Source organism: Phoenix dactylifera, chromosome 5 (genome assembly GCF_051530095.1).
Source record: "Phoenix dactylifera cultivar Ajwa chromosome 5, Ajwa_hap1_PhDact_Kaust_v1.1, whole genome shotgun sequence".
Lineage (NCBI taxonomy): Eukaryota > Viridiplantae > Streptophyta > Magnoliopsida > Arecales > Arecaceae > Phoenix > Phoenix dactylifera.
This window is the reverse complement of record NC_143194.1, coordinates 25,389,691-25,530,443: the sequence shown is the minus strand read 5'-3', so window position 1 is coordinate 25,530,443 and position 140,753 is coordinate 25,389,691. Positions and strand designations below refer to the sequence as shown.

The following is a 140,753-nucleotide window of genomic DNA, read 5'->3' as shown; positions in this document are numbered from 1 at the left end:
CCAGACGTCGAGGGAGAAGGGGTCGAAGATGTCGCTTCGCCTGACAATCGACATTCTTCCTAATGAAACTCTACCGGTTGGCGACAAGAAATTTGGCTAAGGATCTCTTCACTTGGAGACGTTTGAATGGCTTCTCGATGATGTGTTCGGGATCGGATACTGGAGTATTTATAAGGGAGGAGGTGGAGAGGTCTTGAAGTTTCCAGTTTCCGATCTTCCTAATATTCTCCGTGTGTGTAGGAGCGCGAGGGAACGCCAGAGTTCCGGAAGCCTCTAGGCTCTAGCTGACAAAGAAATCCTGGGGTTCAAAGTTCGATCTGACGGCGTAGGGATTGCTGGGGACGTACGCTGTTCATTCATGGATCGACCAGGTCCTGATATTATTATCATTGTCCCAAAAAATTACCAATTGTTTGATTACAGGCAACAATAGCAATTATAAAAAGAATTTTTTTCATATATACCTGCCAAAATATATAAAATTATATAAATATTTTTATAAAAATACTATTTATATATATACTCTTATAAAATATTTATTTTGTATTTATACCCTTCTTTTTCTTTCTTTTTATATATGTAACTATACTATCTAACACCATTAAAAAATAAATGATTTAAATTTGAAATGACTGAAATATTCTTATAGATAGACACACAAAAAAAAAACTTTATAATAATACACATACAAATAGCAACTTTATGAGGGTATTAATGCAATTACACATATTTAGGAGGGTATATACTTAAAAAATAATAAAAATGATCGAAATTAGTAAAACTAATTCAGTTATTCATAATTAAAAAAGATGAAAAAAATAAATATTATTATATCATATGATATTATATTAATATAAACTCTTGTAGAAGGAATCATGTTACTTTTTCGAAACTCTCGCCTCAAAAAAAAACAACTCAATATTTACAAATTACTAAGTTTCTTATAAAATAAATATATTTTTACTTTCTATTTTTAATCATTTCTGCACCATTCTTATCTAATAATTTTTAAAATTTAAATTTTATTTATATATTTTTATTTTTTATTCGTATTTTATTCCTACATTATAATTTTTGGTTACTTCAAATTTTATATTTCTAGCATTTTAATGAGATACGCTATTGCTCAATTTCATAAATTTCTATTCTATATCTTCATCTTCATATATTTCTTGAATTAAATTTCTAAATATTTGTATAATATATTGTTATTTTAATTAATAATTTGAATATAAATATAAATTATTTCATATAGCAATTCTCACAACACATGAGAATTTAATTAATAATTAATATATTATTAAAATATATACTATTTAATACTTTTAAGTTTTGACATCGTCATCATTATTATTGTTTAGATATTAACTAAATTACTTATTTTATTTTAAATCATAATTAAGAATAAATGATTTATATCACATATATCACCTATTATTTTGTATATTATAGAGGTTACTAATTAGATCGTTTTTTTTTTAATTTAAGACTTCAATCCCTATTTCAAGAAAAATATAACTTTTGAATTAGTTTGGTCAGAAAAGATGAAAAAAAAGGATTTTCAATTTGCTCAGCTCGAATCTCCTAAAAAAAATAAAAAATAATTCAAAACAAAAATTTTATTTTTTATATTTTAAATTAAATATGGTTCTAACAATTTAAATTAATTTTTTTAAAAAAATAAGATATTTTAAAATAAATATTGTTGCTGGTGGTCCAAACCGAGAACGATTGACACGACGGTGTGAACGGGGTTCCGTCTGAGTTGTCTTGGTTGGTGTTGGTTGCGCTCCACCTTCCACCGGGAGACCTGCAAACAAGCCTCGCACCACCACTGGGGTAGTGGGGGCCCTCCGACGATCAAGTCAGAGGAGATTGGAGGAGGAGGAGAGATGATAATCGCAAGTAAGAGAATGCTCTGGGAGATATTGCTTACCCCCCCTTCTCCCCCCAGCCGCATATATACCTGGCTGGGGGGTCTCTCAGGGGGGTTTGTCATCGTGGGGCACGATGGAGTGGCCACTGACATGGCCGTTACAGGGCGTCGTGGAGCAGCGCTGGGTACGGCCATGACAGGGCGTAGTGGAGTTCCGCTTTGTACGGCTGATACAGGAGATCGTGGAGCAGCATCGGATACAGCCGTTGCGGGGAGTAGTGGAGCAGGAGGCCGCGGCGTGCCTCTGGGGAGTAGCCTGTCGTTATCAGGAGATCTCCGACTCGGGGTCGGAGTGCTGGATCAAGGGGCGGCCGACTCGGGGTCGGGCTGCGGTGCCGAGGATATCCGACTCGGGGTCGGATTGCAGGATCAAAGGGCAGCCGACTCGGGGTCGGGCTGCGGAGCCGAGGATGTCCGACTCGGGGTCGGATTGCTGGATCAAAGGGCCGCCGTAGTCTTCCTGGGCGCGCGTGCCGGTCACGTGGGGCATGGCGGCTTAGTTCCCCCGTAACAGTAGCCCCCCACTTCCGAGCCTGGAACCAGAAGGGGAACAGGTGAAGGGAGTGATGTTTCGAGATTGCCGCCATTCCTCGGAGAGGCGCGCGCGCTTCGAGCTCCCCGCCTTCTTTATGGCGTATGGCGGTTGTTGCTGACCTGGCAGTCTGAGGATTTCGGCGGACATCCTTCCTTAATGGTGTCGATTCGCCTTTGGGGCGCGAGCGACCCTTCGGCCGCCAGGCGTCCTCTGGCGTCATCGAGGCGTCACCCGCCTTTCCGCCTATTTAACCGGGGGCCCTCCCCCGTCCGTCTTCCTCTTTACAGACATTTTCGAGTTTCTCCTTTGCGCTGCTGTTGTTGCCGTCGGACTGTTCGCTTGCTTCTCCTTTGACGCTCTCGGAGCCGTTCTTCCTTCTTTTCCGGTGAGTTTCCCCATTCTTCTACTTAGGGCTCTCCATACTTTCTCCTTTTATACTAGTGTACTCCAGTCGTTCCGGTTTTGCCCCCCTTCTTGTCCCCGTCCTGACCGTAGGTTTATTGGCCATTAGGAATGGGCGAAGTGAGAGCAGACCACATTAAGTCGGAGCTGGTCGCCGAAGACTTAGACAAACTCGTGGCTCGGTACCACCTTCCCGAGGCCTGCAACGTCACGCTCCCGGGGCCTGAGGAGAGGATGTCCCATCCTCCTCCAGGGAAGATCGCCATCAATCAGGGCATTCTCCAGGCCGGGTTCCGCTTTCCCCCTTCGGACTTGGTCGTGCAGGTGCTCCGGGGTTTAAGAGTGGCGCCTACGCAACTGGTGCCGAACTCGTGGCGGGCCCTGACGGTCTTCCAGGTTCTCTGCCGCATGCACGAGATTTCCGCCACTCTGAATGTTTTTTGGGAGTTCTACAGCCTGAGCGGTCACCCCCAGGACAAAGGGTGGTGGTGCTTTGCGGCGCGGCGAGGGTGCGGCCTCGTCAAAGAGGCTCCTTCCTCCATTCACGGCTGGAAGGAGCGTTTCTTCTTCATCGATGTAGATCCCTCTTGGGAAATCAGGGCGACCTGGGAGACGCCAATGAAGTCTCCGATCGGCCTATCGAGACTGTCGAGGGAGGAATCCGATGGCTTGGCCGCCTTGAAGGGGTTGGTTGCCGAGGGCCAGCTCCCCCCGGTGGCCCGCCTTATTTCCGAGGATACCTTGGTGAATGTCGGTCTGAGCTCGGTCCCCACCGACCGTGAGCCCGCCACCGTTTCTTTTTTGACTTTTTTCCCTTCTTTCGTCTCGTTCTTTCCTTTGGTTTCTCCGCCTCCGACCATCTTGTTCTTGTTGCAGAGATTGACGACGTCATGCGGTCGGACAAGGGACCGGCTGTTGGTAGGTCTTTCCTACTGGAAGCGGTCCGGAGGAGGAAACGAGCTCTTCCGAGCGGGGCCCCACCGGCGAAGAAGTCCCGCAAGGAGGTGCCTCCGACGCCGACCGACGAGTCCGGGCCCACCGATCAGGGAGACGCCGTGGGCACGGACCGGCAGCTGACGCTGTATCAGCTCTCCGGTGGTGAGATTGCCGCTATTCTGGAGGTATCATCCGAGCCTGCTCGAGACGGACGGGTCGGACGTGATCGGTCCCCGGTCCGGCCTTCGACTCAGTCGGCTCCTGATGACTCGAGGAGGGACGCGCCGAGGCCCCGGCCGAGCGGGACCCTATCAATTCCTGGGGTGACTCCCGCCCCGAGCACAATCAGCAGGACTCTTCCCCAGGCGATGGATAAGGGTAAGGCTGCAGAACCACCGTCCGGCTCCGGGGAGAAATCGGGGTCGGCCTTCACTACCGATGGTGCCCGAAACCTCATCGAAACAGTGCTGTTGGAGAAGGACCGTCGGCGGGTCCGGGAGTTGGGGGTCCCTGACATCGGGGCTGCCAGCTGCGTTTGTCTCATGTCGGTGAGTGTTCTTCTGGCCGCTTTTCACCATTTATTGGCTCTGTTGTTCTCCGCCTGACGCCCTCATTTTTCCTATCTCTTAGCTCGCCCAGTACATGATCCGTCTGGAGGAGTGCTACAAGGAACAGGCGGGGCTTCTGGCGAAGGCCGAGGACCGACTGAAAGCAGTGGAAGAGGGAGGCCCGGCTGTGGCAGGTAGGACGACCGGGGACCTCGAGGCGAGGCTCCGGGAGGCCGAAGAGCGGGCACTCGGCTTCGCCGCCCTCGAGAAGCAACTGTTGGAGGCTCAGGGGCAACTCAAAGTTGCCTCGGGCCTCGAAAGCAGGATTAAGAAGGCGGAGGAACGAGTTGAAAAGCAGTCCCGGAAGGTCGCGGACTATCGAGAGAGGTGGGAGAAGGCCCAGCGGTCTGCCGACAACGCCTGCGACCGAACCCGGTCTCTTGAAGCCAAACTGGGCGAATTGGAGTCGGCCTTGGAGAAATCCCGCGCGAACGACCAAGAGCTTCGTTCGCGCCTGGAGGAAGCTGAGGCCGCTCGCACTGCTGCCGAGGCGAAGCACAAGGAGGCTCAGGCTAATCTGCTGAGGGTCTCCTCCGAGGCTGACGACCGGATTGTGGCGAAGGTCTTGGAGGCTAAAGCTCAGATTACGGAGCGAGCAGAGGCGGCGCTGGCCGAGAAGAGTGCGGAGATCGGGCGTCAGGCGGTGCAGGCTTATCGTCAGTCCGCCGAGTTCACCCGTGACATGTCGGAGGCGGTACGGGCCTATCGTCAGTCTGACGAGTTCGTCCGTGACGCGTCGGACGCGGGGTCCGACTCCTTCATCTTAGGCTTCGAGGAAGGCCTGGCAAGGGTGTCGGCTATGTACCCCGAAGTTGACCTGAGTGGGATCTCCCTTCTCGACTCCTCTCCGGCGCCATTACCTGCTGATTCTCCAACCGCCACCCTACCCCCTGCGGACGAGCCCGACGTTCCCGACCCGGGGATTCCTCCAAGCTGACCTTCTGTACTTTTTGTTGTCCTTTTCTTTGTATGTCGGCGTTTTGCCAAGTTGTATGGGTCTCGGCCCTGAAACAATGAAAGTTAATGCAGGTTGAATGTTTCTTCATCTCGCTTTTGTCGTTTTTCTTTTTAACTCTTGGTAGCGTCTCGCCAACTCCTAACTCTTGAAGTTCTTCCGGCGCTAGGCCAGGCATCCGAGGGTTAGGCCTCAGAAAATTCTTCCGGCGCTAAGCTAGGCATCCGAGGGTTAGGCCTCAGGAAATTCTTCCGGCGCTAAGCCAGGCATCCGAGGGTTAGGCCTCAGGAAATTCTTCCGGCGCTACGCCAGGCATCCGAGGGTTAGGCCTCAGGAAATTCTTTCGGCGCTAGGCCAGGCATCCGAGGGTTAGGCCTCAGGAAATTCTTCCGGCGCTAGGCCAGGCATCCGAGGGTTAGGCCTCAGGAAATTCTTCCGGCGCTAAGCCAGGCATCCGAGGGTTAGGCCTCAGGAAATTCTTCCGGCGCTAGGCCAGGCATCCGAGGGTTAGGCCTCAGGAAATTCTTCCGGCGCTAGGCCAGGCATCCGAGGGTTAGGCCTCAGGAAATTCTTCCGGCGCTAAGCCAGGCATCCGAGGGCTATGCCTCAGGAGACTTTTCCGCTCGTTGGTCGGCCAAGGCTGGCGCAAGCCGAGGCGACCGGTCGGGGCTTCAGGCTAGTCTGCTCCCGGGATGATCATCGGGTTAGCCTGGCATCCGAGGGCCGAGCCTCGGGAAATTCCGCTCGTTGGTCGGCCAAGGCTGGCGCAAGCCGAGGCGACCGGTCGGGGCTTCAGGCTAGTCTGCTCCCGGGATGATCATCGGGTTAGCCTGGCATCCGAGGGTCGAGCCTCGGGAAATTCCGCTCGTTGGTCGGCCAAGGCTGGCGCAAGCCGAGGCGACCGGTCGGGGCTTCAGGCTAGTCTGCTCCCGGGATGATCATCGGGTTAGCCTGGCATCTGAGGGTTGTCAAGCCTCAGAAAATTCCGCTCGTTGGTCGGCCAAGGCTGGCGCAAGCCGAGGCGACCGGTCGGGGCTTCAGGCTAGTCTGCTCCCGGGATGATCATCGGGTTAGCCTGGCATCTGAGGGTTGTCAAGCCTCAGGAAATTCCGCTCGTTGGTCGGCCAAGGCTGGCGCAAGCCGAGGTGACCGGTCGGGGCTTCAGGCTAGTCTGCTCCCGGGATGATCATCGGGTTAGCCTGGCATCCGAGGGCCGAGCCTCGAAAAATTCCGCTCGTTGGTCGGCCAAGGCTGGCGCAAGCCGAGGCGACCGGTCGGGGCTTCAGGCTAGTCTGCTCCCGGGATGATCATCGGGTTAGCCTGGCATCCGAGGGCCGAGCCTCGGGAAATTCCGCTCGTTGGTCGGCCAAGGCTGGCGCAAGCCGAGGCGACCGGTCGGGGCTTCAGGCTAGTCTGCTCCCGGGATGATCATCGGGTTAGCCTGGCATCCGAGGGTCGAGCCTCGGGAAATTCCGCTCGTTGGTCGGCCAAGGCTGGCGCAAGCCGAGGCGACCGGTCGGGGCTTCAGGCTAGTCTGCTCCCGGGATGATCATCGGGTTAGCCTGGCATCTGAGGGTTGTCAAGCCTCAGGAAATTCCGCTCGTTGGTCGGCCAAGGCTGGCGCAAGCCGAGGCGACCGGTCGGGGCTTCAGGCTAGTCTGCTCCCGGGATGATCATCGGGTTAGCCTGGCATCTGAGGGTTGTCAAGCCTCAGGAAATTCCGCTCGTTGGTCGGCCAAGGCTGGCGCAAGCCGAGGTGACCGGTCGGGGCTTCAGGCTAGTCTGCTCCCGGGATGATCATCGGGTTAGCCTGGCATCCGAGGGCCGAGCCTCGAAAAATTCCGCTCGTTGGTCGGCCAAGGCTGGCGCAAGCCGAGGCGACCGGTCGGGGCTTCAGGCTAGTCTGCTCCCGGGATGATCATCGGGTTAGCCTGGCATCCGAGGGCCGAGCCTCGGGAAATTCCGCTCGCTGGTCGCGCGCCTGTCGCTTGCCGTCCGACGGGGTTTCCCCGTGGCCAGCTGCGATCGCGTTTCTCCTCTTCTCCGAGCGTCGCCTGGGGAACACCAGAAGGGCATTAAACGCTAATTAATGCGTTACCTGGAAAATCGGGTTACCAGTTGCTGCTTGCGAGGAGTGTCAGTTAAGCGGCCGCGATACGCGCGTTCTTCGAGGCGGATGCGGCCTGGGCGCGAGCGGAGATACGTGGACCTAGGGGTACCTGCCACCCGGAGTGTCCTGCACAAAGAATGCAATTAAGGAGAATGACGCTTAGGAAATCGCGGGAAGATACGCCTCGAGAGCCGGATCGGCTCCGGATTCAATGCGCCCGTATTTATTGGAGCCACCCGCATCGGAACAATCGGGGGGCCGCAGTTCGGCTATAAATATAGGTGCAGGTGCGATGGAGCCTGCCAAGCCGGAGCTGTTCAGGTTGCCATGGATCGTGGACCTCCTTTCCGGCGCATGGCAGAGAGGCCCCTACTGGAGGAACGGGAGGCGCGCCCCTCGCGACTTCAGCCAACTAGCCGTTTCATCTGGGATCAACAAGGAGGTTCTCCCCGGCGGAACTCCGCTCTAGGCGTTTCATCCGGGATCACATCTCCCCTCCTTGAAGTTCAGCCTCCCGACTGAGCTCTGCGCCAGACGCTTGATCCGGGACCGCGCCTCCATATGCTCTTCTTCCTTGTATTCCTTCTTTCCCCTAACACTGGGGAGGACCGGAATATCCCTTGGAGGTGGCGTTTCCCTGGGGGCAGCGGGAGCTTCTTCTGCGGCGGCTCCTCGTCTTTTTCGTGAGGCGTGGACGGCGCCTCTGGTTAGAAGCAGTGTGGACTTCTCCTTCGTCCACTTCTTCTTCATCCGCGCCGGCTCTTCGTCTTTTTCGTGAGACGTCGATGGCGCCTCCGGTTGGAAGCACCCACTTCCGGCGGGATTGCAGCTGCTTCGGATGGAGGTTTCGGGATCCCAGATCTTCAGTTCCTCGGAGTCTCCACCTCTTCTTTACTTTCTTTACTCCCTAATTCCCCTCTGGGAATTCCTTGTAATCACACGAGCACGCCATTGTAACCAGAAATTATTGAAATGAAAAGTGTTGTACATTTTTCGAACTGTCTTCCTGGTTTGTCGTTCTATTGGTAATACATCCGCAGGTTAGCGGAGTTCCAACTCCTTGGGATTTCTCGACCATCTAGGGCTTCCAACTGGTAGGAGCCAGGTCGGTTTACCCAGCGAACCCTATACGGGCCTTCCCAATTTGGCGCTAGCTTCCCGCCTTCCGCAGGTTGAGATGCTTTGGCTCGCCTTAGCACCAGATCTCCAATTCTGAAAAGCTTCGGTCGGACCTTGGAGTTGTAATATCGGGCCACCCTCCGCTGATACATCGCCATCCGAACCTGCGCCGTTTTCCTCACTTCTTCCAAGAGATCCAGGTTCCCTCGGAGTTGCTCCGAATTGGCCTCGGGTCGGTGCGCGGCCACCCGAGGTGAGGGGAGTCCGAGGTCCACGGGAACAACGGCTTCCGTGCCATAGGTTAGGCTGAAAGGCGTCTCCCCGGTAGGGGTCCGATGTGTGGTCCGATACGCCCAAAGGACATTCTCGAGTTCTTCGACCCAAGCTTGCCCCGTCCGACCGATTCGCGCTTTGATACCTTGGAGGATTGTCCGATTTGTGACCTCGGCCTCGCCGTTGGTTTGGGGATGCGACACGGATGTGAACCGATGCTCGATCCCGAACTCCTCGCAGAAGTCACGGAAATGCTTGTTGTCGAACTGTCGACCATTATCCGAGATGAGGACCCGAGGTACCCCAAATCGGACAATGATGTTCTTCTTCACGAACTTCCGGACTTGTGCCTCCGTGATAGTGGCCAGTGGCTCTGCCTCCACCCACTTGGTGAAGTAGTCGATGGCGACAATCAAAAATTTCCGCTGGGCCGAAGCGACGGGGAATGGTCCGAGGATATCCATTCCCCACTGTGCGAAGGGCCAGGGTGCGGTGATTGGTGCCAAGGGGACAGAGGGGACTCTCTGGACGTTGGCGTGGCGCTGGCAGGCATCGCATTTCCGTACGTGATCCTTTGAGTCCTCCAACAAGGTCGGCCAATAGTAGCCTTGCCTCATGATCTTATGCGCCAAGGACCTAGCCCCCAAGTGCGATCCGCAGATGCCTTCGTGGACTTCGCTGAGGGCGTAGGCCGCTTCTGAGGGGCGGAGGCACCTTAAGAGGGGGGCGGTAAACGAGGTCCGATACAGCCTCCCTTCATAGAGTACGTAGTGGGCGGATTTCATGACAAGTCGCCGAGCTTGATCTTCGTCCTCCGGGAGGATCCCTTCGGCGAGGTAGGCGACGAGCGGGTCCATCCAAGATGGCTCCGGATCAATCGCCATCACCGCTCCGGCCTCGCCGATGCTCGGGGCATCCAGGGTCTCCAGGTAGATCGCCCTCGACAAGTTGTGCGCGTCTGCGCCCACCAAGCGGGACAACCTGTCGGCCCTGGCATTTTCACTTCTTGGGACCTGCTGAATGTCGACACTGCCGAGGTCGGAAATGAGTGCTTGCACCTTCCGGACGTAATTCTGCATGGTCGGGCTCCGGGCCTCGAACTCCCCACGGACCTGCCCGACCACCAGCTGGGAGTCGGTGAAGACCTTCAGGCGCCGGATGCCGAGCTCCTTGGTGAGTTTGAGTCCCGTGACTAGGGCCTCGTACTCCGCCTCGTTGTTGGTCACTGGAAATCCGAACCTCAAGGCATACTCGGCTATCACTCCCTCGGGACTGGTAAGGACCAGCCCGGCCCCTCCACCTTCGGGGTTCGACGACCCGTCGATGTGAAGCGTCCAGATCGGGAGGTCGAGGCTGGGTGTTTCCGGCGGCCTAGGTTCCGCCTCCTGCACCGTGCACTCAGCGAGGAAGTCCGCGAGCACCTGGGCCTTGATGGCAGGTCGGGGCTGGTAGCGGATGTCGAACTCACCAAGTTCTACTGCCCACTTCACCAGCCGTCCCGCATTCTCAGGATTGCTGAGGATCTGCCGCAGTGGTTGATCGGTCAAGAGGGTGACAGAATGAGCCTGGAAATAGGGGCGAAGCCTCCTAGTCGCGGTCAGCAGCGCGAAGGCGATCTTTTCAGCCTTCGTATACCGCGTCTCGGCATCCCGCAGGACTCGGCTGATGTAGTACACAGGCTTCTGAAGTTTTGCCTCTTTCCGAACCAGTACCGCACTGACAGCGGTTGAGGAGACCGCCAGATAAAGATAGAGCATCTCCCCTTCTTGCGGCTTGGACAGCAGGGGAGGAGACGCCAAATATTCCTTGAGCTGGTCGAATGCTGCTTGACATTCGGCCGTCCAGAGGAAGTCTTTCGGGCGTTTCAGCACCTTGAAGAACGGTTGGCAGCGTTCGGCCGATTTCGCCACAAATCGTCCGAGCGCGGCAACCCTTCCAGCGAGCTCCTGAACCTCCTTCACTTTGGTCGGAGGGGACATATCTTGGATGGCCTTGATTTTGTCCGGGTTGGCTTCGATCCCCCGCTGGTTGACAATGAAACCGAGGAACCTCCCGGCCGAAGCACCAAAGGCGCACTTCGCTGGGTTCAGCTTCATGCGAAACTTCCGCAAGGTGGCGAAAGTCTCCTCCAGATCCACAATGTGCTGGTCTGCATGGCGGCTCTTCACCAGCATATCGTCCACGTACACCTCCATGTTCCGGCCGATCTGCTCCTTGAAGATTTTATTGACGAGGCGCTGGTAAGTGGCGCCAGCATTCTTCAGACCGAAGGGCATTACCTTGTAGCAGTACAGCCCCCGGTCTGTTATAAAAGCAGTTTTCTCCTCGTCCTGTGGAGTCATCATTATTTGGTTGTAGCCGGAGAAGGCGTCCATGAAAGACAGCAGCTGATATCCGGAAGTCGCGTCGACCAGTTGGTCTATTCGTGGAAGCGGAAAGCTATCCTTGGGACACGCCTTGTTCAGGTCGGTGTAGTCGACGCACATCCTCCACTTCCCGCTCGCCTTCCGGACAAGTACGACGTTTGCCAGCCACTCGGGGTAGCTCACTTCCCTTATGAAGCCTGCCTCCAAGAGTTTGTCTACCTCCTGGTCGACCACCCGGATCCGATCCGGGGCACAGTGTCTCTTCTTCTGCTTTACGGGTCGGTGGGTCGGGTCGACGTTGAGGGCGTGAGAAATGACCTCCGGGTCGATCCCAGGTACATCGGCCGCCGACCAGGCAAATACATCGGCATTGGCTCGGAGGAATTCCACTAACCAGGCCCGAGCTTCCGAGTCGAGATTGGCACCGACCCGGATCGTCCGGTCCGGGCGACCTTCTTCGAGGGGAACTTCGATCACACCTTCTGCCGGCTCCCCGTGCCGCAAAGCCATCTCGTCTCTGGCGTCAAGGGACTCGACGCTTAGGGCCTCCACGGGCTTCTTTCCTTTGAGAGTTGCTAGGAAACACTGCCGTGCGGTCGGTTGGTCACCTCGGACCTCTCCAATCCCGGCCGCCGTGGGGAACCGCATGAGCAAATGGTATGTAGAGACTACCGCGCGGAGGGCGTTCAGTCCGGGTCGTCCGAGGATAGCGTTGTAGGCCGAGGGAACACGGACGACCAAGAACCCGAGCCGCACCGTGGCTTCTGCGGGTGCAACGCCCGCAGTCACAGGCAGCTCAACGACACCTTCGGCCGAGATAGCATCTCCAGTGAATCCTATGAGGGGGGGTGGATGTTTTGTGCAACAATTGTCGGGACAAGCTCATCTTTTGGAAGGCCTCGTAAAACAAAATGTCAGCTGAGCTTCCACTATCCACAAGAACACGCCTTACATCATAGTTCGCCATAGTGAGGGAGATCACCATGGCGTCATCATGGGGGGTCTGAACCCCCTTTACATCTTCATCACAAAAAGTGATTACATTTTCGACCCTCTGCCTCTTCGCGTCGGCCACCCCTGATGCTTCCGCCGAGCCCCCTGCGTTCCTCACGGGCCGAGAGCAGCCCCCAGTGATGGTGTGGATCACGCCCGCGACGGGTCGATTCTGCTCCCGAGGCTCCTGAGGGGCCGGGTCGGCCGGACGCGGGTCTGCGGGGGGATGTCGGTCGTTTACATATCGACCGAGACGCCCTCGGCGAATAAGAGCCTCGATCTCGTCCCGAAGCTGGAAGCAGTCTTCGGTGTCGTGGCCGTGGTCTCGGTGGTACTCACAGTACGCCCGAGAGGGCCTCCTCCCAGGGATCTTCTTCATCTGTCTCGGGACCGGGAGGTCCTCCCGCCCTTTGATCTCCATAAGGATCTGGGCCCGGGGAGTCAGGAGTGGGGTGTACCGGTTGAAGCGTCGGGGCGGAGAACGAGGGCGTGGGGCGCCGTGGTTCCTCGCCAGTGACGGGCTTCTGCGCTGACGTTGAGGCGTCGGGCTCCTCCTCTGGGGTGCCTCTTTTCGCCTTTTCTTCCCGAGCTTTAGAGGGGTCTCGGCGGCCTCCTTGCTTCGATGGGCGGCCGCCTCCTCGGCGTCCGCATACTGGTTCGCCCGAGACAACAGCTCCGGGAAGCTCCGCGGCAGGCGCTTGTCCAGGGAGAAGGTGAGTCTGCCCTTCCGGAAGCCACGCTTCAGGGCTGAGAGAGCCACCTCCTGGCTCAGGTTCCGAACCTCCAGTGTAGCCTTGTTGAAGCGGGTGAGATAATCCCGCAGGCTTTCTCCCTCGTTTTGCCGGACATCAAAGAGGGAGTCGGAGACCAGTCGTCGCCGGCTACTGACGGCGAAATGGCTGATGAAGAGGCGAGTGAACTGGTCGAAGGACTGGATGGAGTTAGCTTCCAGGCCGGCGAACCACGCCCTTGCCGGGCCTCGGAGGGTCGCCGGGAAGGCCTTGCAGAGGAGAGGATCCGATGCTCCATGGAGGAGCATAAGAGTCCTGAAACTCTCCACGTGATCCCGCGGGTCCGCCGCCCCGTCATAGGGCTCGATCGCCGGCATTTTGAATCCCGGCGGATTTGGGGTCCGCAAGATCCTCGAGGCAAGCGCCGGCTGGGAGGAGATCTCCAAGTCGGCGAAGGGATCTTTGGAGTGGCCCTTTAGGACCTGGAGTTGTCTGTGGAGATCGTCCACCCGCCGGTCCAGGGAGCGCGACCGGTGGGTGGGAGACAAGGAGCGGCGCGAGGGGGACCGACTGGAGTGCGGGCTCCTCGAGGACTGGGGGGTCTGGGAACGCGCCCGGGTCCGCCTCTCGTACCCCGCGCAGCTCCGATGAGAAGGTCCCGGCAAAACGGACCGTGCTCGAGAATCTTCCTCGCGCCGGCGCTCCTCCCCATGGGAGAGGAAGGAGCGCGGGTTGATGAGGACAGGTGAGCGCTCAGGGAGCGGCGGCTCCTGGGCCCGCTGCGGCGCTCGAGACATCACGCCCTGCAGATTCTGCACTGCCTCCGCGAGGGTGCGAACCTGCTGGGCTAACTGGTCGAACTGAGCGGCTTCGACCATCTGAATGGGAGGTGGGGCGGTGGAATGTTGCTGAGAGTGTGTTGGAGATGCGGCTGCCTCCCGGCCGGAGGCGCGAGAGGCCCCGCGACCGGAAGCATTGGAAGCTCCACGACCACCTCGCCGTGCCATTACGATCGTTCTGAGATTCGGTGCCCTCCTTCTAGCGCCAACTGTTGCTGGTGGTCCAAACCGAGAACGATTGACACGACGGTGTGAACGGGGTTCCGTCTGAGTTGTCTTGGTTGGTGTTGGTTGCGCTCCACCTTCCACCGGGAGACCTGCAAACAAGCCTCGCACCACCACTGGGGTAGTGGGGGCCCTCCGACGATCAAGTCAGAGGAGATTGGAGGAGGAGGAGAGATGATAATCGCAAGTAAGAGAATGCTCTGGGAGATATTGCTTACCCCCCCTTCTCCCCCCAGCCGCATATATACCTGGCTGGGGGGTCTCTCAGGGGGGTTTGTCATCGTGGGGCACGATGGAGTGGCCACTGACATGGCCGTTACAGGGCGTCGTGGAGCAGCGCTGGGTATGGCCATGACAGGGCGTAGTGGAGTTCCGCTTTGTACGGCTGATACAGGAGATCGTGGAGCAGCATCGGATACAGCCGTTGCGGGGAGTAGTGGAGCAGGAGGCCGCGGCGTGCCTCTGGGGAGTAGCCTGTCGTTATCAGGAGATCTCCGACTCGGGGTCGGAGTGCTGGATCAAGGGGCGGCCGACTCAGAGTCGGGCTGCGGTGCCGAGGATATCCGACTCGGGGTCGGATTGCTGGATCAAAGGGCAGCCGACTCGGGGTCGGGCTGCGGAGCCGAGGATGTCCGACTCGGGGTCGGATTGCTGGATCAAAGGGCCGCCGTAGTCTTCCTGGGCGCGCGTGCCGGTCACGTGGGGCATGGCGGCTTAGTTCCCCCGTAACAAATATAATTAATAAAAATATTTTTTAAAAAATAATTTTTTTGAAAAGATAGATTTTTTATCTCTATACGCTTTCTGTCGTAAAAAAAATTTTACAAATTTATTTCAGAGCCTAAATAATAAAATTTTAATTCAATTTAAACTTTATAATATCGATCCAAAATTATAGATCTAAAAAAAGCTAATTTAAAAAAAAAATTATTTCAATGACCAAAAAATAATCTCTAAAAATTTGGGATGACAACTTAACTTTTGGCCAAAATATTCCACAACAATCTAATCTAATAATTCTTCTAAATATCCATAAAAATTAAAAATATAAAAATGCAAATGCTGGATATGTTTCTATCCCTTCACATTAAATTTGATAATCCTTGAGAATTTGTTAATCCTTGTAACCACTCAATCAAAACAATCCGGTCCTCATCAATCTCAATAAATTTATTATAAGACCAACAAATAAAATTAAATAAAAATTAATTTCTTTTCAATTTTATCGCTTATTTATGGGAAGCGTATACCACATCCATGCAGTGGCGTTCTCCCATTAAATCATCGGAAAAAGCCTTCAAATTAAGGATGATATTCGTAAAGCACAGATTATTTTCCTTGAAAAGGCAACTGTACGGTACCAAGACAAAACCAAACCAATCTTACTCGGTGAACACACTAATTACACACCTATAGCAAAAAAAAACACACTAATTACACACCGATGACCAACCCTTAGAAAGCAAACAAAAACAGGAAGCGCACACATTTGGCAACCGTCACCCGACGATCTCCATGACCTTATTGAAGGAGAATACATCTTTATACTTTCCGACCCAGAATTTCCCACTTCAGCCAGATATCTCAATGGACTTCATCTCGGGCTTCTTCACCGCCTCTTTGGGCACGGTCACTGTTAAAACCCCGTTTTCCATCGATGCTTTCACCTGGTCCACCTTGGCGTTCTCCGGCAGCCGGAACCGTCGGAGGAATTTTCCGCTGCTCCTCTCGACGCGGTGCCACTTGTCGTTCTTCTCCTCTTTCTCCTTGCTGCGCTCGCCGCTGATCTGGAGGACCCTGCCCTCCTCTACCTCCACCTTCACCTCCTCTTTCTTAACCCCGGGGAGGTCGGCTTTGAAGATGTGGGCCTCCGGGGTCTCCTTCCAGTCCATGCGGGTGTTGGCGAAGGCGGAGGTCTCGCTCACGAAGCCAGGGCGGGACTCGGCGAGGAAAGGGCAGCCCTGGAAAGGATCCCAGATGTCGAGGGAGAAGGGGTCGAAGACGTTGCTCCGCCTAATGATCGACATTTTGCTTGGATTGTGCTCGTCGGCAGTCGGAAATTAGCTTCAGATTTTGAATGCTTTCTTATGATGGAACGGCTTCCACTCAATGTGACGGCCCTCACCCAGTCTTGGTAATTTGTAGATACAGGATGGATAGGTCTCGAAGTCTCCAGACTCCAAAGTGCGGACCCGCCTCCGGGGACACGTCGATGGCTCTGGAACGCTCGACCACGAACCACAGCTTTCCAGAAGACTCTACAACCGCCTTCATGGGCCTGCGTTGGGTTACCCGAATAAGGCCGAAAAATGCGACCCATATGCAACGCTGATGGCTCACCAAACTGATTCTAATTCTAGAACTCTGGTATCCAAGTTCGTTTGGTGGAGCATTGATACTAAGATAGTCCAAGTTCTTCGTTTCTCGCAACGCAATTGAAACATTAAATAAAGATCCCATGCTACAGATTCAAAAAAGGGGCATATAAATTTTGTGGTGGAATTCTTTTGAGAAAAACTTTGCTGATAGAATCAATATTGTGTTGATGAATTGTTGGGATTATTATGAATTGACATTGTCCGGAAAAAGATATTTTGTATACATCATGCACTAAATGCTTGATGCTAGCAGCTATTGGTACCTTGAACGATTTGATCATTGATACGTCTTGATTTCAGATATTTTATGATCGTGCGATTAACATTTATAATGATTGAGATGGCATGTGGATCGCCAAAGAAATCTGAATGCGTAAACTTTATTCTTTGTAGTTAATCTTCCAATCAATTGTGGTTTTACATAAAAGAGGTGATAGAAATTAATTTAACCCTCAATCTTGGGTCCTTCAATGCATTGTTCACAGGCTTGCTGTGTGAATTAAGATATGCCAACATGGCAAGACGAGAATGAGAGGTGCGAATCTCACTGTCACGAAATAGAATCCAATACAAACCCGGTCATTTCTACATCACAGTAAACCATGGCAGTTCCGTTATTAAAGCGTCGCTTCGGAAAACATGAGTATTAAAAATCTTAAAAATCCATGGGTCTCCAATTTTGAAAGAATTCCTGTTAAGAGAATTGAATACATTGCAGATTCTTTTGGCAATTAATATTTTCTAAGATAAATATTCAAAGGAGCAGCGGCATTTGTACCCAGCAACTAGGAGTAGCAATTCAGTCCCAACTTTTTTGCATTATTTCGTTCTTGGATAAAGCATTTTAAAAAGCATTTAAAAGCAATGTTCCCTCCTGGTCTTGAGAGGGTTCGAGAGCCATCCTAACCAATCCCACCAAAAGTTCGTCCTTTGGCCATGGGTGTGTTCGAGAGTCATCCTTACCACTCCCACCAAAAAATATCAGCATCGGCCTAGAAACTTCAGTACCTACCCATCTCTTGCTATACAAATCCTTCAGAGATCCAAGCTTCCTCCCATCACCAATAATCTGTTCCAATTTTCAGCTCCAATCAAACTAGCTCCATGGTAATAAATTCTCACTCTCTCAACCCTAAATACTGCACAACATGCATATGTTATGTGAGGCTAGTGGGGCTGCAGATTGGGTGGCTACTTATGTAGCTAGCTACTCAGGTAGCACTTTGTGAGCTGGTGATGGGGAGTTGCTCCTGTCACTCTGAGGTATTCTATTTTTTGATTTTATTGGATGTATTCGTACTTGTCATGAATGATCCACCTGCTTTAACAAAAAAAAAAAAAAAAATACCGCACAACATGAAAGATACAGATCGCACGGTCCAAAATTTTAAACCAGGAAGGCCGGGCCTGGTCTATAATATAAGCCCGTCTGTCAAACGGGCCAGACTTCAGTTTAAGCATTAAAACCCAGGCCGATCCCGGGCCGGCTGCCACAGAATCAGCCTGCCTTTACCCACCATAATGAAGTACAAGGAAACGTGTGCATAACTTTCTTTCGTGCCACCCTTGAAATTTAACCATTCCACAGAAGGTTATAGAATTTAAATACACTGACAATGTCTCATAGTAGTATATTTTGCGATCAAAGCTATCATAATACCACATCTTCCAATGAGAAACAGGGAAGTATCAAATAGGATGGATTTGCAGAGATCAGAAAAAATTAAAATGCAAGAGCAACATCCTGACTACAATTTTCTTTTCCATCTTATTCTAGCCAAATACAATGTATCTGAATTGTCATACTCCTAAGTGTGATACTGTACAATCCTTAGCTACTTTAAACAGCTTCACGTATGCTTTGAATTAGGGTAAATTGCAACCGACACGTACTTCCCATGACCCAAAAAAAAAGACAAGGCCAACTAATTAGATGGATATGAGCAGCAAGCGAATCTAAAGAGGATAAAAATAGCTACTCCTCCTCCCCTTCTCAATATTTTTATGCCTTTCTTCACAATATTTGCTTAATCCCAAATCCAACACATTTCAATAAAATGATAAGAAATAATTTTTTACAGACTTGTGGCTAACAAAAATAGTAAGAACGTTGTCGAAATTACCTCAGTTATTTCGCAATATGTTAACTCAGGATTGTTCTGAAATAAAAGTTCACATATCTGGAGAAAGATATATTGGTCTAGGTTTCAAAAGGACTCCATTAACTAGGGTGCAAAAAAAATGCTCTCCGTAAAGGAACCCTTTTACACTAGCAAGAAAAATAATTATAACAATAGTAGCAGTAGCAGCAATAATCATAGTAAAATTAGAATTATAGTAACAATATTAGTGGCATTAATAAGAATAGTGGTAATAGTCTCTCTGTAGCCAAACTGATCCTGAGAATTTAGCAAACGCACTACTAGTCCTCGAATGATCAAATCATTGAAAGCATATACATCAGCTAGTCTTCTTAGATAATCCAGTCCTACTGATGCAATAATGCAAATATTAGAGCACCCCACAAATATGTAGTCAAAAATCTTGCGTGTCTTGTAAATGCTTCTTTTAACGCATCGTGTAGAAACCGGACAAATAGGTCATGGTAGTGTTGGGCAACGGGCCGTGCCGGGCCGGCCCGGCCCAGGCCCACCGGGCCAAAGGACTAAACGGGCCGTGCCTGGCCCGGCCCGCTTATGAAGCGGGCCGTGCCAGGCACGGCCCGTCCAGCACGGAACGCCAGCCCGGCCCGGCCCCAGGCCCGTCTATTGGCGGGCCGGGCCGTGCCAGGCACGGCCCGTAACGGGCGCAAACGGGCCGTGCCAGGCACGGCCCGCAACGGCTTCAAACGGGCCGTGCCAGGCGGCTCCAGACGGGCCGTGCCGGCACGGCCCGTCTGGAGAGGGGGAGGAAAATAGCCGTTTCCAACGGCTATTTTCGGGAAAAAGTCCATTTTACCCCTCTCAACAGTCCAATAACGACTGAATTGAGGGGTATTTTGGGAAAAAAAATTTTGGGCTTCTATAAATAGCCCATTCCTCCCTCATTCTCACCACACCAAACCTCTCATTCTCTCCTTCTCTACTGCTATTATTTCTCTCTTCTAAAGTGCTCTTCTAGCAATTTAATTTTTAGTTTGTTCAAGTGCTACACAAGAGGAGGTTCCTGTTGAGAAGAGAAGGTCGCTTCTGTTGAGAGCACAAGAGGAAGCTCGGAATCTCGGCTCTGCCTCTGCCCTCCGACCCTCTACTCAATTCCTCCTTGCGGTTAGTTTTTATTTTTTGAATTAATCATAGATATGTCATCTTTTGAGGAAAGTCAGTTTGGCATTCCTGTTTCTGAGGGAGAAGAAACTAATCCCCAACCCCATGTTCCTAGTTCCTCTAGAACTGGTGAACCGAGTGAAGATCAAACCTCTTCTCGTAAGAGGACTAGTGCTGTATGGAATGAATTTGATAGAGTTATGGTTGATGGAGTCTGGAAAGCTAGATGTAAAAAATGTGCCAAACTTTATAGTTGTAGTAGTAGTGGGGGAACAGGGCATTTAAAAAGACATCAAGAGAGTCATAGGATGCATGATTCTCATGCTCAAACTCAAAGTACCCTTAATATACAAGGGGGATTACTTGTAGGTAATTTTGCATATAATCATGAAAATCAAAGAAAAGCACTTGTAAAATGGATAGTTAAGGATGAATTACCTTTTAGTTTATGTGAATCTTTTAATTTTGAAGAATATGTTCAATTAAACCTACAACCTGCTTACAAAAGAACTAGTAGGCGTACATTTAGAAGAGTAGCTATGACCAACTTTTTAGCAATGAAACAAAATTTAATTGAAACACTTTCTAATTTAAATGTAAAAATTTCATTAACTTCTGATATTTGGTCAGCATCTGTAGGTAGTAATTGTTTTATTGCCATTACTGCTCATTATATTGATAATGATTGGCAATTAAATAAACGTATTCTTGCTTTTCGTGCTTTTGATTTTCCACATTCTGGGCAACAAATTTCAAATATTATTTATCAAACTGCATGTTCATATAATATTAATGATAAAATTATGTCTATTACTTTTGATAATGCATCTAATAATAATTCTGCTGTTGCATTATTAAAAGACTCATTGCATCCCATATTAGATGGAAATTTACTGCATATTAGATGTGCATGTCATATCTTAAATCTTTCTGTTCAAGCTGGCATGGGCATGATTCAAGATGTGATTTCAAAAATTAGAAATGCAGTTTCTTTTATTCATGCTTCAAGATCAAGACTTCAAGAATTTAAGGAATTATGCATAAATCATGGTAAACGTTTTAAAAAATTTAAACTTGATGTAATTACTCGTTGGAACTCCACATATAGCATGATACATGATGCATACCCATATAAAAACTTATTAAGTGCATATATTAATGATCGTGGATTAGGCTTTACATTGTCTGAAACTGATTGGAATAAAGGAAAAATTTTGGAAGATTTTTTGCTTAGTTTTTATAATGCTACCAATGTTCTTTCTGGTATTTATTACCCTACTTCATGTTCATTTTTACAACAAGCATATATAATTAGTCAAAAATTTGCAGAACATAGATATGATGATGTTTTAATGCCTATTATTGACCTAATGGAATCTAAATGGAATGAGTATTGGGACAAGATATGTCCTATGCATAACTTAGCTGCTGTATTTGATCCTAGAGTTAAATTAAATGGCGTGCTAATTTTACTTGATGCATATTCTGAAAATATGAATCAAGATTCTGAATCTGCTAAAGATGAGGTAAAACAACTTCTTTATGATATTTATGCTATATATGATGAAAAAATTTGTGGATCTAGAACACAAATACAAACCTCTATTTCTTCTTCTAGTAGTTCTCGTTCGTCATCTATTTTTTCATTCATTGCACAGAGAAGACACACACATGCTTCAAGTTCCTCTTCATCTTCTTCATCTTTAAGTAGTGAACTAGAATTTTATTTACGAAATGATCTTCAGTCTGCATATGATGAAAATCAAATAGAGAATCTAGATGTATTATCTTGGTGGAAGAGTGTTAGAAATCAATATCCTGTTATGTCTGCAATTGCACGCGATATTTTAGCTGTGCCGATGTCCACGGTAGCATCTAAATCCGCTTTTAGTGCAGGTCGGCGTGTTCTTGACGAAAAGAGAAGTAGGATGACGGGCGAAACGGTGGAGATGCTTTTCTGCTTCAAGGATTGGTTGGATGCTGAGGCAAGACTTCAAGATAAAAGTGGACATAATACAACATCCTCTGATGATGATGATACAAACACTACTGAAGACTGAAGACTGAAAACTGAAGACTGAAGAGTGAATACTGATTCACTGAATCACTGATGATTAGTAAGATTTCTTAATTTTTTATAATTGTACATTTTTATTGTATTCTGGAGGTCAGACCAAGGTCCAAACCTCGGCCCTTTCTTAGTTTCTTATTGTATTCTAGAGGTCAGACCAAGGTCCAAACCTCCCTTCATGTACCATTTTGATTTAAATTAATAAACTGGTAGGGGTCTATGCCAAACCCCCCACCATTAAGGTGGCTTTATATTCATAAATCCTTAGTTTTCAATATTTATTAATTTTTTTAGAAAATTTGTGAAGCATTAATTTTTATCGGGCCGGGCCGGGCCCAGGCCCGGACCGTGCCAGGCCCGCGGGCCAGCCCGGCCCAGGCCCTTATGGGCCGTGCCGAGTGCCGTGCTTGGCCCGCGGGCCTAGAGCGGGCCGTGCCGGCCCAGGCCCGAAGCGGGCCGTGCCGGGCTCGGCCCGCGGGCCAGTACCCTGTGGCCCAGCACGGCCCTCTCAAATGGGCCGTGCCAGGCACGGCCCGGCACTGTAGCAAGCGGGCCGTGCCAGGCACGGCCCGCTTCGTGCCGGGCCGTGGGCGGCCCGGCCCAGTGCCCAACTCTAGGTCATGGTTTGCTAATATCTTTGAACAGTTTATTCTCCTCCACAGAAACATTCAATAGTTATATTGCAAATGAATTCATGACCATCTTAAAATGATTGCACTCAATATAATCTCCGAGGGCGCTTGCTTACCTGTACACCACTAACAATTACGTCTTTTGGCAAAGAGACGATGTCTGCAAGTTTTAACATGTCAATTACTGCCAATGTACCATCTTTCTTCATGAGAACAAGTATGTTGGGAAATACCAAAATTCTAAAATGTAGTTTCTTAGTCCACCCAAAAAATTTTCGGTGAAAAACTAATGTGGAACTAAACACACATTTGCACGGTCCTCACATACTTTCACATTCAAGTCCTGACGTCCTCGCCAGGCTAAGAATTCAAATTTATTTAAATTTAATCATAGACATTACGATCGGCCCATAATCAGTCACTCTGAACTCATGCTGCAGTGTCTCTTAGTCCGTATAAGCTATGAACCGAATTTGCTTTAATACTATTTATAATAATCTAGAACTTTACCTAAAAAATAGTAATTGAAAAATATTTTTTATGTTCTTTAATTCTGTATAAATATTCAAAATCTTCTCAATAAATAATCGATATGGCACTAAAATACATGTCCATATAAATCTTTGCACCTCTTTTATTAGTTCTCGTAACTTTTTACGAGTTACGTCTCCTTGCTATCTCATCGAACGTCAAAGCTTTCTGGTTACCTTTGCAACTATTCGGCAATTTTGACTTAGTAATCCACTATTTCTGCAAACAACATTATATCAAATTAAATTAAAATATATTATTTTCAGTTTGATCGAGAAATAATCATCTAATATTTCAGTTTGATTGAGCCATAATTTTTTTAAAAAAACATTGGCAATAGCCCAACCTATATTACTTATCAATTCAACTGAATTATAAAAAACTTAACAAATTTCAAAGAAATTTTAATTTTTTAATAAAATTTTTATATATATTTTTTTAAATATAAAAAATTATATAAATATTTTTATAAAAATTGTTATTTATATATATACTCTTATATTTTTTTATATCTACACATAAAAATATTTCAATTATTATAATTTTAAGTCCGATATTAAATAATACATATACATATACCAAAAAAAATATAAATAATAATTTTATAAAAATATTTGTATAATTTTATATATTTAGAAAGATATATATGAAAAAATATTTTTCAGATCATTTTTTTAAAATCTTTTCGATCTCGGCTTCCCTTTGCTTCAAAAAAAAAAAAAAAACTAGCACGAGAAACTATGTACAATTTATAGAGCTAATTTCACTTGACAATTATATTAACTGTACAAGATCATCAGAAAAAGCCCAAACATATCCACTCATATTCATCTCAGAACGCACCCACCCTGGAAATACCAATAAACATCCCCTTAACGAAAAGACACCAGATCGTTATACAAAGACACACAACAACCGAAAAAACCAAACGAAAAAAAAAGAAAAGTCTCCTTCCATCACGGCCAAAACCTGCAACAAACCATTTCCTTCTTGCCTTTCCCTCCCTTCTTGTCAGCCCCACCGGTGATCTCAACGGACCTCTTCTCGGGCTTCTTCACCTTCCCTTTGGGCAAAGTCACGGTGAGCACCCCATTCTCCATCGCCGCCTTCATCCCTTCTACCTTCGCATCCTCCGGCAGCCGGAACCGCCGGAGGAATTTGCCGGTGCTCCTCTCCATGCAGTGCCAGGTGTCATTCCTGTCTTCCGGCTCCCTGACTCGCTCGCCGCTGATCCGGAGAACTCTCCCATCCTCCACCTCCACCTTCACGTCCTCCTTCTTGAGCCCCGGGAGGTCGACCTCGAAGACATGGGCATCTCGAGTCTCTTTCCAGTCGATTAGCGTCTCCGCAAACGTCGAGTTTGGGCTAGAATCCCCGAGTCTATCCAAGGGAAAGCCATGGAAGGGATCCCAGAGATCGAGAGAGTAGGGGTCGAAGATGTTGCTCGGCCGGCCAAAGACACGAGAAGCTAGAGACATGTCGTCGCTAAGCGCTGCTGATTTGGATGCTGAAGACGGAACGAGAATTCGTAGCTGGAAAGGCTTTCGGATATTATCGGTATATATGGATGAACAGGCGGGTGGTGTTTTGGATTGCTGTCACGGGAGAAGCGTGGATAACTTGGAGCTTGTGGACTTCTAGGCGTTTCCAGAGAGGCCTGGTGCGGTTCTGGTCTTGTCCAGAACCTCCGTCTAGTGGTGGGCTCGTGGCTGGGTGGACGAAACGGAGCCGGCTGTTGGGTGTCTCATACTCAAGATGAGTCCTGAAGATCTGGTGCATCATTTTAGCGTGAGACCTAGTATAAATGGTTGGGAAGATTTTACGGAAAAAAGTTGGAGGTTATCAACCATCCAATTTTAGAGGACGTCCGGTGCTTATTGCTGGAGTATGACATCTTTCAGGCTGTGCATATATTTCGGAAGGCGAACAGTGCTGTTGACTGTGTTGCTTTCTTTTTTTTTGGTAAAAAATAGGAGGGGAGGGGGAGGGACCAGCCCACCCGCGTAGCAGCTCCATTACTGGGCCCCCCTTCCACTAGGGAATGTTCGATACAGGTCGCAGGTTTCGCGTGCCTTCCCCGACCCGTGGGCTCACCCCACTGGGTTCACCGCCTCACGTGTGGGTACGTCACCCCAGCGCCACCTTGGTACAAGTGGAAGGAAAGCATAACCGCCAACAAGCCAGCCGGGCGTGGGGCATCCGGTCCCCTAATTTAATCGACGCCCACGCGTTTCGAACCCGGGTAACTTGGGCGGAATTATCGCCCCCTTACCACCAGGCTACTACCTTGGTGGCCCTGTGTTGCTTTCTTTGCTGCTCATCATTTTGGATAAATTCTCTGGATCTCAAGTGTACCTATTTCTCCACCATTATGGAGCATTTTGACTTTTAATTCTGTAGCCAATGCTTATACAAGATTAGTGTAATTTGGTTTGTGTGTGTATATATATATATATATATATATATATATATATATATATATATATATATATATAGAGAGAGAGAGAGAGAGAGAGAGAGAGAGAGAGAGAGAGAGAGAGAGAGAGCCTTTGTTGGTACATGAACGAGTAAAACGTGAAGAGCCAAAGACCCCCGTTCCATGCCATTTGCTGATACGACGGGAATATCAGCATAAATGTTATCTCCTATCAATTGTACCAATTTTCAATTGAAATTGAGCGATGATGGATACCGCATTCATCGTACCGTCGGAGCAGTGGTTAACAAAAATAACTTTCCTTATTATCTAGTTTTATATCAATCAGCATAATAAATACCCTTGCATGGTCATGCGAACCCCATGATAAGCTTAGCAATCAGATATAGATCTTTGGTGGTGTGTCCCTTTCCCATTTTCATTTCTATTTCTCATCTTTTTAATATAAATTTAAATCTTAGAATTATATAAGTGTCCCAATATACTGCTTTAAAACTTTTCTGTTTTGAAAAAAAAACCTTTCGAAAATATTGTTATAATACTAATATGTAATATGAAACTTTTTTATTCTGAAAATATCCCTATAATATCTCGGACACTTCATAAAAAAATATTTTTCATTAAATTTTTGAATTTAATTTTACTACAATTGTGTGGGTTATATATTTATTTTATTGATTATTATTTTTTGGATTCACATTTGCACTACAACCAGTATCAATCAAATAACTCTACCTTCCTCCCTTCAATTAAGTGATGATTTCTATAATGAGCATTGGCATATTAATATGCTGAGTGGAGTTTAGATTCTGCATTTAAGTTTATCTTTCGTTTGAATAAATACTAAATTAAACAAGCACACTGCACGTATAGAAATAATGGGCTCGTTTGGTTCGCGGGAAACATTTTTCCTCCTAAGAATATGATTTTTGGGAAGAAAATTTTTAAGAAGAGAATGTCTGGGAATGTACTTTTGGCATGTTTGGTTAAACATAGAAAAGTGATAGATTTTCAGAGTGCTTATGTTTGGTTGACCATCCACTTTCCCGAGAAAGTTATGTGTAATTCTTATTATATCCTTAATAAAAATTAGGTCTTTAATGCTGAAGGGCCTTTTTAAAAAAAAAATAAAGATGGAGTGATTCCCGCCTAATGGAAAAGTAACTTTTTCATGTTTCTCATGAGAAACATATTCTTATAGAAATACAACTTTCCCATCTCTTTCCTTTGAAAACTCCAACGAAACAAGAGACATCTCATTACTTTTCCGTTGACCACACTTTTCCCCCTTTTTTTCTAGCGAACCAAACGAGCCTAATATGTATAAACTTGTATGTATGCACGTACATATATGTGTATGTGTATGTAGGTATATACTATATCTCTATACCTACATATTTGGAGGCCAATATGTCTGACACTTTATGCCCTTGGTCTATCTATGTAACACTATTAATATGTGACAATTTCATCATATTTTTCAAATTCTATAGTTATTAGTAAATAGTCCAGATCTCCTATGACTAAGGCCCTGTTTGGGGGAGCTGTTGGCAGTAGAGCTGTTAGAAGTAGAGCTGTTGGAAGTAGAGCTGTCTGAAGTAGAGCTGTTATAAAAAGCTGTTTGCTGTTTGGTAACTACATTCGTAAAGTGCTGTGGTACTTTATTTTGTGTTTGGTAAACAAACTGAGAAAGTACTTTTATATGACAAAATTACCATAAAGGACATTGCATAGTATTATACAACAGAACATAATAAAACATAACATAAATTAATACATAAATATACGATATAGTATAATATTATTGTAATATAAAATAATATTATGTTAATATAGCATAATAGTAATATAATTATTAGAGTAAATTAATATTTGGTAATATAACATACTATTAAATTATTTAACATAACATATTAATGTATGATGATATAATATAATATATATTATATTTATAGTATAATACAATAATAAAAGTATAAAATATTATAATTATTAGTATAAATTAATTTCTCATAATATAACATAATATTAAATTATTTAAAATAACATATTAATGTATTATAATGTAATGTAATATAATACAATATTTATAGTATAATACAATAATAAAGGTATAAAATATTATAATTATTATTATAAATTAATTTTTCATAATATAACATAATATTAAATTATTTAAAATAACATATTAATGTATTATAATGTAATGTAATATAATATAATATTTATAGTATAATACAATAATAAAGTTATAAAATATTATAATTATTAGTATAAATTAATTTTTCATAATATAACATAATATTAAATTATTTAACATAACATATTAATGTATTATGATATAATATAATATGATATTATATTTATAGTATAATACAAAAATAAAGGTATAAAATATTATAATTATTAGTATAAATTAATTTTGCATAATATAACATAATATTAAATTATTTAACATAACATATTAATATATTATGATATAATATAATATGATATTATATTTATAGTATAACACAAAAATAAAGGTATAAAATATTATAATTATTAGTATAAAATAATTTTTCATAATTTCCCATAAAATTATTTTCCGCGGTCCAGGGGCTCTTCTTCGTGGTCCACGCTCGAGGAGGACCTTAGCGTGGGCCGCGAGGTTGATGATAAAAAAAAAATAATAGATTGATTTTGGAAGGTATGGAAAAGGATTAAAATTTTTTTCTTCTAAAATGTGGTTCAAGAGATGCATACAAAATTGAAAAGAAAAATACCTTTTCTTAGGGAAGGGAGTCTGACGGCTAGGGTTCTTGGCTCCAGCAGATTTTTAGGTTTATAAAGGGACAAACTATGTAATTATGTTATTTTAATATGGGCATTTTTGTCAAAAATACAGCTTTCCGAAAAAGCTGAAACAGCTTCCTCCCAAAAGCTCCAAATTGGAGCTTCCTCCCAAAAGCTGTTTTCAGCTTCCCGCAAAAGCTGAAACAGATTTTTGGAAAATTTACCAAACACAGTTTTTCATCTAAAAGTACTTTTGGAGGACCAGAAAGTGCTTTCTGGCCCTCCAAAAGCTCCCCCAAACAGGGCCTAACCCATTATGCTGGTTACGGCTAATTTGGATCATGTGAAATTGACAAATTGGATCAAACTATTGGTTCAGGGTAGTTGAGACATTCACTGACATTTTAAAATCTATTTCTTGTTGATTGAAAGTTCATACATAGTCTTTGATTTTTGATGGCTATTTTATATTTAATTGCTATTTTTTCATATATAAAATAAGGATAAAGGAAAATATGTTAGATTCTCCTATTGATTTTGATCTATTTTGAATTATATTTGCAGCCTATTGAAAATCTGTTAATTCACCTATTTATTCTAAGGGATTCTGAAAGATTTGTCCCTTTTTTTACAGCAATTCCAAAACAGCTCCCTTTTTATAGAAAAAAGCTAGGACCTCAAGTCTTTTGAATATGGGATTAAATAGTCTATATTATACAATCAATGAAAGATATAATCTTGATTTTATATTATTACAAAACAAATTCCTTCAATGATTGACAACTCCAATCTCCTTATACAAGACTATGAAAAAAAAAGTATTAGGATTGTAATCATCATTTTTAACTTAAACAGATCAACGAAATTAGTCATTAAGTGGATAAGGTGCACTAGTTTGTCCCATTGTTAAACAATTAGGTTCTAAATGTCTTTTCACAAGAAAAAGGAACTTACCTGGATTGGGTTTGAAAAGGGCAAATATGCTGGATTTCCTATTCTAAAGTATTTTATATACAAAATTGTCAGAAAACAAAACCGCAGGTAGTTATCTCCTTCAAAAAGAGATAAGCATTCCACTAGCTAAATCCAGAAGCTCATCTACCAGCGCGGGACCACGACTGATAATGCCCTATTTAATGTGCAACGCATGTGCCTGAGAAATAGCCTATTGTAATCTCTTGTAGCAATAAGTTTTCATCTCAATCAAATATCTTGGCTGAAATATCGGTTTGGCACCGTGTATTGAATATAATAAATATTTAGATTTTTTCTAAAAAATAAAATATATATAAATATTCTCTTCAAATTTCTATTTATTTTTTACCCTTATAACTGTTTTCATATTAAAGCATTAACCAATAATTTTTAATTGATAAATTACTATTGTACCTCTATATGTTAATTAATTTGTTTTATTTACCGGATGAGATCCCGTCAATATCTAGATGCTTTTTCCCCCTAATTTCCATTTCTGCCGCGATACACCAAGATCTCCGTGTAAAAGACTAATACCATCCGGAATGTGCCACATGTCCTCATAACCGATGCCTGCCCGTAATTATTGCTGCCGACATCCAAGCGGCGGCCGCCCAATCCCCATCCCCACGCGTCGAGACCGCGTGAAATAAATTAAGGTTGTTTACGTCGCGGTCCCCCATTGACTGCCGCGTAACGAAAACTGCCTGTTGACCGAAAGGTATCTTTCGATGTCTATAGAATATTTTATTTATAACTTAGGGTCCTAAGACCGCGTAGCGGCGTAGGGGATATTTTTATTGTCCGTCAACCGTCTCATCCAAATAGTTTATTTTTTTCACTCAATGCACAAAAGCAAAAAAAAATTATTTGGTACATGGTGGTGGATAATTCCATGTAATCAACACGTGCGTGCATTATGGTTGATTTCTTTAGACAATTGTATAGCAAACTCCATCAAAAGAGTAGAAAATAAAAGTAGAATTAAGAGGATACATCAAATGTTGGTTAAAAGTAATAAATTTTTTTGCATGGATACTTTTCTAAATATCGAATTTTATATGAATACCCTTCTAAAATTGATATTTACATATATATCCTCGTAAAACTCTGTTGTTGTACACATACCCTTAATATAACGATTATTCTAACATTATTAAGAAAAATCAAATTTATATTAATTAAAAATAAAATAAAATGAAATTACACTATTGTTCCTATCTTCTTTTCTGCTATCGGGATCGTGATATATTTTAATTTGAAACCGATAATTTTTTAACGTCATTAGATAGTATGGGTGCATATGCAAAAAAAAATAAAAAAAAAGGCAGAATAGCAAAACAAGTGTTTTACGAGAGTATACATGCAAATATTATTTTTAGAAGGATATTCATGCAAAATCTAATATTTAGAAGGTATTCATGCAAAAAAATCCAAAGTAATATATGGATCCAAGCAATTCATTTTTTTTTCTTGCTGAGCATCCTATCCAAATAATTCATTTTTTTCACTCAATGCAAAAAAGCAAAAAAAAAAAAGTTACTCAGTAACCGATGGTAGACAATTCCACATAATCACCATGTGCATCATGGCTGATTTCTTTAGATGACTATAGCAAGCTCCATCAAGAGAGAAAAACTAAGAGATATTGATAAAAAGTAAAATATGGAATAGCAAAGTTAGCAGAAAAATAAGGCCCCCCCCCCCCAATATGCAAAAAAAAATAAAAAAAAAGGCAGAATAGCAAAACAAGTGTTTTACGAGAGTATACATGCAAATATTATTTTTAGAAGGATATTCATGCAAAATCTAATATTTAGAAGGTATTCATGCAAAAAAATCCAAAGTAATATATGGATCCAAGCAATTCATTTTTTTTTCTTGCTGAGCATCCTATCCAAATAATTCATTTTTTTCACTCAATGCAAAAAAGCAAAAAAAAAAAAGTTACTCAGTAACCGATGGTAGACAATTCCACATAATCACCATGTGCATCATGGCTGATTTCTTTAGATGACTATAGCAAGCTCCATCAAGAGAGAAAAACTAAGAGATATTGATAAAAAGTAAAATATGGAATAGCAAAGTTAGCAGAAAAATAAGGCCCCCCCCCCCCCCCCCCCCCCCCCCCCCAATTTTCTTTTCTTAAGCGAAAAAAAGAAAAAAAGGAAAAAAAGTTTTAAAACTATATCGTAATCGGAGAACGGACTTGGCTTTTATAATTAGATCGGACATGGAGGGTATTTTCGTCCTCCAAGGATTCTTGAGTTAAATGTACAGGGGGTTCTATATACACCCCCCCTATTGCTAAGGACACCCCCCAAAAACCAAAAAAAAAATACCCAAACTAACCTTTAGTGTAATTACCATATTGCCCTTGAAATTTTCTCAGTACACCCCCCCTTCCTCCTCCTCCGTTTCGTTTTGAAAAGAAAAAAAAAAACACCCCTCAAACCCCCCTTAAACCCCTCGATCCATTTACATCGTTTAGGCGATCTTTGAAGGAGATTTAAGCCCCATTCGAAGCATGGACAAGCAACTAGTGATAGGGGGTTCTATATACCCCCCCTATTGCTAAGGACACCGCCCAAAAATCAAAAAAAAAATACCCAAACTAACCTTTAGTGTAATTACCATATTGCCCTTGAAATTTTCTCAGTACACCCCCCTTCCTCCTCCTCCGTTTCGTTTTGAAAAGAAAAAAAAAAACACCCCTCAAACCCCCCTTAAACCCCTCGATCCATTTACATCGTTTAGGCGATCTTTGAAGGAGATTTAAGCCCCATTCGAAGCATGGACAAGCAACTAGTGATTTGGGACGAAGAATCGGCCGCAAAGGTACGTGTTCCACCTTGTTTCGAAATTTTTTTTTCACGGTTCGTGCTCCGTTCGGCACTGGATCGCCGAACAAAAGGCTTCTGTTCGGCTGAACAGTGCCGAACAGAAGCCTTCTGTTCGGCAACCCTCAACCGAACAGAAGCCTTCTGTTCGGCTGCACAGTGCCGAACAGAAGGCTTCTGTCCGGCACTGTGCAGCCGAACAGAAGGGTTCTGTCCGGCTCTGTGCAGCCGAACAGAAGCCTTCTGTTCGGCACTGTGCAGCCGAACAGAAGGCTTCTGGTAGCAAATCGCGTGCCGTGCTGAATTTTGTGCCGAACAGATCCTCTGATTCATTAATTCTTGGTGATAAATTATTTTATATGTAGGGCTATGCTACAACCGAATCGAGTATAATTGGATCAGAATTTGTACTGGATTACACAAGCGAATTTACAACTTACGAGGTATTATAATGTATTGTGCAATTTTGTATTAGTTTAGCGAGCTATTTTTACAACTGTGTACTTACATAAATTGTTTAATGTATAGATCTTCAAGAGTAGAGAGGACTTGTGTAATTGGTGTCGTGAAGCTGGGAGGCGAAATGGTTTTGTTGTTGTAATCAAATCATCCGATGCAGGTACCATTTCTAAGAAACCCAGAATTACGTTAGGTTGTGAGAGGGGTGGGACGTACCGAACCAAAAAAGAAAAGCGAATAAAGACTGCCTGTGGGACAAAGAAGTGTGGATGCCCTTTTGCATTAAGAGGAAAGAAATTGGATACTGCGGATGATTGGATATTACTGGTCGTATGTGGAGTGCACAATCATCCCGCTGCAGAGAATCTGGAGGGGCACTCATATGCAGGGAGATTATCTGAGCAGGAGACGAAATTGTTAGTGGATATGTCAAAGAGTTTGGTTCGTCCAAAGGACATATTATCCACATTGAAGGAAAGAGATGCCCTCAATGTTACGACTATCAAGACTATCTACAATGTACGTCAACGGTTTAAGGTTGTAGAGAAAGCCGGGAGGTCTGAAATGCAACATCTATTAGGTAAATTATCAGAGGCTAAATATATTGAGTGGCATAGGAATTGTACTAATACGGATGTTGTGCATGACTTATTTTGGGCACACCCTGGCAGCATTGATTTGTTCCGTGCATTTCCCCGTGTGTTGATAATGGATTGCACGTACAAGACGAATAGGTCTAACTCTGGAGGGACCGGGATCCATGTCTGAAAATATAGAAATTCAATGTTAGGCTATATCAAAGAAAATAATTCAATTGCATACATAAATGATAAATGATAAAACAAGCCAAAAAAGAAACAAGTTACTTCTTGGAATCTACATGATTGGGTTTTGTGATAAATAATTCAATGTTACTTCAATTGCATACATAAATGATAATTCAAAAGTATACGACTCGTAAACTCAAGACATAACTCAATAATAGACTTTACCTAAAACTATGCCGCAGTTCTTAGTTTTTGTTTTTAGTTTTTGTTCGTTAACTAATGTTGTGGTTTTATTATTTGATAGAGCATTTGATATGAGATAATCATTCCAAGATCAAGAATGACATCGATGAAGGTAACAAGATCATCATATTTGGATGCACCATGTTAATGCTATATGATAATGATTCTAAATTATCCCTACTTCTCAAATTACTATCTAATCTAGTAATGAAAAACTTGTCCTTGATGTTGGGTATCCAATTCACCCTAAGGACGTGATCTAGGCTAAAATTTGGGAATAAAAATAATCCTTAGTCTAGCAACAGAAAAAAAAAAAAAATTTGGATTCGGCCCCATGGGGACCAAGATACATTGGGTCGGCCCCATGGGGCCGAACCAATGTATTTTGGTCGGCCCCATGGGGCCGACCCAATTGCAGCGGGTCGGCCCCATGGGGCCGAACCGAAGGCACTGGTTCAAAGAACCAGTGCCGAACGATTTGGGGAGGCGGGGGGGGGGGGAGCTACCTCGAGGTGGTCGTGGAGGCGCCGGCGAGGTGCTCGTTGCTCGGGAGATGGCCGGGGAGGTGGTTCCAGGAGAAGCCGGCGAGGTGGTCGGAGATCGGGAGAATGCCGGCGACGAGAGGGAGAAGGGGGAACGGGGGGGTTTTGGGCGTTGGCGAGGTGCTTTGGGCGGAACAGTTCAAAGGGAGACGGAGGGGGTTTGGCCGTCGGCGAGGTGCTTGAGGCGAGGTTTTTTGGGCGGAAGGGAGAAGCCGGCGGGTGTTTTGGAGGGGAAGAGCGGGGTGGGAGGGGGTTTGGGGGGTGTAGAGAGCAATTTAGGTGAGGGGGTGGGGAGGGTGGGGGGTAATTTAGGAATTTTTAATTTTCTAGGGGTGTCCTTAGCAAATGGGGGGGTGTAGAGAGTATTTAATTTTTTTTTAATTTTTGGGAGGTGTCCTGAGCAATAGGGGGGTGTATATAGAACCACCCAAATGTATATGGACCGGATGTTATAAAGATATTAAGGCACGTCCAAAAATGTACCGGCCGTTAATTTTCAGAAAGGAAAGCGCCGTAAGTGATATAAGGCCCGTACGCGAACATGTCGAGCAAAAAGCACTTCTTGGCCGCTAGTCCACTCCACTACAAATAGAATACGAAGCTCGCGATGGCGAAACCCCAGGAATCGGAGAAGCCTCCGGAGCCGGCCTCCATGAACGACGTCGAGCGGGTCTTCACGCGCTACGATGCCAACGGCGACGGCAAGATCTCGGCGTCGGAGCTAGCCAACGTGATGCGCGCCCTCGGATCTGAGGTATCCGATGAAGAACTCAAAGCCATGATGGCGGAGCTCGACTCCGACGGAGACGGCTTCGTGGATCTGAATGAGTTTGCCGCGTTCCACAGCGGGCTGGGCGGCGCCGCCGGAGGCGGCGGAGGGGAAGGGGAGCTGAGGGACGCCTTCACGATGTACGATCTGGACAAGAACGGGCTGATCTCCGCGAAGGAGCTTCATCTGGTGCTGAGGAGATTGGGCGAGAAGTGCTCCGTTCAGGACTGCTGCCGGATGATCCGGTCCGTCGATTCGGACGGCGATGGTAGCGTGAACTTTGAGGAGTTCAAGAAGATGATGGGCAACGGCGGGGGAAGGAAGGCATCTGACGGCAGTGGATCTCCGTTGCCGTCGTCATCCTCTAAGTGATGTGGGATATTGTTCATTCTTAGACGTTCTTTGCATGGAGATGAGGGCTTAATTAGTCTATCAAATTTCTTATCTCATTTGAGACGTCTTTATAGCTTGCGAGACCAGTAGTAAGTGTGGGATGCGTCTGAGAACTGGCAATTACTAATTAGAGGAATAAATAAGCTTTTTCTTTGTTTTGCTTTGTTTTCCCTTTTTTTTTTTTTGCCTGAGAAGACGAGCTGGTACTCTATTCGGATTCGTTTCATAGTTTACTCTTATAACTTTTTCTTTATGTTTAACTAGTCTTGCGAGAGGGTTAAGGTAGGGACTCAGGGCTTAAATTATCTTTGATATTGGAATTCTCTTGATGGGATTTAAGAAGATATAGGTAGGACGTAGATTTGTCCTTTTTCTTTGTTTTTTCTTCTTTCTTTTTTAGTTTCCGCAAGAGAGTGAAGAACCAAAGGGGGTTTCAATTGGTAATCCACTGGGCAGTGCACTGTTTTCTTCTAATTTAAACTTTAGAGATTTTTTTGGCGAGCGTAAAAGAAGGGGACCGTTGTAACTGTACTCCATCCTCCTTTTTTTGAATCCTCTTATTTTTTTTCTATGAGCTCCATCTATCGTATGCTCATCCGGGATCGGCCCACAATAAGAAGACTGTAGGTAATTTACTTTTTACGTGAAAGTACGAATAGTACAAAAATTCTGAAAAAAGTACTCCCAAACCGCCATATCTATTAAATGACAGGAGAGAGAAAGCTTCATCTTTTCGAAGATTCAGCAAAAATTGCAAAAACATATTAAAAATCTAGTTAAAATCTGTAAAAAATCATTGAAAAATTCCGGTTATAAAATAAATTATAAATTGGACCGAAAGCAAATAACTTATTGGATAATGTCAGGAGACAACGAAGGGGTTTTCTCTTGCCAGGATTATAAGTGAATTAGTGTGACTTGCAGAAATTAATTAGTACCATATACATGAAATGGTTGACTGTCTCTTGAATTTTGTTATGATTCTATAAAGATTCTTTATCATATTTTTTTCAAAATAATCATAGGCATTAATTTTGATCTGGATGGTTACAATGAGTCCAAATGTGATCTGTAACAGCTTTTTTCAGACTCGTGTACCAGCGGCAAGTATAGCGGATTATTTAAGCGGTTCTTTCCTTGCATATTTATTTTAAATCTGTAAAGTAGTTGAAGGTGCGACATGTGTCCCAAAAACAGGAAAAGATACACGGGTGGACCGAAAGGCGTTGTGTGTCGCTATCATATTTTCCCCGCACGATAAAGAAAAGCTTGACCCACAACGGATAAGGTGGCCTGCCGATGGGCATTTTACTTTCTCTTCCATATTCGACTTGAAAGCTTTACATGAATGCTTATTTGCATCAAAGGATTCAAATTTCTATGGAATTTCTATAAGTAGTGTTGCTGGAAATTGGACCTGGAGGCAATCTTCGGTCGAGAGAGAGGGAGCTGCGGGTCACCACGGCGGGGCGGCGACCAGTCGGCGGGCGGCGTCCTCCGTCTGGGGTGGCTGGAGAGAGGGAGCAGGAGGTCCTCACAGCGGGGCAGCGATCCGTCAGCGGGCGGCGTCCTCCGTCTGGGTGCCTGCAGACAAACCGGTGGCCGGGTTTTCCGGCGCCGGCCCTCCGACGCTCAAGTCAGGGAGGGGGCAGATAGTGTAAGGAGGAGATGAACAGTGCTTGTAAGGCGCGGAATTTCCCAACCCCCTCCTGAGAAGCTAAGGCTCCCTTTTATAGGTGGGGGTCGGTTTACCTGTGATGTAACAGGGCGAGGCCATAGTACGGCTCGGCATGTGGCTCAGGTCGGCGCACGGTCAGGCGAATCATTGTGCCGATGTCGGCGGTGAGGGCGTCGTACGACCCGAACCAGTACGTTACCAGGCGAATCATTGCATTGGTGTCGGTGGTATGGCCGAGATCAGAGACTTATCATGGTTGACCAGACTCTGCTGGGCTAACTTGCCGTGGAGAGCCGAGGATCCGTAGATGTCAGGAGCCATGCGCATTAATTGTGGAGTAAGCCGGAGATCCGCATTAATGGTGGAGTAAGCCGGAGATCCACATTAATTGTAGAGTGAACCGGAGGGTTACAGCGGCCATGCGCAATAAATGCTGAAGAAGTGGCAGGGTATGGTCCTCAGTTGGACCTCGGAGGAGTACGGCCGTAGTAGGTGGCTGACAAGGGTAGACCTTGAGCGTCAGGATTTTCCTAGGTCGGAGGTCTCGAGGTCGGATGTCTTGAGGTCGGGCGTTCCGAGATCGGACGCCGACTTCGGCTGTTCAGGGTCGGCGATTGTGCGGCTTCTTGGGGGCATTTGTGTCACTTGGGGGGAAAAAATCTTATTCCCCCAACACTACCCCCCGACTTCCGAGTTCGAGCGGCTTGCGGGCTCGGACGTGGGAAGTAAAGTCTATCATTAAAGTTGGGGGGCGAATCTCGTCTGCGCCCTCGTGTTTCTCGGAGTGTTTATGGCGAGACCCGCGCCCTTGGGCGTTTCGAGGTTGCTTTATTCAGCGAACTTATGGTGGAGCTCGTGTCTTTACGTTTCTCGGAGCGGGTGTAACGGGGGTGGCGTCTCTTGGATCGCCAAGATCGCTTCGTGCGGCGGACTCATGATGAGGGTCCTTGGGCTCGACAAGGCGACGCCTCGATCCCGTAATCGGAATTCTCCGCTCATCAATGAGCGTGCCGTTACGGGGTTCAAAACGGACACGTGGCATGACCTAGGATTGGACGCTTTCAATCTCGTATTACTGGATCATGGATCCGGCGAGGTGAAGGCTACGTCGGGCCTCCACGTGCCCCAGGGCCTTATTAAATGAGGGGAGCGGAGGTGCCGCCCGTTCGTTGTTCAAGGCGATTCGATTCTGCGGACCCATAATGAGGCCCCGAGATCCGATGGGACAGGGCTTCGATTTCGTACCCGATTTATTGATCTGGAGTGAATACGGTGCCTCGGTCTCCGAGGTCAACACGTGGCGCAATCCGATCGGGGGATGGGAACCGACCCTGCCGATCTGGACCGCCGAGGGGGTCTATATAAACCCCTCGAGTTTGCCCTAAGGGTTTTACTTGGCTGCTTCTTATTTTCGTTGTCTTTCTCCCTCGCTTCCTTCCTCAACCGAACCTCGCCGTCGGTGCCCGGAGCGATTTCCGGCGATGTCTAGTAGGTTCCTACCCTGCAACTGCTAGGGTTCCCCTTCCTTTTTCTTCCCCAGTTCTCATTCTCTGCTTTCGATTTCACTTCGCTCCTGTAAAATGGGTCTTGGTCCGGAGGAGGTAGGGTCCAGCCTGTCAGGGGAGGAGTTGGAGTTAATCCGCTCCCGGTTTTTCTTCCAGCCCGGGTTTCGTCTCGAAACTGCAGGGCCGGAAGACAAGGTGACGCGGCCGCCCCCAGGTCGGATCGCGATTCACCGCGAGACCCTCTGGGCCGGCCTGCGGTTCCCTGTCCACAGGTTTGTGAACGACTTGCTGGTCGAGTACCAACTTGTCCCAGCACAGCTCGCTCCGAACTCGTGGAGAACCATCATCGGGTTCCTGTCTCTGTGCCTTGGGCATGGGGTCTCGATTTCAGTGAGTATTTTCCGCCGGTGTTTTCTGTTGAAGAAGAACCCGGCGGACGCGGAGTGGCTATACTTTGCCTTCCGAGGCGGTATGTCGCTCTTCCGCGGGGCCCCTTCCTCTATACACGAGTGGAAGGAGAAAATTTTCTTTCTGGTGTCTGAGGCACCGTGGGGGTTTAATCCGAGGTGGGGACACCCTCGGTTGAAGGCCCTTAACAAGCTCTCCGAGCCCTCGGGGAGGGAGCAGAGGACCCTGGATTCTCTCCGAGCCCTCGGGAAGGGCTACGACCTGACCGAGCTCCTACGGGAGGACGCCCTGGCGAGCGTGGGTCTGAGCTCGGCGCGCCCCGAGGGTAAGGGTAGTTACATTACCCCTTTTTTTTGTCCTTTGTTCTTACTGCTAATGGTCTAACACTTGACGATATTTTTGATTTCAGATATTCCCCATATGCCGACCAGCAACACGTCGCTTTTTTCTCGCCTGAGGAGGCGGGAGGCCGAGGCCGGGGGAGCTATACCCCGGCCTCGGAAGAAGGCGAGGCTGGCCGGCGCTTCTACGTCGGCCGAGACGAGCGGCCCCGAGGCGGGGGCCTCCTCAGCCGACCCGAGGCGGGCGCGGGTCGTCGACGACGCGGGCCCGTCGGCCCCTCCTTGCCCTGCCCCCGTTTCCCAGCGGGAGGGCCCGGCTTCGGGTTCCTCACTGCGTCCGGGGCCCGAGCCGACCAGGGACCCTGAGGCAAGCGGCCCCAGAGTCCCTGGGCCGGACGCGCCGAGCTCCTCAAGGTACTTCGAAGAGGAGTCGGATGAGCCGGACTCCCCTATCCCTGTGGGGAGTTCGGCTATTCATGATACTGAGGTCGCACGCGTCGTGTTTCGGCGTGCGATGCTTCCGGCGGACCGGGCCGAGTTCCGGAACATTCCGTTGGAGGACATTGTTGACAGTGCCTACTGCAACACTGCCCGAGTAAGTCCTTTTCTTGATTTCCTTAAAGTTATTAGCGAGTCTAGATGTTTTTAACTCACGATCATTTTGTCTCTTTCTTTACAGCATATTCACGAGCTCGATTTCCTGGTGTTCATCGCCCGGGGATGTCAGGAAGAGATCCGGCGGGTCAGCCGGTAATTGGAGCCGGCTAAGAAAAGGATCGCCGAGCTGGAGGCGGCGTTGGCCGAGGCCGAGGCTCGGAGGGCGGCCACCGAGGCCGAGCGCCTCGCTATGGCGGAGGGGCTCAAGGAGGAGAAGGCTGCTCACGCCCTAACCAGGTCGGCCTTGCGCGCCTCGGAGGCGCGCCTGGGGGAGGTCCAATCCGAGGTTGCGGGCCTCAAGTATGAGGATGGGGTTTCCCGCCTCCGAATCGAGCAGCTCGAGGCCCGAGAGAGGAGGGCACTCGAGCGAGCTGATCATGCCGTGGAGCTCTTCAAGGGGTCGCAGGAGTTCCGCGACATGTTAGAGGAGGAGACGGTTGACGGGTTTCTCCGGGGTTTCGAGAACTTCCGGCTGCAGGTGATCCGGTACTGCCCCCAGTACGACTTTTCGACGGTCCGTCCGAGGATGGACGCGGGCTACGGGTCCGACACGGAAGACCTTCCTGCCATTTTGACATCCGAGGCAGGATTGTACGAACAAGACCCCGCCGAGCCTTCGACGAGGGCGGCCGAGACGGAGGGTGTCCCGGAGGCGGCACCGGCGGCCGAGACGGACGACGTCCCGGAGGCGGCACCCGAGCCCCTGCCCCCGACCCCGAGCCTGTGCCGGCTGAAGATCCCGAGGTCATCACAGTGCCAGACGATCCCCCGGATGCAGCTGCCGCCGCTTAAGGCTTGGCGCATTTTTTCATGTCAGCGGGCGAGATTGTGGAGGCACAGGCGGAGAAGATGGATCCTTCCCTGATAGAGATGCTAAAGAAGCGTGGGCAAGACAAGTCAGGGAGAAAGAAAGGTGCTGACTTGAAACGGGAAGGGGGATGGCATGATCTGGGAAGTGCTAAGCCAGTTGGAGAAGACCCCGAGCCTGTGCCGGCTGAAGGTCCTGAGGCCATCGCCACGGACGACCCCGCGGATGTTACTGCCGCCGCTTAAGACTTGGCGTATTTTTTCTTTTTCATTGTATCCGAGGTCGGCTCTTGAATGGCCGACCTCCAATTTTGTAATTGGCCTTCCGGCCCTTTGTCAATGAAAAATACTTTTGTCATTTTATGCTCGTCTTTCCCTTTCTTGTCGTGAATGAGGCTAGGGTCTTAGCTAACCGCCTCGACGACCTCTAACTCTGTATTTTAGTTCTCAGGCCACTTAACGAAGTTGCCCTTTTCCTGAGTTACACCTTAGCCTTCTCGGATCTTAGTCATTCCGAGCAAAGGGAGCTCCGAGCTTAGGTTTCCAGAAAATTTTCCTAAGTCCTATAACTCGGACCTTAGAATCGCGAAAGTCGTCACGTTCGGCCTTTAGGGAAATCCCAAGGCATTGAGGTCGGGCCTTAGCCCTTCGAGTAGGACCGGGCTAGGTCTGTTCGTGCCGCTACTCGGGGGAGTCTAGTCGGTTCTCCGAACTTGACTTTCGGGTCCTTTGTAAGGAGCGCGGGCTAATAGTCAAATTATCGCCGAAGGTTTTCATAGTTACTGTTCTCGGACTCTGCCGAGATTTCAGTGAGTAAGGCTGGAATCTCTGAAGATCGCCTTAGTGTCTGTGTTCGGCTGGTGCACTCGCGGCCGGGACCGCTTTCTCAGCTAGACATCAGAGTCTATGTATGGGGGCCGAGTTGGGCCCTAACTTACGAAGACTTTGTTCAAGTTGAGACTTGACGAGTGGAGACTTGTCGAACGGAGCATGCATAATGCAGTTAGGAGATCGGTCTTAAGCCGACCCATTGTAGTAGCCCGACTTTGGGGCGGGATAGGACTCCAACGTTAGATGATTAGCGGTATGTAGATAAAATTTGACAAGGAGGGCATCGAGTTAGATGTACCTCTTGCATTCTTGGAGTTGTGTTCCACATGGCGGAGTAGGTTGCTTCTCTTCCTCGTCGTCCTCCGGAGTCATTTTGACTTGTAAGGGGGCTCGGGCTTCTCACGGACCCGACGACACCCACCGAAGTTGAGAGGATCTGGGGAGGCTTTATTGATCTACAGTTCTTTTCGAGGTCGAGGGAGCTTGAGACCCTCTGGTCGGACCCCGGGGCGCCTCAACCTTAGTCGAGGAGTCTTGTGTCAGGTCGGCGGGCCTGTGGGCGCTCTACCGAAGTAGGGTGCGCGCTAGTTCAATGGCAGAGCTCTGCTTCAGAAAGTATTGTCCGCTTCGGGGATCGGGGATCGTCGACCGCTCCCGGGGGTCCAGTTTGTGGCGCCCCGGGTGGAACCACCCTTTCCACCCCTCACGGCTTCGTCCCGAGGTCGAGGGAGTTTGAGACTCTACGGTCGATCCTCGGGGCATCCCGACCTTAGTCGAGGAATCATTCGTCAGGGGATCGGGGATCGTCGACCACTCCCGGGGGTCCACTTTGTGGCGCCCCGGGTGGAACCACCCTTTCCACCCCTCACGGCTTCATCCCGAGGTCGAGGGAGTTTGGGACTCTACGGTCGACCCTCGGGGCATCCCGACCTTAGTCGAGGGATCGTTCGTCAGGTCGGTGGGTCTGGGCACGCTCTACCGACCTGTGACGCTTCCCGAGGTCGAGGGAGTCTGGTTCTTTACGGTCGACACTCGGGGCATCCCGACCTTAGTCGAGGAATCGTTCGTCAGGGGATCGGGGATCGTTGACCGCTCCCGGGGGTCCAATTTGTGGCGCCCCGGGTGGAACCACCCTTTCCACCCCTCACGGCTTCGTCCCGAGGTCGAGAGAGTTTGGGACTCTACGGTCGACCCTCGGGGCATCCCGACCTTAGTCGAGGGATCGTTCGTCAGGTCGGTGGGTCTGGGCACGCTCTACCGACCTGCGACGCTTTCCGAGGTCGAGGGTGTCTGGTTCTCTACGGTCGACACTCGGGGCATCCCGACCTTAGTCGAGGAACCGTTCGTCAGGAGATCGGGGATCGTTGACCGCTCCCGGGGGTCCACTTTGTGGCGCCCCGGGTGGAACCACCCTTTCCACCCCTCACGGCTTCGTCCCGAGGTCGAGGGAGTTTGGGACTCTACGGTCGACCCTCGGGGCATCCCGACCTTAGTCGAGGGATCGTTCGTTAGGTCGGTGGGTCTGGGCATGCTCTACCGACCTGCGACGTTTTCCGAGGTCGAGGGAGTCTGGTTCTCTACGGTCGACACTCGGGGCATCCCGACCTTAGTCGAGGAATCATTCGTCAGGGGATCGGGGATCGTCGACCGCTCCCGGGGGTCCACTTTGTGGCGCCCCGGGTGGAACCACCCTTTTCACCCCTCACGGCTTCGTCCCGAGGTCGAGGGAGTTTGAGACTCTACGGTCGAGCCTCGGGGCATCCCGATTTTTGGCCGGAGAATCTGAGAATCACAGACGACCCAACATTAGAAGAAAATTACAGTCATCAAAATGAGAGAATTATTCGCAAAAAGGAAGCTGAGCCCATTGTCCTGATTGTTCTGAACCCCTAGGGGTTTCATTGGTGGTACATTCGTAGATTCTCGGAGTTCCAGCTTCGCGGGATCGGAGTCCCCTCCAGGGACTTCAATTTGTATGCCCCTGCTCGTTGTACCCGGGCGATTTGATACGGCCCTTCCCAATTCGGGGCGAGCTTTCCTTGCTCGGTCGGTTGAGAAGCCTCGGCTCTCCTGAGGACGAGGTCCCCTACTTTGAAGAGCTTGGGCTTGACTCTGGAGTTGTAGTATTGGGCCGTTCGCTGTTGGTATCTTGCCATGCGGACCCGGGCGACCTCTCGTGTCTCTTCGACGAGGTCCAAGTTGCTCCTGAGCTGGGAGGAATTGGTGTCGGGGTCATAATGCTCCACCCTTGGAGAAGGCAGGCCGATCTCCAACGGGATGACGGCCTCAGTGCCGTATGCTAGGTTGAAGGGGGTCTCTCCTGTGGGCAGTCGGAACGTGGTCCGGTACGCCCAAAGGACATTGTACAAGTCCTTGACCCACTGTCCTTTGGACCGATCAAGCCTAGCCTTGAGTTCCTGCAAAATAGTGCGGTTAGTTACCTCAGTTTCTCCGTTTGTCTGGGGGTGAGCAACCGAGGTAAAGCGGTGATCAATGCCGAGCTCGGAGCAAAATTCTCTGAAATGGACATTGTCAAATTGGCGACCATTGTCGGATATAAGGATACGGGGTAGTCCGAATCTGCAGATTATGGACTTCCACACGAAGTCCCGCATCTTTTGCTCGGTGATCCGGGCGACGAGTTCGGTCTCGACCCATTTGGTGAAGTAGTCGATGGAGACGACCAGGAACTTTCTTTGTCCGGAGGCTTGGAGAAAGGGCCCCAGGATGCCGATCCCCCATTGGGCAAATGGCCAGGGGGCGATGATAGAAGTCAGCAAGGCCGAAGGTCGGCGCTGGATATTGGCGTTTCGCTGGCACCGATCGCATTTCCGGACGAAATCCGTCGCATCCTTCTGGAGTGTGGGCCAGTAATATCCTTGCCGCAGGATCTTGTGGGCCAGTGCCCGACTCCCCATGTGATTTCCGCAGATCCCTTCATGGACCTCTCGGAGGGCATAGTCCGCCTCGGAGGGGCGGAGGCATCTGAGAAGGGGAGAAGTGAATGATCGACGATAAAGTCTATTCTCGTACAAGACATACCGGGGGGCTTGGCGCTTGATTCGGCGAGCCTCCGTCTCGTCATGAGGTAAGGTCCCGTCTTGGAGGTAGCGGACGAGCCCATCGATCCAGCTTGGCTCGGAGTCGATGCACATGGTGGGCTCGGGTTCCTCCGTGCTGGGGATCTGGAGATACTCGAGCGTTGTTCCCTTGGGAAGCTCGCTCATGCGGGAGGTTGCCAATTTGGACAGCTGGTCTGCCCTGAAGTTTTCCGCCCTGGGAATGTACTGAATATTAAAAGAATTCAGGGCAGACGTAAGTTCCCGCACCTTTTGGAGATACTTTTGCATGGATGGCTCTTTAGCTTCAAAGTCTCCTTGGATCTGGTTCACTACCAGCTGGGAGTCGCTGAAGGCCGTCAGGTCTTCCACTTTCAGTTCTTTCGCCAGCTTGAGCCCGGCGATGAGAGCCTCATACTCGGCCTCATTGTTCGAGGCCGGAAATTCAAGGCGCAAGGCTTGCTCGGCCACTACTCCGTCTGGACTGGTGAGGATGAGTCCGGCTCCGCTACCCCCCGAGGTTGAAGACTCGTCCGAGTGCAGGACCCATGGCTGCCTCGGGGCTTCCTCCGCGGATACAGGTGGCAACTCGGGGTCGTCCGGCAGAGTACACTCCACGATGAAGTCGGCGAGTATTTGGGCCTTGATAGCCGGCCTGGGCCGATACTCGAGGTCAAATTCCCCGAGCTCAACCGCCCATTTGGCGATCCTCTCCGCACGATCCGACCTTTGCAATATTTGCTTCATAGGCTGGTCGGTCAATATAGCTATTGTGTGGGCCTGGAAGTAAGGCCTGAGTCTCCGAGCCGAGATGATGAGAGCGAAGATGGTCTTCTCAAGTTTAGAATATCGGGTCTCAGCATCCCTGAGAATCCGGCTGGTGTAATAGACCGGCTTTTGGAGCTTGTCCTCTTTCCGGACGAGGACTGAGCTCACTGCGGCCGGGGAGACGGCCAGGTATAGATAAAGAACCTCGCCCTTCTGGGGCTTGGTGAGCAGCGGGGGAGAGGCCAGAAGGCTCCGGAGCTCTTCAAAGGCTCGCTGGCATTCTTCTGACCACCGGAAGTCTTTCGGCCGTTTGAGGCTTTTGAAGAAAGGGAGGCAGCGCTCGGCTGACCGAGAGACGAACCTTCCCAAGGCGGCAACTCGCCCTGCGAGCCGCTGCACCTCCTTAACTGTCTTCGGAGGCGACATCTCTTGCAGTGCCCGGATTTTCTCCGGGTTAGCTTCAATTCCGCACTGGGTCACTATGAAACCCAGGAACTTGCCCGAGGTGACCCCGAATGCACATTTCGCCGGGTTGAGCTTCATTTTGTATCTTCTGAGCTTGGTGAATGTCTCGTCGAGATCGGCTATGTGGTGTTTCGCCGCTCAGCTTTTCACCAGCATGTCGTCCACGTAGACTTCCATATTTCGGCCGATCTGGTCTTTGAAAATTTGGCTAACCAGTCTCTGATAGGTGGCCCCAGTGTTTTTCAGGCCAAAGGGCATCACCTTGTAGCAGTAGGTGCCCTTGTCGGTGATGAAGGCCGTCTTCTCCTCGTCTTCTGGCGCCATTCGGATTTGATTGTACCCTGAAAAGGCGTCCATAAAAGTTAGCAGTTGGTGCCCTAAAGTAGAGTCGACGAGCTGGTCGATGCTTGGAAGGGGAAAGCTGTCTTTCGGGCAGGCCTTGTTCAGGTCGGTGTAGTCCACGCACATACGCCATTTTTCGTTGGCCTTCTTTACGAGGACTACGTTGGCGAGCCAGTCCGGGTAGGAGACCTCCCGGATGAAGCCGGCTCCGAGGAGTTTGTCCACCTCCTCGGCCGCAGCACGTTGCCGTTCCGGGGCGGAGCCCCTTTTCTTCTGCTTTACAGGCCTGCTGGTTGGCCTCACCTGGAGTCGGTGAACCATGACCTCAGGGTCAATTCCCGGCACGTCCGCAGGCGACCAGGCGAAGACGTCAGCATTGTCCCGCAGGAAGCTGACGAGGCGATCCCTCTCGCGGGCGCCGAGGCCGGAGCCGACCTGCACGGTTAGCTCGGGAAAATTTTCTTTTAGTGGAACTTGAACAAGGAGCTCACCGGGCTTTACTTGCTTCTTCCAGAGGGTGTCCCTCGCATCGAGGGTTTCTATGGACAATGAAGGGCCCGTTGGCTGAATTGTCGCCTCGGTCGGTTGCTTTACTCCGTGGGCCGCCGTGTAGCATTGCTTGGCGACCAGTTGGTCTCCTCGGACCTCGCCTACTCCTTGGCCGGTGGGGAACCGCATGAGCAGATGGTGGGTTGAAACTACGGCTCGAAGGGCATTCAGCCCTGGCCGCCCAAGGATGGCGTTGTAGACCGAGGGCAGTCGGACCACCAGGAAGTCCGTCCTCACAGTGCTCTCCCGGGGGGCGAGGCCAACTGTGACAAGGAAGCTGGTCTCACCTTCGACCAGGACCGAATCTCCGGTGAACCCGACTAGCGGGGCGTTGATCCTCCGGAGATGTCCTTCTGTCAACCCCATTTTTTGGTAGGCATGATAATACAAAATGTTGGCTGAGCTTCCATTGTCAACTAGGACACGCTTTACATCAAACTTATTTACAATCATTGAGATGACCACAGCGTCATCGTGAGGGGTCTCGACCCCTTCTAAGTCCTCGTCCGAGAACGAGATGACTTCATCAGTGCGTGGGCATTTCGGGGGTGCTCCCGGGGCGGCTGCTCCTGCTGAGGCCCTTCCAATCATGTTGATGGTGCCGGCAATGGGCCTGTTGTCGTCTGGATTTTCGGTTAGTACGACATCCTCCGCCAGCCTCCTTTCCTCGCGCCGGTTTCTCACGAACCGGTTGAGTACTCCTCGACGGATGAGTGCTTCTATCTCATCCCGGAGCTGGAAGCAGTCCTCCGTGTCGTGCCCACGGTCTCGGTGGAAGCGACAGTACTTCCTGGGATTACGGGAAAATCCCGTGTCTCGCATAGGCGGCGGGGGTCGGAAGAAGTCCCGACCCTCGATTTCCATCAGGATCTCGGCCCGGGGGGCGTTGACGGGTGTATAGTTCTCGTACCTCCCCGGGTACGTCCGAGGCCGTGGTGGGGACCTCGGTCGAGGAGGGGTCCTCTGCTGAGGTCGCCCCTGCTGACGGGGCGGGCTCCTCAGTCTGGGGAGATCCTTCTTTCGACGGGGGGATCGGCTCCTTTGTCGGTCGCGCTCCTCGCGGCGCTTCTTCTGCTTCTTAGAGGCGGGCTCAATTGCTCCCCGCCTAGAGGCGACTGCCTCCTCGGCCTTTGCATACTTCCGGGCCCGGGCCAATATTTCGGTGAAGTCGGCCGGGAAGCTCTTCTCGATGGAGAAGAGGAATCGGTAGGAGCGAACCCCAGTCTTCAGATCCGACAAGGCTATCGACTGGTCTAGCTCGCGAACCTCCCATGTGGCGGCGGTGAAGCGGTCCAGGTATTCCTTGAGGGACTCCCCCTCTTTCTGTTTGATGTCGAGGAGGGAGTCTGACGTCCGTCGCTGGCGCCGGCTGGCAGCAAAGTTGGTGGCGAACTACCTGCCGAGTTGCTCAAAAGAGGACACCGTGTTCGGCTTCAGTCCAGAAAACCAAAGCCGAGCGGTCCCTCGGAGGGTTGCTGGGAAGGCCTTGCAAAGTATGGCCTCCGAGGACCCTTGTAGGGCCATGAGGGCCCGATAGCTCTCCAAGTGGTCGAGAGGGTCGGTGATTCCGCTGTAGGGCTCCACCTGAGGCATTTTGAACCTTGCGGGAACCGGCTCATCCTCGATCCGGCAGGAGAAGGGGGACTTGGTAGTGAACTCAAAGTCTCCCTCTTGCCTCGCCTTCTTACTGTGGAGCGCTGCAATTTGGCGCTCCAAGTGCTCAACCTTTCTGTCGAGCTCCCCCACCCGCGGGATTGTCGCCGCGGTTTGCGCCGGCTCACGGCGGTCCGGGGCTGACTCAGCCTCAGAAGGCTGGAGTCTTCTGTTGAGATCCTCCCCCGGTAGCTCTCTCTGGGGGGAAGTCCGTTCTTCGTTATTGGCTCTGGAGGAGCCATGTAGATTCTGGCCGGGGAGGACCGGGCCGTTGGGAAGAAATTTCGGCGGGACCTGGGCCCGCGGGGGAAGCGTTGGTAAAGCTTCCTCGCGTCGCAGGCCCTGAACGGCGGCGGCCAGGGCCTGGACTTGCTGTACTAGGGCATTGAACTGTTCCGGCTGGACCTGAGGAACTGGGTCAGCCGGAGTTGGAGAATTCTGGACGGAGCGTCCAGGACTTTGCGGGGGACGCCGGGAGACATTGGAGGCTCCCTTACTTCTCAACTTCATGACTGCTACTCGGTCCCTTCCTCTAGCGCCAACTGTTGCTGGAAATTGGACCCGGGGGCAATCTTCGGTCGAGGGAGAGGGAGCTGCGGGTCACCACGGCGGGGCGGCGACCAGTCGGCGGGCGGCGTCCTCCGTCTGGGGTGGCTGGAGAGAGGGAGCAGGAGGTCCTCACAGCGGGGCAGCGATCCGTCAGCGGGCGGCGTCCTCCGTCTGGGTGCCTGCAGACAAACCGGTGGCCGGGTTTTCCGGCGCCGGCCCTCCGACGCTCAAGTCAGGGAGGGGGCAGATAGTGTAAGGAGGAGATGAACAGTGCTTGTAAGGCGCGGAATTTTCCAACCCCCTCCTGAGAAGCTAAGGCTCCCTTTTATAGGTGGGGGTCGGTTTACCTGTGATGTAACAGGGCGAGGCCATAGTACGGCTCGGCATGTGGCTCAGGTCGGCGCACGGTCAGGCGAATCATTGTGCCGATGTCGGCGGTGAGGGCGTCGTACGACCCGAACCAGTACGCTACCAGGCGAATCATTGCATTGGTGTCGGTGGTATGGCCGAGATCAGAGACTTATCATGGTTGACCAGACTCTGCTGGGCTAACTTGCCGTGGAGAGCCGAGGATCCGTAGATGTCAGGAGCCATGCGCATTAATTGTGGAGTAAGCCGGAGATTCGCATTAATGGTGGAGTAAGCCGGAGATCCACATTAATTGTAGAGTGAACCGGAGGGTTACAGCGGCCATGCGCAATAAATGCTGAAGCAGTGGCAGGGTATGGTCCTCAGTTGGACCTCGGAGGAGTACGACCGTAGTAGGCGGCTGACAAGGGTAGACCTTGAGCGTCAGGATTTTCCTAGGTCGGAGGTCTCGAGGTCGGATGTCTTGAGGTCGGGCGTTCCGAGATCGGACGCCGACTTCGGCTGTTCAGGGTCGGCGATTGTGCGGCTTCTTGGGGCATTTGTGTCACTTGGGGGGAAAAATCTTATTCTCCCAACAAGTAGAAATATAGTTACTAGTTTCTCGGATGGCAAGGAGAATGGTTTTACAGATCTTGAGAGTGGACTCCTTGCTCAGAACTCGATAGCAGCACCCATCCCGCACGGAACAACCATCATTAAAAGATTCTCTCACTGAAGGTAATAAGCTGAAAGTTTTGATTTCAAGATTTTATTTTTTGTAATAAGAGATTTAGGCTGATTTTTTTTTTCTTTCGGACCAGATCAATTCAAAAGTTACATTTTTCTTAGAGTGGAGATTGAATTCTTAAATAAAAAAATAATCTAATTAGTAGCCTTTCTAATGTACAAAATAATAGGTGATATACATGATATAAGTCATTTATTCTTAATTATGATATAAAATAAAATAAGTAATTTAACTAATATCTAACCAATAAAAATAATGGTCATGATGTCAAAACTTAAAAGTATCAAATAGCATATATTTTAATAATATATTAATTATTAATTAAATCCTCGTGTTGTGAGAATTGCTATCTGAAATAATTTATATTTATATTCAAATTATTAAAAAATTAACAATATGTTATACAAATACTAAGAAATATAATTCAAGAAATATATGGGGATGAAGATATATAATAGAAATTTAGGAAAATCAAGAGCAACAGAATATCTCATTAAAATACTAGAAATATAAATTTTGAAGTTACTAAAAATGACAATGTATGAATAAAATAAGAATAAAAAGTTTAATAAAAATATATAAATAAATTTTAAAATTTAATAATTATTAGATAGGAATGATGCAAAAATGATTAAAAATAGAAAGTAAAAAATATATATTATAAAAAACTTATAAATCACAATAATAAACGAAAATAACCAGTCAACCTAAATATTAAAATTGACTTATATTTCTTTTTTTTTTTTGTGCATTTCTCCATCGCATCTACACAATGAAAGCAAAATCTTGAATTCCATGCTTTCCCATTCCAAGTCTGTTTTGATTCCCTTCCGATTCTTTTTGATTTTTGAGAGCCAAATATATTGTTAATCCAACTAGAAGTTATCTCAAAAGAAAAAAAATTAAAAATATAAAAAAGGGGAAGCTTGATATGTTGCCCTTACAAAATGGAGACAAAAATATATAATTACATAGTAGTACAAATACATTATCATTTTGACATCATATTTACGTCAACATAATAACAATAAAGCTAATGCTCGCAGAATCAGTTGGGTAACATTTATTCAGGTAGAAATATCTTCTAAGAATATTTAAATTTTTTTATAATTGCTATTGATGCCTATAATCAAAAAATTGGTAATTTCTTGGGACAATAATAATAATAACAGCGCTGCCTAACATTTTAAAGAAAGTAGTATGGTACACATGATACAAAGACACGGAAGGTTGCAAGTGAGCTGATAGGCTTTGGGTTCTCTCTCTATTTATTTTGCTTCTTTTATGTTCTTTCCCTTCTCTGTCAGTTACATTATGTCCCATAACTTCCCCTTTTCTAGTTTTGTCGTTTGAAAAAAACAGATTTATTTCTAAGTGATCTTAATTTTTTCTTGATATATAGTTTTACTAACTTGTACCTTTCTCCATTTTGCAATTGTAGAATCACGCGTCCCTTTCTTGCCAAATTCTTCCCCATTCTACCTCTAAGACTAAAGAGCATGAACCGTTAGATGCTAGAAGTTACTCGGCGGGAGCTGCTAAATGGCAAATGCCCATCTGGGCCAAGGATGCAAACCTGGTCGATCCATGAATGACAAACCCAGGTCCAGGGTACGAAAACCAGCGATCCCTACGCCATCAGATGGCACTTGAAACGAGCCCATGGGCCAAAAAGCCGGGCCAGCCCCAGGATTTCCTTGTCAACTAGAGGCTTCCGGAATTCTGGCGTTGCTTCGCGCTCCTACACGCATGGAGAATACTAGGAAGAGCGGAAACTGGAAACTTCAAGACCTCTCCTCCTCCTCACTTATAAATACTCCAGTATCCGATCCCGAACACATCATCGAGAAGCCATTCAAACGTCTCCAAGTGAAGAGATCCTTAGCCAAATTTCTTGTCGCCAACCGGTAGAGTTTCATTTAGAAGAATGTCGATTGTCAGGCGGAGCAACATCTTCGACCCCTTCTCCCTCGACGTCTGGGATCCTTTCCACAGCTTCCCTTTCGACACCTTCCGCGCCCTCGCGGAGTCCCGCCCCAGCTTCGTCAGCGAGACCTCCGCCTTCGCCAACACCCGCATCGACTGGAAGGAGACCCCGGAGGCCCACATCTTCAAAGCCGACCTCCCCGGGGTTAAGAAAGAGGAGGTGAAGGTGGAGGTAGAGGAGGGCAGGGTCCTCCAGATCAGCGGCGAGCGCAGCAAGGAGAAAGAGGAGAAGAACGACAAGTGGCACCGCGTCGAGAGAAGCAGCGGCAAATTCCTCCGGCGGTTTCGGCTGCCCGAGAATGCCAAGGTGGACCGGGTGGAGGCGTCCATGGAGAACGGGGTGCTGACGGTGACCGTGCCGAAAGAAGAGGAGAAGAAGAAGCCCGAGGTGAAAGCCATCGAAATCTCTGGCTGAATTCATACAAGAAGCGGTGCATTCTAGAGGCGTTCGTTGGTGATGCTGCAGCCTCTTTCTTTAGAGGGAATAACGAGTATGTGTCGTTGTATAAGTGTTTGCATGTGTTAGCGCGCCTTCTTGTCTCTGAACGTCTGTTGAAGGGTATCTAATGTAGTCGTTTGCCGCTTTGCCATGAAATAAGAAGAGTCTTTGCGAATTTACTTGGATATTTTATCTCCCTCTTGTTGAATGAAAGCATGATTTCTTTTCTTTTTTTGTCTTTGATCAAAGGGGAGTCCAAGGTGCATCATGGCAGGCCCAAGATTTTGTTTTGCATTTTTAAAACAAGATTTTAATCAATCCATTATCAAGGTAATTAATAATGAATTTTCAGGTTTTGCTAAAATGTCGAAGAAAGAGGATCAGTTGAAACCACCTAGACGACGCTTCTCTTTTTTTTTTTTTTTTTTTTTTGGTGAAAACGGCAATTCATATAGCTCTAGCCTGAATACATCCTGCCAAGTCAAAAGAAAGTAAAGAGTACAGAGGGGGCGGAAGCTCTGCTATGGATGTCCACAAGAACTCCCCGGAATGTCGTGCAACATAGGAGGCGACCCAGTCTGCAGCCCTGTTCGCCTCCCGAAAAGCATGTGCAACCTGATGCTCGCCTAGCTCAGCAACCAGCTTGCGAGTGTCGCAAATGAGTGGGTGGCCATCCCCATACCGGTCAGCACTCCGAATCCACTCGATCACCGTCGATGAGTCTCCCTCAATGTGCACCCGGTCAGCACCGAGCACCCGTCTCGTATAGGTAATCCCCTCCCAGGCAGCTCGAAGCTCTGCCCCAACAACAGTAAGACCTGGTGTATGACGGCCCCCTGCTGCAACCAATCTGCCACGGTGGTCTCTGATCACAAAACCAACCCCTCCAGACCTCCCATCTGCCGACACGCTATCATCAAAATTCATCTTGAGAAAACCAGGGGGTGGGGGCACCCAAGAAACAAAAGCAAACCTGGGCGCTGTAATAGCGAAGCGAGTGCCCCAGATGTCCCCGGTCGTCCCAAGAGAACCCGTAGCAGCGCATGAGATCACCTCTCTCGCCTGAAGCACTGCTCTAACCACCACCAACCTCGGCGAGGACCTCCTGCCCTCAAACAAACCCGCATTCCTGTCCAACCAGATGTGGTAGGACAGGTATGCTCTGAGAATCCCTACCTCCACAGAACTAGGCTGCCGGAAAGAGTCTCTCACCAACTGCAGCAGATCCTGTACCGACACAACCGACAGGGGAAGAGGGACTGGTGACCTCCTCCAAATCTTCCTAGCCCTAGGACACTGCAGAAGAACGTGCCCAATAGTCTCCTCACTGACCGTGCACACCTCGCAACACTGCAAGATCCGCATGCCCCGTCGGACTAGCACGCTCCTAGTTGGAAGGCAGCCCCAGGCCACCTTCCAAAAAAAAAGCGCCACCCGCGGATGGATCCGCATCCTCCAAATCCACCCTCCCTCTATCTGCCGAGCTGGCTCCCCCCGGAACAAAGCCTGTAGATCCCTAGCGCGCACCTGCGTTCGCCCCGTCGGCGCCCATACTAACCTGTCAGTCTCCCCTCGAATCGGCACCGGGAGGGCTAGAACCATCTCCGCCAAGTACACCCCAAAGACCTCCCTAATCATCTCCTCCCTCCATCGGCCCTCCTCTGAGATCATCAGGTCACTAACTGTGTGGCCCGCCAATCGTCCCGAGTCCACCAAGGTCGGCAGACGACTGAGCGGCTGTGTAGTCACCCAGCAATCCTCCAACACGTCAATAGAGCGACCGTCACCAATAGCCCATCTGATCTCCTGAAGGACCAACATAGCCCTGGCACACATCTCCCTCCAAACCGGAGAATGATAGCGAGTGGCTCTCACTCCAGGCACCAACATCCCATACTTCGCCCTCATCAACGAGGACCACATACTGCTAGGCTCCAGAACAAATCTCGCGGCATGTCGGGCTGCCAACACCTCTCGCCTATCCAACAAGGACGACGCTTCTCTGGTTCCTCTCTGTTTCTCATCATGTACCGCATACAAAATGCATTCCTTAGATGTAAAGGTATTTTGTTTAGATTTTTTACATAAATACTCTCCTAAATATTGGATTTTATATAAATATCTTTTTAAAATTGATATTTGCATGTATACCATCGTAAAATACTTGTTTTGTTATTTTATCTTTTTTTTTGTTTTTATTTTTGCATATGTACCCATGCTATCTAACGACATTAAAAACTTAATGGTTTCAAATTAAAAATGACTAAAATATTTTTAATGGGTAGACATGCAAATAGATCGTGATCCCGATAGCAGAAAAAGCAAATAGAAACAATAACGTAATTTTAAAATTTTATTTTATTTTTAATTAATATAAATATGATTTTTCTCAACATCGTTAGAACAACCGTTATATTACGGATATTTGTACAATAACCGAGTTTTATGAGGGTATATATTGTAAATATTAATTTTGGAAGGGTATTTATGCGAAATTCGATATTTAGAAAGGTATTCATGAAAAAAAAATTCTTTTGTTTATTCATTTAGAAAATTTGGAGTTCGAGGAGTTAAGCAATGGGAAAGGATTATTTAATTATCTTTGAAATCTTTCATTCCTATCAGTTTGCATAAGAACTTTTTTGGAAAAGAAAAATGCTATTATCCTAAGTTTTGGAATTGCTTGATCGAGCGGTTTCTTGATATTTGGATATTCTTCTTCCATGGCGTTGTCCTTTCCGTTGCCATCTTCTATTTTAGGCTTTTATTCCAGTTGGCTTTCAAAGAGGGTCGTAAGGACGGTAAGCACCAATTCTAATTCAATTTGTAAAGAGCGGCTGATTTCAAATCTGAACTATCAAATCAATTTTTTGAGGAGGTTGTGCTGCATAATTCTTTTTCGTTTCTATAAAATTATTTAGTGGTGCTACACTGCTAAGGATCATTAATTGAATCTTGCATGAGAAAATCTGATTTATATCTTATTACCAAAAACTGGACAACAAGCAGTCATGAGCAGCTTGTACAAAAAATAATATTAAAATAATAGAAGCAGAAGCTGATCGCTGCGTCTGCCTAGTTACTGATTGTCCTCTTGATCTGAAATCAACTCAAGATGTAAATCCATCAGGCTAGTCAACCCATGGCGTCGCAGGCCCGCCAGTCGTCAGATGAAGAGGTTTCTGAAAAAAGTGGCGCTGCTGCGCACTTTCCAGAGCATTGGTGATCGTGGATGCTATGCCCTGACAGATAGTGAGAAAGAATATATATATATATATATATATATATATATATATATATATTATTGCTGGAAATTGGACACGGGGGCAATCTTCAGTCGAGGGAGAGGGAGCTGCAGGTCACCACGGCGGGGCGGCGACCAGTCGGCGGGCGGCGTCCTTCGTCTGGGGTGGCCGGAGAGAGGGAGCTGGGGATCCTCACGGCGGGGCAGCGATCCGTCAGCGGGCGGCGTCCTCCGTCTGGGTGCCTGCAGACAAACCGGTGGCCTGGTTTTCCGGCGCCGGCCCTCCGACGCTCAAGTCAGGGAGGGGGCAGATAGTGTAAGGAGGAGATGAACAGTGCTTGTAAGGCGCGGAATTTTCCAACCCCCTCCTGAGAAGCTAAGGCTCCCTTTTATAGGTGGGGGTCGGTTTACCTGTGATGTAACAGGGCGAGGCCATAGTACGGCTCGGCATGTGGCTCAGGTCGGCGCACGGTCAGGCGAATCATTGTGCTGATGTCGGCGGTGAGGGCGTCGTACAACCCGAACCAGTACGCTACCAGGCGAATCATGGCATTGGTGTCGGAGGTATGGCCGAGATCAGAGACTTATCATGGTTGACCAGACTCTGCTGGGCTAACTTGCCGTGGAGAGCCGAGGATCCGTAGATGTCAGGAGCCATGCGCATTAATTGTGGAGTAAGCCGGAGATCCGCATTAATGGTGGAGTAAGCCGGAGATCCGCATTTATGGTGGAGTAAGCCGGAGATCCACATTAATTGTAGAGTGAACCGGAGGGTTACAGCGGCCATGCGCAATAAATGCTGAAGCAGTGGCAGGGTATGGTCCTCAGTTGGACCTCGGAGGAGTACGGCCGTAGTAGGTGGCTGACAAGGGTAGACCTTGAGCGTCAGGATTTTCCTAGGTCGGAGGTCTCGAGGTCGGATGTCTTGAGGTCGGGCGTTCCGAGGTCAGACGCCGACTTCAGCTGTTCAGGGTCGGCGATTGTGCGGCTTCTTGGGGGCATTTGTGTCACTTGGGGGAAAAATCTTATTCCCCCAACACTACCCCCCGACTTCCGAGTTCGAGCGGCTTGCGGGCTCGGACGTGGGAAGTAAAGTCTATCGTTAAAGTTGGGGGGCGAATCTCGTCTGCGCCCTCGTGTTTCTCGGAGTGTTTATGGTGAGACCCGCGCCCTTGGGCGTTTCGAGGTTGCTTTATTCAGCGAACTTATGGTGGAGCTCGTGTCTTTACGTTTCTCGGAGCGGGTGTAACGGGGGTGGCGTCTCTTGGATCGCCAAGATTGCTTCGTGCGGCGGACTCATGATGAGGGTCCTTGGGCTCGACGAGGCGACGCCTCGATCCCGTAATCGGAATTCTCCGCTCATCAATGAGCGTGCCGTTACGGGGTTCAAAACGGACACGCGGCATGACCTAGGATCGGACGCTTCCGATCTCGTATTACTGGATCATGGATCCGGCGAGGTGAAGGCTACGTCGGGGCTCCACGTGCCCCAGGGCCTTATTAAATGAGGGGAGCGGAGGTGCCGTCCGTTCGTTGTTCAAGGCGATTCGATTCTGCGGACCCATAATGAGGCCCCGAGATCCGATGGGACAGGTGTTGTCGGCACCCCACGCCGGAACCCACTCACACCAGCGCCGCCACCGACGTCGGACAAGCAAGAGAGATACAAACGGATAAGCACTCTCTCGCTCCCTCGACTCCGGACTCAAGGATCACCTCTTCGCTCCGCCTACGAAGGGCAAAAGATTACCCCGTGGTATCAGTAGGGTAAAACACTTGAGCACCGCAATGGATTATCAAAGATCAAAGGAAGAAGAAGGAAGAAAATAGCAAAGCAAACACAAAGATGTAACGAGGTTCGGCTACAAATAGCCTACGTCCTCCACCGCTCCAAATCTCAATAAGGATGAACTGATTACAGAGATAGCACACACCCGAACGATCACAAGCGATCGATCTACAAGAGATTCACACAGAATTTCCTTTGCACAAGAAGTAGGATCCCAATCCTCTTCTTCTCTAGAACCCTAGTCTCACAAACAAGAGTATCTCTCAAATATACGGCCAATCGCTATATCCCTAGGGCTCTCATGAGTCCTATATATAGTCTCAAGACCTTCAGATGATCATAGCCGTCGAAACGCCAACAAAACACCAAAGGAAAACTCATCCGTATGATTTCCGCGAGCTCGAGTCGACTCGGCTTTAGTTCGAGTCGACTCGGGCACGTCTGGACAACTTCCAGTATGACTGGCACGATCTCGAGTCGACTCCACTGTATCTCGAGTCGACTCGACGATGCTCCGAGTCGACTCGACTGTAGTTCGAGTCGACTCTGACAGTCCAGACAGAAACATGGTTTTTGCGGCTTTCTCCTCTCGGGTCGACTCGACAGACCTCGAGTCGACTCGACTGTTCCCGAGTCGACTCGACTGTAACTCGAGTCGACTCCGACAGTCCACCAGACGGAACTATTCAGAATTGATTCTCCTTCAATTCTCTTCATCACTAAAGGTCTCCACATACCCCAACAATCTCCCACTTGGAGACCTTGGGTATATTCTCTTGTTACTTGGTTCTCCTCTGTGCTCCCACTGAAACTGGATCATCCTAGTGAAATCGGTACGATGCCTCCTCAACGTCTTCAAGCATGAAGACCAGCAGAAGCTGAACAGCTCCTCAGCTTCTCCACCGTGACGACCTTCGTCAACATATCTGCAGGATTCTGACTTGTATGAATTTTCTCCAACTTGACGAGTCCCTGCTCGAGCAATGACCTCACGAAGTGGTACCGTATGTCAATATGCTTCGTCCTTGAATGAAAAGCTGAATTCTTCGCCAGATGAATTGCACTTTGTCTGTCTGAATATAACATGCAATCCTTCTTTTCCTTCCCAAGCTCCTTCATCAAGCCTTGAAGCCATATTAGTTCCTTGCACGCCTCTGTGGCTGCCACATACTCCGCCTCCGTAGTCGACAATGCAACAACTGGTTGCAACCTGGAAATCCAACTGACGGCTCCACTGCCCAAGGTGAACAAGCACCCTGTCGTGCTTCTCCTGCCGTCCAAGTCCCCTGCCATGTCTGAGTCCACATAGCCCTGTAACCGGATCTCAGAACCTCCATAGCACAATGACATGTGCTCAGTGCCTTTCAGATACCTCAGTATCCATTTGACCGCGCGCCAATGCTCCAAGCCTGGGCAGCTCATGAAGCGACTCACAACTCCCACTGCTTGAGCAATGTCTGGTCTCGTACACACCATAGCGTACATCAAGCTCCCCACTGCCGATGCATACGGGATTTTTGACATATTGAGCTCCTCCACCCGCGTCTTCGGACTTTGCCCGTTTGAGAGCTTAAAATGGGCACCCAGCGGTGTGCCAACAGGTTTGGCACCCTCCATGCAGAATCTCCTGAGTACTCGGCTGATGTACTCCGCCTGAGATAGTCTGAGGATATGTTTAGACCTATCTCTGCTGATCCGCATCCCAAGGATCTGTTTTGCTGCTCCTAGATCCTTCATTGCAAATTTTCTTGACAGCTTCAGCTTCAATTTTGCAATCTCATGCATGCTAGCTCCTGCAACTAACATGTCATCAACATACAATAGCAAGATAATGTAAGATGTACCGAAGTCCCGGAAGTAGCAACAGTGATCCTCCTGACATCTCCTGTATCCTATCTCAAGCATGTAACTATCGAACTTGAGATACCATTGTCTGGGTGCCTGTTTCAAACCATAGAGGCTTTTCTTTAGTTTGCAGACTAAGTCACCCGTGCCAGCTGCAATGTATCCCTCCGGCTACTGCATATATATCTCCTCATCGAGATCTCCGTGGAGAAAGGCCGTCTTCACATCAAGCTGCTCTAAGTGAAGATCCTCTACTGCCACCATGCTCAGCACCGCTCGAATAGTACTCATCTTGACTACAGGAGAAAAGATCTCTGTGAAGTCGATACCTGCTCTCTGCTGAAATCCTTTTACAACCAGTCTGGCCTTGTATCGCTTCTTCCCGCCTTGCTCTTCCTTCAGCCTGTAAACCCATTTGTTTGACAGTGCTTTCTTCCCCTTGGGCAGATCCACCAAATCCCACGTTTGATTCTGTTCCAATGACTTCATCTCATCATCCATGGCCAACTCCCACTCCTTCCTGGTATCAACCTCCAATGCCTCCGTGAAGCATTCAGGTTCGTCATTATCTGTGAGCAGCAAATAACTAAGAGTCCCATCATACCTTTGAGGAGGCTTCCCATGAGTACTACGAGTGGACCTTCTTAGTTGTGGAGGGGGTGCCATTGCTTCAGGTTCTTGCTCTGACTGAGTCTTCTGACCAGAATTTGTAGACTCCTCTTCAGGATCCACAAAACACGGCTCAACAGGTTTTGTTTCTGATTCAGTGCTCTGCTGCATTTTCTCATTGAATACCACATCATTACTACGAATGATCTTCTTGTGTTCGGGATCCCAAAGCCGGTACCCAAACTGTTGACCTCCGTATCCAACGAAAATACACTTCTTTGATTTGGCGTCTAGTTTGCTTCTTTGACTGGAATCAACATGGACATAACTGGTACAACCGAATACTCGTAAGTGCGCCAAATCAATCTTCTTCGCTGTCCATGCTTCCTCAGGAATCCCAAATTCAAGTTTCTTTGATGGCCCTCTGTTGATCAAGTAGGCAGCAGTGTTAACTGCTTCCGTCCAAAACTGCTGTGGCAATCCAGCATGTATCCTCATACTCCTGGCACGCTCATTAATTGTTCTGTTCATCCTTTCAGCAACTCCATTTTGTTGTGGTGTTCCTGGAACTGTCCTTTGCCTGACGATCCCAGCATCTGCACAGTAGTCCTCAAACTCCCTGCTACAATACTCACCACCGTTGTCCGATCTCAGGCATTTCAACCTCTTTCCTGTCTCGAGTTCTACCATCGCCTGCCATCTCCTGAAGACCCCAAATACCTCTGACTTGTGCTTCAAGAAGAACACCCAAAGCTTCCTGGTAGCATCATCAATAAAAGTAACATAGTACTGAGATCCACCAATGGAAGAAACTGGTGCAGGCCCCCACACGTCCGTGTGCACGAGATCTAGCTTTTCTTGCTTCCGAGGTTTACCTTCTTTGTTGAATGAAACACGCTTCTGCTTTTCGAGAACACAATCCTCACAGAAGTCCATCTCAACACTCCTTAGACCCTGCAGCTTTCCCAACTGGTGCATCACCTCCAGTCCCTGATAACTCATGTGCCCAAGTCTACAATGCCATAACTTGGTGTCCACATCTGCTGCAACAACTCCAATAGAGTTCTCCGTGCCGTTGGTGACATAAAGTGTCCCAACCTTCTTGCCACTAGCCACCGTCAACGAACCTCTGGATATCTTCCACTGATCAGCTGTGAAAGTAGCCTTGTACCCCTGGCTCGCCAACTGTCCAACAGAAATCAGATTCCTCTGCAGTTGAGGTACGTGCCGTACGTCCTCAAGCTCAAGTGAAGATCCAGAAACCAACTTCACTTCCGCGCTTCCCCTTCCTTGTATGGTGCAAGGCTCTCCATCCCCTAGGTAGACTTTGCCAAAGTCTCCCTTCTCATATCCTCCAAGAAGCTTCCGTTGGGATGTAGCATGGAAAGACGCGCCCGAGTCTATCACCCAAGACTCGTCACAGGTAGACAAAGATAGAACGAGGGCATCCATATCACCGTCTTCAGCAAGATTTGCCAGATCCTTGCTGACTCCTTCGGTGTGGTCGCCTTGCTTCCCTTTAGGAGATTTGCAATCCCTCCTAAAGTGCCCCGTCTTCCCGCAGTTCCAGCACTTCGCTCCCTTGTTCTGAGGTGCTCGAGACCTGCTGGATCTCGACTTCGAGTCGCTTCGAAATCGACCGTCCTTCTTTTGTCTTCCCCGGTCAGAGGTGTTTAGTGCACTTCCAGACGACTCCGTAGCTCCAGAAGATTTTCTTCTTGCTTCTTCACTCAGAAGCACTCCCACAACGTCATCAAAAAACAACTTCCCCGTTGCCGAAGAGTTGCTCACCGCCATCACCAGGCCCTCCCAGCTATCAGGCAATCCGGAGAGGATTAGCAATGCCCGAATCTCATCGTCAAAACTAATCTCCACTGACTCCAACTAGGCCGTGAGTCCATTGAACTCGTTGAGGTATTCTGCTACGCTGCCGCCATTTTTCATACGAAGATTAAACAACCTCTTCATGAGAAATACCTTGTTTGATGCTGAGGGTTTCTCGTACATCCGCGACAATGTTGCCATCAACTCCATCGTCGTCTTCTCGTTTTTGATGTTGAATGCCACTTGGGATGCAAGTGACAATCTGATGGTGCCGAGCGTCTTCCGATCGAGGACCTCCCAGTCTTCATCGGACATCTTCTCTGGTTTCTTTGCTCTACCTCCAAGAGGTAAATAGAGATCCTTCTGGTAAAGGTAATCTTCTATTTGCATCTTCCAAAACCCGAAGTTCGTGCCATTGAACTTCTCAATTCGCAACTTCCCTTCATCCGCCATTGCAAAATAACCAATAGCTCTGATACCAATTGTTGTCGGCACCCCACGCCGGAACCCACTCACACCAGCGCCGCCACCGACGTCGGACAAGCAAGAGAGATACAAACGGATAAGCACTCTCTCGCTCCCTCGACTCCGGACTCAAGGATCACCTCTTCGCTCCGCCTACGAAGGGCAAAAGATTACCCCGTGGTATCAGTAGGGTAAAACACTTGAGCACCGCAACGGATTATCAAAGATCAAAGGAAGAAGAAGAAAGAAAATAGCAAAGCAAACACAAAGATGTAACGAGGTTCGGCTACAAATAGCCTACGTCCTCCACCGCTCCAAATCTCAATAAGGATGAACTGATTACAGAGATAGCACACACCCGAACGATCACAAGCGATCGATCTACAAGAGATTCACACAGAATTCCCTTTGCACAAGAAGTAGGATCCCAATCCTCTTCTTCTCTAGAACCCTAGCCTCACAAACAAGAGTATCTCTCAAATATACGGCCAATCGCTATATCCCTAGGGCTCTCATGAGTCCTATATATAGTCTCAAGACCTTCAGATGATCATAGCCGTCGAAACACCAACAAAACACCAAAGAAAAACTCATCCGTATGATTTCCGCGAGCTCGAGTCGACTCGGCTTTAGTTCGAGTCGACTCGGGCACGTCTGGACAACTTTCAGTATGACTGGCACGATCTCGAGTCGACTCCACTGTATCTCGAGTCGACTCGACGATGCTCTGAGTCGACTCGACTGTAGTTCGAGTCGACTCTGACAGTCCAGACAGAAACATGGTTTTTGCGGCTTTCTCCTCTCGGGTCGACTCGACAGACCTCGAGTCGACTCGACTGTTCCCGAGTCGACTCGACTGTAACTCGAGTCGACTCCGACAGTCCACCAGACGGAACTATTCAGAATTGATTCTCCTTCAATTCTCTTCATCACTAAAGGTCTCCACATACCCCAACAACAGGGCTTCGATTTCGTACCCGATTTATTGATCCGGAGTGAATACGGTGCCTCGGTCTCCGAGGTCAACACGTGGCGCAATCCGATCGGGGGATGGGAACCGACCCTGCCGATCTGGACCGCCAAGGGGGTCTATATAAACCCCTTGAGGTTGCCATAAAGGTTTTATTTGGCTGCCTCTTATTTTTGTTGTCTTTCTCCCTTGCTTCCTTCTTCAACCGAACCTCGCCGTCGGTGCCCCGAGCGATTTCCGGCAATGTCTAGTAGGTTCCTACCCTGCAACTGCTAGGGTTCTCCTTCCTTTTCCTTCCCCAGTTTTCATTCTCTGTTTTCGATTTCACTTCGCTCTTGTAAAATGGGTCTTGGTCCGGAGGAGGTAGGGTCCAGCCTGTCAGAGGAGGAGCTGGAGTTGATCCGCTCCCGCTTCTTCTTCCGGCCCGGGTTTCGCCTTGAAACCGCGGGGCCGGAGGACAGGGTGACGCAGCCGCCCCCAGGTCGGATCGCGGTCTACCGCGAGACACTCTGGGCTGGTCTGCGGTTTCCCGTTCACGAGTTCGTGAACAACCTGCTGGCCGAGTACCAGCTCGTCCCGGCGCAGTTGGCTCCGAACTCGTGGAGGACGATAATCGGGTTCTTGTCCCTGTGCCTCGGGCACGGGATCCCGATCTCAGTGGGTCTTTTCCGCCGGTGTTTTCTATTGAAGAAGAACCCGGCGGACGCAGGGTGGCTATACTTTGCCTTTCGGGGCGGTATGTCACTCTTCCAAGGCGCCCCTTCCTCGATTCATGAGTGGAAGGAGAAGTTTTTCTTTCTGGCGTCCGAGGCGCCTTGGGGGTTCGACCCGAGGTGGGGACACCCTCGGTTGAAGGCCCTCAACAGGCTCTCCGAGCCGTCGGGGAGGGAGCTGAGGACCCTAGACTCTCTGCGAGCCCTCGGGAGGGGCAACGACCTGACCGAGCTCCTGCGGGAGGGCGCCCTGGCGAGCGTGGGTCTGAGCTCGGCGCGCCCCGAGGGTAAGGGTAGTTATATTACTTTCTTTCCTTGTCCTTTGTTTTCACTGCTACTGGTCTGACACTTAGTGAAATTTTTGTTCAGACATTCCTTTCATGCCGACCAGCAACACATCGCTTTTTTCCCGCCTGAGGAGGCGAGAGGCTGAGGCCGGCGGAACTATGCCTCAGCCTCGGAAGAGGGCGAGATCAGACGGCGCCTCGACGTCGGCCGGGACGAGTGGCCCCGAGGCGGGGGCCTCCACAGCCGACCCGAGGCGGGCACGGGTCGTCAGCGACGTGGGCCCATCAGCCCCTCCTTGCCCTGCCCCCATTGCCCAGCGGGGGGATCCGTCCATGATCCGGCAGTAGCGCCCGGGACCTGAGCCGACTCGAGGCCCCGAAGCGAGCAGCTCCGGGACCTCAGGCTCGGGCATGCCGGGCCCTTCCCGAGCTTCCCGGGAGGAGTCAGTCGAGCCGGACTCCCCTATTCCCGAGGGGAGCTCGGCCATTCATAACGCCGAGGTCGCATGCTCCGTGCTTCGGCGTGCGATGCTTCCAGCGGACCGGGCCGAGTTCCGGAACATTCCGCTGGAGGTGGTCGTTGACAGTGCTTACTGCAACACCGCCCGGGTAAGTCCTTTTTTCGATTTCCTTAAAGTTGTTAGTGAATCCGTATATTTTTAACTCATGATCATTTTGTCTCTTTCTTTACAGCATGTTCACGAGCTCGACACCCTGGTGTTCATCGCCCAGGGATGCCAGGAAGAGACCCGGCGGGTCAGCCGGCAGTTGGAGCCGGCTAAGAAAAGGATCGCCGAGCTGGAGGCGGCGTTGGCCGAGGCCGAGGCTCGGAGGGCGGCCACCGAGGCCGAGCGCCTCGCTATGGCGGAGGGGCTCAAGGAGGAGAAGGCTGCTCACGCCTTAACCAGGTCGGCCTTGCGCGCCTCGGAGGCGCGTCTGGGGGAGGTCCAATCCGAGGTTGCGGGCCTCAAGTATGAGGACGGGGTTTCCCGCCTCCGAATCGAGCAGCTCGAGGCCCGAGAGAGGAAGGCACTCGAGCGAGCTGATCATGCCGTGGAGCTCTTCAAGGGGTCGCAGGAGTTCCGCGACATGTTAGAGGAGGAGATGGTCGACGGGTTTCTCCGGGGTTTCGAGAACTTCCGGCTGCAGGTGATCCGGTACTTCCCCCAGTACGACTTTTCAACGGTCCGTCCGAGGATGGACTTGGGTTACGGGTCCGATATGCAAGACCTTCTTGCCATTTTGACGTCCGAGGCAGAATTGTACGAACAAGACCTCGCCGGGCCCTCGACGACGGCGGCCGAGACGGATGACGTCCCGGAGGCGACACCGGCGGCCGAGACGGACGACATCCCGGAGGCGGCACCCGAGGCCCCTGCCCCCGACCCTGAGCCTGTGCCGGCTGAGATCATTACTGTGCCAGACGACCCCCCGGATGTCGCCCCCGCAGCTCGAGACTTGTATTTTTTTTTTTTTCATTGTATCCGAGGTCGGCTCTTGAATGGCCGACTTCCAATTTTGTAATTGGCCCTCCGGCCCTTTGTCAATGAAAAAATACTTTTGTCATTTTGTGCTCGTCTTTCCCTAACTTGTCGTGAATGAGGCTAGAGTCTTAGCTAACCGCCTCGACGATCTCTAACTCTGTATTTTAGTTCTCGGGCCACTTAACGAAGTTGCCCTTTTCCTGAGTTATACCTTAGCCTTCTCGGATCTTAGTCATTCCGAGCAAAGGGAGCTCCGAGCTTAGGTTTCCAGAAAATTTTCTAAGTCCTATAACTCGGATCTTAGAATCGCGAAAGTCGTCACGTTCGGCCTTTAGAAAAATCCAAGGCATTGAGGTCGGGCCTTAGCCCTTCGAGTAGGACCGGGCTAGGTCTGTTCGTGCCGCTATTCGGGGGAGTCTAGTCGGGTTTCCGAACTTGACTTCCGGGTCCTTTGTAGGGAGTGCGGGCTAATAGTCGAATTATCGCCGAAGGTTTTCATAGTTATTGCTCTCGGACTCTGCCGAGATTTCAGTGAGTAAGGCTGGAATCTCTGAAGATCGCCTTAGTATCTGTGTTCGGCTGGTGCACTTGCGGCCGGGACCGCTTTCTCAGCTAGACATCGGAGTCTATGTATGGGGGCCGAGTTGGGCCCTAACTTACGGAGACTTTGTTCAAGTTGAGACTTGACGAGCGGAGACTTGTCGAATGGAGCATGCATAATGTAGTTAGGAGATCGGTCTTAAGCCGACCCATTGGAGTAGCCCGACTTTGGGGCGAGATAGGACTCCAACGTTAGATGATTAGCGGTATGTAGATAAAATTTGACAAGGAGGGTATCGAGTTGGATGTACCTCTTGCATTCTCGGAGTTGTGTTTCACATGGCGGGGTAGGTTGCTTCCCTTCCTCGTCATCCTCCGGAGTCATTTTGACTTGTAAGGGGGCTCGGGCTTCTCACGGACCCGACGACACCCACCGAAGTTGAGAGGATCTGGGGAGGCTTTATCGATCTACAGTTCTTTTCGAGGCCGAGGGAGCTTGAGACCCTCTGGTCGGACCCCGGGGCGCCTCAACCTTAGTCGAGGAGTCTTGTGTCAGGTCGGCGGGCCTGTGGGCGCTCTACCGAAGTAGGGTGCGCGCTAGTTCAATGGCAGAGCTCTGCTTCAGAAAGTATTGTCCGCTTCGGGGATCGGGGATCGTCGACCGCTCCCGGGGGTCCACTTTGTGGCGCCCCGGGTGGAACCACCCTTTCCACCCCTCACGGCTTCTTCCCGAGGTCGAGGGAGTCTGGTTCTCTACGGTCGACCCTCGGGGCATCCCGACCTTAGTCGAGGGAAAGTATTGTCCGCTTCGGAGATCGGGGATCGTCGACCGCTCCCGGGGGTCCACTTTGTGGCGCCCCGGGTGGAACCACCCTTTCCACCCCTCACGGCTTCTTCCCGAGGTCGAGGGAGTCTGGTTCTCTACGGTCGACCCTCGGGGCATCCCGACCTTAGTCGAGGGAAAGTATTGTCCGCTTTGGGGATCGGGGATCGTCGACCGCTCCCGGGGGTCCACTTTGTGGCGCCCCGGGTGGAACCACCCTTTCCACCCCTCACGGCTTCTTCCCGAGGTCGAGGGAGTCTGGTTCTCTACGGTCGACCCTCGGGGCATCCTGACCTTAGTCGAGAAAAAGTATTGTCCGCTTCGGGGATCGGAGATCGTCGACCGCTCCCGGGGGTCCACTTTGTGGCGCCCCGGGTGGAACCACCCTTTCCACCCCTCACGGCTTCTTCCCGAGGTCGAGGGAGTCTAGTTCTCTACGGTCGACCCTCGGGGCATCCCGACCTTAGTCGAGGGAAAGTATTGTCCGCTTCGGAGATCGGGGATCGTCGACCGCTCCCGGGGGTCCACTTTGTGGCGCCCCGGGTGGAACCACCCTTTCCACCCCTCACGGCTTCTTCCCGAGGTCGAGGGAGTCTGGTTCTCTACGGTCGATCCTCGGGGCATCCCGACCTTAGTCGAGGGAAAGTATTGTCCGCTTCGGGGATCGGGGATCGTCGACCGCTCCCGGGGGTCCACTTTGTGGCGCCCCGGGTGGAACCACCCTTTCCACCCCTCACGGCTTCTTCCCGAGGTCGAGGGAGTCTGGTTCTCTACGGTCGACCCTCGGGGCATCCCGACCTTAGTCGAGGAAAAGTATTGTCCGTTTCGGGGATCGGGGATCGTCGACCGCTCCCGGGGGTCCACTTTGTGGCGCCCCGGGTGGAACCACCCTTTCCACCCCTCACGGCTTCTTCCCGAGGTCGAGGGAGTCTGGTTCTCTATGGTCGACCCTCGGGGCATCCCGACCTTAGTCGAGGAAAAGTATTGTCCGCTTCCGGGATCGGGGATCGTCGACCGCTCCCGGGGGTCCACTTTGTGGCGCCCCGGGCGGAACCACCCTTTCCACCCCTCACGGCTTCTTCCCGAGGTCGAGGGAGTCTGGTTCTCTATGGTCGACCCTCGGGGCATCCCGACCTTAGTCGAGGGAAAGTATTGTCCGCTTCGGGGATCGGAGATCGTCGACCGCTCCCGGAGGTCCACTTTGTGGCGCCCCGGGCGGAACCACCTTTTCCACCCCTCACGGCTTCTTTCCGAGGTCGAGCGAGTCTAGTTCTCTACGGTCGACCCTCGGGGCATCCCGACCTTAGTCGAGGGAAAGTATTGTCCGCTTCGGGGATCGGGGATCGTCGACCGCTCCCGGGGGTCCACTTTGTGGCGCCCCGGGTGGAACCACCCTTTCCACCCCTCACGGCTTCTTTCCGAGGTCGAGGGAGTCTGGTTCTCTACGGTCGACCCTCGGGGCATCCCGACCTTAGTCGAGGGAAAGTATTGTCCGCTTTGGGGATCGGGGATCGTCGACCGCTCCCGGGGGTCCACTTTGTGGCGCCCCGAGTGGAACCACCCTTTCCACCCCTCACAGCTTCTTCCCGAGGTTGAGGGAGTCTGGTTCTCTACGGCCGACTCTCGGGGCATCCCGACCTTAGTCGAGGGAAAGTATTGTCCGCTTCGGGGATCGGGGATCGTCGACCGCTCCCGGGGGTCCACTTTGTGGCGCCCCGGGTGGAACCACCCTTTCCACCCCTCACGGCTTCTTTCCGAGGTCGATGGAGTCTGGTTCTCTACGGTCGACCCTCGGGGCATCCCGACCTTAGTCGAGGAAAAGTATTGTCCGCTTCGGGGATCGGGGATCGTCGACCGCTCCCGGGGGTCCACTTTGTGGCGCCCCGGGTGGAACCACCCTTTCCACCCCTCACGGCTTCTTTTCGAGGTCGAGGGAGTCTGGTTCTCTACGGTCGACCCTCGGGGCATCCCGACCTTAGTCGAGGGAAAGTATTGTCCGCTTCGGGGATCGGAGATCGTCGACCGCTCCCGGGGGTCCACTTTGTGGCGCCCCGGGTGGAACCACCCTTTCCACCTCTCACGGCTTCTTCCCGAGGTCGAGGGAGTCTGGTTCTCTACGGTCGACCCTCGGGGCATCCCGACCTTAGTCGAGGGAAAGTATTATCCGCTTCGGAGATCGGGGATCGTCGACCGCTCCCGGGGGTCCACTTTGTGGCGCCCCGGGTGGAACCATCCTTTCCACCCCTCACGGCTTCTTCCCGAGGTCGAGGGAGTCTGGTTCTCTACGGTCGACCCTCGGAGCATCCCGACCTTAGTCGAGGGAAAGTATTGTCCGCTTCGGGGATCGGGGATCGTCGACCGCTCCCGGGGGTCCACTTTGTGGCGCCCCGGGCGGAACCACCCTTTCCACCCCTCACGGCTTCTTTCCGAGGTCGAGGGAGTCTGGTTCTCTACGGTCGACCCTCGGGGCATCCCGACCTTAGTCGAGGGAAAGTATTGTCCGCTTCGAGGATCGGGGATCGTCGACCGCTCCCGGGGGTCCACTTTGTGGCGCCCCGGGCGGAACCACCCTTTCCACCCCTCACGGCTTCTTTCCGAGGTCGAGGGAGTCTGGTTCTCTACGGTCGACCCTCGGGGCATCCCGACCTTAGTCGAGGGAAAGTATTGTCCGCTTCGGGGATCGGAGATCGTCGACCGCTCCCGGGGGTCCACTTTGTGGCGCCCCGGGTGGAACCACCCTTTCCACCCCTCACGGCTTCTTCCCGAGGTCGAGGGAGTCTGGTTCTCTACGGTCGACCCTCGGGGCATCCCGACCTTAGTCGAGGGAAAGTATTGTCCGTTTCGGGGATCGGGGATCGTCGACCGCTCCCGGGGGTCCACTTTGTGGCGCCCCGGGTGGAACCACCCTTTCCACCCCTCACGGCTTCTTCCCGAGGTCGAGGGAGTCTGGTTCTCTACGGTCGACCCTCGGGGCATCCCGACCTTAGTCGAGGGATCCTTGCGTCAAGCCGATGTTTCATCGTCCTGCGATACTTCTCGAGGTCGAGGGAGTTTGGAACTCTACGGTCGAGTCTCGAGGCATCCCGATTTTGGCCGGGGAATCTGGGGATCACAGACGGCCCAACATTAGAAGAGAATTACAGTCGTCAAGATAAGAGAATTATTTGCAGAAAAGGAACTGAGCCCATTGTCCTGATTGTCTTGAACCCCTAGGGGTTTTACTAGTAGTACATTCGTAGATTCTCGGAGTTCCAGCTTCGCGGGATCGGAGTTCCCTCCAGGGACTTCAATTTGTATGCCCCTGGTCGTTGTACCCGGGCGATTTGATACGGCCCTTCCCAATTCGGGGCGAGCTTTCCTTGCTCGGTCGGTTGAGAAGCCTCGGCTTTCCTGAGGACGAGGTCCCCTACTTTGAAGAGCTTGGGCTTGACTCTGGAGTTGTAGTATTGGGCCGTTCGCTGTTGGTATCTTGCCATGCGGACCCGGGCGACCTCTCGTGTCTCTTCGACGAGGTCCAAGTTGTTCCTGAGCTGGGAGGAATTGGTGTCGGGGTCATAATGCTCCACCCTTGGAGAAGGCAGGCCGATCTCCAACGGGATGACAGCCTCAGTGCCGTATGCTAGGTTGAAGGGGGTCTCTCCTGTGGGCAGTCGGAACGTGGTCCGGTACGCCCAAAGGACATTGTACAAGTCCTCGACCCACTGTCCTTTGGACCGATCAAGCCTAGCCTTGAGTCCCTGCAAAATAGTGCGATTAGTTACCTCAGTTTCCCCGTTTGTCTGGGGGTGAGCGACCGAGGTGAAACGGTGATCAATGCCGAGCTCAGAGCAAAATTTCCTGAAATGAACATTGTCAAATTGTCGACCATTGTCAGATATAAGGATACGGGGTAGTCCGAATCTGCAGATTATGGACTTCCACACGAAGTCCCGCATCTTTTGCTCGGTGATCCGGGCGACGGGTTCGGCCTCGACCCATTTGGTGAAGTAGTCGATGGAGACGACCAGGAACTTCCTTTGTCCGGAGGCTTGGGGAAAGGGCCCCAGGATGTCGATCCCCCATTGGGCAAATGGCCAGGGGGCGATGATAGAAGTCAGCAGGGCCGAAGGTCGGCGCTGGATATTGGCATTTCGCTGGCACCGATCGCATTTCCGGACGAAATCCGTCGCATCCTTCTGGAGTGTGGGCCAGTAATATCCTTGCCGCAGGATCTTGTGGGCCAGTGCCCGACTCCCCATGTGATTTCCGCAGATTCTTTCATGGACCTCTCGGAGGGCATAGTCCGCCTCGGAGGGGCGGAGGCATCTGAGAAGGGGAGAAGTGAATGATCGACGATAAAGTCTATTCTCGTACAGGACATACCGGGGGGCTTGGCGCTTGATTCGGCGAGCCTCCGTCTCGTCATGAGGTAAGGTCCCGTCTTGGAGGTAGCAGACGAGCCCATCGATCCAGCTTGGCTCGGAGGCGATGCACATGGTGGGCTCGGGTTCTTCCGTGCTGGGGATCTGAAGATACTCGAGCGTTGTTCCCTTGGGAAGCTCGCTCATGCGGGAGGTTGCCAATTTGGACAGCTGGTCTACCCTGAAGTTTTCCGCCCTGGGAATGTACTGAATATTGAAAGAATTCAGGGCAGACGTAAGTTCCCGCAGCTTTTGGAGATACTTTTGCATGGATGGCTCTTTAGCTTCAAAGTCTCCTTGAATCTGGTTCACTACCAGCTGGGAGTCGCTGAAGGCCGTCAGGTCTTCCACTTTCAGTTCTTTCACCAGCTTGAGCCCGACGATGAGGGCCTCATACTCGGCCTCGTTGTTCGAAGCCGGGAACTCGAGGCGCAAGGCTTGCTCGGCCACCACTCCGTCTGGACTGGTGAGGATGAGTCCGGCTCCACTACCCCCCGAGGTTGAAGACCCGTCCGAGTGCAGGACCCATGGTCGCCTCGGGGATTCCTCCGCGGATACGGGTGGCAACTCGGGGTCGTCCGGCAGGGTACACTCCACGATGAAGTCGGCGAGTATTTGGGCCTTGATAGCCGGCCTGGGCCGATACTCGAGGTCAAATTCCCCGAGCTCAACCGCCCATTTGGCGATCCTCCCCGCACGATCCGACCTTTGCAATATTTGCTTCATAGGCTGGTCGGTCAATATAGCTATTGTGTGGGCTTGGAAGTAAGGCCTGAGTCTCCGAGCCGAGATGATGAGAGCGAAGATGGTCTTCTCAAGTTTAGAATATCGGGTCTCAGCATCCCTGAGAACCCGGCTGGTGTAATAGACCGGCTTTTGGAGCTTGTCCTCTTCCCGGACGAGGACTGAGCTCACTGCGGCCGGGGAGACGGCCAGGTATAGATAAAGAACCTCGCCCTTCTGGGGCTTGGTGAGCAGCGGGGGAGAGGCCAGAAGGCTCCGGAGCTCTTCAAAGGCTCGCTGGCATTCTTCTGACCATCGGAAGTCTTTCGGCCGTTTGAGGCTTTTGAAGAAAGGGAGGCAGCGCTCGGCTGACCGAGAGACGAACCTTCCCAAGGCGGCAACTCGCCCTGCGAGCCGCTGCACCTCCTTAACTGTCTTCGGAGGCGACATCTCTTGCAGTGCCCGGATTTTCTCCGGGTTAGCTTCAATTCCGCGCTGGGTCACTATGAAACCCAGGAACTTGCCCGAGGTGACCCCGAACGCACATTTCGCCGGGTTGAGCTTCATTTTGTATCTTCTGAGCTTGGCGAATGTCTCGTCGAGATCGGCTATGTGGTGTTCCGCCGCTCGGCTTTTCACCAGCATGTCGTCCACGTAGACTTCCATATTTTGGCCGATCTGGTCTTTGAAAATTTGGCTAACCAGTCTCTGATAGGTGGCCCCGGCGTTTTTCAGGCCAAAGGGCATCACCTTGTAGCAGTAGGTGCCCTTGTCGGTGATGAAGGCCGTCTTCTCCTCGTCTTCTGGCGCCATTCGGATTTGATTGTACCCTGAAAAGGCGTCCATAAAAGTTAGCAGTTGGTGCCCTGAAGTAGAGTCGACGAGCTGGTCGATGCTTGGAAGGGGAAAGCTGTCTTTCGGGCAGGCCTTGTTCAGGTCGGTGTAGTCCACGCACATACGCCATTTCCCGTTGGCCTTCTTTACGAGGACTACGTTGGCGAGCCAGTCCGGGTAGGAGACCTCCCGGATGAAGCCGGCTCCGAGGAGTTTGTCCACCTCCTCGGCCGCAGCACGTTGCCGTTCCGGGGCGGAGCCCCTTTTCTTCTGCTTTACAGGCCTGCTGGTTGGCCTCACCTGGAGTCGGTGAACCATGACCTCAGGGTCAATTTCCGGCACGTCCGCAGGCGACCAGGCGAAGACGTCAGCATTGTCCCGCAGGAAGCTGACGAGGCGATCCCTCTCGCGGGCGCCGAGGCCGGAGCCGACCTGCACGGTTAGCTCGGGAAAATTTTCTTTTAGTGGAACTTGAACCAGGAGCTCACCGGGCTCTACTTGCTTCTTCCAGAGGGTGTTCCTCGCATCGAGGGTTTCTATGGGCAATGAAGGGCCCGTTGGCTGAATTGTCGCCTCGGTCGGTTGCTTTACTCCGTGGGCCGCCGTGTAGCATTGCTTGGCGACCAGCTGGTCTCCTCGGACCTCGCCTACTCCTTGGCCGGTGGGGAACCGCATGAGCAGATGGTGGGTTGAAACTACGGCTCGAAGGGCATTCAGCCCTGGCCGCCCAAGGATGGCGTTGTAGACCGAGGGCAGTCGGACCACCAGGAAGTCCATCCTCACAGTGCTCTCCCGGGGGGCGAGGCCAACTGTGACAAGGAAGCTGGTCTCACCTTCGACCGGGACCGAATCTCCGGTGAACCCGACTAGCGGGGCGTTGATCCTCCGGAGATGTCCTTCTGTCAACCCCATTTTTTGGTAGGCATGATAATACAAAATGTTGGCTGAGCTTCCATTGTCAACTAGGACACGCTTTACATCAAACTTATTTACAATCATTGAGATGACCACAGCGTCATCGTGAGGGGTCTCGACCCCTTCTAAGTCCTCGTCCGAGAACGAGATGACTTCATCAGTGCGTGGGCGTTTCGGGGGTGCTCCCGGGGCGGCTGCTCCTGCTGAGGCCCTTCCAATCATGTTGATGGTGCCGGCAATGGGCCTGTTGTCGTCTGGTTTTTCGGTTGGTACGACATCCTCTACCGGCCTCCTTTCCTCGCGCCGGTTTCTTACGAACCGGTTGAGTACTCCTCGACGGATGAGTGCTTCTATCTCGTCCCGGAGCTGGAAGCAGTCCTCCGTGTCGTGCCCACGGTCTCGGTGGAAGCGACAGTACTTCCTGGGATTACGGAGAAATCCCGTGTCTCGCATAGGCGGCGGGGGTCGGAAGAAGTCTCGACCCTCGATTTCCATCAGGATCTCGGCCCGGGGGGCGTTGACGGGTGTATAGTTCTCGTACCTCCCCGGGTATGTCCGAGGCCGAGGTGGGGACCTCGGTCGAGGAGGGGTCCTCTGCTGAGGTCGCCCCTGCTGACGGGGCGGGCTCCTCAGTCTGGGGAGATCCTTCTTTCGACGGGGGGATCGGCTCCTTTGTCGGTCGCGCTCCTCGCGGCGCTTCTTCTGCTTCTTAGAGGCGGGCTCAATTGCTCCCCGCCTAGAGGCGACTGCCTCCTCGGCCTTCGCATACTTCCGGGCCCGGGCCAACATTTCGGTGAAGTCGGCCGGGAAGCTCTTCTCGATGGAGAAGAGGAATCGGTAGGAGCGAACCCCAGTCTTCAGAGCCGACATGGCTATCGACTGGTCTAGCTCGCGAACCTCCCATGTGGCGGCGGTGAAGCGGTCCAGGTATTCCTTGAGGGACTCTCCCTCTTTCTGTTTGATGTCGAGGAGGGAGTTTGACGTCCGTTGCTGGCGCGGCTGGCAGCAAAGTTGGTGGCGAACTGCCTGCCGAGTTGTTCAAAAGAGGACACCGTGTTCGGCTTCAGTCCAGAAAACCAAAGCCGAGCGGTCCCTCGGAGGGTTGCTGGGAAGGCCTTGCAAAGTATGGCCTCCGAGGACCCTTGTAGGGCCATGAGGGCCCGATAGCTCTCCAAGTGGTCGAGAGGGTCGGTGATTCCGCTGTAGGGCTCCACCTGAGGCATTTTGAACCTTGCGGGAACCGGCTCATCTTCGATCCGGCAGGAGAAGGGGGACTTGGTAGTGAACTCAAAGTCTCCCTCCTGCCTCGCCTTCTTACTGTGGAGCGCTGCAATTTGGCGCTCCAATTGCTCAACCTTTCTGTCGAGCTCCCCCACCTGCGGGATTGTCGCCGCGGTTTGCGCCGGCTCACGGCGGTCCGGGGCTGACTCAGCCTCAGAAGGCTGGAGTCTTCTGTTGAGATCCTCCCCCGGTAGCTCTCTCTGGGGGGAAGTCCGTTCTTCGTTATTGGCTCTGGAGGAGCCATGTAGATTCTGGCCGGGGAGAACCGGGCCGTTGGGAAGAAATTCCGGCGGGACCTGGGACCGCGGGGGAAGCGTTGGCAAAGCTTCCTCGCGTCGCAGGCCCTGAACGGCGACGGCCAGGGCCTGGACTTGCTGTACTAAGGCGTTGAACTGTTCCGGCTGGACCTGAGGAACTGGGTCAGCCGGAGTTGGAGAATTCTGGACAGAGCGTCCAGGACTTTGCGGGGGACGCCGGGAGACGTTGGAGGCTCCCTTACTTCTCAACTTCATGACTGCTACTCGGGCCCTTCCTCTAGCGCCAACTGTTGCTGGAAATTGGACCCGGGGGCAATCTTCGGTCGAGGGAGAGGGAGCTGCGGGTCACCACGGCGGGGCGGCGACCAGTCGGCGGGCGGCGTCCTTCGTCTGGGGTGGCCGGAGAGAGGGAGCTGGCGATCCTCATGGCGGGGCAGCGATCCGTCAGCGGGCGGCGTCCTCCGTCTGGGTGCCTGCAGACAAACCGGTGGCCGGGTTTTCCGGCGCCGGCCCTCCGACGCTCAAGTCAGGGAGGGGGCAGATAGTGTAAGGAGGAGATGAACAGTGCTTGTAAGGCGCGGAATTTCCCAACCCCCTCCTGAGAAGCTAAGGCTCCCTTTTATAGGTGGGGGTCGGTTTACCTGTGATGTAACAGGGCGAGGCCATAGTACGGCTCGGCATGTGGCTCAGGTCGGCGCACGGTCAGGCGAATCATTGTGCTGATGTCGGCGGTGAGGGCGTCGTACAACCCGAACCAGTACGCTACCAGGCGAATCATTGCATTGGTGTCGGAGGTATGGCCGAGATCAGAGACTTATCATGGTTGACCAGACTCTGCTGGGCTAACTTGCCGTGGAGAGCCGAGGATCCGTAGATGTCAGGAGCCATGCGCATTAATTGTGGAGTAAGCCGGAGATCCGCATTAATGGTGGAGTAAGCCGAAGATCCGCATTAATGGTGGAGTAAGCCGGAGATCCACATTAATTGTAGAGTGAACCGGAGGGTTACAGCGGCCATGCGCAATAAATGCTGAAGCAGTGGCAGGGTATGGTCCTCAGTTGGACCTCGGAGGAGTACGGCCGTAGTAGGTGGCTGACAAGGGTAGACCTTGAGCGTCAGGATTTTCCTAGGTCGGAGGTCTCGAGGTCGGATGTCTTGAGGTCGGGCGTTCCAAGGTCAGACGCCGACTTCAGCTGTTCAGGGTCGGCGATTGTGCGGCTTCTTGGGGGGCATTTGTGTCACTTGGGGGAAAAATCTTATTCCCCCAACATATATATAATAACATTTTTTATACATATTCTTTTAAATATTAGAATTTGTATAAATATTTTTTTTAAAATTAATATTTGGATGTATATCCTCATCAAATACTTGTTTTGTATATATATTCTTTTTTTATATGTATTCATGCTATTTATTGGTTTAAAATTAAAATAACAAAATATTATTAATAAATAAATATGTAAAAAGAAATATTTATAAGAGTATAATACAAATAGTAATTTTGAAGAGTATTCATGCAATTTTATTGCTTTCAGAAACTGGATGCAACGACGCTCTGAAGACAGAAGGGGCTCTGGAGGCACTCTAACCCGATTGCATCAATATCCGTGCTGTTGAGTGTGCTGAGGACGGAGCTTGAGAAGTATGGTGTGTTCAGCAGCTCGGCCTCGTCGCGGGTGGAGGGAACTCCAAATTCCCCTTCGGCGACATCGGGATCGACGGAGAAAGGGCGCCCCCATCGGCCGGTCCTTGGGCTGTGGCTAGCCACGAGTCATGTCCGCCAGCCCAAGGACGTCGGCTCCGGATCCGATTCCTTCCCAACAATGGCCAAGTGTTTCTCAGAATGGCCCGACCTCGCCCACCTCACCGCCAGACTTAGAGAGCTGGTGGAAGCCCAAGAAGGTGGCACGGCGGGGCTTGGTGGAGAAATGGCCAGCGGCCAGGGGTCTGATGGTGCACAGGGAGGAGGCGAGTTGGACCCAACTTGGTGCTAGGGGTGACAATCGGGTCAGATCAGGCATAAACAGGTCGGGTCAAATACAGGTCGGGTCAGAAAACTATAAATCTGAACCCGACCTGTTTATTAAACGGGTCAGAAATTACAAACCTGAACCTGATCTGTTTATTAAACAGGTAACCCGACCCGACCCGTTTAACCTGTATACCCAACCCGACCCGACCTGTTTAACCTGTTTGCCCAACCTGATCCGTTTAACCTGTTTGGACCTGTTTAATCTGTCCAACCCAACCTGTTTAACCTGCCCAACCCGACCTGTTTAGACCTGTTTAGACCCGTTTAACCTGTTTAGACATGTTTAACCTGTTTAACCCGTTTAACCTGTTTAACCCGTTTAACCTGTTTAGACCTGTTTAACATGCCCAACAGTTAAATGGGTTAAACGGTTTAAACGGGTCCGACATCTAAAATCCGTATCCGACCCAATTAATAAATAGGTTAAACAGGTCGACCTGTTTACGACCCGAACCTGTTTAGGCCAAACCCAAACCTGTTTATGGCGGGTCGAACACGGGTCGGATTGGCGGGTCGGGTCATATTTTGCCACCCCTACTTGGTGCTGCTCCGAGTCCAGCTCATCCGAGTTGGGCGAGCAGGTTGGGCAACGAGGCTGACATGAGAAAGATGGGTAGGGCACAAGGAGGCAGGACCGGCCTAGGCGTAGTGGGTCCTCACCATGGGTTCGACCCACTGAAGCGGGCTAGGAGATCAACTTGGATTCCTAGGGCCGGGCCTGCGGGTCACGGGCCGTGCCATGGTCCTCCACCGCCCGTACCGGGAGAGGGTTCCGCGACCTAGGGGAGTGAGAGGTGCCACTTCTGAAGCTAGAGCCTCTCCCCGGCAGTGCTCGTGGGCGGAGAGCCCACGTCCCCCAGGGTCGGCAAGGCATGGGGCGGCGGCGGTGTCATCCCGGCCCACTGAAGCGAGCCAGGAGCTCGACTAGGATTCCTAAGGTCGAGCTTGCAGGGCGCGGGCCATGCTAGTGTCCCGCACCGCCAGTGCTGGGAGAGGATCCCGCGACCTAGGGGAGTGAGAGGTGCCACTTTCAAAGTCGGAGCCTCTCCCCGACGGTGCTCGTGGGCGGCGGGCCCATGTGCCCTAGGGTCGACAAGGCTGGGGGCGGTGGCGGCCGACACCGGGCTGCCGGCGACACCTCTCCTCGTTAGCAAGTGATGGACGGCGTGGGTGACGGTAGGGACTACATGCGAGTAGGGGATGAATGGGGTTGCTTGGAGATGGGGGCGACCATCGACCCAGGCAGGCCGCCGACTGGAGGGGTCGCCTCCTTGCGTGAGAGGAAGGAGGTGGACGTGCCCCCAGTGGTTGGTGACGTGAGTGTTTTGGGTCCCCTGGGAGGTCCCCTGGGAGTAAGCTAGATAGAGGCGGGCCCAAATGCTCTTTGGCATTGGGAGATGACTCGACTCCTTTAGAGTATCCTGCAGGGGTCCAGGTGGGGGAAGCTGGCCCGCGTGTGCATTTAATTTTTTCAACAATTCCTCCAAAAAATTAATTTTTAAATAATTTTAAAATCAAAATAAAATGCTGGATATCTTATACTATGTAATAGGTATAGGCACTTTTCAATTTGAACCTTCATTTAGTGACAATTGATTAAATCAACAACACAAATAATATAGCCTGATCTGGGTTCTAAGCGGGTTGCGCTAATATGGCCATGCGCAGGTATCTTTCATGTGCTTTTTAGGGAATCGTCCATTTTTCATAATCGCTGCCTCACGACTACATATATAAGTGAGTCATAATAAGGAAGCTAGCAAGGAAGCTCCTGCCTCTTGGGTCTTGGACTCATTAAAAGTTATATAAACAAACTCATCCTACCGCTTGCTTTTATGAGCACTAGCGCCATAGGGATGAGGAAAACATAAAATAGTGTTCCTCTTAGTCACACTCCGGTTTGTTTCTACCCATTGAACCTTTTAAGGTTAGGTTCCCACCGTGGTGATCTATCTTTATGGGCTAAGCCCCATCCCCCTTGACGACTCTAGAACTACTGTTTTAGACAAACTTTTTGTAAGCTGATCAGCCAAATTATTTTCTGATTTTACAAAATTTAAAGCAATAACGTTATTTTTCAATTTGTATCTTAATTTATGACATATTTTAAAGTGCCTTTTTATGTTTACATTGGCATTTTTTTTGTTGCACTTATCTATTGCAGATTTACAGTCACAATGTAAGAAAATAGGTAGTAAAGGTAACTCATTTGCAGAAAAGTCTATTAGTAGATCTCTGAGCCACTCAGCCTATAATTTGAGCATATAGGCTTTGAAGGATAGGAGTTTCTAAGTTCTTCTTAAGGTGTATAGAGGGATCAAAGGGAGTAGAAACAGGCTGACAATTGGTATAATTAAATTTATTAAGAATCTTGTCAGCATAATGATTTTGGGATAACTTAATACTATTTGCACTTCTAATTATTTTTGTATTTAAAATTAAGTCTGCTTGTTCCAAGTTTTTCATATCAAACTTATGATTTAAGAATTGCTTTACTTCAACAACTATCTGAAGATCTGTTCCAAAGATCGGTATATCATCTACATAGAGGCACAAGATAATAAGTTTATTTCCAACTCTCTTATAGTATACACATTCGTCTATACTATTGATTTCAAAACTAGATGTCAATATGGTTTTAGCAAATTTCAAGTGCCATTGCTTTGGTGCTTGTTTAAGACCATAGAGAGATCTGACTAGTCTGCAAACTTTATTTTCTTGGCCTGAGATTATGAATCCCTCTGGCTGGTCCATATAGATTTTTTTATTTAAGTCTCCATTTAGAAAAGTTGTTTTGTCATCCATCTGATGAATTACTAATCTATGGATGGAGGCTAATGTTATAAGGATCCTAATAGTCGTAATCCTAGCTACAGGTGCATAGACATCAAAGAAATCTACCCCAGATCTTTGAGTAAAATTCTTGGCAACTAATTTAGCCTTAAATTTATCTATAGAGCCATTAGGCCTAAGTTTCTTCTTAAAGATCCATTTACATCCTACAGTTTTACAGCTAGAAGGAAGATCAGTCAATACCCAAGTATTGTTTTCAATAATTGACTGCATCTCATTGTCTATAGATTTCCTCCAAAAAGGTGAATCCAAGGATTTCATTATATCCTTAAAAGTAGTTGGAGAGTCCTTTATAAGAAAGGTATAGAAGTCATCTCCAAATATTTTCTCTACTCTGGATCTCTTACTCTTCCTAGGTTCTGCTTCTACTTCTATTTCTCTTGTTCTTATTCTACTAGAGCTACTAGCTATACCACTATCTACTCTAGTCCTAAGTGGAAAGGTGTCTTCAAAATATATTGCATCTCTCGCTTCTATGATAGTGTTGTTGCTAGTATCACTTTCTTTTGAATTAATCACCAAAAATCTATTGACATTATTAGCTGCATATCCTATGAATATGGCATCCACTGTTTAAGGCCCAATTTTCTTTCTCTTAAAATCAAGTATTTTCATTTTTGCCAAGCACCCCTACACTTTCAAATAGCTAAGATTAGATTTTCTATGTTTCCAAACTTCATATGGGGTTAGATCATTATTTTTGGAGAAAATCCTATTAAGGATATAATAGGCTGAAACTAGAGCTTCCTCCCACAAATTCTATGGTACTCCTGAGCTTATAAGCATGGAGTTAACCATATCCATTAAAGTTCTATTTTTCTTTTCTGCTACTCCATTTGATTGGAAAGAATAGGGAGCAGTCACTTCATGAATGATTCCATGATTTTTACAAAATTGTGTTATATAATTAGATGTATATTTACTTTACCTCCCCAATTTGATTTAAGGATTTTAATTTTCTTTTCCTGTTGGTTCTTAACTTCGATCTTAAAAATCTTAAATTTGCTGAGCACCTCATCCTTGGTTTTAATTAGGTAGATGTAACAGAACTTGGATAGATCATCTATGAAGGTCACAAAGTATCTGTTACCTTCTCTAGAAGTTCTACCAGAGTCACAAACATCACTATGGATCGACTCTAATAGATCTGAATTCCTATTAATAGATTTAAAAAGCTTTCTAAGAAGTTTGGCTTCTACACAGATTTCACATTTTTCATGATTCTTAAGATCACTTTTTGGTATTAAATTTAGATTCATTAGTTGCTTAATTGTATTATAATTTACATGACTTAATCTACCATGCTAAATAGAAGGAGGTTTTATATTCATGATCAAAGAATTTTTATTTATTGAAGGAACTATTATATTCAACTTAAACAATCCTTCACTTAGGAATTCTTTCACAATAAACATTACACTATGAGAAATTACAATTTTATTGGATCAAAAAATAAGACGAAAGCCTTGCTGGACAAGCAAAGAAGCACTAATTAGATTTCTCCTAAAGATCGGAACATATTGGACGCCGTGCAGGGACAGAACATTTTTGGAGGTAAGCTTTAAGTCTACACGTCCCACTCCTAGCACACACGCCTCTGAAGTGTTTGCCATGATCATAGCTCCTCCACTCGAGATCTGGTAAGAAGAAAACCAGAAGCGATCCAAACAAATGTGAATACCAGCTCCGGTATCAATTCACCAATTAAGTGCTTGTAAAATCATGTTAACTTTAGGAGTGAAAAAAACAAACCTGAAAGCAGTATCAGAGGAGCCCGCACCGGAAGTCACCATGTTGACTTGAGCACTGATTGTGTGTGGACCTTTCTTCTTGGATTGAAGAGGTACAGTCTTCTTATAGAAGCACTGGTATTTCATTATATCCTCAAAAGTAGTTGGAGAGTCCTTTATAAGAAAGGTATAGAAGTCATCTCCAAATATTTTCTCTACTCTGGATCTCTTACTCTTCCTAGGTACTGCTTCTACTTCTATTTCTCTTGTTCTTATTCTACTAGAGCTACTAGCTATACCACTATCTACTCTAGTCCTAAGTGGAAAGGTGTCTTCAAAATATATTGCATCTCTAGCTTCTATGATAGTGTTGTTGCTAATATCACTTTCTTTTGAATTAATTACCAAAAATCTATTGACATTATTAGCTGCATATCCTATGAATATGGCATCCACTGTTTTAGGCCCAATTTTCTTTCTCTTAAAATCAAGTATTTTCATTTTTGCCAAGCACCCCTACACTTTCAAATAGCTAAGATTAGATTTTCTATATTTCCAAACTTCATATGGGGTTAGATCATTATTTTTGGAGAAAATCCTATTAAGGATATAATAGGCTGAAACTAGAGCTTCCTCCCACAAATTCTATGGTACTCCTGAGCTTAAAAGCATGGAGTTAACCATATCCATTAAAGTTCTATTTTTCTTTTCTGTTACTCCATTTGATTGGAAAGAATAGGGAGCAATCACTTCATAAATGATTCCATGATCTTCACAAAATTGTGTTATATAATTAGATGTATATTCACTTTACCTCCCCAATTTGATTTAAGGATTTTAATTTTCTTTTCCTGTTGGTTCTTAACTTCGATCTTAAAAATCTTAAATTTGCTGAGCACCTCATCCTTGGTTTTAATTAGGTAGATGTAACAGAACTTGGATAGATCATCTATGAAGGTCACAAAGTATCTGTTACCTTCTCTAGAAGTTCTACCAGAGTCACAAACATCACTATGGATCGACTCTAATAGATCTGAATTCCTATTAATAGATTTAAAAAGCTTTCTAAGGAGTTTGGCTTCTACACAGATTTCACATTTTTCATGATTCTTAAGATCACTTTTTGGTATTAAATTTAGATTCATTAGTTGCTTAATTGTATTATAATTTACATGACTTAATCTACCATGCTAAATAGAAGGAGGTTTTATATTCATGATCAAAGAATTTTCATTTATTGAAGGAACTATTATATTCAACTTAAACAATCCTTCACTTAGGAATTCTTTCACAATAAACATTACACTATGAGAAATTACAATTTTATTGGATCAAAAAACAAGACGAAAGCCTTGCTGGACAAGCAAAGAAGCACTAATTAGATTTCTCCTAAAAACCGGAACATATTGGACGCCGTGCAGGGACAGAACATTTTTGAAGGTAAGCTTTAAGTCTACACGTCCCACTCCTAGCACACACGCCTCCGAAGTGTTTGCAATGATCATAGCTCCTCCACTCGAGATCTGGTAAGAAGAAAACCAGAAGCGATCCAAACAAATGTGAATACCAGCTCCGGTATCAATCCACCAATTAAGTGCTTGTAAAATCATGTTAACTTTAGGAGTGAAAAAAACAAATCTGAAAGCAGTATCAGAGGAGCCCGCACCGGAAGTCACCATGTTGACTTGAGCACTGATTGTGTGTGGATCTTTCTTTTTGTAATGCTTATTTTTGAAGGGTCGGTTTTGAGTTTTTTTAGGTGGAGCCTCTACATTATAAGCATTATTCTTGTGTCCAGTAGAGGTTTTACTCTTGAGCCTGTGATACTCTTCAATCCGAATGGAGTTCAAGACTTGGGTTAGGGTGAGACCTCCTTGGGTATGACTTAGAGTCTTAGCAAAATCAGACTGAAAAATTGGTAATTTATCTATCAGACAGGCTACCTAGAATGACTCATCCAATTTGGTTCCATTGGCCCTAAGTTGGTGGATCAGGATTTCAAAATCATGGATTTGGTCATTCATAGGCTTTGAGTCCACCATTCTAAAGTTATTGAACTCGGAGGCCTTGAACCTCTTTACCCCAGCATCATCAAGACCATATTTGTTATTTAGGGTGTCCCAAAGTTCTTTAGCACTCTTAGCTATGTAATAAATGTCATACAGCCTTTCAGAAAGGGCACCTAGGATTCTATGGATGCAATGATAGTCTATCTCATCAGGTGTCCTACAGGGTATGTTGAGGGAAGCAGAAGGTCCAGTTTGGAAGGAGGATGAACTCCGGTTTGGGTTTGGGTTTTAATGAGTAGTAGGTCATGAAGTAGTTGGGTTGGACTCGTTATCAACTTCAGTAGTACTCTCACCTATGGCTGAGATCAATCCTAATGTGGTGAGCTAGAACCGTATTTGGTTCTGTCACCTCCTAAAGTTATGGCTATCAAATTTTTCAGGTTTGACACTAAGGTGGTCACTAGTGTTAGAGGCCATAGGATCAGGATTATAGAATAAAGACAGAAACCAGATTGAAGGCAAAAACTTTATGTCAATAGATTGCACTAATATTTATATTGAACTTTGGATGTCTAATTGATATATCCAAAAACTAATAGCCAGATCAGCTCCAGATCGGTGGTGGAGCACTAGGCTTACTTAAATACCAGCCTTTCTTAGGCACGGATGCATTTTTGACAAGCTTTTCTTTGACACTATTAGTTAGTAGATATATTTACTAGAAATCACACAAATTCAATTTTTAGAAAAGTCTAAGTGCAAAATTAAATTTGTTATTATGGATTAACCCATTTTTAAATTTTTCGTTTGAATTTTCCGAATTAGTAATAATTGAATACTAATTTAGTGCTAGCAAAACAATTATTGTAATTGAGATCTAATTTGTTCATTTAATGAATGATATGATTTATTACCTTATTAGAATAAAGAATTCCTAATTTTGTGCCAACAAATCAAATATTGTAATTGAGATCTAAAATGTCAATTCAATGAATATAAAATTATGACCCTATTAGAATAATTAATTACTAATTTTGTGCGAACAAATCAAATATTGTATTTGAGATCTAAAATGTCAATTCAATGAATTATAAGATTTATTATCTTATTAGAATAATTGATTAATAATTTTGTGCCAGAAAATTAAATATTTTAATTGAAATCTAAAATGTCAATTCAATGAATTATAAGATTTATTACCTTATTAGAATAATTGATTGAGATCTAATAAGTCAATTCAATGAATTAATTATTATGTATTAACCAATTTCCGAATTTTGCATTTGAATGGGATCGGAAAATTACTCCTTGAGGAGTCCAAACAAAGGTATGATAAACCTCTTAGAGGTTAAACAAATTATTACATTTTTAGAATGATTTACTGAATTATATATTACTAACAAAAAAAAAAACCAAACACTTTTTTTGATTGTTAGCAATATATTATCTAAGTAAACAAAATCTAAAAATTATAATTAATAGAAAATCATAAAGGGAATAATTTATGTATAAATTATTCCGCGTCAAAACAATTCTATTTTAACACAAAAGAAATCTATTGTAGCCCGAGAATGGCCGCGTGCGTATTTAATTTTTCCAACACTACCCGCATCGAACACTCTTCAATGAGGAGGGGGCCAATAGGGGTTGCTATATGGGTGAGATTCTCCTCATCTTTTCTTTTTTCTTTTTTCTTTTCTTAAGCAAAAAATAAAAAAATAAAAAATAGAAAAAATAAAACTATATCGTAATCGGAGAACGGACTTGGCTTTTATAATTAGATTGGACATGGAGGGTATTTTCGTCCTCTAAGGATCTTGAGTTAAATGTATACGGACCGGATGTTATAAAGATAGGCACGTCCGAAGATGTACCGGCCTTTAATTTTCAAAAGGAAAGCGCCGTAAGGATTCTGATATAAGGCCCGTACGCGAACATGTCGAACAAAAAGCACTTCTTTGCCGCTAGTCCACTCCACTACAAATAGAATACGAAGCTCGCGATGGCGAAACCCCAGGAATCGGAGAAGCCCCCGGAGCCGGCCTCCATGAACGACGTCGAGCGGGTCTTCGCGCGCTACGATGCCAACGGCGACGGCAAGATCTCGGCGTCGGAGCTAGCCAACGGGATGCGCGCCCTCGGATTTGAGGGATCCGACGAAGAACTCAAAGCCATGATGGCGGAGCTCGACTCCGACGGAGACGGCTTCGTGGATCTGAATGAGTTTGCCGCGTTCCACAGGGGGCTGGGCGACCTCACTGGAGGGGAGAGGGAGCTGAGGGGCTTCTTCGCGATGTTCGATCTGGACAAGAACGGGCGGATCTCCGCGGAGGAGCTTCATCTGGTGCTGACGAGATTGGGCGAGAAGTGCTCCGTTCAGGACTGCGCCCAGATGATCCGGTCCGTCGATTTGGACGGCGATGGTAGCGTGAACTTTGAGGAGTTCAAGAAGATGATAGGCAACGGCGGGGGAAGGAAGGCATCTGACGGCAGTGGATCTCCGTTGCCGTCGCCATCCTCTAAGTGATGTGGGATATTGTTCATTCTTAGACGTTCTTTGCATGGAGATGAGGGCTTGATTAGTCTATCAAATTTCTTATCTCATTTGAGACGTCTTTATAGCTTGCGAGACCTGTAGTAAGTGTGTTCTGGGATGCGTCTGAGAACTGGCAATTACTAATTAGAGGAATAAATAAGCTTTTTCTTTCTTTTGCTTTCTTTTCTTTTTTTTTTTTTTTGCCTGAGAAGACAAGCTGGTACTCTATTCAGATTCGTTTTATAGTCTACTCTTATAACTTTTTCTTTATGTTTAACTAGTCTTGCGAGAGGGTTAAGGTGGGGACTCAGGGCTTAAATTATCTTTGATATTGGAATTCTCTTGATGGGATTTAAGAAGATATAGGTAGGACGTAGATTTGTCCGTTTTCTTTGTTTTTTCTTCTTTCTTTTTTAGTTTCCGCAAGAGAGTGAAGAACCAAAGGGGGTTTCAATTGGTAATCCACTTGGCTGCGGCGCCAGCTTCGGGCCGGCCTCCGCCCGAGCGCTCCATCGAGCCTCCTTGCCTCATGGGAGGAGAGTAGAAGAGGAGGGGGAGGAGCTCGGGAAAGAAAGAAGAAAGCTGGAGAAGAAGCGTCGGGAAGGGAGGAGAAGAAAGAAAAGAAAAAGAAGAAAGAAAAGCAGGGAAAGGAAGGTTCGAGAAGGAAGAAGAGGGAAGAAAGAAACGAAAAGAAAAAAAGAAGAAAATAAGGAAGAAGGGGAAAGAAAAAATAAAATAAAAGTTGTTGTGGGCCATATTGGGCCTGATTCCGGAATGAGCTTCAAATAAATTTGGCTTTAGAAGCCCGAGGCCGGGCTAGGCTCTGGTCCGAGCCCAATATTCTTAAACACAGAATTAACTAAACCAGTATGTTATTGACCCAGGCCTGAACCAGTAATTGGTCAGATCTGAACCGGTATGTAATTGACCCAGACCTGAACCAGTAATTAGGTCAGATCTGAACCAGTATGCAATTGACCCTGGCCTGAACCAGTAATTCAGTCAGAACTGAACTAGTATGCAATTGACCCAAACCTGTATCAGAAATTGGGTCAGATCTGAACCAATATGCAATGGACCCAGACTTGAACCAGAAATGGAATCAAATCCGAACTAGGAAGTAGATTAGACCCGAACCAGAAATTAAATTGGGCCATGGGCCTGAACCGGAAATTGAATTAGGCTATGGACTCGAAAATAAATTGAGTCCTAGGGATGGGCTGTAAATGACTTTAAGATTATAAATAAATAGAAATTAAATGTGCAAGTGACATGTAATTTAATGGTCTTGCTAGGTATTGGAGAATTGGCATTTGGTGAGCAAATTAAGGTAAGTAACCTGTCTTAATCTTATTATGGATCATGTATCACGTTTTATATGATGAAAAAGTATTATTTATGGAATTGGAATTGTGTATATGAATTGTGGAAAATGCAAGTAACCCTGATATAATCTTATGTTTTATCAAGTACTTGTGACTATTTGATTATGAAATTGTATATGATTATTTATATTTTCACAAAATTAGGATCAAGCATCTGTTAGCAAATGATTGCATGATTTTGGATAAATAGCATCCATCATGATTATCATATTATGTACACATGATTATGATGATGTAGAAAAATGCATGGAAAAATAAAGATTTCAGCAAGATCATGAACTTTATTTAGCATGATGCCATTATTCACTTTCCAACGTATCTATGAAATAAGATTTATGAAAAACATGATTTGTTTTAAGAACTCTCAGATCGCTATGTACGACCCCGCCAGTGGGTAACAGTAACTAGGCATACGACCCCCGTCAGTGGGTAAAAGTAACTTGGCTTTACGACCCCCGTCAGTGGGTAATAGTAACTGGAAGATGACCATGTAGTGGTAAAAGCCTTGTCGTGGGAACAAGAGCGGCCATAGCTACACTACCATCTGAGAGTATGAATTTCAAAGTATGGATTAATGGCAAAAGTTTTATGATGCATAAATGGCAAAAATTTTATGATGCTTAATCATATTTATGAAGTTGCATGAATGGACTTGCATAGTTTTATGACTGGTTGGATTATATGAAATGCTTACTTTGTTACAAGCACAGATTGTAAAGCATAAATAATAACAGCACAGATTTCAAAGCATGAATAATGATAAGTACGGATTTCAAAGCAAGAATAATGATGAGTACGGATTTCAAAGCATGGAATAAAGGCAAAAGGTTTACGTCTGGTTTGATTATAGAAAATGCTTTCTTTGTTACAACTGTTTGTTCTTCAAATAGTGTATTGGCATACAAAAATATTATGCTTGATTTGATAAGATTGTGCATGGTTACTTACTGAGCTTTATAGCTCACACCCATTTATTTATGTTCTTACAGATGAGTAGGAGATGCTAGAAACAAGGAGCGCGACATGCTTCAAGGTTATGGGGAAAAGAAAATAAAATATTAAATGTTGATATTTTTAAACGCTCTGTAATCAATCTTTACTGATGAAACATTTGATGATATTCAGGAATATAATTGTTCATAATCGATTTGAAGTTTTAAAGTAGTTGCGTGTTATTGTATGTTTAATTTTGCAATAGCACGGTCGTGTCGTGATCTGAATTCGAGGCGTGACATTATGGGCCGGGTCGGCTCTGATACCATTTATAATGACTCAGAATCTCACCCAAAATGGCTAGCCGGAAGATATTATTTGGGTTCTTTGATTCCGTATAAGTACCCAAAATCTATCCAGTGAATAACCAATGTGGGGCTAAACACACACTACAAGAAAAACTATCTTTCCCGACTTTTGTCTGCCGACGCTAAGTAGAAGCGTCGGCAATTTTTTTGGAAGTCTGGCTTCCGCCGACGCTTATAAGCGTCGTCGCAACCCGTAGCTTGGGCCGACGCTTTTAAGCGTCGGCGGAAGCAAAAATCCTTTTTTTTATTTTTTTCCTCCCAACGACGCTTTAGAAAGCGTCGTCGGAGGCCATTATCCCCCCTCCCCTCCTCCCTGCAAATTCTCTCTCCGCCGCTCGCCCCCTCCCCCCTCCTCTCTACAAATCCCCTCCCCTCTCCCGATCCCTCAAACCCCCTCCCTTACAAATCTCTAACCCCCTCCCGATTCTTGATTAGATTCCTTCCAAGAAGCGAGAGAGAGAGAGAGCGGCCACCCAGGCCCCCGATCCCTCTTCTCCGGCGTCGATGGAGTTCGATGGAGCTTTCTCCCTCTTCTCCGGCGTCGGCTTCATGCCTTCTCAGGCCACCCAAGTCCCCGATCCCTCCTCCTATTGTAAATTAGAGCAGCGCACAAAAGAGATGAAGGGAATCAACAACGCCAAGCTCATCCTCCTGCAGTCCGCCAAGCAGGCAGGTGGCGGAGGCGGCGCCGGCGCTGGCGGTGGATCCACGGCGGCGCCCATGTTGTATCTCCTGGGGTCTCATCACCGTCTCTGGCTCATCGCCTTCGCCTCCTTCTTCACCTTCGCCGCCCTCCTCGCCTTCGTCACCACTACCACCACCCCTCGAGACCCCGGCCTCTCCTCCTCTAACCAATTTGCCCGTGCCCCTTCTTCCTTCCGACACAACTCCCGTCTCCCTGACCCCGTCTTTGACGCCCTCGTCAACTACGCCGCCGCCTCAAATTCCAGCGGCAAGATGGGAGACGCCGACCTCCGCACCATCGCCGCCGTGCTCCGCCGCCGCGCTCCCTGCAAATTCCTCGTCTTTGGCCTCGGCCGCGAGACCCCTCTCTGGCGCGCCCTCAACCACGGCGGCCGCACCGTCTTTCTCGACGAGAACGAGTACTACATCGCGCACCTCGAGGGCCGCCTCCCGGGCCTCGAGGCCTACGACATCGCCTACACCACCAAGGCCCGAGAGATGCCCGATCTCATCGCCGCCGCTCGCCGCGGCCGTCGGGGGGACTGCCGCCCCGTCCAGAACCTCCTCTTCTCCGACTGCCGCCTCGCCCTCTACGACATCCCCTGGGACGTCATCCTCGTGGACGGGCCCCGCGGCCACGCCTCCACCTCCCCCGGGAGGATGTCCGCCATCTTCACGGCAGCGGTGATGGCCCGCTCCGCCGGCCCGGGGCCCACCGACGTGCTGGTCCACGACTACGAGCGCGAGGTGGAGCGGGTGTGCAGCGAGGAGTTCCTCTGCAACGAGAATCTCGTCGCCAACACCGGCCAGCTGGCCCACTTCCTCATCCCCGGCGGCAACGGCGCCACCCGCGACGACTTCTGTGCCAACAGCACCATCGCTGAGGCCGCCCAGTAATTTTTTTTTTCTTTTTTTTTATAGGGCACAACAAGGTTTTCTTGGGTATTTTTATATTTTTTTTCATAAAAAAATTTATGACGACGCTTTAAAGCGTCGCTAATTGAACTGGTTTAGGAATTTTAGCGACGCTTAAAAGCGTCGCTAATTGAACTGGTTTAGGAATTTTAGCGACGCTTAAAAGCGTCGCTAAAAATACCCTTTAGCGACGCTTTTCAAACGCGTCAACAATTTTTTTTCCACTCCGACATAGCCGACGCTTTGGTTTCGCTTTGAAAAGCGTCGGGAAGAAAATTACCGACGCTTATAAGCGTCGGTAAAAGCCTCAAAAAGCGTCGCCAAAGCTCCTTTTTCTTGTATACGGATTCTCACACCACCCTCCTTTTTTTTGAATCACTTTTTTTTTTTTTTTTTTCTATGAGCTATATCTATCGTATGCTCATCCGAGATTGACCCACAATAAGAAGACTATAGGTAATCGGCTTTTTACGAGAAAGTACGAATAAGGTGGTTTGCCGATGGGCAATGCTGGTACTTTCTCTTCCAGATATATATTCGACTTGAAAGCTCTACATGAATGCTTATTTGCCTCAAAGGATTCAAATTTCTATGGAATTTCTACAAGTAGAAATATAGTTACTAGTTTCTCGGATGGCAAGGAGAATGGTTTTACAGATCTTGAGTGTGGACTCCTTGCTCGGAACTCGATAGCAGCACCCATCCCGCACGGAAGGTAATAAAAGATCAAGCTTGTGGATTAGTATCATGAGGACAATTAGCTAGTGTTTGGTTTGTTGATGCTTTGGAGCTGTCAAGACTCGCTAATCTCATCTCCACCTAAAGATCGTGACATGCGAATAAATTGCTCTTACACGCCTAACATAGAAAACTAACCGGCCCAATGAAGTATAAAATCTAGCAGAAAAGTATGAATGTCTGGCCAACACTCATAGTACTTAAAGGATGCAAGCAAACAGTAACAAACATCTGAGCCAAAGATTTTTTTCCTTTTTTTTGATATCTTTATTTCTCTTTCATCTTCTTTTTTTGGACTAGAATCGCACCTATGCACTGAACCTAATATCTCATATAGATTTTACCTCAATCTCCTTGTCAAACTTGGCATTGTCGGCCAAGTGGAACCGCTGGAGGAACTTGTTAGTTGTTACTGCTCCTCTCGACGCGGTGCCGCTTCTCGTTCTTCTCCTCCTTCTCTCTGCTACGCTTGCTGCTGGTCCGGAGGATATTCTTGCCCTCCTCCGCTTCTACTTTTACGTTCTCTTTCTTCACTCTATGGGGATCGGCTATGAAGATGTGGGCCTCCGGCGTCTCCTTCTATTCAATGCAGGTGTTGGAAAAAGTGGAAGTCTCGCTGATGAAATTGGAGAGTGATTCAGGGAGAGAAGGAAAGACTATTTGATTCAGGAGAAGAGGAAAGAGAAAAATATGGCCAAGGAGAAAATGGAGAAATGTCTCATATTCCATTGAAATTTTTAAGGGAGAGATAGAAAATTAGTTTTTTTAATAAAAATAAGATTTTCATATTTTATGAAAATGAAAAATTCATATTGGACATAAAAAAATTTAATTCCATCCGACCGAAAATTAGAGATTTTTTTTCTTTATTAAGAGCATAATAGATATTTTATATATTTTTTTAAAAAAATAAATGCTCAATCAAACATAAGTTATTCTGAAATATGCTACTTTTCTATAGTCAACTAAAAATATAAAATCTACTTTTCCAGCCATCATATACTGAAAGTGAAGAAAATCTCTTCCTCTGAATCAAACAATTCCGGAGAGTTTTAAATGGGAAATCTTAGAAGGAATCTTAAGAGGCTGAGAGAGAGAAGGGACCGAAGTTGTTGCTGCATCGGCTCAAGAATCTTGGAAGAGATCTGTATCTTTCATGTTGTGCAGTATTTAGGGTCGAGAGAGTGGGAATTTATTACCATGGAGCTACTTTGATTGGAGCTGAATGTTGGAACAGATTGTTGGTGATGGGAGGAAGCTTGGATCTCTGAAGGATTTATATAGCAAGAGATGGGTACGTACTGAAGTTTCTAGGCCGATGCTGTTTTTTTTTTTTTTGTGGGAGTGCAAAGAATGACTCGAACACACCCATGCATGGCCAAAGGACGGACTTTTGGTGGGATTGTTTAGGATGGCTCTCGAGCCCTCTCAAGGCCGAATCTGCTCATGCCCAAGGGTGCTTTTTAAAATGCTTTAACCAAGAACAAAATAATGCCAAAAAGATGGGATTGAATTGCTAAATGAATCTACAATGTATTCAATTCTTTTAATAACGGAACGGACATGGTTTACTGTAATGTAGAAATGACTGTGTTTGTATTGGATTCTATTTCGTGACACTGAGACTCATCAACACAATATTGATTCTATCAGCAAAGTTTTTCTCAAACGAATTCCACCACAAAATATATATGCCCTTTTTTTGAATCTGTAACATAGGATATTTATTTAATGTTTCAATTGGATTGCGAGAAACGAAGAACTTGGAGTATCTGAGTATCAGTGCTCCCCAAAACGAACATGGATACCAGAGTTCTAGAATCAGAATCAGTTTTGGTGAGCCATCAGTGTTGCACATTTATGAAAAGGAATTTAACCATCCGTGACTGCAAGTTTTTTAGGACGAACGGAATTCACAGCCAGAGATAGCATCGAGACTTTTGTTACAAAAAAATAAAATGAATAAATAAGTAGATAAACCCAAACTCAGGAAGAGAGACATGTGGACCGCATATTTTGGGCCCTATTCGGATAGCCCATCGAAAGCCCATGGGCCAGGGCAGAGCTAGAGAGGTGGTAGCGTCTTCCGGAAAGCTGTGGTTCGTGGTCGAGCATTCCAGAGCCATCCACGTGTCCCCGAGGCGGGTCCGCACTATGAAGTCTGGAGACTTCGAGACCTATCCATCCTGTATCTATAAATTACCAGGACTGGGTGCAGATCATCGCATCGAGTAGAAGCCGTTCCAATTTGAGAAAGCATTTAAAATCCGAAGCTAATTTTCCACTGCCGACGAGCACAATCTAAGCAATATGTCGATCATCAGGCGGAGCAACGTCTTTGACCCCTTCTCCCTCGACGTCTGGGATCCTTTCCAGGGCTACCCTTTCGACACCTTCAGCTCCCTTGCGGAGTCCCGCCCCGGCTTCGTGAGCGAGACCTCCGCCTTCGCCAACACCCGCATCGACTGGAAGGAGACCCCGGAGGCCCACATCTTCAAAGCCGACCTCCCCGGGGTTAAGAAAGAGGAGGTGAAGGTGGAGGTAGAGGAGGACAGGGTCCTCCAGATCAGCGGCGAGCGCAGCAAGGAGAAAGAGGAGAAGAACGACAAGTGGCACCGCGTCGAGAGGAGCAGCGGAAAATTCCTCCGGCGGTTCCGGCTGCCGGAGAACGCCAAGGTGGAACAGGTGAAAGCATCGATGGAAAACGGGGTTTTAACGGTGACCGTGCCCAAAGAGGCGGTGAAGAACCCCGAGATGAAGTCCATTGAGATATCTGGCTGAAGTGGAAAAATCTGGGTCCGAAAGTATAGAGACGTAGTATTCTCCTTGAATAAGGCCATGGAGATCGCCAGGTGCCTTGTTGCCAAAAGTGTGTGCTTCCTGTTTTTTTTTTCCTTTCTAAGGGCTGGTCATCGGTGTGTAATTATAGTGTTCGCCGAGTAAGATTGTTTTGGTTTTGTCTTGGTACTGTACGGTTGCCTTTTTAATATAATGGAAAATAATCTGTGCTTTCGGAATATCATCCTTAATTTGAAGGCTTTTTCCGACGATTTAATAGGAGAACGCCATCACATGGATGTGGTGTATGGTTCACATAAATAAGCGATAAAATTGAAACCAAATATTAATTTTTATTTCATTCAATTTGTTGGTCTTACAATAAATTTATTGAGATTTATAAGGACCGTATTGTTTTGATTGATGTGTTTGTAAGGATTATCAAATTTAATGTGAAATGGATCACTAAACTTAATAAGAAACATCTCTGGCTTTTACATTTTTTGTTTTTTTGGATATTTAGAAAGGTTATTAGACTCGATTGATGGGGAATATTTTGGTCACTTCTGTTCAGATTCATTGTTTCGAAAAGTTAGTATCCCAAATTTTTAGAAATTATAGTTTAGTATTAGAATATATATTTTTCAAAATTAAATATTTTTTTAAGATCTATAATTTTAGGTTAATATTATAAGAATTAAATTTAGATGAAATTTTATTATTTAGGCCTCGAAAAGAGCTAGTTAATTATTTTATATAGAATTTTGATGAAGCTCATTTTCAGAAAAAAAATCAAACAGATGTAAAAATTTATCTTCTTAAATTTATTAATTATATTTATTTTAAAATATTTAATTTTATTTAAACTAAAAAAAATAATTTAAATTGTTACGACCTCACTATTATTATAAATAGAATCTATATATCTTAATTTAAAAGATAAAGAAAGATCAATAAAAAAAAATTAAAATTTTAATTCGAGATTTTTTTTAATGAAAGATTCAAGTTGAGCAAGCTGAATTTTTTTTCTTTCGGACCAGATCAATTCAAAAGTTACATTTTTCTTATAGTGGAGATTGAATTCTTAAATAAAAAAATAATCTAAATAGTAACCTTTCTAATCTACAAAATAATAGGTGATATACATGATATAAGTCATTTATTCTTAATTATGATATAAAATAAAATAAGTAATTTAACTAATATCTAACCAATAAAAATAATGGTCATGATGTCAAAACTTAAAAGTATCAAATAGCATATATTTTAATAATATATTAATTATTAATTAAATCCTCGTGTTGTGAGAATTGCTATCTGAAATAATTTATCTTTATATTCAAATTATTAGAAAAAACAATATGTTATACAAATAAGAAATATATGGGGATGAAGATATATAATAGAAATTTCGGAAAATCAAGAGCAATAGAATATCTCATTAAAATACTAAAAATATAAATTTTGAAGTTACTAAAAATGACAATGTATGAATAAAATAAGAATAAAAAAGTTCAACAAAAATATATAAATAAATTTTAAAATTTAATAATTATTAGATAGGAATGATGCAAAAATGATTAAAAATAGAAAGTAAAAAATATATATTATAAAAAACTTATAAATCACAATAATAAACGGAAGGTTGCAAGTGAGCTGATAGGCTTTGGGTTCTCTCTCTATTTATTTTGCTTCTTTTATGTTCTTTCCCTTCTCTGTCAATTACATTATGTCCCATAACTTCCCCTTTTCTAGTTTTGTCGTTTTAAAAAAACAGATTTATTTCTAAGTGATCTTAAATTTTTCTTGATATATAGTTTTACTAACTTGTACTTTTCTCCATTTTGCAATTGTAGAATCACGCGTCGCTTTCTTCCCAAATTCTTCCTCATTCTACCTCCTAAGACTAAAGAGCATGAACCGTTAGATGCTAGAAGCTACTCGGCGGGAGCATCTGGGCCAAGGATGCAAACCTGGTCGATCCATGAATGACAAACCCAGGTCCAGGGTACGAAAACCAGAGATCCCTACGCCATCAGATGGTGAAACGGGCCCATGGGCCAAAAAGCCAGGCCAGCCCCAGGATTTCCTTGTCAACTAGAGGCTTCCGGAATTCTGGCGTTGCTTCGCGCTCCTACACGCATGGAGAATATTAGGAAGAGCGGAAACTGGAAACTTCAAGACCTCTCCTCCTCCTCACTTATAAATACTCCAGTATCCGATCCCGAACACATCATCGACAAGCCATTCAAACGTCTCCAAGTGAAGAGATCCTTAGCCAAATTTATTGTCGCCAACCGGTAGAGTTTCATTTAGAAGAATGTCGATTGTCAGGCGGAGCAACATCTTCGACCCCTTCTCCCTCGACGTCTGGGATCCTTTCCACAGCTTCCCTTTCGACACCTTCCGCGCCCTCGCGGAGTCCCGCCCCAGCTTCGTCAGCGAGACCTCCGCCTTCGCCAACACCCGCATCGACTGGAAGGAGACCCCGGAGGCCCACATCTTCAAAGCCGACCTCCCCGGGGTTAAGAAAGAGGAGGTGAAGGTGGAGGTAGAGGAGGGCAGGGTCCTCCAGATCAGCGGCGAGCGCAGCAAGGATAAAGAGGAGAAGAACGACAAGTGGCACCGCGTCGAGAGAAGCAGCGGCAAATTCCTCCGGCGGTTTCGGCTGCCGGAGAATGCCAAGGTGGACCGGGTGGAGGCGTCCATGGAGAACGGGGTGCTGACGGTGACCGTGCCGAAAGAAGAGGAGAAGAAGAAGCCCGAGGTGAAAGCCATCGAAATCTCTGGCTGAATTCATACAAGAAGCGCTGCATTCTAGAGGCGTTCGTTGGTGATGCTGCAGTCTCTTTCTTTCGAGGGAATAACGAGTATGTGTCGTTGTATAAGTGTTTGCATGTGTTAGCGCGCCTTCTTGTCTCTGAATGTCTGTTGAAGGGTATCTAATGTAGTCGTTTGCCGCTTTGCAATGAAATAAGAAGTCTTTGCGAATTTACTTGGATATTTTATCTCCCTCTTGTTGAATGAAAGCATGATTTCTTTTCTTTTTTTGTCTTTGATCAAAGGGGAGTCCAAGGTGCATCATGGCAGGCCCAAGATTTTGTTTTGCATTTTTAAAACAAGATTTTAATCAATCCATTATCAAGGTAATTAATAATGAATTTTCAGGTTTTGCTAAAATGTCGAAGAAAGAGGGTCAGTTGAAACCACCTAGACGACGCTTCTCTGGTTCCTCTCTGTTTCTCATCATGTACCGCATACAAAATGCATTCCTTAGACGCAAGGGTAAAGGTTTTTTGTTTAGAACTTTTACATAAATACTCTCATAAATATTGAATTTTGTATAAATATCTTTTTAAAATTGATATTTGCATGTATACCATCGTAAAATACTTGTTTTGTCATTTTGTCCTTTTTTTTGTTTTTATTTTTGCATATGAACCCATGCTATCTAACGACATTAAAAACTTAACAATTTCAAATTAAAATGACTAAAATATTTTTAATGGGTAGACATACAAATAGATCGTGATCCCGATAGCAGAAAAAGCAAATAGAAATAATAACGTAATTTTAAAATTTTATTTTATTTTTAATTAATATAAATATGATTTTTCTCAACACTGTTAGAACAACAGTTATATTACAGACATTTGTACAATAACAGAGTTTTACGAAGGTATATATTGTAAATATCAATTTTGGAAGGGTATTTATGCGAAATTCGATATTTCGAAAGGTGTTCATGCAAAAAAAAATCCTTTTGTTTATTCATTTAGAAAATTTGGAGTTCGAGGAGTTAAGCAATGGGAAAGGATTATTTAATTATCTTTGGAATCTTTCATTCCTATCAGTTTGCATAAGAACTTTTTTGGAAAAAAAAAAGGTATGATCCTAAGTTTTGGAATTGCTTGATCGAGCGGTTTCTTGATATTTGGATATTCTTCTTCTATGGCGTTGTCCTTTCCGTTGCCATCTTCTATTTTAGGCTTTTATTCCACTTGGGTTTCAAAGAGGGTCCTAAGGAGGGTAAGCACCAATTCTAATACAATTTGTAAAGAGTGGCTGATTTCAAATCTGAACTATCAAATCAATTTTTTGAGGAGGTTGTGCTACATAATTCTTTTTCGTTTCTATAAAATTATTTAGTGGTGCTACACTGCTAAGGATCATTAATTGAATCTTGCATGAGAAAATCTGATTTAAATCTTATTACCCAAAACTGAACAATAAGCAGCCATAAGCAACTTGTACAAAAAATAATATTAAAATAATAGAAGCTGATCGCTGCATCTGCCTAGTTACTGATTGTCCTCTTGATCTGAAATCAGCTCAAGATGTAAATCCATCAGGCTGGTCAACCCATGGCGTCGCAGGCCCGCCAGTCATTAGATGAAAAGGTTTCGGGAAAAAGTGGCGTTGCAGCGCACTTTTCAGAGCATTGGTGATCGTGGATGCTATGCCCTGAGAGATAGTGAAAAAGAATATATATATATATATATATATATATATATATATATATATATATATATATAATAACATTTTTTTATACATATTCTTTTAAATATTAGAATTTGTATATTTTTTTAAATTAATATTTGTATGTGTATCCTCATCAAATACTTGTTTTTTATATATATTCTTTTTTATATGTACTCATGCTATTTATTGGTTTAAAATTAAAATAACAAAAAATCATTAATAAATAAATATGCAAAAAGAAATATTTATAAGAGTATAATACAAATAGCAATTTTGAAGAGTATTCATGCAATTTTATTGCTTTCAGAAAGTGGATGCAACGACGCTCTGAAGACAGAAAGGGCTTTGGGGCACTCTGACCCGATTGCATCAATATCCGTGCTGTTGAGTGTGCCCTTCGGTCGAATACCAAGCGTGCCGACTTGATGGCAGCTCAGACCACCACTGCGCCGGAGAAGGCGACGGCCCCGAAGGACAAGCAAGGGGACGCGACCACCTCCTTGTGGTCGGAGGTGGAACAGGGTCCTTGGAGGCAGATGTGGACTAATCACCAGATCACGGCGGAGGAACTGGCGGTGCTCCAAAGCCTTTTTTATAGAGGTGTTGGAGCTACCGGCTGCTCGTGTGGGGAGGGAGTGAGGCATGGTCGTCGTCGGCAATGGTTGTTCGGAGCTTGGGCTGCTAGGTTTCGGCAGTGGGTGGCGTGCGACCTTCGGTTGTGGGGCAAGCTGGCGTACAACGTCGATTTCTTCTCGATGGCGGAGGGCCTCACGACTTTCAGATTCTGGAGCATGGTTGGTCGGGATGCTACGTTGGCAAACGATCCGTTGTTGGTGGCCAACCAATTGCTAGCGATGGAGGAGCGGCGCCCCAACTTTGTCTCAAGAATCAACATGGTGAGTCGAACGGTGGTTTGGCTGCGGCTACCCTACCTCCCCCCATGAGTTCTAGGATAAGGATTCCCTGCTTAAGATTGATGCGGTGGCAGACCGGCCAATGCGACTGGATGATGTTTCCGACTAGCTCCGGCGGGCAGGGTATGCACAGATAAAGGTTAAGATCGACGCCCTCGGTCCATGGCTCAGATTAAATCAACAGCACAAATATTATAGCCCGATTTGGGTTCTAAGTGGGTTGAGCTAATATGGCCATGCGCAGGTATCTTTCATGTGCTTTTTAGGGAATCGTCCATTTTTCATAATCACTGCCTCACGACTACATATATAGGTGAGTCATAATAAGGAAGCCAGCAAGGAAGCTCCTGCCTCTTGGGTCTTGGACTCATTAAAAGTTATAGAAACAAACTCATCCTACCGTTTGCTTTTATGAGCACTAGCATCATAGGGATGAGGAAAACATAAAATAGTGCTCCTCTTAGTCACACTCCGGTTTGTTTCTACCCATTGAACCTTTTAAGGTTAGGTTCCCACCGTGGTGATCTATCTTTATGGGCTAAGCTCCATCCCCCTCGACGACTCTAGAACTACTGTTTTAGACAAACTTTTTGTAAGCTGATAAGCCAAATTATTTTCTGATTTTACAAAATTTAAAGCAATAACGTTATTTTTCAATTTGTATCTTAATGATTTATGATGCATTTTTAAGTGCTTTTTCATTTTTACATTGGAATTTTCTTGGTTGCACTTATCTATTGCAGATTTACAGTCACAATGTAAGAAGACAGGTGGTAAAGATGACTCATCTGCAGGAAAGTCTATTAGTAGATCTTTGAGCCACTCAGCCTTAGTGTTAATAGTGTCTAAAACTATCAGTTCAGATTCAATGATACTCCTAGATATCAAGGTTTGTTTGGTGGATTTTCAAAACACAGCAGCATCTCTTAGAAGAAAGACATATGCTGTGGTGGATTTAACATCTAAGGTATTGCTGATCTAGTTGGCATCACTATAGCCTTCTAGAACAACAGGAAATCCACTAAAGTGCAAACTATAGGACTTGGTAATCTTAAGATACCTAAGAATTCTCTCTAATACTGTCCAGTGATATTTATTTGGATTAACAGTATATCTACTAAGTCTATTCACATCATATGCTATATCTGGCCTAGTGTAGTTTGCTAGGAATCCTAGTGAGCCTATAATTTGAGCATATAGGCTTTTAAAGATAGGAGTTCCTAAGTTCTTCTTAAGATATGTAGAGTGATCAAAGGGAGCAGAAATAGGTTGACAATCGGTATAATTAAATTTATTAAAAATCTTGTCAGCATAATGACTTTGGGATAACTTAATACTATTTGTATTTCTAATTATTTTGGTATTTAAAATTAAGTCAGCTTGTCCCAAATCTTTCATATCAAACTTATGATTTAAGAATTGCTTTACTTCATCAACTATCTGAAGATCTGTCCCAAAGATCAGTATATCATCTACATAGAGGCACAAGATCGCAAGTTTATTTCCAACTCTCTTATAATATACACATTCGTTTGTACTATTGATTTCAAAACCAAATGTCAATATGGTTTCAGCAAATTTCAAGTGTCATTGCTTTGGTGTTTGTTTAAGATCATAGAGAGATCTGACTAGTCTGCAAATTTTATTTTTTGGCATGAGATTATAAATCCCTCTAGCTGGTCCATATAGATTTCTTCATTTAAATCTCCATTTTAAAAAGCTGTTTTGACATCCATCTGATGAATTATTAATCTATGAATGGAGGCTAATGCTATAAGGATCCTAATAGTCGTAATCCTAGCTACAGATGCATAGACATCAAAGAAATCTATCCCAGGTCTCTGAGTAAAATCCTTGGTAACTAATTTAACTTTAAATTTATCTACAGAGCTATTAGGCTTAAATTTTTTCTTAAAGATCCATTTGCAATCTATAGTTTTCAGCCAGAAGAAAGATCAGTCAATACCCAAGTATTGTTTTAAATAATTGACTGCATCTCGTTGTCTACAGCTTCCCTCCAAAAAGGTGAATCCAAGGATTTCATTGCATCCTCAAAAGTAATTAGAGAGTCTTCTATAAAAAAGGTGTAAAAGTCATCTCCAAATATTTTCTCTATCCTGGATCTCTTACTCCTCCTAGATTCTGCTTCTACTTTTATTTCTCTTGTCCTTATTCTATTAGAGCTACTAGCTATACCACTATCTACTCTAGTCCTAAGTGGAAAGGTATCTTCAAAATATGTTGCATCTCTGGCTTCTATGATAGTGTTGTTGCTAATATCACTTTCCTCTGAATTAATCACTAGAAATCTATTGGCTTTACTATTAGCTGCATATATTATGAATATGACATCCACTGTTTTAGGCCCTATTTTCTTTCTCTTAAAATCAAGTATTTTTACTTTTTCCAAGCACCCCCACACTTTCAACTAGCTAAGATTAGGTTTTCTATGTTTGCAAACTTCATATGGAGTTAGATCATTATTTTTGGAGGAAATCCTATTAAGGATATAACAGGCTGAAACTAGAGCTTCCCTCCACAAATTTTCTGGTACTCCTGAGCTTATAAGCATAGAGTTAACTATATCCATTAAAGTCTTATTCTTCCTTTCTGCTACTCCATTTGATTGGAGAGAATAGGGAGCAGTCACTTCATGAATGATTCCATGATCTTTCCAAAATTGAGTTATATCATTAGATGTATATTCACCTCTCCAATTTGATCTAAGAATTTTAATTTTCTTTTCTTGTTGGTTCTCAGTTTCGATCTTAAAAATCTTAAATTTACTGAGCACCTCATCCTTACTTTTAATTAGGTAGATGTAACAAAACTTGGATAGATCATCTATGAAGGTTATAAAGTATCTGTTACCTCCTCTAGAAGTTTTACCGGAGTCACAAACATCACTATAGATCAACTCTAATAGATCCAAATCCATATTAACAGATTTAAAAGGCTTTCTAGAAAGTTTAACTTCTATACAGATTTCATATTTCTCATAGTTCTTAAGATCACTTTTTGGTATTAAATTTAGGTTCATTAGTTGCTTAATTGTATTATAATTTATATGACTTAATCTACCATGCCAAATAGAAGGAGGTTCTATATTCATGATCAAAGAATTTTTATTTATTGAAGAAACTATTACATTCAACTTAAACAATCCTTCACTTAGGAATTCTTTTCTAATAGACATTACACCATGAGAAATTACAATATTATTGGACTAAAAAATAAGACGAAAGCCTTACTGGACAAGCAAGAAACCACTAATTAGGTTTCTCCTAACGACCGGAACATATTGGATGCCATGCAGGGACCGAACTTTTTTAGAGGTTAGCTTTAAGTCTACACGTCCCACTCCTAGCACACGTGCGTCCGTACTATTTGCCATGATCACAGCTCCTCCACTTAAGATCTGGTAAGAAGAAAACCAGGAGCGATCCGATCAAATGTGAATACCAGCCCCGGTATCAATCTACCAATCAAGTGCTTGTAAAGTCATGTTAACTTCAGGAGTGAAGGAAATAGACCTGAAAGCAGTATCAGAGGAGCCAACGCCGGAAGTCACCATGTTGACTTGAGCATTGGTTGTGTGTGGACCTTTCTTCTTAGATTGAAGAGGTGCAGTTTTCTTATAGAAGCACTGGAGAGACAAATGGTTGGTTCGACCACACACATAATAGAAACGAACACCACTTTCCTCCTTCTTCTTCTGCTTCTGGGATTGGATAGGTTCTCCATTGTGGTGGTTAGGATTTCTAGGGTTGTAAGGTTTCTTTTTGTAATGCTTATTTTTGAAGGGGCGGTTCTGATTTTTTTTAGGTGTAGGCTCTACATTATAAGCATTATTCTTGTATCCAGTAGAGGTTTTACTCCTGAGCCTGTGTTGCTTTTCAATCCTAATGAAGTTCAAAACTTAGGTTAGGGTGAGACCTCTTTGGGTATGGCTTAGGATCTTAGCAAAATCAGACTAGAAATTTAGTAATTATCTATCAGACAGGCTAACTGGAATGACTCATCCAAATTGGTTCCATTGGCCCTAAGTTGGTCGATCCGGATTTCAAAATCATGAATTTGGTCATTCATAGGCTTTGAGTCCACCATTCTAAAGTTATTGAAGTCGGAGGCCTTGAACCTCTTTACCCCAGCATCATCAAGACCATATTTGCTATCCGGTAGAAGCAGAAGGTTCAGTTTGGGAGGAGGATGAACTCCGATTTGGATTTGGGTTTTAGCGAGTAGCAAGTCGTGAAGTAGTTGGGTTGAACCCATTATCAACTTCAATAGTGCTCTCACTTATTGCTGAGATCAATCTTAATGTGGTGAGCCAAAACCACATTTGGTTCTGCCACCTCCTAAAATTATGGTCATCAATTTTCTCTAGTTTGGCACTAAGGTGGTCACTAGTGCTGGAGGCCACAGGATCATGATTATAGAATAGAGACAGAAACCTGATTGAAGGCAAAAAATTTATGTCAATAGATTGCACTAATATTTATATTGAACTTTGGATGTCTAATTGATATATCCAAAAACTAATAGCCAGATCAGCTCCAGATCGGTGGTGGAGCACTAGGCTCACTTAAGTACCGGCCTTTCTTAGGCACGTATGCCTCTTTGATAAGCTTTTCTTTAACACTATTAGTTAGTAGATATAGTCACTAAAAATCACACAAATTTAATTTTTAGAAAAGCCTAAGTGCAAACTTAAATTTGTTGTTATGGCGAATTTTTTGTTTGAATTTTTAAATTAGTAATAATTGATTACTAATTTAGTGCTAGTAAAACAATTATTGTAATTGAGATCTAACATGTCAATTCAATGAATTATACGATTTATTACTTTATTAGAATAATGGATTACTAATTTTGTGCCATTAAATCAATTATTGTAATTGAGATCTAAAATGTCAATTCAATAAATTATGAGATTTATTACCTTATTATAATAATTGATTACTAATTTTGTGCCAGCAAATCAAATATTGTAATTGAGATTTAAAATATCAATTTAATAAATTATAAGATTTATTATCTTATTAGAATAATTGATTACTAATTTTGTGCCGGCAAATCAAATATTGTAATTGAGATCTAAAATATCAATTTAATAAAGTATAAGATTTATTATCTTATTAGAATAATTGATTACTAATTTTGTGCCAGCAAATCAAATATTGTAATTGAGATCTAAAATTTCAATTCAATGAATTATAAGATTTATTATCTTATAAGAATAATTGATTACTAATTTTGTACCAGCAAATTAAATATTATAATTAAAATCTAAAATGTCAATATAATAAATCATAATGGGTGAGATCCAATAAGTTAATACAATGAAAAAAAGAGTTTTAGAGCTATATGGTAATCGGAGGCCGGATTTTGGCTTTTATGATTCGATTGGACATGGAGGGTATTTTCGTCCTCCAAGGATCTTGAGTTAAATGTAGATGGACCGGATGTCATAAAGATATTAAGGCACGTCCAAATATGTACCGGCCGTTAATTTTCAGAAAGGAGAGCGCCGCAAGGATTGCGATATAAGGCCCGTACGCGAACATAAGCACTTCTTTGCCGCTAGTCCACTCCACTATAAATAGAATACGAAGCTCGCGATGGCGAAACCCCAGGAATCGAAGAAGCCCCCGGAGCCGGCCTCCATGAACGACGTCGAGCGGGTCTTCGCGCACTACGATGCCAACGGCGACGGCAAGATCTCGGCGTCGGAGCTAGCCAACGTGATGCGCGCCCTCGGATCTGAGGTATCCGACGAAGAACTCAAAGCCATGATGGCGGAGCTCGACTCCGACGGAGACGGCTTCGTGGATCTGAATGACTTTGCCGCGTTCCACCGCGGGCTGGGCGACGCCGCCGGACGGGAGGAGGAGCTGAGGGACGCCTTCGCGATATACGATCTGGACAAGAACGGGCTGATCTCCGCGAAGGAGCTTCATCTGGTGCTGACGAGATTGGGCGAGAAGTGCTCTGTTCAGGACTGCTCCCGGATGATCCGGTCCGTCGATTTGGACGGCGATGGTAGCGTGAACTTTGAGGAGTTCAAGAAGATGATGGGCAACGGCGGGGGAAGGAAGGCATCTGACGGCAGTGGATCTCCGTGGCCGTCGTCATCCTCCAAGTGATGTGGGATATTGTTCATTCTTAGACGTTCTTTGGATGGAGATGAGGGCTTAATTAGTCTATCAAATTTCTTATCTCATTTGAGACGTCTTTGTAGCTTGCGACCTGTAGTTGTGTGTTCTGGGATGCGTCTGAGAACTGACAATTACAAATTAGAGGAATAAATAAGCTTTTTCTTTCTTTTGCTTTGTGTTTTCTTTTTCGACCAGATCAATTCAAAAGTTACATTTTTCTTAGAGTGGAGATTGAATTCTTAAAAAAAAAAATAATCTAATTAGTAGCCTTTCTAATGTACAAAATAATAGATGATATACATGATATAAGTCATTTATTCTTAATTATGATATAAAATAAAATAAGAAATTTAACTAATATCTAACCAATAAAAATAATGGTGATGATGTCAAAACTTAAAAGTATCAAATAGTATATATTTTAATAGTATATTAATTATTAATTAAATTCGCGTGTTGTGAGAATTGCTATCCGAAATAATTTATATTTATATTCAAATTATTAAAAAATAGCAATATGTTATACAAATACTAAGAAATTTAATTCAAGAAATATATGGGGATGAAGATATATAATAGAAATTTAGGAAAATCAAGAGCAATAGAATATCTCATTAAAATACTAGAAATATAAATTTTGAAGTTACTAAAAATGACAATGTATGAAAAAAATAAGAATAAAAAGTTTAATAAAAATATATAAATAAATTCTAAAATTTAATAATTATTAGATAGGAATGTTACAAAAATGATTAAAAATAGAAAGTAAAAAATATATATATTATAAAAAGCTTACAAATCACAATAATACACGAAAAATAACCAGTCAACCTAAATATTAAAATTGACTTATATTTCTTTTATTTTTTGCATTTCTCCGTCGCATCTACACAATGAAGTCAAAATCTTGAATTCTATGCTTTCTTATTTGCAGTCTGTTTTGATTCCATTCCGATTCTTTTTGATTCCTGAGAACCAAATATGTTGTTAATCTAACTAAAAGTTTTCTCAAAAGAAAAAAAAAATAAAAAATATAAAAAAGGGGAAGCTTGACATGTTGCCCTTACAAAATGGAACAAAAAAAATATAATTACATAGTAGTGCAAATACATTATTATTTTGACATCATATTTACATCAAAATTATAACAATAAAGATAATGCTCGCAGAATTGGTTGGGTAACATTTATTCAGGTAGAAATATCTTCTAAGAATATTTAAATTTTTTTATAATTGCTATTGATGCCTATAATCAAAAAATTGGTAATTTCTTGGGACAATAATAATAGTAACAGCGCTGCCTATCATTTTAAAGAAAGTAGTATGGTACACATGATACAAAGACACGGAAGGTTGCAAGTGAGCTGATAGGCTTTGGGCTTTCTCTCTATTTATTATGCTTCTTTTATGTTCTTTCTCCTCTCTGTCAATTACATTATGTCCCTTAACTTCCCCTTTTCTGGTTTTGTAGTTTGAAAAAAAAAACAGATTTATTTCTAAGTGATTTTAAATTTTTCTTGATATATAGCTTTACCAACTTGTACTTTTCTCCATCCGCAAAATATTTGCAATTGTGGAATCACACGTCCCTTTCTTGCCAAATTCTTCCTCATTCTACCTCTAAGACTAAAGAGCATGAACCGTTAGATGCTAGAAGTTACTCGGCGGGAGCTGCTAAATGGCAAATACCCATCTGGGCCAAGGATGCAAACCTGGTCGATCCATGAATGACAAACCCAGGTCCAGGGTACGAAAACCAGCGATCCCTACACCATCAGATGGCACTTGAAACGAGCCCATGGGCCAAAAAGCCGGGCCAGCCCCAGGATTTCCTTGTCAACTAGAGGCTTCCGGAATTCTGGCGTTGCTTCGCGCTCCTACACGCATGGAGAATACTAGGAAGAGCGGAAACTGGAAACTTCAAGACCTCTCCTCCTCCTCACTTATAAATACTCCAGTATCCGATCCCGAACACATCATCGACAAGCCATTCAAACGTCTCCAAGTGAAGAGATCCTTAGCCAAATTTATTGTCGCCAACCGGTAGAGCTTCATTTAGAAGAATGTCGATTGTCAGGCGGAGCAACATCTTCGACCCCTTCTCCCTCGACGTCTGGGATCCTTTCCACAGCTTCCCTTTCGACACCTTCCGCGCCCTCGCGGAGTCCCGCCCCAGCTTCGTCAGCGAGACCTCCGCCTTCGCCAACACCCGCATCGACTGGAAGGAGACCCCGGAGGCCCACATCTTCAAAGCCGACCTCCCCGGGGTTAAGAAAGAGGAGGTGAAGGTGGAGGTAGAGGAGGGCAGGGTCCTCCAGATCAGCGGCGAGCGCAGCAAGGAGAAAGAGGAGAAGAACGACAAGTGGCACCGCGTCGAGAGAAGCAGCGGCAAATTCCTCCGGCGGTTTCGGCTGCCGGAGAATGCCAAGGTGGACCGGGTGGAGGCGTCCATGGAGAACGGGGTGCTGACGGTGACCGTGCCGAAAGAAGAGGAGAAGAAGAAGCCCGAGGTGAAAGCCATCGAAATCTCTGGCTGAATTCATACAAGAAGCGCTGCATTCTAGAGGCGTTCGTTGGTGATGCTGCAGCCTCTTTCATTCGAGGGAATAACGAGTATGTGTCGTTGTATAAGTGTTTGCATGTGTTAGCGCGCCTTCTTGTCTCTGAACGTCTGTTGAAGGGTATCTAATGTAGTCGTTTGCCGCTTTGCAATGAAATAAGAAGAGTCTTTGCGAATTTACTTGGATATTTTATCTCCCTCTTTTTGAATGAAAGCATGATTTCTTTTCTTTTTTTGTCTTTGATCAAAGGGGAGTCCAAGGTGCATCACGGCAGGCCCAAGATTTTGTTTTGCTTTTTAAAACAATATTTTAATCAATCCATTATCAAGGTAATTAATAATGAATTTTCAGGTTTTGCTAAAATGTCGAAGAAAGAGGATCAGTTGAAACCACCTCGACGACGCTTCTCTGGTTCCTCTGTTTCTCATCATGTACCGCAAACAAAATGCATTCCTCAGACGCAAGGGTAAAGGTATTTTGTTTTTTCAGTTAAAAGATTTGGAGTTTGAGGAGTTGAGCAATGGGAAAGGATTATTTAATTATCTTTGGAATCTTTCCTACCAGTTTGCATAAGAACTTTTTTGGAAAAAAGATATGGTATTATCCTAAGTGTTGGAATTGTTTCCTCAAGCGGTTTCTTGATATTTGGATATTCTTCTTCTCCGGCGCTGTCCTTTCCCTTGCCATCTTCTATTTTAGGCTTTTATTCCACTTGGGTTTCAAAGGGGGTCGTGAGGAGGGTAAGCACAAATTCTAATTCAATTTGGATAGAGTGGCTGATTTCAAATCTGAACTATCAAATCAATTTTTTGAGGAGGTTGTGCTACATAATTCTTTTTCGTTTCTATAAAATTATTTAGTGGTGTTATACTGTTAAGGATCATTAATTGAATCTCGCATGAGAAAATCTGATTTCTATCTTATTACCAAAAGCTGGACAATAAGCAGCCATGAGCAGCTTGTATAAAAAATAATATTAAAATAATAAAAGCAGAAGCTGATCGATGCGTCTGTCTAGTTACTGGTTGTCCTCTTGATTTGAAACTAGCTCTAGATATAAATCCATCATGTCAATCAACCCATGGCGTCGCAGGCCCGCTTGTCGTCGAATGAAGAGGTTTCGGAAAAAAGTGGCGTTGCAGCGCACTTTTCAGAGCATTATTGATCACGAATGCTATGCCCTCACAGATAGTGATAAAGAATATATATATATATATATATATATATATATATATATATATAACATTTTTTATACATATTCTTTTAAATATTAGAATTTATATGAATATTTTTTAAAAAATTAATATTTGTATGTATACCCTCATCAAATACTTGTTCTGTAAATATATTCTTTTTTATATGTACTCATGTTATTTATTAGTTTAAAATTAAAATAACAAAATATTATTAATAAATAAATATGCAAAAAAATATTTATAAGAGTATAATATAAATAGCAAGTTTGAAGAGTACTTAAGCACTTTTATTGCTTTCGGAAAGTGGATGCGAGGGCGCTCTAAAGACAGAAGGGGCTTTGGGGCCCTCTAACCTGATTGCATCAATATTTGTGCTGTTGAGTGTGGCCTTCGGTCGAATACCAGACGTGCCGACTTGATGGCAGCTCAGACCACCACTGCGTCGGAGAAGACGACGGCCCCGGAGGACAAGCAAGGGGACACGACCATCCCCTCGTGGTCGGAGGTGGAACAGGGTCCCTGGAGGCAGATGTGGACCAATCACCAGATCACGGCGGAGGAACTGGCGGTGCTCCAAAGCTGACTCGGATTCCTAGGGTCGGGCCTACGGGGCGCAGGCCGTGCTAGGGTCCCGCACTACCCATGTCGGGAGAGGGTCCCGCGACCTAGGGGAGTGAGAGGCGCCACTTCTGAAGCCGGAGCCGCTCCCCGGCAGTGCTCGCGGGGCCGGCAAGGCAGAGGGCGGCGGTGGTGTCGGTCCGGCCCACTGAAGCAGGCTAGGAGCCCGACTAGGATTCGTAGGATCGAGCCTGCGGGGCGCGGGCTGTGCTAGGGTCCCGCGACCTGGGGGAGTGAGAGGCACCACTTCCAAAGCCGAAGCCTTTTCCTGGCGGTGCTTGTAGGTGGCGGACCCACGTCCCCCAGGGTTGGTAAGGCTGGGGAGGTGGCGGCGGTCGACACTGGGCTGCCGGTGGTGCTTCTCCTCGTTAGCAGGTGATGGACGGCATGGGTGACGGTAGGGACCAGATGCGAGTAGGGGATGACCGGGGTTGCTCGGATATGGGGGCAGCCATCGACCTAGGTAGGCAGCCGGCTGGAGGAGTCGCCTCCTTGCGCGAGAGGAAGGAGGTGGACGTGCCCCCAGTGGCTGGTGGCGTGAGTGTTTCGGGTCCCCTGGGAGCAGGGCCGGCCCGAGCCCTAGGCGACCGAGGCGGTCGCCTAAGGCCCCGGGCCAATGGAAGGCTCTCGGGAGGCTGACCAAAAGGAAGCAAAGGCCCCATATAAAACGGGATCAAGAGCTGGCTACGAGTCTTCCCCCTTGATGGAAGGGAGGTGGAGAGTTTCCTGGCCTGCAGAGGGGCAACTTGGGATGTTGGGGACAGTAGTTTTGTTTTGGGTGGGGGGAGAGAGAGAGAGAGAAGAGGGATTTGGTTGGCTTGATAGACGCCTGAAGCCACTCTTATCTTTCATCCCTTCTCTTTTTTGGTTTTGGTCTTGGTTTTCCTTCCCTCACATTACTCCTGATCCAGCTGGGCCATCCGGAAGAAAGATAGGGGGATTGGAGATGGACTTCTTGGAGGGTGGAGATTCTTTTAGTTTTCTCCTCTCGGTTTCTTCTCCCCTCTTGGGTGGTAGAGAGAGAAAAGGAGGGAGGGGGTTGAATGGCTGCTGTGCTGTGATGTTGCAGTTGCTGCTTGGGTACTCACTTGAAGGGGAGATGGTGGGACGGGACTTTTATTAATTAGATGGAGTGAATTTCCCATAATGATCCTACTTTCTCTTATAGAGAGGTACCTTTATGGACAAATTCTTTTCTTTATCTTGACCATTAAGTGCCATGGGATGATCTTTTCCTATTCGGCTCTTGCTTGACATGGTAAACAATATTGTCAAGCATTATCTCAGTTATTTAATCAGTTTCATGGCCCTTCATTTAGAGTAATTACTTTTATGTGCTTCCATTCAAGAATTATATTAAATTAAAAAGGTTTCTCTTTATTGAAATAGTGTACTTGATAGCTATCTATTTTCATATATTTTTTAAGTATTTCATATTTATTAAAAAAAATATTATTAAAAAAAAAGGCCTCGTTCATTGGATTCGCCTTAGGCCCCAGAATGTATTGAGCCGCCCCTGCCTGGGAGTAAGCCAGATAGAGGCGGGCCCAAATGCTCTGTGGCATGGGGAGATGACTCGACTCCTTCAGAGTATCCTACAAGGGTCCCGGCTGGGGAAGCTGGCTCGAGTGGGACTACCGGGGAGTCGGGGTTGGGTGGCTTGGAAGGGCCCACCACTGCTAGTTTGGAGTTATGAAGATCCTTCTGTGGAATGGCAGGGGAGTCGGTAAATCTTCGTTTAGGTTGGCCTTTCGTCGTTTGGTGCAACTGTATGATCATGTGATTTATATTTTGTTTGAAACTAGGCTGTCTGGCGAGAGTTTGCAGCGGGTCTCCCAGATCCTGGGGTTGCTATGCTGTTGAGTCTCAGGATTTGTCGGAGGGCATTATTGCTATCTGGAGACTTGGATAGTATAACCTCGACATTTTCCACAAGTGCAACTAGCAGGTGATCATGATAGTTTTAGAGGAGAACGAACCCCTTTGGGTTCTATTGGCAACTATACCAGTATAGACTACAGGGAGAGAAGAGTTTTGTGGGATGAGGCATTGAGTCTTATCCAACAGGGGTTCTGAGTGATGGTGGCGGGAGACTTCAACCGCATTGATGGTCCGGATGAGAAGAGAGTGGGGAAGCCCTACACTAATAAGATTGAAGTTAGGAAGTTCAGGAGTTCCTCATGACTAATGGGCTAGTCGACCCTAGGTTCATTGGCTCGCGTTTCACTTGGTGCAACAACAGATTTTGAAGGGCTTGTGTCTGGGAGAGGATAGACAGAGCGTTCCCAGCTGGGTCCAGCGGTTCTCCGACTTTCAGGTGTGACATCTTGGATAGCCTCAGACTACTGCTCGATTCTGGTGAGTAATATTGAGATGCTACTCCTAGGGCGAATCTTCTATTCACACAAGTAATTTATTGTGGCATTAATTTATTATTATTATTATTATTATTATTATTATTATTATTATTTGTAAAAGTTGGCGTTGAAGTGAAAAGGCAACCCCATATTCCAATGGGACTTATGGTGAAATGAAAATTCTTTATGAGATATATACCAGCATCAGGTACATTCATTAGTCCCAAGGATATTGGCATTTTGTTTATTCGTTGATTTCCTTTTCGACTGGATGATGCCTGCTGCGTGAAAGAACAGTTAACGAGCGTGATGCTTGATGCAAGGGCAAAATAGCATCGTTAGGTGGACGGCCTTAATAGTTTGCTTGGAGAGGTGAACTCCGGTAGCGTTCATGTATCAGTCTTCCATATGGGTCGATTATCGCTTTCATCACTAATATTGTCACCATCCCCTAGTCTAATATTTGATTTAATTTTTTAGAACAAAATAATAAACCGCTAATGATAGTCATACTGATCATAATAATAGAAAATAATGAAAGAAAAAGGTGGCTTTAGTTGATTATGCTGTGATGTGACTTATCCAAATGATAAAGAAATACGTTTAAAAAGTATTAGTTTTGGACGATTTGGATGCTGAAAAGTTAACTGCTATTCTATCATAGCAGCAGGCGCCTTTATGTGTAACATTGTTGGTTTGGATGCTCTGGAGTCTGGAGTTTCAACCGTGCACATATTTTTAAATAATTCTTCTATATCTTTGACATTCTGATATTTTCAAAATTATTACTATGGCTTAGAATGTGACACTCGACACTTAGTCTACAGATGGACGGCCATAATTGATGGCTTGAAGTGAAAACCGCCTCCCTTTTTGAACTGGGCTTCTCTCTGAAAAAAATAAAAGCAAAATAGAATTAGTTTATCACCTGATATTGATGGGACGTCTGAGCTGCCGAATTCCGCTCGCGTTTTAGTATGTTGTCATTTCTTTAAAACAATAAAAATAAAATTATTATTATTATCTTTTAAATTTATAAGAAAATATTTGATGAGGATGGAGCCAGATATGGTCAAGGATAAAAAAAAAATTAGATATTGGATGAAGAGGCAATGGGAAAAATGGTAGAAGTAAAAAAAAAATATAAATTGTATATATCTATGTAAACAATATATATATATATATATATATATATATATATATATATATATATATATATATATATATATATATATATATATATATGGGTGTTCTGTCTTGGGAGGTTGAGGGCTGAAATAGCTCTGGATGTATTCATTTATGAAATGATTCTCGTACAGCTGCTTTCCCCGCCTCAAATGAAAATAACTTTTAGCTGATATAGAATTTGAACTATAATGCAGTGAAAATGTTAATATTAGTAAATATTTTTATAGAAAATTTTATAAATAACGTTATGTTCGAGAAAGGATTACTTAGCATAATTTGTAGATAGGAAAAATAAAAGGGTAAAAAATATTTACACTCAATAAAAAAGGAAAATATACCCTGCCTCAGAAATTTTACTCACTCAGGAATAGCAACCAGTACGGGTCGCCAAGCCCTCCTAAGCAACCGATACCGGAGCCGCGCCACCGACCCAAACCTCCTCGCGCCTCCGCCGCTCCGCCCCTCGAACCCCCACATCCTCGCCAAACCACCGCGTTCCCTTTCCAATTCAACTCCTCCCCCGCCACCACCCCAATTAACCTCTTCTTCCCCTTCCGTCGGCGGCGGGGACGACGAGAATAAATCCTTCAGGCTGTGGCTCAGCAGCGCCTTTTTCTCCCCCAATTCCAAAGAATCCTCGCCGGATTGATTCCCCGGGCAGAGAAACCGGCGAAGGGACAAGATCTTGTGGGGCTTCTTCGGGGCTCTCCGTCGCCGGAAGTGGAATGACCGGGTTGCGCTGCCGCCTCCAGCGGCGGGGCTTCCGGGAGGGGTACTCGCCGCCACGCATTTCATCACCAGCAGCCTAAATTTTCGCAGTGCTCTCATCTCTCTCTCTCTCTCTCTCTCTCTCTTTCTAAGGATGGATAGCTTGCTTCTTCTTCTTCTTCTTCTCTACATGTTCTTTTGCTTTCATCAATGGAGTCCTTTTCACTCTTTGGTTGTTTTTTTTTTTAATAGTTGGGTTTGTGTGTTAATCTATTGGATTTTTCTCTTGTTAAGGAGATGAGGGGTGAATTTGCGCCACGTGGGCACGAGGAGGGCATCATGATGGGGGATTTGCTTTTGGGGAAAGAAAGATGCTAAAAGGAGCAGTGGAGGTCAGGTCGCGGATGTTGGGTGCGTTGGGGTCGCTAGAAAACACAGAAGTTAAGGCCAGTGTCTCACGTAATTTGTTAAGGAAGGATCAGGCCAAGCATATCTACCGTGAAGCCAATAAAATTGCGGATTGGATGGCTGCATTTGTAGCTCGCCACTCCGGAGATACATTGTGGACTGGAGATGGGGAGTTGCCTTTGGCACTCCGAGGTATCCTATTTTTTGACTTTATTGGGTGTATCCGTACTCCGAGGAAGTGGGATGCTTCCCCCAGATGTTCTTTGCTGTGTGCACGAAACATTTCTACACTCTAGAGTTCTCTAGGACCCAGTTAAATTAATAATATTAGTAAAATTGTTTACTTCATATCAAAAAGTCGAAATTATTCTTGAGCTGGGAGGAGGATACACACATTTTTTTATATTATTGGATGGATATTACTTTTTTTTTCGAAAGCCCCACAACTAGCTATCTTATAGCAGACAACTAACGCAAGCCTACTCAACTAATCTCATGTAAACGCCGGGCACCACATCTCGACCAGCTCGTCCCAACGGAAGATAAGGCCAACGGTGCTCGGACCAGAAGAGAGTAGTCGAGCCATTCCTCCGCTCGCCGAGCTCCTATGTCACTTAAGGTTATTTTGATCATTTTATAAATTTTTTCGATGTGTCATTTGGATTTCATTTAAAGTTAATGGTTTGACTAACATTCTGTTAAGTTATGGGTTGAAGTGTTAGATAAAAATAAACCTCAGGTAAGTATAGATATTTCAAACTATTGGGTGTAAGTGTAATTCCCACCTAATCTCTACAGGGTTTTTGTAATTTACTCTTTAAAGAATTGTAAAAATGGAGTTAAACTCGAGTGTTGATTGCAAATCTAAGCATTTCTATTGTAATAGAAGATGGAGATGTAGGTAAAGATGTTTACCAATTTGGTGGTTGGTGGAGAAATTTATGTCGCATCAAAGTGTTGAAGCACATGAAAACAATAGTACAACAGCTAAAAGATAAGGCAGGTCCGTGGAAGAGATTCTATAAAAAGGGCATGGAGCTGCTAACGAACCATGAAAGCTGCAAACAAAGGGCATATATTCCTTCTGCAACAAGCGAATACAGATAGGCTTCAATCATTCATGTTAATAAAGTTTTTTTTTTTTTTTTTTTTTTTTTTTTGCTTGAAACGGGTTGTTCAGACAGCGCGTGTCCGAATACACCCAAGAACATCAAAATACAAAATCTCGCGTAGTGCCAATGGCAACTCCCGCTCTCCTGCCCACAAGGCATATCCCGAATGGTGTGCTGCATATGCAGTAACCCAGTCGGCCGCTCCGTTGGCCTTCCTGAATACATGCTTGGCCTCAAAGGCCACAACGTCCCTCATCATCATCCTAATATCCCGGATCAGAGGATGGTCAATGCTCTCCCGCCGAATCCACCCAATAACAGTGGATGAGTCGCCCTCCAAGATGATCGAGCTAGCCCGCAGTACCCGCCGCGCATGGCAGAGGCCGGCCCAGGCAGCTCGCAACTCCGCCGCTGGCACTGATGTGTCGAAAAGCCGGCAGCCGCCTGCTGCCACTACCCGAGAGTGAGGGTCTCGTATGACGAAGCCGGCACCGCCTCGTGTACCACTGTCCAGTACTGAGCCATCAAAATTGACCTTAAGGAAACTCGGGGGTGGGGGCTCCCAGGTGAAGAACACCGTCCGAAGAGCTGCCTGAGCAGAGAAAGAACCCCAGGTGTCCCGAGCTATCAAGGTCGTATCTGAAGGGCTGGCAGGTCTGAACTCCATCGCCAATGCTCGAGCGGACTCCGCAACAAACCTCGGCGACATCCGACGCTTGCCAAAGGTGCGAGCGTTCCTTGCCAACCAGATCTGGTGGGCGGTGCAAATCGCTCGGATGGCCTCCTGACATGTCCGCGGACTAGTCAGCCACTGACGTATCATCTGCAAAAACAGTCTCCTCTCCCGCCAAACCTCCTCTGGGATACCCGTCCACTGCCATGTCTGCCGCGCCCACAAGCATCCAAATAGTACATGATCAACTGACTCATCCGCACCGCAGGCCCCACACTCCGCAGGGATCCCCAGACCACGTCGGCTCAGCACAGCTCTCGTCGGAAGGCGGTCCCACATCACCTTCCATAGGAAAAGTGCTGCTCTCGGGTGGAGCCTAGACCTCCAAATCCAGGCACCGTCCCATCCACTCTCATGCTCGCGCTGAATCACCCGGGCCAGATCACCCAGCCTCACGCTGGCCCTGCACGAAGTGCTCCAAACCCTGACATCTGGGCCCTCGCATCCTGGTACTGGCATGGCAAGTATCCTCTCAGCTAGATGTGCCCCGAACAACTGGTAGAGTCTGTCCACGTCCCACTCTGCCCTCCCTGGTGCTAGGAGGTCGCACACCCGGAGCCCTACTGCTGCCTCGAAATCCACCGTCGTCGGCCAATATCTCAAGGGAATGGTATCTACCCACGGGTCATCAGTCACAACAATGGTCCGGCCATCGCCCATCAGCCACCTGGTATGAGCTAACACGGTCGGCAGGTACCGCCCAATCTCCCGCCACATGAAAGAGATGCGGCGACCGCGCCGTGCCGCCTCGAGGCTCCCTCGGCCATATCTGGCTGCCATCACCCGACTCCAAAGCCCATGTGGCTCCAACAAGAAACGAGCTGCGTGCCGTGCAATGAGTGTCTCACGCCGCTCCAGAAGGGACTGAACTCCCAGACCACCCTCACTGGTGGGCCGACATACCCGCTCCCAGGCCACCAAATGTACCCCACGACCCCCACCATGGGACCCCCAGAGGAAGCTCCGGAGAAGACGTTCAATCTTCAACAGAGTCGTCTTAGGGACCACAGTGTTGGCCATGAGATATACCGGCATGGACCCAAGCACCGATCTGACAAGGGTCAGCCTCCCCATCATGGATAGTGAAGATGCCCTCCATCCCTCCAGCCTGCTCTCGACCCGCTGCACCAACCCCGAGCACTCCGCCACTCGTAGCCTCCGGCCCGTGATGGGAACTCCCAGGTAAACCAGAATCCCCTCCTGCTCGGGCATCTGCAAGATACTCCTGATCTCCTGTTGGACTCTGCTCTCTGTGCTGGGGCTGAACTGGATAGCCGACTTCGTGAAGTTGATTCTCTGTCCGGATGCCGCACAGTAAGCTGCCAACACTCTGCGAAGTACACGTGCCTCCGAAACCTGCGCTCTGGACAAAAGAAGACAATCGTCAGCAAAAAGTAGGTGAGAGACAGGTCCCGCCCCCGGTGTTGGAACATAGGACTCCAGCTCCCGGCTTGCACACGCCCTCTGGAGGGCACGGGACAATATATCAGAGCAAATGATAAATAAATAAGGGGATAAGGGACATCCCTGTCGCAGCCCCATGGTGGACTCAAAAAATACCGAAGGTGTGCCGTTGACTAAAATAGAGAACTTAGGCCCCTGGACACACCCTAGGATCCATCCAATCCATCGCCTGTGGAAGCCATAAGCCTCCAGTACCCTCCGGAGAAAACTCCATCTGATCCTGTCATAAGCCCTCTCCATATCCAGCTTGACAGCCATCAAACTGCCCCGCTTCGATGCCTGCTGGAGATCCCACATCATCTCCTGAGCCAGCATGACATTGTGGGAAATGTTCCTTCCCGCAATGAAAGCCCCCTGCTCTTGGCTGATAATGCTTGGCAGTAGGGGCTTCATCCTGCCCACCATGATTCTCGCCACAACCTTGTACAAGGTTGTGCATAGACTGATGGGTCTAAAGTGACCCGGCTCCACTGCCTCTTGGCGTTTCGGGATGAGCGTAATGAAAGTGGCCTTCCAATCCTCAGGCATGGCTGCCTGGGTGAAGAAACACTGGACAGCCTCGATCACAGCTTCCCGAATGATACCCCAATATCTGCGGAAGAAAATAGGGGGGAACCCATCTGGTCCTGGAGCTTTGTCCGCTGCTAGCGCCCAGACTGCCTCCTGCACCTCCTCCGCCGACACCGGCCGAACCAGGGTCATATTCTCATCATCAGTAATACCTACATCAGCCCGCGGAAGGTGGTCATCAGCACCAGGGCCTTCATCCTCAGTCCATCTGGCGCGGAAAAAGTCGAGTAGAACCTGTCCAACGGCAGGCTCACCCTCCACTCGGCGGCCAGACCCACCGCAGTGAGTGGATCATACTCCGCTGACGCCGAATAACCGTCGTCCGATGAAAAAACCTAGTGTTGCGATCACCCTCGTTAACCCATTGGACCCGAGATTTCTGTCGCCAGAAAATCTCATGCTGTCGTAGCAGTGAGTGGTGCGTCGCAAGAAGCCCCCGAAGATGAGACATGTCATCCTCCGGGAGTGCACCCCGTAGGTCTTCTCTCTCCTGTAGTGTCGTAATCTCCTCCTCCACCCCCTCCAATCTCCGAAAAATATCACCCACTACCTCGCGATTCCAACGGCGGAGCCGCCGTTTGGTCAACTCGAGTTTGCGTGAGACTCGCCGCATCGCGTCCCCCCGCACCGGAACACGCCACGCCTCTCGAACAATGTCCCAGGACTGGGGGTACGACAGCCAAATCTTCTCAAAACGAAAAGGACTATGGTGACCCGATACCGACGAGGTCGAGATCAACAAGGGGCAATGGTCCGATGCAATCCGGGGTAAGTGGCTAACTCGGCAGGTAGGGAAGCGAAGGATCCAGTCTGGGGAAGCAAAGGCCCTATCTAGCCGCTCCCACACCCTAGCACCGCCAGGCTGATTATTGCACCAGGTGAACCGTGGCCCCGAGAAGCCTAAGTCCACCAAGCCATTTAGCTGCACAAAGTCGCGAAACTCCCTCCTATCAATCCTATCAGTGAAAGGCGCACCTCCCCTCTTTTCATCCGCACTTTGGATACAATTAAAATCACCAACTGCCACCGTTGGGATACCCTGGGCAAGCAAGCTGGTAATCTCATGCCAAAGGGGTCTCCTGACCCTGTAGTCCGTGCTCGCATACACACCGCACAGCACCCAGGGGTCCGCCTCAGGTTCCGAAACAACCATCACTACCTGTTGAGAGCAGTTGTGGAAGGCATCAATCTTCGCCACCCCCCGCCTCCACAGGATCAAAAGGCCACCAGACAGCCCCTGGGACTCGACTGCATAGGTCTCCCAGTCCCTCCCCAGGCGTCGCCTCAGTCGACCGAGCCCATCACCCGACAAACGTGTCTCGCAAAGAAAACAAATCTCAGGACAGTGGAGCTGCACTAGCCGTTTAAAGGAGGACATGAAGGCCGGCTTGGCCGCCCCCCTACAATTCCAGGCTAGAATCCTCATGGATCAACAACTGCTCGGTCGGCCTCAGGTACCTCCTCCCCCTGGGCCTCGGGAGCTAGCTCAGGCTGGCGGCCTACATCCCCCAGCTGCTCGACCTCATCAGATACCTCGCACATGACTGCCGCCCTGATGAGTCGCACGACAGCTGGGTGGTCCCCCTCTGCCGTAGCTAATCCCGTGGAGCAGTCACCACTGGCATCTGCCTCCGGGAGACCCTCATGTGGCGCCTCTCCGAGCGGCACCCCTGTCGCCTCATCACGAAGCGTCAGGGGCTCTACCGAACCTGCCTCCAGTGGCACCCCTGGGCTAGCCAAGTGCTGCTCACCCAAAGCTTGGGTCGGAGTACCAAAACGGTAGACACCATCGGGCCCTCTCCCAGAACCCACAAAAGAATCCCAAGGGTCCCGCCCAGGAGGGGTCTGACCAACAAGCAGGTGGGTCCCCTGCACTGGGACAGGTCCTCGACCTGGAGACCCATACTGGAAAGGGCCAGCTGGCTCCACGAGATCCCAAGCCGGATCATCCTGGGCCTGCACATCCTGAAAGTCCTGCGCAGCCCCAATCCCCAAGCACTCAGCTGACTGGGCTTGTAGGCCCCCCGCTGAAGATCCACTAGGATCCCCCCCTAATAGAGCTAGCGGGCCCCGTCCCTGCAGCAAAGGCCGCGGCCCAGATCGACCCAACCCGCGTAGCCCACGGAGAGCCCGCGCCAGATGGGAGTGACCCATCGCACCCCGTGCACCCAGCTGGGCCCGCACAGCCTCGGTCCGTCGCGAAGCCCGCGGACGCGGCCTGCTACCCGCGCGCGACTCGCCAACGGCGCGGTGCGCGCCATCGGCGCGGGGCGCGCCTTCGGCGCGGGCAGACGCGCTATCGGCGCGGGCAGGCGCGGGGCGCGCCATCGGCGCGGGACACGCCGTGGGCCCCGCGCCGGGCTCTGAAGGCCCGGGCCCGGCGGCCCAGCCCAATCGACTGGGCCTGCTTGCCTGGGCCCCTTGGCGAACTAGGGCCCACCGGGGCCCTGGCCCGCTTGGCGCAGCCCCGACTCGGCTCGCTGGGCCCAGAGACGACCAGGGCCGAGTCCGCCGCTCAGTCGACCTCGTCGAGGTCATCGACCGAGTCGACCCAAAGCGGGATCGAGAGCTCTCGGTGCGAGCCCTCGCCCCCACCCGCCGGCGATCGTCGCCTGGCGACTTTCGTCGGCTTTTGCCAGCCTTCGGTGTCCACAGGGGACACCGGTAGGGCAGCTGGCGATGGCGGTCGAGCGGCAGGCGACCCAGGCCTCGGGTCAGACGCGGGCATCTCCGGTCTAGCTACCGGAGAAGGCGGTCGGGACGGCCCCGATTCAGGCACTGGTGGAGCCTCCTTCGGCCGTGGTGATCGGGACTCCCGCGGCGGAGGCCTCCGCCGCGTCGCCACCATCCAGGGACCAAATACCAGCCCTGGGTTCTCCTCCCCTACACCAGGGGGCGCCGAAGCCGACCCGCCACCAGGGTCCACCGCCACAGGTGGCGGAACCTCCACCCCAGAGGCCATCGGGAATCGGCAGGCCGCCTCCATGTGGCCCATTCACCCGCACCGGGAGCAGAGGAGAGGTAAATTTTCGAAGACGAAGGGCTGCCACCGCACCTTCGTCTTCCCCTGGATCCGGATTCCAGGTTTGAGGGGTTCGGATGCATCGACTGCAACCTTCACCCGGGCGAACGCCATCGCCCGTCGCTGCTTGGTGACAGCGTCCACGGCGATTGGTCGGCCGGCCCTACTTGCAATATCCAGGATGGTCGCCGGTGTCCAATACTCCGGCGGCAAGCGTGGAAGGCGAAGCCACACCTCCACCGGCGCCGCCGTCTCCTCCCCTGGCTCAAAATCGGGGACCCAGGGGGTCATAGCAAGGAGTTGCCCCCCCACTACCCAAGGTCCCAGATTGAGGGCGCGCTCACGGTCCGCCGATGATCGGAAACGGAGAGCTAGGTAGCCGTCCGCAAGAGGGACGGCCACCACATCCTGGAGCTTGGCCCGGGTAGCCACATCCTTGGCTACCCACTCGGCCGGGACTCGACGACCCAGGCTGCGCACCACAACAGCCCGCCCGTCCCACTCCACGCGAGCCGCCGCGATAGGTTCCTCCCGGAGCGTCACGATCTCCGGGAAGCGGCGGCTCAGCCGCTCAATCTCCGCGGCCGTGGGCCACTGAGTCACCCACGGCCCCGGCCTCGACCAGGCACCGGAGTGCTCCCCACGACCGCCGTCGAATGCTCCACCGGGTATTTTGGGCTTACCTGAGCCTCTCGCCGTACCTCCCGCTTCCGTCCCCGCCGGCGCCTTCCCCTTCCCCTTCCGATCCATGACGGCGCCCTACGAAGTCCACCTGCAAGAAGGGAAGGAAGTTAACTGGAAAATAAGCACAGAGCCGAGTGCCGGGAACCGCCTGCGAGGAGGCCGAGGATGAAGGCCCGCTGAACGGGGAGACTAAGCTAACGGTTTGGACGGCGGGGTTACTCTAAGGTGAACCCGCCTGCAAGGATGAATGAGGGCAATGGCCTCCCCCCCCCCCCTCCGGGGTTGTCAGGCTGGATCGGTGACGATCGCCGGAGGGAAGACGCCGGCGTAAGTAGCCGTTAAACACCTCTGAGGTACGGCGTAACTAGCCGTTATTTCCCCAGAGTTTCTCTCTCAAGTTTCCTCAAGGCCCTTTTTTCTTAAAAGTGCTCCATTTCTTCTTTTTATCGTTAATAAAGTTTTGAAGCATAAAGTTATAAGAGTTTCTGCAAAAAAGCATGGGATAATAAGAGAAGCAAAATAATATATGAGGTTCTTGGATACGAATGGTAGAACATCAATACACACAGACACATTCTCTCTGTGCAGCACGCACGTGTGGACACACATGTTCCTGCACGTGTGAGTGCATGTTTGTGCATGTGTGTGCATGTTTCTGCTGTTTCATAGTTCCTAGGAATATAAAATCAGAAGTGTAAGATTTCTTAAATTTGTTAGAGCTGATACTTTCTTCAAGATTTATCAAGTTTCCCCTCAAGAGATCTTTAATTTTCGCTTCTGAGGTTGAGAATAGGCTTCTGGGACATGAGTTTTGAGACTCTTGTGATCAAAGGGAAAAATAAGTGTTTTCTCCGGGGAAAAAAACACACTTCATATTTCCACAACAAAGACAAGGGATTGAACTCCTTACAAGCTACCATTTTTTTTTTACTAGTCTTAAAAGGGTTGAGCAATCATAACCCCTACCAGACCCCTTTCTTTTTTGATTTCTGCCTCCATCCACAACTCAGTCTAACCACTTAACCTTCCGATAGTTGCTCTAATTTCCCCCTTTTTTTTTGATGAAAGATAGTTGTTCCAATTTCACTAGCTCGATTTGACATATCCAACTTGATCTGATTTGCTAACGTCAAAAAAAAGGAAGTCTCTTGAAAAATAATTATATTTAGTGGAGTTATTAGTTACGGATGTGATTAGGAGAAATATAATTATGCCCTTTACCAAGAGGGTCCAAACCACCAACTTCATGCCATTCACCTTAAAAAACATAAAACCACCAAGAAAGCTTGGAGAGAATAGTAAGATAAAAGAAGAAGAATTCTTCACATACATTCAGTGGAGATTATGCTACCAAGGCATAGAAGAGGAAATTTACCTACGAACAAGGAAGTGGAGAGTATTGTATATAGTGATTGTGAATAGATTCTATAGTTTTAGTTATTTGAAAACTGAGGTGCTAGAATAACTTGTAAAATATAAATTTATGCTAACTTATATACATCAAACTTATGAAGCACATGGTTGCACATCATTATTTTATTTGATTGATTCCTATGTGCCCATTGATTTAGAATTTCATTCTTTTTATCTACCCTCACTTTACAGGTTTCTGTTATATTTCATCAGAATGACTTTGCAATCAAACTTCATACAGTGTAAGTAATTGACAGCAATGTTTCAGTTTAAGTTTGTATGATCCTGTACTATTATTAGTTACTATTGGGCAGAAACAAGTAGAATGCTAGAAACCTAGACTCATGCTAGCTAGATGTGCCCTAGAAACCTTAAATAGCTGAGAACCATCTATCTTCTCCAGAATCAAAAGTTTCTTTTACAGTCTCTTGTCATCTCTTCACTGAAGAAAATTTCTTGTTCTTTCTTACAGAGACATGTTACTTTGTTTACCTGTTTTCTTTCTACCCGCTCTCATAATGATAATAATTATCTTCACATCGGTTGAACAAGGCTGCAATTTAATTTGGGTTGGACATGTAAAATGTACTCCATTGTGGTTTCTCTTTGTTTGCAATTTTTGTCCAATCCACATGGTAAAGTATCATTTGTTCAATAGCTGCATTACAGTCCCCTGTCATCAAAAGGGAAATGTTATCTAAAACCTGTTTTACAGATATTGGCGAAATGTCAACCAAAACATCACATTGTTTGTGGATAACATTATCTGTATTTCACATTTCCTATATATTATGACCTATAAGATAATGATGCTGTTTCTTGATCCACTATAAACAAGATACACTCATATTAAGATAAAGTTTCCCAGAGAGCTGAAGCTGTTGGAACAAGATGAATTGCCTACAGGTTGACTCCAAAACATCACTAGAGCAACAGAAATCAGACTAAACTGGGAGTGCCGTGTATTTTGGAAGTCACGCTACTTACATCAGGGATCAAATTGTACTCAACAAAGAACATAATTATTTCAATTTCACACAACAGATACTGGAATATAAAGAACAGAGAAAGTAATAGCCTAATCCATGACATTCGATCCCTGAAATGTGGATATATTTATAGCATAAGAAGACTCTATATACATGTACAATCCCGTCAATTATAAAATGCAAGGGTATAACAGCTCCAGCTCTCTCTACGTTGATCCACACAGAATACACACTATTTAGAGCATCCAGAATAATAGTACCTCACCCACTAGTGTTAGGCGTTGTCGACCTGCTTTCCCATCTCTCTGTGACAGCATCCGGCGAATAAGGTAGAATATTTTTCAGTAAGCTGGCATCTTCCTTCGCTGGAACATCAGTGTCCACCACTTTCTTGGTCTTGTACTCTCCACTCTCTATCTCTCTCAGCACCTCTAGAGCCTCCTTAATGGAAGGTCTCATCTCCCTCTCTAGCTGCAAGCACCTGAATGCAAGTTCAGCCACCAGGGTGATCATTGTCTTCATCTCCCAATCTGTCTGATATCCAAGACTTGGATCCACCAACTGGTCAAGCTGGCAATTCTGGATCTTAGTTGTTGCCATGTTAGCCAAATTGATCTCATGACGGGTCCTATTGGTATCGACAGCCGGTTTTGATGATATGAGCTCTGCCAGTACCACCCCAAAGCTGTAGACATCACTTTTGTCGGTGAGCTGGTAGCACTGATGGTACTCCGGATCAACATATCCGGGAGTGCCCTGCGGAGCAGTGGATACATGGGTTGCATCGAGCGGGAAGAGTCGCGACAGCCCGAAATCAGCTACTTTCACATGGAAGCTGTTGTCAAGCAAGATGTTGTTGGTCTTGACATCTCGGTGTATAATTTGTGGTTCAACTGCATGGAGGTAGCCAAGCGCATCAGCTGTTTCGATGGCGATGCTCAACCGGATAGGCCATGTAAGGCCTCCTTCCTGTGCTCGAGGGCCATGGAGGTGATCTGCAACGGTGCCATTGGACACGTACTCATACACAAGTAGGAGTTCGCGGCTGTGGCGCGAGGTGCAGCCGTAGAGGGACACAAGGTTCTGGTGGCGAAGGCAGGAGAGGATTTTGACCTCATTCATGAACTGCTCCACACGCCTGTAGTTGTGTTCATACAGTCGCTTGACCGCAACTACGCGCCCATCTCGGAGCTTTCCTGTAGAAAGGCAAGGCATCAGTTTCAATGGATACATTTCTGCAATATATAGAGTCTTATAGACAAAGGAAGGGAGAAGATGAATTAGTTTGAATAAGAAGGGCAGCTAAATTAGCCTCAGATCTGGAACCAAACTGTTTATATGACGTCAGATACCAAGTTGTTTGTACCTTTGTAGACGGTACCAAAGCCTCCATCACCTAGTTCTTTGGAGGCACTAAAGCAATTAGTGGCCTCCTCAAGTTCCTCATAGGTGAAGATGGTGGTCTGGTACTCACTTTTGCCCAATTCAGGGTCGTTCTTGAAGCATGGCTCGGAAGAGGCGGTTCGACCGAGCAGGATTGAAGACGTCGAACGCTGCTTCCTCTTCCTGTGCTTGTACCAGGCAAGGCAGAGTAAGCTTGCAACCATGATGGCTCCCACGCCTGCACCAACTCCTGCTCATGATAACAACAGGAACTACATAACTACATGATTATTTCATAAAAATAGGAGAATTTTGAGGTATCAGAATGCTTAAAAAATTTGTTCAGAAAAAAAGAGAAAAAAAACTAATATTCCACTTATACAATATGAGTACGTAGAATGGTGTGATGGATTCTGCTTTGCTTCAAAGGTGTTAATTATGACATACAACTTATAGGCAGGGATTTGTATTAATTTATATAGCTGCTCAGCTGAGTTGAATAGTGATAGGTTTTTTAGCATTATGATTATTCTACAACAATTTATAGTGATTTTGTTTGAAAAGCGAAGGTAACTTAAATAGAGATCTTGATACCATGTGAGCCAATCCGAGATTATGTTTTGAAGAACTGATTTCCAGTTATCATAAGTAACTGTTACTCTATAAACCTTGAAATACTGTACCAAAAAACGACTTCTCATGATGTTTAGAAAGTTGAAAAACATTTGAAGAGATTGGGTTGGTGTTCAGTACCTATTGCAATCTTCCTCCATGACTTGCTTTTTTTTTCTGCACGAGATAATCCATCACAAACAGAGTTTAGTACAAAAAGAAAATGATTTTACCAGTTTAATCAGAAATTAAAACTCTCAGAACTATCTGTTTCCTTTAAAATTTGCCCATTTTCCTTTAGTAAAATTTACAAGTTTCTAAATAATTGCCAGTAATCTAAACCTTAAACTTCTAGATGCAACTTCATAAGCTAATTTGATTGGTTAATGCAAGTAGCTATCCGTAATACTTTGATGCATAAAAATATTGTAAAAATCGGCAAAAGTTCTACAGAAATATACTTTGACATTCGTTGTTGCATAGGCACGTGGAATCTCCTCCAGTGTCATGTTTGAAGCATCCCCACTTCTCCCCCTGTAAATGCGAGTAAATGGCAGATGATAGGGAAAGGTTATCACGATCTTCCCCGAATGATAGCTTCCATTTGAACAATGGGCTGGGACTGGCCCAGCACGCTGCATCATGAGGTCCTTCATCCTCTAATCTATTGGAAAAGTAAAGCTGGTACTCTGTGCAAAGACTACGATTATAGATTTCGTGGAAGATGTCGGTAGAACAATTATAATCACTCAGGTTGCAATTGAAGAATGATTGGTTCTGGCCGACAGACTGAGGAAGGAACAAATTCTCAGATAGATGAACTGGAGGATCAAAATCATAACGTAAATTGCAGTCTGGTATCTGCAAGCCATTGCCGAACTCTTGGTCTTGAATTATGGTAAAATTTTGAGCGTAGTCAATTATTTCTAAGACGTACCAGTGCTTATGCCCATGAAATTGAATGATAGGTGTGAAGCCATTACAGGAGACCTTATGATGCCCTCCGCATTCAGAAGTGGTGGTGTTTGTGCAGAAAGGAGACCTTATTCCTACAGAGGAAGGACTGCCGCATGGTAGACTCTTTGGATTCGATGGGGACGAGCAAGAAAGATTGGGGAAAACAAGGAAGATGAAGGGGATTATGAGGCAGGAAAAGGAAAGAGCCATAGTAAGTAACACCACGAGCTTTGCAGCACAACACACTAACAACAACCAGCCCTCTTATACCACGGCCCTTTTTTTTGAAGGGATCTCATTCCCCTGCCCTGATTGCTGAGAGTCTGTGGTTTCATAGATTCCTTGCAAGACCATCTGTTTGACTTGGACTGGAGGACTAAGACGCGTGGTAAAACCAAAACGTTGAACCCCACCGCGCCCATGTGAAATGAACTGGGAGAGGGAGAGGAGCTTCCATTCAGTTTGTCCTTGCGTTCAGACCTCTCCAAGACTGCCCAAGAAGTTGGGGAAAAGTGGGGAAAAATAAATTTTGTCCTTCTACTTGACTTCTACAAGCCTGTCGAAGAAGCTGGGGAAAGTGGGAAACAAAAAGAGGACCGACACAGAGTGTAAACAATCTTTCTTGCTTGGCACGTCGGAGTTGGAAAGAAAGAAGAGGCGAGCCTCCTGGAAATTTCGGCAATGCTTTTAAAAATTCTTGAACTTTGGTAAGGGGAGATAAACAGCATTCAGAAATCCTGCAGATTTCTGGGCAATTGAAAAGACTTGGAAAATGTCAAAGCCTTTCACATCAATAGAGCAAAAGCGGCGGTACACCGTAATGCAGGGAACGCGTGGATACCATGGAGAAACTGTTTGTCATCTTTACTACCAACCAGGCATTAAAACAAATCAAAACAGAATCATGAGTGGTCAGTGGGCAATCATGGAATGGAAGTCTTTAGTCAAAGTCTTCCTAGTTGTCCATAAGCTCCTGGTCTCCTCACATCATTTTCCAGAGGAAAAACTTGCACCCAATTTGATGCATGATGGGACGTTCAGAGAAAACCTTGCACCCAATTTGTCCTGACAGGAAAGTCTGACTACCATAATTGTCACCTTAAAATCAGAGTCTTTGTCTATTTGAAATTAGAAAAAAATGGAACTTAATAGCATAATAGGATATCTATTCATTGAAGCCTTTGATGATGCCATAAAAATGTGGAGAGAATGATCTGAGGGAAGAGTCATCTGGGGGATGCTGTTCTTACATCCAAGAACGACAAAGGTTAGTCGCTGCTTATGTTTGCGAATTCCAGCACTATGTAGTAGTAGTTGTAGTTTTATTTTATTATGTAACTATTATAAGCTGTACTTGAGCAGTAGTAGGATGGAGCAATTTCTGGGATGTTCTGGGCTTCGCGGAGGGAAAGAAGCGTGAGGACCTTATGGACCTTGCCAGGTTTCTTCTAAGCAATTCATCCAAAAAATAGAAAGGTTTCTTCTAAGTAGTTGAAGTCCTTGCAGTGTGCTGGTTGGGCTGCTGGATGAAGTATCTTCCTATCTATCATTTCTCTTTTCATGTTCTAAATAGTTATTCTATCTTTCAGAAATTTTCCCAAAGCTGTTTACATAACCGTAACCTGCTTTCTTTAGGAAAATAGGAGAGTATAAGGCAGGAAAGACCAGCATAGAGAAGAGTCTGAAAGAAAAGAGAGTGAAACAGGGAGAGGCAAGGAGGAGAATAGAAAGAGATAGGGAGACAGATGGGAGACTGTCTTCCTATTCTCTTGATTTTTTTGACAGGATGGCTAATCTACCTTTTCTCTTAACAGTTTTGTGCAAGGATCTGCTGGTAAACAATGCTGGAAGTAAAACAGAGATGTTTATATGGTTCAAAGATAAAAGGACCCCTCAGCATTGTTTTACAGATAACAATATATGGTGAAAGTAGCTATTGTCAAATAGAACATGATTTATAAAACAAAGACAAGATTTACGGTCTAATTGTTAAAGTAGCTGTGAAGATTTTGCTGCGTAGAGAAAGAACAAACAAAAAACACCCAAAAGACATCAATTTATCTTTCATCATCAGCTAAGTTGATTTCTTCATATAAAAATGTCAAAGTAATTTTCATCGAAAAACAGAAAATGTCAAAGTACTAAACCCTTTCTATTATATTTCTTGACGTGCACATTATTTCCTCATAAAAAAGAAAGCTATGAAAGAGAATGAATGCACAAGAATTGAAGCAACTGAAAAACATTGACTTCCAAAAGGAGCTCTGCTTGAGCAAAACAAGGAGAGCTCACCATCAATTCATTAAGATAATGAAAGGATAAATGTGCTTTACTCATCTAACTACCAAAAATCCTAACAGAGTTGATAGAAAGTAGATGATTACAAAAATTTTTTAGTGTCTGTTTTAAAAATTCAACAAGATTGGGCCGAATTTTCTGTATCAATTGGGCCTGTTGGGCATCCAAACCTATAGTCTTATAAAGGCCTATCCTAATCTTAGTCTAAATCCTATTTGTAAGCCTGTTGGACTGCAGAAAGAAAAAAGATCCATGAAAGTTTTCTTATTTCTTCTACAGAATTTGAGCTAAGGGGTGTATTTGTCTATATGGGCTCTATCCAAATAGACTGCCCACTCCATAAATTCAATAAGAAATCTATTCTAATCCTGCTGGATTTTTTAAACAGGCTCTTAAGAGAAACAATAAGTATAGCATGTAACATAAATTAAAAATGTTAAGTATTATAGCTGATCAGTGTCGCTCCAATGCTTATCTCCTCACTTCTAAAATTTTCCGGTCATACTTGAAAAAAATTAATTTTTATCTAAGTTTTGAATAATTGGTAGAGGGCTTGATGGTTATGATCATTGTGAACTGCTAATAAAATGCACAAAACCGAGCAAAACCTAGAACCTAATTGGCCGTTATCTTGGTATTAAAATGGAACTCAAAGTTGTCTGAAAAACTCACTACAACTTATCCGATGGATCCGGTCGCGGCAAATACACATGAACGCGTTCTCGCTATGATCATATCCACACTGGCCTTTGCTTGCTCTGCACTCCGTGCAATTCGGTGCTTCCCAATCCAACAGATATCCATGCTCCAGAAGTGCCTTATAATCGCGGCTTTCCGCTCCTGCAAACCCCAAGACTGGTACCTTCGTGGTCGGACAATCCCCTGATATCTGGGGGTCTGGCTTGGAGTAATCGTCGCCGATATAAGCAGCATAACTTTTATTAGGATTGCAAGGTAATTCGAAGGAACCGGTCTGCTCTTTCCGGCAATTGTGGAGGAGGAGAAGTTTCTTGTTGACAGCACTGATACTGAAAGGTGTGCCAGCGAAGGAAAAATCGTCAATAGAAGATGAATTCGAGCAAACGTAGTCTGAGAGCTTGGCCTCTGAAAGCCAAATGGATTCGTTGTTGTAGAAGATGCCTAGGATCTGCCTATCTCCGTAGGCCGTTTGGAGATAAGGGATGTCATCAGAACAGTTCACACTAAAAGTGGGAAAGCCACAGTAGTCTGGTTGCTGCCCTTCAATCCAAAACGGGTAGCTAATGTTCTTGATGCTCCCACAACTCTTTGGCTCGCAATCCCCTATCTTTGGATCGGCAGCTATAGCTGTTCTCTCCAAACAGTAGATGTTGATGAAGAAAAAGGAGATGGAGAAGATCCCTCTGAATTGTAGCAGCAGGTTGGGATTCATTTGGGATGAGCGTAGCGATACAGAGACCTAGGGGGCTGGAGAAAGAGCGAAGTTTAAAAGGTGGGTGATGGTTGAGTGGTTTGACCAGTCTCTGGAAGTCTAATTTTTCAATTCGATGACTAACAAGTCGTATTTTGAATGGGACAGCAGACAAATGGTTCTCTGGATGCAATTCATCTATCAAAGTCAGACAAGTAACTCAGGGCCAAGCTGTGGGATCTTGAAAGTAATAAAGATGAGTGGTTTGACTTCTCTTTGGAGCTGGAACACGGGACCGGCCAGAAGGATGGCAGAATACCCTATTTTTTCTCCTAGTGCGTCGGTGGGGCTGCGACTCACCAAGACAGACGCCTTTTATTATCATGGAAGAATCCATTCTCCGCATTGTTGCGAGTTTGACCATTCATGTCATCGTCGCTGAGCTAGGATTTGGAAACCTCCGGAAACCTCCGTTAAACATGCTTCACGCGCATGGCAAGCGCAGCCCCTTGGTGGGCTGGATCATGATATTAAATAACCACATCAAACATGCTTCACGGACATAGGCCGGTGTTATACCTTTTTTTTTTTTTCTTTTTTTTTAGTCATATTTTGTATCTTGACATAGTTGATTGTACTCACGCCCGATTAACGTGAGCGACCGTTTAATCAAAAAAAAAAAACACATACACATTATAACTGTTATAACAGTTGTCATAACAGTTTCGATCACCTCACGTAATATCATTGAAATAAATAATATAAAAATAATAACAATCATTATTTTCACTTAGACTTTCTTTATATACAATAATATTTATTTCAAATTTTAATTTTTTAAAATTTTTTTTCCTCAAATTTTTCTCCCAAAATAGTTGCATGGTCCAAAATATAATTATTTTATCTAGTAAAAACAAAACAAAAGAAAGCACCATTATTTCTTTTGTTAATATCAGTTATTTTTCATTATAACACTGTTATAACAATCATTGTATTAATAATTATTTCAATATTAACATTTTAAAATAGAAAATGGCTGATATAAGTATTATGACTCTCGTTAAGGTTTCATTGGTTGGATGTTTGACAAGTCAAGTGAGGGAAAAAATCATCTGGGCTTATAATAATTAAGATGGTTGTAACGATTATAGCATGTTTTAATTAATTAATCGCAGTCAAAATACCTCTAAATAAAATATGGAAATAATGCTGAGAAGTATTTAGTAAATAAAATGCAGTAATGATAAGGTTGTACATATTTTAAATAATGATGGAATATTTAACTAAAGGGCATCCTAATGTACCAAGCTTTTGGTACAATTCAACCTAGAGAGGATAAAATGTATGTAGCCCCATTACTGTATGTATGCAAAGAAAGTTTTCCGTGTTCTAGACCCGTGACACTCTTGCTATGCAGCCTTATTATTGTACTACTGCCTACCTTCAATAATGGATGACTTAATTAACAAATAAAAATCATGGCAAATTAGTTGGACAGTGACCCTTCTTGTACTTTTTAAAGGAACATTGATAATAACTTTATGAAATTTTTAAAGCTGCTAATTTATCTTACCATAAATATGAGCTAACGACGTAAGAAGAAATAAAGATGGCAAAAGTAGACAGACAGGACAAATCCAAAGATAGCTGCTTAAGACGATTTACATAAAGATATTGCACAAAATAATCCATGCAAAGGACAAAATTTCCCCCCTCTTTCTATGTGTATGCGCATGCGGTTTTGCACACCTTTGCATCCGTAAGAGCATGCAGGTGTCTTTTATTACTTCCCAAGGTTAGCCACAATTCTGAGAATTTCCATCCCAATTGTTATATCTTTTGTCCGAGAATCATTACTCGGACTTTCTACCCTTGTAATTTCAGTTACATTGTTCGTGAGGAGAAACAAAATTTATTAAGGCCAATTCATATGCCAATATCTCCTACAACTTTGTTCTCTTGAAAACTCATCTTTCAAGTGCTTCAACTGCTATTCGGAAAATTGTACTCTGAAATTGATTGTCAACTATGCATACCTACCAAAATATCATGCTTAAGTTTGCTCGTCATAATAGGAACTTCACCTACCGTCGCGTTGTGAATAGGTTATTCAAGTCCGTAAGCTTCATTTTTTTTTAACTGCCCCTGCCAGCGGTCTCTATTTAAAATGACACCAGTCAGTCCCAACGAACTGTTTCAATAAAAACTACTCCAATGTCAAACTCATGCTCCTTTTAAAAGCCTTTTAAAAAGCATCATCTGTTTCTGTTAGGAAGGAACTAATACTCTCCTAACGCATCAGAAATATCTAATCCTATCAAATAATCTAGGATTCCTAATTCACCTCCACACGCTCCATCACGCCAATCAAATGCACCTAACCATAAACGTTGGCTGGACGCTGACCCAACCCAGATGACACGTCCTGGGCCGAACCTAATTGAAAAGATGAAAAACCAAGACAGGAAGAAGAAAGAAGGGAAGACATACCCCTACAGCCGTCAGGACAGTTGCCGACCACCGTCGGGGCATTGCGATAGACATCGCCGGAACCTTGACAGCCTTCGCACACTCCCTGCCCCACCGTCCACGTTACGCTGATTCCCTCCTGCATCGCCTCCCCAAAATTCTTCCCGAACAATAATAAATCATACATCGTCCGGTTTATTGGAATGATCCCAATCGAGCTGCACCTCCCAGGCGGGTTCGACCGCTCCTGAAGAGGCTGCTCGAGCAAACTATAGTATGAATACAGCTGAACCCCTCCGGTTGGGCAGGCGATTTTATAGAACCCGTCCAGAAAGGAGTCCAAGGTGCAGTTGAAATAGAAAGAGAGATTGAAGTCGAGCCTGGGATAGCTGAAGAGGGAGGAGTTGATGATGGGGTTGGTGAAGGTGCGAGGACAGCCTTCTCCCGTGAGATCCGGGTCGATGATTGTGAGGAATCTATTCACGTAGTCGATGCTCTTGATCTGGTAGGACTTCTTGCTTATGTTAATTGTCAGAATGGATCGATCCTTGTTGCAAGCGAGCTCGAACCCTGGAAAGCCGCAGGACTCGGGCCCGTCAAGTGGCCGGAACGGGAAGGTGATGTTGTAACGATTGCGTCCGCAGTCGTATGAAGTAGCGGGAGCGCACTCCTTGAATAGAGTGCTGCTATCGGCTTTCGAAAGCCAGGAAAGCATGAGGAGAAGGATGGGTGGGAGGAGAGAGTATGAGGGGGACATCCTGGCCGGGTTCTCTTACTGAATGTTGGGAACCTCGGCATGGGAAGAAAGTTATTAAGACTTTAGAGGAGACGATTAGATGAGTAGATGGGGTTGGAGAATCCTAGTCAATTGTTGGGGAATCTTAATCAATTGGAAAGAGATAGGATTTAGGGACGAAGAAAGAAAAGGGCAGGTTGATTCGTTCAAAGCAGGTGATGAGTGACGAGAGATGTTTAATATTTCTTGTTCCTCTAGAGAGTTGCTGGTTGACAATTGACTAGCGCAGTGCTCCGGTCCAAGCCGCCACCAATAGAACACCTGGCAGGTGATGGTTGGGTGGATTTGGAGAATTATTAAATGGACCACCGGGAGCATTAATTCTAGGCCATTAACTGGAGCTCATCAATTTTGGATTTGTCCTGGGTAAAGGGGGCCTGGTGGTCTAGTGTTGCTTGGGGTTGGGGAAACCTTCGGTGTCCAAAAATGGCGTAATGTACGTCAGAGACAAATTGAAGATGGATTAGACTCGAAGTTAGCCCATGTTAGCGAGGTGTTTTGTTAGACAAGGTTAAGTGTGATATACAATCCAGAATATAATTTCTATAGAGCCTTATCCCTAACCTAGGCTGATTCAAATTCATATTTGTATTGTCTGTATGTTGTGTTGGAGCCTAAAAGATATATATATAACTTTAAAGCTTACCGACCCATTTAACTCTTTAATAAGTGAAAACTAAGCAGACGGTATAAACCATGCTGTGCCCTCTCCTTTGATACTTTAATTTAACCGTTTTGTAAGTACCTACATAGATGTGTATTTAGTCCTATATTAGTTATATGGGACCAAAAAAATATAAATAACATCATTTAACTAGTTTTTTTTAAGTGAGATTTTAGATTGTTATATTTTTTCCGTTGCATCACATCCGTTAACATTACTCTCTTTTTTTTTTCTCTAGAGGATATGTAAGAACAACTGATAGCAAATGAAATTGGTTTTAGGTAATTCTTTTTGATCAGAAACATTGCTTGCTTCATGGCAGTATGCTCATAAACCCCATCTTGAGACTCTAATTATCATCACTCAATCTCCCTAATATACTTTTCCTAGCAATTCATCATTTGTTTTTGATTCACTCCAATATCTTTTCTATATATGATAAGCTCCAGGAGTGGAACCCACGCATCTCCGTCCCCCTCTTTGTTTCATCTCTACCAACCCATGTGTCAGGTTTTCAAGAAAGATTTCTCGAGGCAAATTGCATTTTTTCTAAAGTGAACTACTTCAAATCAACCTAATTCACTAGACCTGATCTCTAGTATACCTAAATTCCAGGCTCTTTCCCGAAACTATTGTTATCTTTTTTATATAAATTTGGCACCTATAACAAAGCTGATGTTTCTCGAATCTTAAAGCTGTGTGATTTGCCTTAGATCTTCAAGTTCTTTCGAATTGAGTAGCTACTTGAAAGAGAACAACTTGCAGGGTACGGTCCGAATACATACCTTCATGACACGAGCCGGTATGCAATCCGTCGGGACACAAGCAGAGACGATCATCGGCTGAATCGTACCCACAAAACCCACCAGAGCGGACGCAGCCTCCGCACCACGCGCTTCCCACCGTCCACCTCAAGGCGAACCCCTCCTGCAGCGCGTCCTCGTAGGATATACCGCCGCTCACCAATTGTCCCACAACCGTCTTATTCATCGGAAGAATCACAGTTGATTGACACCCGGCTGGCAAACTATAGTTGTCGAGCCAATAATACCAGTACAGCCTGGTGATGTCGTCAAAGAGGCAGCCGATATCATGTAGCGGAGGATTTTTTAAGCTGCTGCAGTTGATGAACACGGTGATGTTCAGGTCAAGGTCGGAGTACTCGAAGAGGAGGTGATCGAAGGTGGTGTTCTCGTCTGGCCTGGGGCAGGACTGGCCGACATAATTCTGGTTTACGATGGTCAGGAGGCTGTTCGAGTAGTCGACGCCCTTCACTTGGTACTCAATATTTTCTATTTCGATCATGGGTTCTTGGTCGACGCAAGTGAGGTTAAAACCTGGGTAGCCACAATAGTCGGGACGGCCATCCACAAGAAACGGATAAGACACATCGATCGACAAGTTTCCGCAGGTAAAGGTCCGAGAGGCACAATCCAAGTATTGGTTGGAGGTTGCATCGGCGAAAGAAGGCGGCAGCGACGACAAAGTGAAGAAGAGAGCGAGGAGGAAGGGAAGAAACATTTGTTGAAGGAGAAGCTGTAGATGTATTTTGTCCTGCTTTTGGCTCATTGGATCGGCAGCTTTAAGGAATTTATAGAGCAACCTCGAAGAGAAGGAATAGAAGGAAAATGAGATGAATTGGTTCTTACGTTGTTTGGTACGTGGCATTTTATCAATGGTTAAAATGAGAAATGAAGGGAAAGTGGAACAGAAGATGGCGGCTGGAAGAAATTATTCATAAAATGACAAGCATGCCGGTCAAGGCATGCATGGTTGGGCACGCCCCCCCCCCCCCCCCCCAGAAAAAGCAGCGTTGGCTCGAAGATATTTCTTCTCTGACTAGTTAAACCGAATGTGCCGTGGGTTGCCCGTCCGTCAATCGACACAGCCACTGCGCGGCGGTCTTGTTTGTGCACAACATTGGCACGCACCTAGCCAGCTGCTGACGACACCGTATCTTGCTTCTAGACGAATTGTATGTTCCACGATATCATTACAATTGAATAGGAGTTGATAAAAAACATTGCAGGATGAGTTAGGTTTAAACTTGTAGGAAAAAAAACACCTCTGTTTGCAATAGCTGGCACGTTGGGACCTCTACAAACAAAGGCTAGCTGGAGCTCAGATATCTAATAATTGATCAATCCAAATTTGTGACTCTAATAAGTTAACTTAGAACCTTGTCAATCATAAATAGATAAATATTTTATATAAATAGTATTGAAAAATGCAAGTTTAGTATGATTTATTCTATATTGAAAAAGGTGTTGGGAGAGTTTTGGATGTCAGATTTGTCGACAAGTGAAATTTAACTTGTTCCCATAAAAAAATATACAGAAGCGGATGGAACTCCCAACCGGTGATCTGTTTCGAGGAGACTGGCAATAAATCCCAGATAATTACTCCATCTTAGTTTCTAATTGTACGTTACATCCATGTTTGAACGAAATCTACAACCTAATCAATTAAGAACAGTTAATTAACACTATAATAGTAAAATTTGTTGCTATTTTGGGTCCATTTTTTAGCATGGAAACATGAGTTTTGCTTTCTGATCATTGGAAGTCCAACTAGCTAAACTTTTTTTTAAAAAAAGAAATAACTAGCCAAAAACTGTGAAACTTTCTATGCATGTTAAAAAGAGAAGTTTTGAGGGAAGTAGTCACGTACCGGATTTCCGGACCTCGGCCCCTGCCCTATAAGCTTCCTCCTGCGATCCATCCATGTGATGGCATACAAAAGCCCGGTCTCCGGCACCGGTCTCGCTGTAGCCGCACGAGCCGCTAATCCTCTCGCAGCTCCGGCACTCGTCCCCACCCTCCGTCTCCCAACCCAGTTCGAACCCCCTCTGCAAGATCCGCCCGAACGCGTCCGAGAGCACCCCCACGTTCTCCTCCAGCGCCGCCTGCAGCACCGGCACCACCACGACCTCCTCGCACCTCGACACCAATTCATAGTCTACTGGGATCTCCGACCCATTCCAGAAGATGTAAGAAAGTCCGGCGCCCCTCCCCAAACAGTCAATCAGACGGATTGGCAGAACAAAAGAGCAGTTGATGTAGAAGGTGAGGTTGGTGTCGTTGGAGGTGAAGTGCAGTGAAGAATTGGCCCCGAAGGAAACGTTTCCGTGGGCCGTGGGGCAGGTGGCAGGGCCTTGAAGGACGCTGGGGTCAGTGAGGGAGATGGTGCGGCTCGAGTAGTTGATGTCGGTCACGGCATAATCCCCGGAGGGGAGGCGGAGGACCGGGGTCTGGTCTCGGCACACCAGCTGCAACCTTGGGTAGCCACAGTAGGAGGAGGTGTTTGTGTTTGTTTTTATTGCTGTTGAGTTCTGGGCGATCCAGAAAGGGTAATGGATGTCGGGGCCTTTGCCGCCGCAGCTGAAGGACGTGCAGCTTGAGATGCTGGTGTCGTTTGGGGGGATTGCAATACTGGTTGTGATACTGGAGAGAAAGAAGAGAAAGAGGAGGGCGACGTGCGGAAGAGGAGGGGTTCTAGGGCTGCGAGGCATTGTTTTAGAGGAAAAGGAGGGACAACAAAAGGCTGGGGAGGGAAAAAGAGATGGACGCAAGGAGGGAGAGGAACAAAAATACCTTGGTGAGAGCTAGCTTTCTTTTTTGCCCCATCTCTTATAGGGTACTTCTTAATATTGAAACTTACAACTACATTAGGATAGTACTCCACTTACTAATCGAGTTTGTGGCATCTCGTAAATTTAAAATAAAAAAATAAAAAAAGAATTGCAAAATGCAGATGAGGAGTTGAGGCTGTTTGTCCGCATCCTCCTCTCTCTCTCTTTTTTTCTGGGTAAAACGGTGATTCATATTGCTCTTAAATAAGTACAACGAGCTGCATCAGCAGAAAGAAAATAAAACAGAGCATCAGGGGCATCAGTATTCCTAGTCCAAATAACCTCTCCAAAATGCCGAGCAACAAAGGAGGCAACCCAATCGACCGCTCTGTTTGTCTTCCGATACACATGTGCTGCATGAAAGAAATCTATCTCCCTAACCAATCTGTGGGTCTCCCGAATCAGTGGGTGGCCATCCCCAAATCTATCCACTCCTCATATCCAATCAATCACCGTAGAGGAGTCACCCTCCAGGTAGACCCCATCTGTACCAAGTACCCTCCTCGCATAGAAGACGCCCTCCTAGGCTGCCCGAAGCTCCGCCTCAATAGCGGTCGAACCAGGGGTGCATCGGCCTCCTGTCGCAATCAGCCTGCCCTAGTAATCTTTGATCACAAAGCCTGCTCCTCTATAAACTCCATCCGCCGACCTGCCACCATCAAAATTAACTTTGAGATGACCAAGGGATGGGGGCACCTAAAAAAATAGGGTGAATCTGGACGCTGTGACAGCGGAACAGGTACCTCAGATGTCCCTGGCCATCTCATAGGATCTCGACGCGGTTGCCGTGGTGATCTCCGCAGCTGCCGTGGTGATCTCCGCAGCATACCGAAAATCCCTGTCCGCCACCGTCCTCGGAGTCGAACCACTGCCCTCAAAGAGGCATGCATTCTTGTCCAACCATGTGTGATAGGCCAGATATGCCCTTCTAACTCTTATAAATGATGCAATAGATCCTCCACTGACTTCCATGTATGTGGGAGAGGAACAGACGACCTCTCCCAAATCTGCACTGCCCTAGGACAGCTAAGGATGATGTGGGTCACGATCTCCTCAGTGTCCGAACAAGCCTCGCAGAACGGAGTGGTCCGAACATCTCTCCCTGGTAACATCCTCCAGGTCAGTAGGCAGCCCCAAGTCACCTTCCATAAGAATAAGGCCACCCGCGGGTGGACCGCATCCACCAGATCCAACCTCTATCCATCTGTCGAGCTGGCTCCCTACTAATCAATGCTCGGAGGTCCCTAGCATGTACCCTGGATCGCCGTCGGCACCCATACCAGTCGGTCCGACTCCTCCCTGAACGGAATGGGAAGAGTTAGAATTCTCTTCTCTTTGATGTTTACTTTCTTTCCATCTATCCATCCACGAGGCTTTCCTTCTCCACCGTCCATAGGATTTTTGATTCAAATGGAAATAGCAAGGTTATTTTGAGGATCGCAAAAGTTTTGCATTCCTTTTTAGATATAGAACTTGGAATTATGTGATGCAGAGTTTGAGACTAGTTCATATTCTATAATTTGCTGATCTATACTTTAAGCTTTTTTGATACATACTTAGTAGCGACTCAATATATACTTTTAGATGAATCAATACATAATTACCGAAACATGGTATTTACTAGTACACAGTATATGGCCACACAATAGATATCTTCTGGCAAATCGATACATAATTTCGAAAATATCATTTCACTGGTATATAGTACATGGCCAGATGATACATACTCGTTAACTTTATATATGTTGTGAATTTTTTGAATATATACTCAAC

At 46.8% G+C, this 140,753-nt stretch overlaps 14 protein-coding genes and 1 pseudogene across 18 annotated transcripts in view; 8 read left to right on the top strand and 7 right to left on the bottom strand.

The window, feature by feature from the left end:
- LOC103723279 (16.9 kDa class I heat shock protein 2-like) overlaps window positions 1-159 on the bottom strand; it is a 788-nt gene extending 629 nt beyond the window's left edge. Inside the window, exon 1 of the mRNA XM_039128777.3 lies at window positions 1-159. This exon is cut by the window's left edge and continues 629 nt beyond it. Within this exon, the coding sequence (XP_038984705.1) occupies window positions 1-54 (54 nt within the window). The 5' untranslated portion in view covers window positions 55-159.
- Window positions 160-15,386: 15,227 nt separating this feature from the next.
- On the bottom strand, window positions 15,387-16,158 carry LOC103720951 (17.8 kDa class I heat shock protein-like). Its single transcript, XM_008810931.5, has one exon. It carries the CDS (start codon window positions 16,053-16,055, stop codon window positions 15,600-15,602), a length of 456 nt encoding a protein of 151 aa, XP_008809153.1. The 5' UTR covers window positions 16,056-16,158; the 3' UTR covers window positions 15,387-15,599.
- Window positions 16,159-23,642: 7,484 nt separating this feature from the next.
- On the bottom strand, window positions 23,643-24,541 carry LOC120111536 (17.5 kDa class I heat shock protein-like). The gene has a single exon (XM_039128778.3). It carries the CDS (start codon window positions 24,379-24,381, stop codon window positions 23,860-23,862), a length of 522 nt encoding a protein of 173 aa, XP_038984706.3. The 5' UTR covers window positions 24,382-24,541; the 3' UTR covers window positions 23,643-23,859.
- Window positions 24,542-34,459: 9,918 nt separating this feature from the next.
- On the top strand, window positions 34,460-35,261 carry LOC103720954 (putative calcium-binding protein CML18). The gene has a single exon (XM_008810935.6). The coding sequence runs from the start codon at window positions 34,549-34,551 to the stop codon at window positions 35,080-35,082; it is 534 nt and encodes a 177-aa protein (XP_008809157.4). The 5' UTR covers window positions 34,460-34,548; the 3' UTR covers window positions 35,083-35,261.
- Window positions 35,262-51,432: 16,171 nt separating this feature from the next.
- On the top strand, window positions 51,433-52,421 carry LOC149753510 (16.9 kDa class I heat shock protein 2-like). The gene has a single exon (XM_089930769.1). The coding sequence runs from the start codon at window positions 51,739-51,741 to the stop codon at window positions 52,210-52,212; it is 474 nt and encodes a 157-aa protein (XP_089786895.1). The 5' UTR covers window positions 51,433-51,738; the 3' UTR covers window positions 52,213-52,421.
- A 33,317-nt stretch (window positions 52,422-85,738) lies between these two features.
- Window positions 85,739-86,574, top strand: LOC120111542 (putative calcium-binding protein CML18). The gene has a single exon (XM_089930768.1). The coding sequence runs from the start codon at window positions 85,869-85,871 to the stop codon at window positions 86,391-86,393; it is 525 nt and encodes a 174-aa protein (XP_089786894.1). The 5' UTR covers window positions 85,739-85,868; the 3' UTR covers window positions 86,394-86,574.
- Window positions 86,575-89,695: 3,121 nt separating this feature from the next.
- LOC149753509 (protein IRX15-LIKE pseudogene) lies at window positions 89,696-90,692 on the top strand (annotated as a pseudogene).
- A 2,942-nt stretch (window positions 90,693-93,634) lies between these two features.
- On the top strand, window positions 93,635-94,442 carry LOC120111544 (18.1 kDa class I heat shock protein-like). Its single transcript, XM_039128787.3, has one exon. The coding sequence runs from the start codon at window positions 93,736-93,738 to the stop codon at window positions 94,204-94,206; it is 471 nt and encodes a 156-aa protein (XP_038984715.2). The 5' UTR covers window positions 93,635-93,735; the 3' UTR covers window positions 94,207-94,442.
- A 1,755-nt stretch (window positions 94,443-96,197) lies between these two features.
- On the top strand, window positions 96,198-97,204 carry LOC120111545 (16.9 kDa class I heat shock protein 2-like). The gene has a single exon (XM_039128788.3). It carries the CDS (start codon window positions 96,524-96,526, stop codon window positions 96,995-96,997), a length of 474 nt encoding a protein of 157 aa, XP_038984716.2. The 5' UTR covers window positions 96,198-96,523; the 3' UTR covers window positions 96,998-97,204.
- A 7,729-nt stretch (window positions 97,205-104,933) lies between these two features.
- LOC103698957 (putative calcium-binding protein CML18) lies at window positions 104,934-105,923 on the top strand. Its single transcript, XM_039128789.3, has one exon. The coding sequence runs from the start codon at window positions 105,221-105,223 to the stop codon at window positions 105,743-105,745; it is 525 nt and encodes a 174-aa protein (XP_038984717.3). The 5' UTR covers window positions 104,934-105,220; the 3' UTR covers window positions 105,746-105,923.
- Window positions 105,924-107,728: 1,805 nt separating this feature from the next.
- LOC120111537 (16.9 kDa class I heat shock protein 2-like) lies at window positions 107,729-108,503 on the top strand. Its single transcript, XM_039128779.3, has one exon. The coding sequence runs from the start codon at window positions 107,821-107,823 to the stop codon at window positions 108,292-108,294; it is 474 nt and encodes a 157-aa protein (XP_038984707.1). The 5' UTR covers window positions 107,729-107,820; the 3' UTR covers window positions 108,295-108,503.
- Window positions 108,504-113,943: 5,440 nt separating this feature from the next.
- On the bottom strand, window positions 113,944-114,865 carry LOC148703503 (uncharacterized). The gene has a single exon (XM_088722004.2). It carries the CDS (start codon window positions 114,503-114,505, stop codon window positions 114,035-114,037), a length of 471 nt encoding a protein of 156 aa, XP_088578130.2. The 5' UTR covers window positions 114,506-114,865; the 3' UTR covers window positions 113,944-114,034.
- Window positions 114,866-115,969: 1,104 nt separating this feature from the next.
- On the bottom strand, window positions 115,970-119,825 carry LOC149753508 (uncharacterized). The gene is made up of 3 exons (XM_089923542.1): window positions 119,008-119,825; window positions 116,604-118,880; window positions 115,970-116,411 (listed from the first exon to the last, which is right to left on the bottom strand). The coding sequence occupies exons 1-3, from the start codon at window positions 119,823-119,825 to the stop codon at window positions 115,970-115,972; spliced, it is 3,537 nt and encodes a 1,178-aa protein (XP_089779668.1).
- Window positions 119,826-121,667: 1,842 nt separating this feature from the next.
- Window positions 121,668-122,444, bottom strand: LOC149753507 (uncharacterized). The gene has a single exon (XM_089923541.1). The coding sequence runs from the start codon at window positions 122,442-122,444 to the stop codon at window positions 121,668-121,670; it is 777 nt and encodes a 258-aa protein (XP_089779667.1).
- Window positions 122,445-124,882: 2,438 nt separating this feature from the next.
- On the bottom strand, window positions 124,883-139,153 carry LOC103720965 (LEAF RUST 10 DISEASE-RESISTANCE LOCUS RECEPTOR-LIKE PROTEIN KINASE-like 1.2). Of its 5 annotated transcripts, none has more exons than XM_039128791.3 (4): window positions 138,020-139,153; window positions 126,917-126,952; window positions 126,147-126,413; window positions 124,883-125,976 (listed from the first exon to the last, which is right to left on the bottom strand). In XM_039128791.3, the coding sequence occupies exons 1-4, from the start codon at window positions 138,858-138,860 to the stop codon at window positions 125,042-125,044; spliced, it is 2,079 nt and encodes a 692-aa protein (XP_038984719.3). In that variant the 5' UTR covers window positions 138,861-139,153; the 3' UTR covers window positions 124,883-125,041. The 5 variants fall into 5 exon arrangements, with proteins under 5 accessions (XP_038984719.3, XP_088578128.2, XP_038984721.3 ...); XM_088722002.2 differs by lacking the exon at window positions 138,020-139,153 and adding an exon at window positions 136,135-137,010; XM_039128793.3 differs by lacking the exon at window positions 138,020-139,153 and adding an exon at window positions 133,911-134,878.
- Between the last annotated feature and the right edge of the window lie 1,600 nt (window positions 139,154-140,753).

Bases quoted from the DNA above. Each gene is read 5' to 3' on its own strand.
- LOC120111542 (XM_089930768.1), top strand. From the start codon at position 85,869: ATGGCGAAACCCCAGGAATCGGAGAAGCCCCCGGAGCCGGCCTCCATG.
- LOC103720954 (XM_008810935.6), top strand. From the start codon at position 34,549: ATGGCGAAACCCCAGGAATCGGAGAAGCCTCCGGAGCCGGCCTCCATG.
- LOC148703503 (XM_088722004.2), bottom strand. From the start codon at position 114,505: ATGAGAGCACTGCGAAAATTTAGGCTGCTGGTGATGAAATGCGTGGCG.
- LOC103720965 (XM_039128791.3), bottom strand. From the start codon at position 138,860: ATGCCTCGCAGCCCTAGAACCCCTCCTCTTCCGCACGTCGCCCTCCTC. The intron at 126,414-126,916 runs GTACTGAACACC...TATCATGAGCAG, and splicing joins ATGGAGGAAGATTGCAATAG to GAGTTGGTGCAGGCGTGGGA. The intron at 125,977-126,146 runs GTACAAACAACT...GCCTTTCTACAG, and splicing joins CTTTGGTACCGTCTACAAAG to GAAAGCTCCGAGATGGGCGC.
- LOC149753510 (XM_089930769.1), top strand. From the start codon at position 51,739: ATGTCGATTGTCAGGCGGAGCAACATCTTCGACCCCTTCTCCCTCGAC.
- LOC120111545 (XM_039128788.3), top strand. From the start codon at position 96,524: ATGTCGATTGTCAGGCGGAGCAACATCTTCGACCCCTTCTCCCTCGAC.
- LOC120111544 (XM_039128787.3), top strand. From the start codon at position 93,736: ATGTCGATCATCAGGCGGAGCAACGTCTTTGACCCCTTCTCCCTCGAC.
- LOC149753508 (XM_089923542.1), bottom strand. From the start codon at position 119,825: ATGGTTGTTTCGGAACCTGAGGCGGACCCCTGGGTGCTGTGCGGTGTG. The intron at 118,881-119,007 runs GTTTTTTCATCG...TTTCCGCGCCAG, and splicing joins GAGGGTGATCGCAACACTAG to ATGGACTGAGGATGAAGGCC. The intron at 116,412-116,603 runs GTTTGTTGCGGA...AGTACTGGACAG, and splicing joins AAGCGTCGGATGTCGCCGAG to TGGTACACGAGGCGGTGCCG.
- LOC120111536 (XM_039128778.3), bottom strand. From the start codon at position 24,381: ATGTCTCTAGCTTCTCGTGTCTTTGGCCGGCCGAGCAACATCTTCGAC.
- LOC103698957 (XM_039128789.3), top strand. From the start codon at position 105,221: ATGGCGAAACCCCAGGAATCGAAGAAGCCCCCGGAGCCGGCCTCCATG.
- LOC120111537 (XM_039128779.3), top strand. From the start codon at position 107,821: ATGTCGATTGTCAGGCGGAGCAACATCTTCGACCCCTTCTCCCTCGAC.
- LOC103720951 (XM_008810931.5), bottom strand. From the start codon at position 16,055: ATGTCGATCATTAGGCGGAGCAACGTCTTCGACCCCTTCTCCCTCGAC.
- LOC149753507 (XM_089923541.1), bottom strand. From the start codon at position 122,444: ATGGATCGGAAGGGGAAGGGGAAGGCGCCGGCGGGGACGGAAGCGGGA.